Source organism: Corythoichthys intestinalis, chromosome 3, assembly GCF_030265065.1.
Source record: "Corythoichthys intestinalis isolate RoL2023-P3 chromosome 3, ASM3026506v1, whole genome shotgun sequence".
NCBI lineage: Eukaryota > Metazoa > Chordata > Actinopteri > Syngnathiformes > Syngnathidae > Corythoichthys > Corythoichthys intestinalis.
Window position 1 is genome coordinate 46,267,146 of NC_080397.1, and position 135,348 is coordinate 46,402,493.

The following is a 135,348-nucleotide window of genomic DNA, read 5'->3' on the forward strand; positions in this document are numbered from 1 at the left end:
TTGAATTGACTCCGAGAAGAGTAGCTGTACTTGTTACAGCTAATGGAGATCAAAATAAATTAGGGTGACCATATTTTGATTTCCAAAAAAGAGGACACTCAGCTTGGCCTCAAGATACTTGAATTTTACTCGAAGTTCACTCAAAGATGCCTATATCACTTTAATATATTTAAAGTGTGCCCCTCACTCTGGATGGAAAAATGCAGTTTGAAAAAAACTAAATAATGACTTTAAAAAAAAAAAAAAAAATATATATATATATATATATATATATATATATATATATATATATATATATATATATATATATATATATATATAATTTTTAAAAATTTATTAATTACATTAAAAATATATATATATTTATAATGCAGACCCATAGAAATGTAGTCCAGTCAATCCACATACACACAGTAGGCTATGTGCCAACTAAACATTTTTATAAATTACTATCACGACAATTGTCCTTGACAAATTGTTATTCCCATTCAATTGATATGCTCATTCAATGTTCTAGATTGCACACAAACAAAAATCGAAATAAACTGACAAACTATTCAACCAGCATTTTTCCAAACGTAGCAGTTCAAAACTACGTTTCCCATAATGCCTAGCGCGGTTTAGCTTACTGATAGCTAGCTGAGGAAAAAAAATCAAACTTTGCTATAAAAGTTTACAATCATCGGCAGCGCAACGATGCGACACCAAATGGGATTTTACAGTCAAAGCTCCGACAGAAGTCAACAGTTGCCATTATATACGTATTGCAAAAAAACTTAACAACTGGGCAGGCGTTGTGGCCAAATCATCAACCCAGTAGATGGCGGTAATGCCTCACGATCGGGGTAAACCGCCAACAAAAACAAGAAGAAGTACTCCTTCCCTCCCTACTGCTAGGAGCCATGTCATTGCAGGCAGGTGCTGCCACCCAGCGGCCGGAGGGATTCTCTTCTAATTGGTCCCATGAAAAATCATAAAAACCGGACATTTTTATGAATTTATAAAACCCGACCGGACGACGAGGATACTACGTGAAACTAGGACTTGTAAGGCAAAAAAGGACGTTTGGTCACCCTAAAATAAATACAAATACAAACACCGGCCACTGATTGGAAGTACAGTATATAAACTTAGAACATGCTCAGACAGCTCTAAAAAAAATTGAAAATAAAAATCTGGGAAATTTGCTCTAAAATTAGGATAAGCGGTTCAGAAGATGAATGACTGAATCGCAACTACTACTGTACAACAAAAGCAAACGTAGAGCACATAAGTAAATAGATGCGTATGCGCCATTTTCTGCGCAGCTGTGATCCGCCTCAACTTTGACTGATGACACCCGGAAGCAACAGGACGGCGGCGTGTGAGTAAGCAAACCGGCATTGGAACTGGGCAGATTTTTGCGACTCATCTCACAAATGTGGAGTTCTTGTCATCTCGGGGTATCTCCGCTTTAGTAACGTAAGTGGCTGCACGACTGTGTGCAAAAAGACAAACTCAATAGTAACACAAGGCATGTCGATAGTTTGATGGTGGTCAAAGTCGGCCACGTGTGGATACATTCCTGTGCTCTGTTGTTGACGCCGCAGCAGTTAATATTACACGATTTGTCACTGAAATCTATGGGTTGCTTTTGGTGACCTCTTCTTGATATTCGTATTACACTTTGGCTCTAAAACTCCATATTCAATGTCCAGCGATTGTCGTTCGGTTGTTTGGTTACTGAAGTTATTTTGACTTTGATTTTAATTTCCCTCTCCAAATATGAGATAACGGTTAATAATACGGCTCGTTTGTTTTCAGAAATGGGTGATTTCTGAAAGCTGCTCCAAATTACTACTATATGATTTATTCATACATGCTTGCTTTCCCCCCTTTTATTTGTCCACTGTTTGATTTTCGTAAATTTGTTTATTGGACAGTAGTGCTGCAACGATTAATCGATTAACTTGAGCAATTCGATGAGGGGGAAAAAAGCTTCGAATCAAATTTAGCTGCTTTCAGTATTTGTTTAATTAAAGTATTGTTAAAATGGTTTTGAAAGTGTTTGCATTTAGTTTTATTGTTTTGGGTGGATACACTGCCATCTAGTGGCAACAGTGAATTTGATATAACTCATTTAACATGGCAGAATTCAGTTGCTTCCTGTTAAGACCAACATAAACTAAGTTTTTTTTTTTTTTTTTATACATTCGTCATTTAGTTTATTGGTATTTTTAGTCGTTTTTTGTGGGAATAGATGTTTGAATGATTTGTTAAGAGCATTGTAAAAAAAAAAAAAAAAAAACGTTACCGTTGCATCGCATTTAAGCAAGCGGACTTTTGCAATGCAAGTTGGCCAATTGTTCTTCTGTTGTACTTAGGTCCTCATTTATTTATTTTTTATACAGTTTGAGGCAAAGCTCAGGTATTTCAATTAATTTCTGAATGAAAGTGCAATTCTACATAGTTTGAAGAAACACTCTGGAATTTTATTTTGAAATCGCGTGTAACGCTCTTTTGCAATCTTCGGGGGATGGCGTGGCTCAGTGGTAGAGTAGCTAGGTTGTGGGTACGATTCTCTGCCCTGATGAACTCGCCTAAGTATCCTTGAGCAAGCTACTGAACCCCACATTGCTCCTAGTGTTGCGTCACCAGTAGGTAGATGGCGATGTATTGGAAAGCGCCTTGAGCGCCTTGAAAGTTGGAAAAGCGCTATACAAGTGTAACACCATTACTACCATTACTTCTGAATTTTTTTCTGCAATGCATTAAATGTTTCTAATCCGATGACTTGATTATTCGAACTAACTAATTGGTAGATTAATTGACTTCTAAAATAATCAATAGCTGCTGCCCTATTAGACAGATAAATAGGTTTTCCAGTTCCTACTGTGCCAATCTGCGCAGACATGAATGTATTGTATGCTCAAAAATGTAGTTATGTAATACTGCATGTATTTTTTTATTTTCTATTTACTTATTTTTTTTTCATGTATGTTCACTTTACCTATATCATATAAAATAAATTGTTTTTCCAGTTGTTGTTGTCCGCTAACTGCTTCAATTGGAGACTGGAGCTTAAAAAATATGGCCTAAAATCCATTTGTTTTGGTTGATTAATTTTTACTGTATGTCAAGGATGGCTGATTCAGGCACAGGTGATTCCAGTGGTCATCACATGCCACCACCAGGAAGGGGTGGGAGGGGCCAACTGATGGGCCGCCGAACACCTGCTACCATCTCTGCAGGCCGCCTTCCCGCAATGCGTTCCAGAGATCTTACCCTGGGGGGAGTGAAAAAGGTCTGTGCCCCAAAATACTTGAAATAAGATACTCTTTTCTGCTTCTTTCTATAAGCTCCTGTTTTTTATCTTCCCTCTAGAAAACATTTACACCAAACATTATTGGCCGCAAAGTTAGAGAAGAGTAAGTTCACAATAGTTCCAAGTCCACAATATGGTCTGAAACTGACTGTTGATAATGCTTTTAAGTGCCAAAGATGATGGCGGGCAAAGGAGGGAGAGGAAGGATACACCCCGGGGCAGAGGTCCAAGAGAGCGAGGCCGAGGCAGGGGTAGGGGTTACCCAGAGACCATCCAGTCCCACTCCATTTTTGAGCAGGGTCCAGCAGAATTGTCCATCAGAAAAAAAGGTAAGCACATATCTTTTGTAACTACTACTCCGTTGGATGGGATCGTAAAGTAACTTTGTTTATTACAATAGGTTATGAAAGTGAACGAGATGCCCCAAGCACAGGTCCATCACCCATCATCAATATTAAAAAAGAGAATAGAGAAACTGAGGAAGAGACCAAAGCAATAATTCGGAAGCTGGAACAAGATAGTGTGATTATCCTTTAATAGTCATATTGATTACTTTTACTGTTTGTCTCTTTGATTTACCCCAATGCATTTTCAGTTCATAGATGATCCATTTCTGAAGAGCGAACAGAGGAGCTGCCCGGTTCAACTTCCTCTTGCTGTGTCAGGATGGGGGTTCCAGCAGGAATTTAGTGCTCCGAAAATAAAAATTGAGAAAATGGACGAAGATGACCCGATGGAACCTGCATTAGAAAGTACTTTCATACTTCTATACACTTTATTGAAGATCTCATAAAGTATTTAGGTTCCATTAACCGCCCTGAAAAGTTGAATTAAAGCTACTCATCCACGATATAGAGACACAATCAAGTCACAAATGTTTGAATACACTCATCACTCAGTCAAATTAGTGTACCCAACAGTGAAGATACCAAACTGGAGTGACAGTTACTGTGGCTGTTAAGCCCCTCCTCTTTTGCCCCTTATAGCCCATAAGATTCTCCAAATAATTTTGTAGAATGCGCTTGACTTTTTTTTCCTCATTATTATATTGAGCATTTACATCAATGTTGTGTCACTAATTAAACTCAATTCAGGAATATTATCAACAGTAACCTCTTGCCTGAACGTTTAAGAATACAGTACAGTATTTGTAGACTCACTTCTCCTTATCTCCACAAGGGGGTGCAAATTCCCCGTAATATGCCACGATAAATGGCCATTTCACTTTTTTCCCCAGAATATATTGCTCATTAAAAAAAAGGTTGTAATAAAACCACGTGGTATGTAAACTGTGTGAAATACGTAACTAGCTGAATCTTTTATTTTTAGTAAAAGAGGAGGACGCAGAAATAAAGAAGACAGAGTCTACTTTCAAGCCACCTCCACTCCCTGAACCGGACGTTCTGCCGGATCTTCTTCACAGGTGGAGTCTGAGCAAAGGCGAGGAACTGTTCTTCATGCAGCTGCCCGACACGTTGCCTGGCCAGCCGCCTACCAAAGAGTACAAGCCAATAAAAACCGAGGTGCAGTCAGAGGATGGTCAGTCTGTCCTCCTCAAAACAGAGTCTCAGGTAGTTAAAGATCATCACTAAATAGAAATACAATTATACAGTTTTGTTTACGTATACTTTGATTGTTTGCCTCAGGAGGAGAAAAATGAAGATGACAGCTGTCATTTAAAAGATTTGCGAGAGGGTTATGTTGGAAAGATGCTGGTACGAAAGTCCGGTAGGGTGCAGCTCATAATGGGACAGGTCACACTGGATGTCTCCCTTGGAGCCTCATGCTCTTTCCTTCAGGTATGACAGAAGATGGTTTGTTCTGTTTGGCACCTGCTGCATCTTCTACTCCTCCATTGTTTAATTATAAAACCAGTCTGGTAAAACTCCACCCCATGTTTGTCTTTTTAATTTCTTGCAGGAACTGGTTTCTGTTGACACTGAAGGACGAACAGGTGACTTGACTGTTTTGGGGAATGTGAAACACAAAATGGTTTGCTCACCAGACTTTGAATCACTGCTGGAGAGTAGGTGATGATCATTGACACCCTTCAAGGTTATGATTTGCCTTGCCATGCCATATGAAAGTGTGCAAAAACACTAAACTTAAGACTAAAGCATATTCATTTAGTGCTTTGCCATTTTTTCAGTTATATAAGACGACACTGACTCTATAATAATTTAACTGTACATGGATGTAAATGTGTGAATAAAAGTTTTCTTTATAAAAAATAGTTTTTTGTTTTAATGCAAATAAAATGTATCGGTTTTCCTCAGTAATAGGTAAAGTAGTAAACTAGTAAAGTTTTTCACTTTTGGTCAATTATAGCGACGCCGGTGGACAAAAGCGGTAGTGTTTTTCCTTAAGGAAGACTGTGTTTCCTACGAGGACCAGCACACACCCACAAAGTGTCGTAAAATCATCAATCGATCAAAAATCAATGTCCCCGGTGCCTGCAGATGGATTAAACATTTCTGTTTCCAGCGGCTGTGTGAGGGATGAATAGTAATAAGGTAATGAATCCAATCGTGGATAAACAATAGCATATAGCGGCTAGCAACTGTGTGGTTTAGTGTGGCTGCGCTTATGAGTTCGGTTGATGTGGCGAATGAAAGCCGGGCTTTTTTTTTCCCTCCGCAGACAAAACTTTTTGTCTCTTTTGTTGCTCTGCCATCGACTTCTGTTTTTATAATGAAGGAGGAAGTGACGTATACCGTAAAGCAGTCAGCACATTTGTAGTTTATTTTGTGTGGCAGGGTTCCTGCCACCCCTCCTCAAAGTTAATTAGTGCCGGTGAAAGTGATACAGACCCCCTCATGATATAAAAGAGGTGTCATTCAACTAGTCGTCAATTGACATTAACAAATGTTATGAAAATATTTTATAAAGGTTGAAAAATTAGAGTATTGCTTTAAGTCATTCACTTGCATTGACAATCATCCATCCACCCATCAAAAATGTTTGCAACAATGTTGTACTAAGCAGTTACTGAAGATTATTTCGAGGGAGGCGAAATTTATGGGCACTACAGCTCGGCTGATGTCTCAGAAATATGGGGTCACTTCAGTAACATGCATGTGAATACCATTACGCGTTCCAAAATAGTCATACAATACAGTGATCCCTCGCTACTTCGCACTTCAAACTTGGCGCCCTCTGTCCTTCACGGATTTTTTTTCTATTAGAAAAAAATAAATAAATACAGATGAGCTGTCCTGAGGCGATCGCGTAGTCTCACTCTCGCTCCCTCCCTCTTCTTGCTTCTTGTTCGTCAGGTACTGCGGCACTGCATTGGAGTTGCTTATTAACGTTAACGATGTTGACAGATGTTTGTTTTTGATCTTGCCAGAGTCACGGGCTTCAAAAGTGCCGCACGCGTCAATCATCGTTTAACTAGTTAAACAGTTGCTGTGGCAACTCATTGTGAGAGGATTTGTGGCAACTAGAAGTGTGCGAAATTTGAGATTTTTAGATTATTAGCAATTCAGCCGTGGAAGATTCGAGAAAGATTCACAAACATCCAAATTCCGATTATTGAAATATGTTAAGCAGAACTAAAACACAGCGCTGTCTTTGGGTCGCAATGAGGAATGGACAGAGAGTAAACAACATGCTTGTCATTACCCGGGTAATGACAATGCTCAACACAAAGCTCTGGCTCAACTCATGCCGATAGATTTAAAAAAAAAAAAAAAAAACAATAATACCTAACTGCTGCAACCTACGTCCACATCATGCTACGGTAGATAATAGATATCTTATGTATATAGATGCAAAATGACAGACTCGGCGGCGTTAGCAGCACATGTATAGAAAAATAGATGCGAAATGACAGACTTGCCGGCGTTAGTAAACAACCGCCATCTTAAAGCAGTAGACTTCCCAGGAAGGCTGTTGTAGCGAACCTTCCTCGCGAACCTAATTAACTTTATATCCAAAATACTCCTAAATCTTGACTTGAATCTATCTTTGAAACAGTTTTAAAACTTTCACATGTTGAAAGTAGACAGAAGGGAAATTATGGAATAACGGGAGCAATTTTAACAACTAACTTCATTCACAGCATGAAATTAATTGAATGTAGTTTAAAGCTGCTGATACACAATGCGGACTTGTGTATTTTATATACTGTTTTGAACTGTTAACTTCATACTGAAATTGTCGTTCATTTAAGCCTGAGAGGCTTTTTGTACAATTTTTGTAACTAATGTACGAAACATTAAAAGCAGCTAACAGCTTGGGGGGGGGGGGGGGGTCATCAATAATCGATTTATAATCGAATCGTAGCCTCTGAATCGAAATCGAATTGTTAGGTGCCCAAAGATTCCTACCTCTAGTGGCAGTGTTCGAGGCAGCCGGATGTTCGTGGCAGTAAACTCCACATGTTAAAAGTGATCCTCAGCAGATTGTAATTTCCACATGTCACTCCAAGAGTAACAGCCAAAGGAGGTAACAGAAGCCTTTAATAAAGCCAAGCATTTTTCTACTACAGTACTTTGTTCTTGTTTAACAATAATTTTGGTAGGACAGTAACATGTTTAAAACTTTTCCTAATTATTACATTTGAAGTGCTTAAAACAATTTATTAAAATATATATGGTGGAAAACAGACAAGGCTGAAAAAGCAGTTTCTGCTCTTGCACCCCTCTTTAAAATAAACTGCTGTATTTTAAGCCAACATAACTGTTGTTTGACAGAACGATGTGTCTATCTGCTGCCATAGCAGGTTCATGGCGCATTAAGCCCCCGAAATTTTTTTAATTTGACCGTTTTACCCTGGAAACCCGTTTACAGACGTCGCGCAACTGCTTTTGTTTCAACCCAGCCATAAAAAGAAGCTCAGTAATTATATTTATTATTTGAAACATCTATCATTTTAAGCTGAGAATCATTCATTGATGTCTAATATTTAGTTTAAAAAAAAAAAAAAAACTTAAAAAAATTATTCATTCTCATATTCTAAACTTTTAAACAAATTACATCACGATGAAAAAAAGTGTCTTTAAAAAAGTCACGGATATCTACCACATAACTATCGCTTAATTGTATTTTTTTTTACCGTCGCATTTTCCCAGATATTTAGATGATAGATAATCGATCCAAACAAAGAAAAATTGGGGGGAAAAAACATTTAAAAGGGTAAATATTTGAAAAAGAAAATCTCGACCACTCCTGGATGTCTGCGATTTCTGCATCGCGACCCTTGTTATATTACCGTGTTTCAACCATAAAATCCCCCAAAAATCCTGTAAGCGATTATATCTAATTGAAATCATGGCGTCTTTAATTATGCTCTCTCATGCTCTTACCTCCAGTTAGGGCAGTGGTGTCCAAATTATTCCACATAGGGCCGCAGTTGGTGCGGGTTTTTGTTCAAACCCATCATTACAACCTTTCACCAATCTGGTGTCTCACAAGTGTAATCAGTTGATTTCAGTCAGGTGCTGCTTGTTTTAGCACAAACTGCATTGGTTAAACTGTCTGTGCTCGATTGGTAGGAACAAAAACCAGGACCCACAGCGGCCTTTGAGGACAGGTTTGGACACCCATGAGTTAGGGTTTAAATTTAAATGCCCTCCTGTTCAAAACTTTTCTTCCCCCAGAAAATTGAGATTTTAAGTTTTCCATTGATGTATCACACATGCATATCGGACAATTTTGAAATTTGCCAATTTGGGGGTCTTAGAGCAGAACTTCAAGTCACTTGAGTGTTTTCCGCCATGTACATTTTTTTAAAGAAATTATACTTTGGGAAAAAGAAGTGAAAAAAGATTTCTTATATATAATTCTTTCAAATGCTAAATCTCAATAAATACAATGAACACACTTTTTGATGGAGGGGGGAAGGTGCGTTACTTCGCGGTTTTTTACTAATCGCGGCGCGTTCTGGTCCCCATTAACCGCGAAAAACGAGGGCTCACCATTCTATCAGCCATCATGTCGTAGCCATGTAGTAGACCGTTGTAACCAGGGTGTGTCGCTGTAGAGCTGGGCATGCCTGCCTGGGACTGGTTGTTCAAACACCCAGCTCCGCTTCTACTAGTGGCCTGTTGTCTAATCACGTTGTTCGCCGGGTGGAGTTTGGCTTCAGTGTGCAGGACAAAGACGAGATGTACTGCTGTCTCTACTGCAGGTGGGTCTGTCAGCCATTATATCACTCCTCTTTGCATGTCTTCTTGATAGCTACCGCTCGAGCGCTCAATAAACATATCATCCACGCTGACAACAAAAGCTTGGCTCAGCACTTCATCCTCAATCGGGGCCGATAGCAAAAGCTAATACGAAGAAAGCACGCTTTGGATAAAACCCAATGTAGCATATGGCTCTCACTGTAGTTCAAGGTGTACTTATGATGGCTTAGTGGACACATTAGTTTCTTGAACAGCATGTGCCAGTGCTTAAGATCCACAATTAACGGTGGTGCTATGTAGAATTTGCGTGTCAAGTGTTAGCTTAGTGCCTGTTGTTGAAGAAGCTAGCTGTGTTCGGAGCTTGTCGTCAATCGTCTCGCTGAATCACCAGCGAAGGAGAAGTGGGCCTCTGACAAACTATTAACGCCTTCACAGCCATTGACGGTGATAGACGTCCAATTCATGTTTTGGACCCTAACAGTTCATATGTATTGGACGTCTATCGACGTCAATGGCAGTGAATGAGTTAAGTACTCAAACCTTGTTAAGTCTACTAGGAATGCAAGTTTTGCCAAGATTACCAACTAGCTAATCGCAGTGCACACGTCGCTGTTGACAGCGACTGATGAAGCGACTGTAACAAATAACAATCATTCAGACTGTAGATATATTGTCATAATCTTCATATTTTTATTCTTTCCAGGCCAGCTTCCCTCTGAGAAACAGAGCTGGTTCCTCACCACAGGCGAGAAATCTGCTGAGTCCAGCTGTTTTTTTTTTTTTACATCCTCCCAATGGGACATTTACTATAGCTGCAAGGACATCTGGGTTTTAACAAATCACGACTGATGGAAGGAGTTTCTTCTTTAATGTTGCCCATGATGGCAGTGTTAAGATGATCCTCGATTCTCTATGCAGTGAGAGGAAGCTCCATCTTATGAAGACCTTGTGTTGACACCAGATAAGGGCCGGTTGGGGCCAAGGAGTGGAGCTCGAGACTTGTACTCCACCCGTCTGACTTGGATCCGGAAGACATCCGCACTCGGCTTTCTTCATCATGGAGCTGTTTTTTAATCCCTTTGACAGCTTGGTGTGTATCCTCCTGGGTATCTCCTTCACTGTGTGGTTCACACTACTGCTTGTCTTCATACTCGTGCCCGCCATCTTCGGGGTGTCCTTTGGGATCAGACGTGTATATATGAAGTCATTGTTAAAGATATTTGAGGTAAGAGCTTTAATCTAAATTTTGTACTCAGGAAACAAAGACCTTTCTGAAACTGTCACATAAAATAAGTATATTAGTACATATGTTTTGAAAATATTAATTGCGGTGCTTGTACTTGCACTATTAGGAAGCATGCAATCACGGGTAATGGGGTTTCAGTGGTGGATATGGATTAACATTGCAGCCAGCTGTTATGTAACCAGGGGGGTTGTAGTGCGTCACTAACTATAGTCTGTCAAAGGTCCAGCTGCTTTAAATACATCTTACTGTCACCTTCCTCTGTAAAAAGATTAATATGCTTACATGGGTTTTCTGTTACACTCGCTCTGGCCAAGATTCTTTCGATATATTCTTGAAGAAAACTGGTACAAGCTGGAGCAGATTGTGAAACAAATAAACCGGTCGCAATTTGTGGAGATTTCCTGAGTTTAAAATTCCTGGAGCAAAAATTACGAATGTGGAAATTGTCAAAAGGTCACAAGCTGTAAAAAGACGAATCAAGATTTCAAAGCTTGTTCAAGTTTGTTACTGGATTTTTCTTCTCATCATGTCATTGAAAAGTGTGACATATTTATGATCTAAATTAATTGCCCTGTGGGAATTGCCATTTATTTATTTAAAAAAAAAAAAAAAAAAAAAAACAAGCTTTCAAATGTAAGTTATAATGCCACTCATTATTCCCCTGTGCCGGAGGATAATTCCTGCATTTTTGGTCTTTCCTGCTTGACAGTCACAGAATTTGCTCAGAATTGGCATGTTAAATGGATCCCACATTATTACATTCAGTTATCATACATATCTGCGGCTGCTGTCATGCCTTCCCGTTTTATCGTCTCGTGAACTTTATTTTGGCTCAAACTAAAGAGAACATTGTGTACTTTTGCTCTGAGCAGAAGTAACTCCCTGTTTTTAGACCTATAGTGTCTTTTATGATACGTTCTGGTAATATTCTGTACAGACAAAATGTCTTTGGGGGGGACATGGGGGTAAAGAGAAGTACCCTGACAACAACAAAGTGACAGCAGCAAGGTTGGTCTAAAAAAAAAACGTCTCAAACCTTCCTGCTTTCTAGAATGGACTTTGTTTTGAAGTAGTGTAGTGAACAATGCATACATACTTTCAACCTAATCTTTTGGAAGTGTATAAAGTAGGGCTGTCAAACAATTAAAAATTTTAATTGCGTTAATCACAGCTTAAAAATTAATCAATCGTGATTAATCGCAATTCAACCCATCTATAAAATATGCCATATTTTTCTGTAAATTTTTGTTGGAATGGAAAGATAAGACACAAGTCGGATATATACAGTGGGGCAAATAAGAATTTAGTCAACCACTAATTGTGCAAGTTGTCCCACTTGAAAATATTAGAGAGGCCTGTAATTGTCAACATGGGAAAACCTCAACCATGAGAGACAGAATGTGGAAAAAAAACAGAAAATCACATTGTTTGATTTTTAAATAATTTATTTGCAAATCATTGTGGAAAATAAGTATTTGGTCAATACCAAAAGTTCATCTCAATACTTTGTTATGTACCCTTTGTTGGCATTAACGGAGGCCAAACGTTTTCAGTAACTATTCACAAGCTTTTCACATACTGTTGCTGGTATTTTGGCCCATTCCTCCATGCAGATCTCCTCTAGAGCAGTGATTTTTTTGGGGGGGGGCTGTTGTTGGGCAATACGGACTTTCAACTCCCTCCACAGATTTTCTATGGGGTTGAGATCTGGAGACTGGCTAGGCCACTCCAGGACCTTGAAATGCTACTTACGAAGCCACTCCTTTGTTTCCCTGGCTGTGTGTTTGGGATCATTGTCATGCTGAAAGACCCAGCCACGTCTCATCTTCAATGCCCTTGCTGATGGAAGGAGATTTTCACTCAAAATCTCTTGATACATGGCCAGATTCATTCTTTCCTTTACACAGATCAGTCGTCTTGGTCCCTTTGCAGAAAAACAGCCCCAAAGCATGATGTTTCCACCCCCATGCTTTACAGTGGATATGGTGTTCTTCAGATGCAATTCAGTATTCTTTGTCCTCCAAACACGAGAACCTGTGTTTCTACCAAAAAGTTCTATTTTGGTTTCATCTGACCATAACACATTCTCCGAGTACTCTTCTGGATCATCCAAATGCTCTCTAGCGAACCGCAGACGGGCCTGGATGTGTACTGGGTTCAGCAGGGGGACACGTCTGGCACTGCAGGATTTGAGTCCCTGGCGGCGCATTGTGTTACTGATAGTAGCCTTTGTTACTGTGGTCCCAGCTCTCTGTAGGTCATTCACTAGGTCCCCCGTGTGGTTCTGGGATTTTTGCTCACCGTTCTTATCATTTTGACGCCACGCGGTGTGATCTTGCATGCAGCCCCAGATCGAGGGAGATTATCAGTGGTCTTGTATGTCTTCCATTTTCTAATATTTGCTCCCACAGTTGATTTCTTTACACCAAGTGTTTTACCTATTGCAGATTCAGTCTTACCAGCCTGGTGCAGGTCTACAATTTTGTCTCTGATGTCCTTCGACAGCTCGTTGGTCTTGGCGATAGTGGAGTTTGGAGTGTGACTGACTGAGGTTGTGGACAGGTGTCTTTTATACCGATAATGAGTTAAAACAGGTGTCATTAATACAGGTAATGAGTGGAGCCTCGTTAGAATAAAGTTGGACCTCTTTGACAGCCAGAAAACTTGCTTGTTTGTGATGACCAAATACTTATTTTCCACTCTAATTTGGAAATCTTTAAAAATCAATGTGATTTTCTGTTTTTTTTTTTTTTTTTTCACATTCTGTCTCTCATGGTTGAGGTTTACCCATGTTGACAATTACAGGCCTCTCTAATCTTTTCAAGTAGGAGAACTTGCACATTTGGTGGTTGACTAAATACTTATTTGCCCCACTGTGCATTCAACATACTGTACATAAGTACTGTATTTGTTTATTATAACAATAAATCAACAAGATGGCATTAACATTCTGTTAAGGCGATCCATGGATAGACTTGTAGTTCTTAAAAGGTAAATGTTAGTACAAGTTATAGAAATTTTATATTAAAACCCCTCTTAATGTTTTCGTTTTAATAAAATTTGTAAAATTTTCAATCAAAAAATACTAGTAACTAGTAAAAACTAGTAGCTCGCCATTGTTGATGTCAATAATTACACAATGCTCATGGTGCTTAAACCCATAAAATCAGTCGCACCCAAGCGCCAGCAGAGGGTGACAAAACAAACACAAGTAACAAGTGGACATGACACATTGCTGTCATTTTAATCTGATTGAGCAGGGCATGTGCGTTAATTGCGTCAAATATTTTAACGTGATTAATTAAAAAAAAAAAAAAAAATTACCGCCCGTTAATGCGATAATTTTGACAGCCCTAGTATAAAGAAAAAAATATTTTGTCCAAAATGTAATTGGACATCATACTTACATGTTTAGATGTGACTAATCAACATTAAAACAATGTTTGAAATATTCTGTACTAATCTGTTGTAGTGGGCTACAATAAGGATGGAGAGAGGAGCCAAAGAAAAGAATCACCCCTTGTATAAACCCTACTCAAACGGTATGTTAAAATATTTTTGGTAATCATTCTGTGTTCATTCTCCATGTCAGTATTTCTGATATCTCCATCTTCTTGACGGCTCTAGCTATCATTGCGAAACATCCTACTTCCTTGGAAGAAGAGATCAAGGAGATTCGGCGCAGTGGCAGCAACAAAGACCTGGACTCTGCACCCGAGTTTGAGATGTCGGACATCTTCTATTTTGCTCGAAGAGGAGTGGAGAGCATCATGGATGATGAGGTCACCAAGCGGTTCTCTGCAGAAGAGTTGGAGTCTTGGAATCTGCTGACACGGAGCAATTACAACTTCCACTATATCAGCCTGAGGCTGACTGTGCTATGGGGATTGGGCCTTCTCATTCGCTATGGCATCCTTTTACCTCTCAGGTATTACTCTACAAATAACAATATTTATTCAATTATTGTTTTGTGATGCATGCTTTTATTTTGGCACAGGAAACATAGAGCAGTTAGTACTTCCACACGCGAGTAAGAGCGCATGTACGCACGACGAAGAACATATTTGCACACAAAAAGAAGAGCGCACGTGCACACACACACGAAGAAAGCCCGCAACTGAATTAGAGAGGGGAAAGAAAGCTTGCACGCACAATAGTTGCTTGTGAGGCATCCACAGAGGCAACACCTGTGTATAACACCTTTTGTACTATTTATTGTGCATTTTCGATTGTGGTCGAATACTTCGGGCGGGTGTGTGATTGTTTTTAATAATGTGTGGGCGCCAACTAATACATACTAATCGTTTGTGTAGATTGTTATTGCTGTATCAGCAGCTAGTTATAAATGCAAATTTGAATTGCTATTATTGAAGATGAAAAATGAGATTTAATTTCGTTTTTATTTTACTTTCATTCTGCAAGTGTTAATATTATGAGCAGCTGAATAAAGTCAGCCAGCCAAGCGGACGTCTGACATTGTCATTTTCGATCTTGGCTCGCTGTTTTTACCTAGGACTTAGCTCCAAAATCTTGGCGAGGATGGTACAGTGACGTATAATATGTTTTTTGATAGTTATTTTGATATTTGTGGAGTATTGAAAGGATTAATTCCGTCTGACGCGTCGCCAGCGTAGGAACGGAACTCGTTCGTAACCTGGGGACTACCTGTACTGAAAACTTGCCAACAAGACAACATGTCAATGCAAATCTGAATCTTAATCGTCACACTTCCACAGGGTTTTAGCCACGTTTCCATATTTGAATTGCACACTTAAGACTGATTTGTGCTTCCGCGTAGCGCTTACAGCGGACCTATGCTGTTAACGCAGACCCGATTTACGACCCTAAATCGTAGCCTGATTTGCACCGCCAAAAAAATACTGACTACGCGTCACATCAATGCCGAAGGACTGTGATTGGTCCGCTCAGAACGTTGATTCCTGTTCAGCACAACAACACCAACCATTTTCAAACATTGAAAAATGTCTTCTGCATGGCCTACGCTTTAACATTTGTGCTAACAACATTTGTTGTTCAATATTAGCTGCAGCTGCAAGTACATACGTTCCATCTCTGTTGCCATTGCTGTCAATGACTGGAAGAAAACTAAAGGAAATCAACAATAGTCCCCCAAAAACGTACAAAGACAAAGCCACATCCCTCGAGTGGCATGACGGTGAATTACAGAGAAATGCGTTCCCTCAACACAGAACTTCCAATGCGCAATGACGGCGTTGGTGGAACGAAGAAGCACAAATCAGACTTTAGACTAGTGTTGACGCTCTGCAGATTCTAATAGGGTCCAGTACGGTACTTTGGTGTCTTTGACCAATACAATACTGTACTAGCGGTATACTGAGCATTAATTTACTTGACCTCAGTTACTGGCCTTGGGTAAATCTTGTGAAGTCAGATGGTTAATGCAAATCATCTAACATTTATCACAACCTCTTTAGTCTTTACCCCTTCATTACTAATTCTAGATGGGACAATATTTGACATGTGAAGCTTTCTTTTGGACAGCACCTTGAAGTAACCGAAATTGGATCTTTTTGCCTGTAACTGACTGCCGTGAGGCTCTTTAATGACAGTCTGAACTAGGCATGTGCCAGTATGAGATTCTGACGGCATGATAACCTTAAGCCAAATTATCACGGTTTCACGGTATCATGGTATTGCAATTACAGCTCTAAAATGAGTTACTTTGAGATATCTATGTTAAAAAAAATAAAAACAAAAAACTTTTTTTCCATTTAACATGATCTTTATTTTTCAAAAAACTAGCAAATTGGAACATAAGTATAATGTTAAAATAAAAACAAAAAACAAAACAATATATTCTAAATAAAATTAATATAAATGTAGTCCTTTAGGTGAGCCTCAACCCAGAGCCACAGCTCAACATTGTTACTATCAGAACAAAAATATATGAATTATTTTTCATAAAAAGAACGTGTGTATGACTCGTATCATGTTTCCATTATACGCACACGCTCTTTCTCAATGCTGACAGTTGCCAGAGAAAAAAAAAACACGTTTTACCACCACTATATACACTAAACACGCTGGAGTTAAATCTCGTAGCTGGTGAGGAAACGTTCATGACAGTGTTTACTTACATTTATTTTTCTATGAATGCAAAATAATATTGGCGGTATGTGTCAGATAGCACTCCTCCTCCAAGACGCGTCCGTCTGTAACTTTTCTGTTGCGGAAATATTCCCTTACCAGCGATTTCGATGGGGGGCGGGGAAGTTCAGGAGTTTCACCTCTTCCAGTCATCGTGTAGCACAGCTGACTCACTGACACTGAGCAACAACCGGTGGGGGAGGGTTGAGCCTTGCAGCTGCAAACGAGGGTTTTCTCCATGCATTTATGGGACGTAAATAATATCTACCGTAATTTTCGCACTATAAGACGCACCTGACTATAAGCCGCAACCCACCATATTTGACACCAAAATTATATTTGTTCATACATAGGCCGCACTGGACTATAAGCCGTGGCTATCCTTATTGTATTATGGGATATTTACACGAAAAGATATCAACCGGTAACGTTTGATTTGACAGCGGCATCATAGGACTGTCATAAGACTAAATGAACCACCATGAAGCCTTGAACCAATTGGCTGAAAAGCTTCATTGCTTCATTTGGCTATCACTGCTCCCAAGGGGGAGACAGTCAACCTCTGCTGCCACCTGCTGTCAACACTGTTGCCTTCCAACATGCCTCCTAGCATGCATTGCAGCGCTACAGATGTAAATAACAATAAAAATTCATGTTGTGTGTTAATTATTTATTAATTCTGTTCCAGTTGTTTCATTAATTGCTAGTTATGGTATTTGCCAACACTTTATTTTACAGAGACAAGACAAGATAATCAGAATTATGACATGACACTGTCATGGCATTAATAAATGCTTATAACGCATGTCATTTAATGTCATCTGGCAAATTATCCTAACCCTTTTGAATGATGAAGATCCGAGCTGGACATAAATGGAGTTAAGTGACATAATTTGCTGGATGACGCCTAATGACATCTGTCATAAGCATTCAGTAATGCCCATGGTAGTGTCATGTCATAGTTACGACGTTCTTATGACGCCACTGTCAAATGAAGTGCTACCCATTAACCCAAATAAATCAACAAATAAGCCGCACTGAACTATAAGCCGCATGATTCAAAATGAAGGAAAAAAGTAGCGGCTTGTAGTCCGAAAATTACGGTAATAACTTAGGGACAGTATGACGGAATATTTTATTGCAGTTTTGAAACCTTGACATTTTCATACCACGCTATACCTTGAAACCGATAATCTGCACATGACTAATCTGAACCGTCCAAATCGCATGGAATCAGATATTTTCAAATGGAATCCACATGTCATTATGTACATATAATGAAACACACCACAGAAACGGATCGGATATGACCAAAAATTGGGATTTGTGCATTAAAACCTGGGGTCATAGCCTTTCGATCGGACTATTAATAAGATATGCTATCCAGCAGAGCAGAGGCTTTTAATAAGAGAAAAGTTTTATGAAGGAATGATTTGGAATTTGCCATTAGTTCTTGGTAGAAGACAGATGTTTTGCTACAGTGGTGGCAGCAAGCATTATTGGGTGATGAAGTGTATCTAATTTGTCCAGTGAGTGAACTTCATTTTTTGAGATTTCTGCCCTAATAGTTTTTCCTTGTCAACAGAGAAAATAAGTGATCAGTGTGTAGTAGCATACAACCATTTTTAAAGGCGTATGAATCACGTGACATTATAATTGGGCATAAAATGTTGGACGTTGAGCTTTCATGTGAGAGACACTTAATGTGTCACCGTGAGTGACTCACTGCTTAGGCCAGCTGGCACACATCCATTTGCCAGTGGGGAGGCAAAATAAGCCACTTGGACACACATCGTACTCTCCAGTAGGTAATTTCTTTCTCATAAAGTCAAGCTTGTTATCACTTATGTAGATCTTTCTTGATGCCAATTATTCGGCACAATCTCTGAAACTGAAATTGGCTCTTTCAGGGTTGTTATGTCTGTTGGCGAGCTCCATCACAGCGTAATATGTCCTCTGAAAGGTCTATTTGTTGGCAGTGACAGTAAAAGATTTGTTTGATGTAGCGAAATCATCTTTTTAATTGGATACAGCAGGCATTCCATGTCTTGTTTTTAGAGAAATAATGTTACTCCTTCAAGTATGATACGATATGATTTGCGATACAAAGCTCACGATAACAATTATCTTATGATATGGCGATACGACGATTATCGATACATTGGTCAGGAAATCGTTGTAGGATATTTTACAAACAGCTAATAAACAGGAAAAACTAACTATTTTTATTTTTATTTTATTTTTTTAGCTGAAACGAATACTCGAGCAACTCGAGTTTAAAAACTGATCGGAGTAATTTTATTCACCGCGAGTAATAGTTTAATTTTGACAGCTTTAAGCATCACGTTTTGACCAGACTACTTTTAATGCGTAACAACGCAGTGATGTCACGTGCGTAGAGGAAGGAGCAATTAAAAAAAAAAAAAAAACTTACTGCAGCCGACAGCCGCTACAAACGACGCCGATGTCGCTAAAAACTAGCCTGAATGATGCTACGGTGGTAGCAGGTAGTGTCTGATGCGTCTCATATAGATCACATGTATGTTGAACTAGATGCGAAATGACAGAGTCAGCAGCGTTCGTAAACAGCCGCTATCTTAAAGCAGTAGACTTCTAAGTGCTAATAAATAAGATTAACATTACTGTCACTCGCTCACGTAACGTTAGCCCAGCGGAGGGTTAGGTTTCTATTAATTATGACCACTGTCGATGCGTGGCTAACGTGTCGTACATACAGGATTTATTTAATCTGTGAAAACATAGCGTTGTAGAGTGATGAGGGTGTAAAATAAGAACTTAACAATGCTAACTGTCAATTTTAGCTCAGTAGTCATTGCTGGATAAAACACCAAGTAGCACTGGTCCCTAATGTGCTGCAATACAGCAGGTATCATACATTTATTTTGAACACTGCAAAAACTCAAAATCCTATCAGGACTTACAGTTTAGACTAACTTAAAACTTAACTAAAAGAGCTTGACACAAATAAAAATTCAATTGAAACCCGTGGGAAAAGCACCTAACTTTGAAGTGATGTGTGTTATCAAGCGTAATGGCATTTTTAGGTAAGAAATATATATATATATATATATATATATATATATATATATATACATATTATAAGATCTAAAAGTTTTTTGAGTGAAAGCAGTGAATTAGTCTTATTTTTTATTCTAGTTACATCTGAGATGCAATTGTTGGTTGTTTTCAACAATGTACATTGAAAATAAAGACATTGATTGACTCAAAATGGTTCAATATTAGATTAAATGTCTTGTTTTCTCATGTACATATATAATTGCTCTTCACCTAAAAATATATGCGTTTATCCAATTACTCGATTAATCGATAGAATTTTCAGTCGATTTAATCGATTACTAAAATATTCGATAGCTGCAGCCCTAGTTTTTTTTATCCTTCTGCTGTAAAGTTTATCACTAGTAGACGTTATTCATTCGCTGCTATCCCTCCCAATCCAAACAGATTGGATATCTATGGCGGTCCATGCCAAGCAATGAGTTTAATTCGGGGGCATTTCAGGTCATTTGCTGTTGATTTTCAGTCACTTCCTGTCGAATTTGGGGCATTTCAGGGGGACTTCCTGTTGATTTCGGGGCATTCATGGGTCACTTCCTGGTGATCTTGGGTTACAGAACTGGAATGGCGTACCGCAAGCAACACGTCACTTCCGCTCATTAATATTCATGACGTTAGCTACTGTTGCTAAGGGAAGACACGGCACCGTTTGTCCCCAATAGGAAATGAATGGAAATCGTGTACAAAGGAGATGTTTACAAAGCTAAACCTACTAATTCTCTCCGAGAATAATGTCCCTGGTGCCAATTTCACTTGCAAAGATGTGGAAGTACATAAAAATGTTCAGTTAAAGAGATCGCTTGGACTGAAAAAGACGAAAAAAACGGGCCGACCTTAGCATAGCCTTAGCTTTTTTATCGACATCTTTTTCTTACGCAACTGTCAATGACATTCTCCTGCTTCAACAAGCTATCCTTTACCACCAGCCCCGTCTTTCCTATATATTATATCCTCTAGTTGTCCCACACGTCTGACCGTTCTTGGGGGTAATTTATATTTTGTGTAGCAATCGCAAATGGTACTCAGTGACAGCCAACGAACACTTTTAATTTTTTCATTGATAACAAATCTTAATTTTATAATTTATTTACACTTCTCCCTTACTAAAGTTTTTTTTTTTTTTTTTTTTTTTTTTTTTTTTTTTTACTACAGAAACGGTAACAGTGGCAGTCAGATACCATTGTAATTCTTTTCAGGTCATTCATTGTCAGACAGAAGCAGTACGGCACAACGTCACGCTAAAAAATAAGTTAAAAATATAAAAATGGCTTACCTCTTTGTCCTCTGAAAGACCATGCCAACCCAACAAAATGTTTACTGCATATGAAATGTGAATGGATTCACCGAGCTGGTGTTAAAGTCCACGCAAGTTGATTAAGTCTTCACATTTTTTCCTCCCAAGTTTTTGGTTTCGGGAAACATATGAAGAAAACATCCTTCATATGTCGTAATGTCTAGAGTCGTTTCTACAAGTTCCAGTCTAGAGTCGTTTCTACAAGTTCCAAGAAAGCAATGTGTGATCGGCATGTTCATTTTTGAAAGATTACCGGAGAAAAGTAGCACAAATAACATTGTTTCTATGCGAGGGCGGGTCTATAATGTCCCACTTCGGCTTTACTTCCACTTTACGATGCGACGTCGCGGTCTAAAAATAGCATGCATGCGGTACGCCTTTGACCTGGAAATCTACCCAAATGAATAGGCAGTGACTCAAACTCAACAGGAAGTGACCTGTAAATACCCTAAAATGAACAAAAATGACCTGTAAATGCCCCAAAAATCAGAAAGACTGGCAGCAAATGCTCTGGTTTCGATGAATGAACGTTCATCCGCCCCTCCCAGTCTAAATGAATTGACAGACACACTATTATGGTGGAAGATTTTGGTAGCCACTTGTTGGTTCCTTTTTTTTTTCTTTTTCAAAACATTGACACCTTTTTAAAACGATATATTGATTCTTGCCATGAGTATATCCATCACCTTTTGAGATGCATTGCAAAGTATCACTTTATATCACCATTTTGATATTTTGTCAAACCCCTGCTTTCAAGTGTCATCAATAACATGCATCTTGTTTGTTTCAGGGTAACCTTGGCCTTTACTGGTGTTGGCCTCCTAGTATTTCTAACTTCTCTTATAGGCTTCCTACCCAATGGAAGGTAGGCACGTGTGTTTAAAAGTGACCAAACAAACCATATCATTGTTTGTACTGCTTTGTAGAAACAGGACTCATGTGACCATTTCTGTTGTGTGTGCAGGATGAAAAGCATCCTAAGTGAAAAGGCCCACCTAATGTGCAACAGAATATGTGTCAGAGCTCTGACTGCGATCATAACCTACCATGACAGGTAAGAAGAAATGCTGTGAGTCAAATAACCTTGACACGATTTGGAGTATAAGCATTAAGCAAAGATTCATGAGGGTCTCTAGATGTGTATGCTTGCACAAGTGCAGGTATTGGTGTAAATGCACACACCACTCATCACCTTAAAAAATGCTGCCTCATTATGCTGTTTATTTTGTTAAGTGTACCAGTCCCTTCTGTAGCAAAGGAATTATTCAAAATAATTTTTCTGGCCTTGTATTTCATATTTAAGCTGGTGTTCTCAGGCTTCAGACGTTCCCTCATTTCCCTCCAAGTGTAACGATGCTAATTACTGACAAGCAGTTCCCTTTGATCTCAGTCTGAACAGAGAACGTTTCGAAATGTTAAGGTCTTGTCCCTGTGTTCTTTTACATATTTAAGTCTGGCATTTTAAAATTTATCTTGGAATGATTGCTTCTTTGTGGCGGAGTGGCCTTTCAGCTCATTTGAGGTACTTTTTTCACTATCACGCACTTCACGCGTGATTCAAGATTTTTTTATTTTTGTTCTTGGTTTGATCTGCACATTTTGGACAAAGCACTTTCATCTCGAGAACAAAGAACTTTTTCTTTTTATTGAGTGTTGTAATTGCTGGATATTCTCATGGTTTTATACTTGCCTGTAATTGTTTGAATAGATTAACGTGGCACCTTCAGGCACAATTTTCAACTCTCTTCTTAGCATCAAGGCTTGTTTTCTTTGACTTGTTGTGTTGGCAGTGTGTTTTGGGTGTGCCTTCAAATAAATCCGCAGGTGTGTCCTTAATTAACTCAATGTCAATAAATCGGACGCTTCCCAAAAAATTACATACTTTAATTTTCGCACTATAAGCGACTATAAGCCGCCACCCACCAAATTTGACACAAAAAACTGCATTTGTTCATAGATAAGCCGCACTAGACTATAAGCCGCAGCTGTCCTTACTGTATTATCGGATATTTACTCCCAAAAAAATATCAACCGGTAACTCTTTATCGTACAGCGGCATCATAAGACTGTCATAAGACCAAATGAAACACCACGAAGCTTTGAAACAATTGACTGCAAAGCTTCACTGCTTCAAGAAGCTTCATTTGGCTGTCACTGTTCTCTTGGAGGAGATGGTCAACCTCTGTTGCCACCTGCATTCAACATTGTTGTCATCGAACATGCCTCCTAGTATGCATTGCAGCACTACAGATGTAAATAACAATCAAAATTAATGTTCTGTGCTAAATATTTCTTCCATTACTGTTCTAGTTGTTTCATTAATTGCTAGTTATGGAATTTTGTAACACTTTTTTGACAGTGGTGCCATCAGACTCATAAGACCATCTTAATTATGAAATTACATTATCATGGGCATTAATGAATGCATAAAAACAAATGTCATTTTGTGTCTTCCGGCAAATTATCTCCCTTTTGAATGGATGTAAAAGATCCGAGCTCGACATAAATGGAGTTCGTGACATAATTTGCCGGATTACACTTAATGACATATGTCATAAGCATTCATTAATGCCAATGATAGTGTAATTTCATAATTATGAAGGTCTTTTGGCGGTCTTATGGCAGTCTTATGACGTGCTATCAAATAAAGTGTTACGTATTAACCCAAATAAATCAACAAATAAGCCGCACTGGACTATAAACCGCAGGATTCAAAATGAGCGTAAAAGAGTAGCGGCTTATAGTCCGAAAATTACGGTAATCATTCGAGTTTTCTCAAAATTGTTAAATGGCATCGTAATCTTAATGTATATAAATTTGAAACTTCAAAGAAAACTGTCTTGTAAAAAACCTTTTATAGCAACAATCAAACAATGTTGGTATCCTTATTAACAATAACAACAATAAAACAGGAAATGTTTGTTTCATTTCACACAATAAGAAAAGTAGCAAAAGAAGTGTATGTACATAAAGAATTTCTGGTTTCAACTCTGTGCGTTCAACTTAAATAAATTTTCTACTGTACAACTCAAAAAATTACACGTGAGCTGGAGTAATTTTGGCATTTTAGGGCTTTCATGTAGCATTTTTTTTTTTTTTTTTACTGTGTTTATCTCAGGGTAGGGCGCTGTGAGGATTGTACGTGCTTGTCAAATTTGTCACTCGTTGCTTAGCAAATGAAAAGGGAGTGGCCCAGTGTCTTTGTTTGGACATAATGTAATCTGAGGTCAATATGGATTGGATTTCTCACTTTAACAATGTAAAGTAATGGCACATACACAGATGTATTTGCTTCCAGTGTAAACTGGCTTTCATGTCAATTACAAATTTATGGTTCAATAGAGCAATCTTTATTGAATATTCATCTTGCCTTGCAAATTGTAGAACATCTAAATGATCATTTATTAGTAGGGATGTTCCAATCACGTGATCGGACAGATCGCACCATTTTTTCAGAGGATTGGAATCGGGTGAAAAAGATCCGGTTTTTAAGAAATTATATTTATGTTTTCTGCTTCATGCTTGTACAGTGTCACAGCCTCTCACCCTCCCTCCTGCTAAGCAGTGCGGCAAACTGTCTAGATTTCATTTGGTACTAAAAGTAAACAATGATTGACAGGTTTGTAGCTTTGATCTTGCCAGAGAAGCTAGGTAGCTCTACCATCAAAGGCACAAATCTGCCAATCCTCGTTAAACTTGGATAAGTGTGCAAGTGAGAGGCTGTTCTCTACTGCGTGAGTGGACTCAATGAAGAATTTAATAAAGACAAGCATTTTTCTTTGTTATTGTTGTTTAAAACCCTTTATTGTCAAATGTATCACATTTGATGCACCTAAAATTTAATGATTTTGAGACTAATTCAGAATTTTGACATTTCTTTTGGGAAAAAAAAATAAAAAATTATGGATGCAAGTCAACACATGCATCTGCAGGTTCCATGAGAATAAAAAACAGGATTTAGCAAGGGTTATAGATATCAGAGCGCTTATTACACATATTCATTTTGACTTTTCTTTTTACAAATTTGAAAAAAAGGTCTCATTAGGACCTTATTTTTTAAATTTTGGGATTTTCTGATAATTGCTTCATGTTGCAGGTATTTAAGGGTTAAAAAATAATTAACATTATGAAGACAGCACAGTGGGACAGTAACATGTTTAGAACTTTTGTTGAAGGGAAAAAAAAAAAAAAAAAAAAAACATTTTCCTGGTATCAGATCAGGACTGGATCGGCAGATTCTCAAAATCAGGCGACTCGGACTCTGGTGCAAAAATATGTGATCGCGACGTCCCTATTTATTGGGACTCATGTTGACATGCTTGTTTTGACATTTCCCAAGCGGAAGCAGTTTATTATTTATTTATTTTTTATATTATTATCAAGATGGCTGTTGGATATCATGAGAAATAAAGCAAAAAAATAAAAAGGAACAAATTGTTTTGAATAACGTTATTCTCTTTAGGTATTGTCGGTTATATAATGTTGCTACTGGGCTTGCCTGTGCTTTTGTAGTTACTGTTTACAACAGTTTTTTATTGCACTCATTAGTGATGTCTTTACAAGACAGTCGTATGCTTATCATGGGAATTATCAGTAGAGAATTAGAGAAAAGATGGCACACACAAGGAAGAATGACTTTATCCTTGCTATCTTAACAGCTGTATCTATCAATAGGTGCTCAAGCTATAATTACCGGCAAGTGTGTTACATTTGGTCACGAATTCTGATTAGGAATTTTGACATGGAATGTATGGGAAAGCATCTAAGGACATGTATGTGTACTTATCTACAGTATATATCTATGTATGTACATGTAAAAGAGACGTACTTGTGACTTCTCACATTTCAGTTTATATTGCTAGTTTTAATTACTTTTTCTTTCATTTATATATATTTTTTTATCAATTCTTTGTGCTGACCCCCTATATTACTCTCCAATTTCATAAAGTTTACGTGATTTCTTTAAGAACAGTTTTGAAAAAAACACAAGTGGAATTTGCATGTGGACATTCCCATACCTATTCCTCATACCTAATCCACCATGGTTGACATGAGATTACATAATACCAGATGGTTTTTCTCTGAAGCGAGGAGACGGGTTGGTTAGCACTCAGTCAGTGAATGAGAGCGCTTGTTGTGAAAGGATACTCAGACATTTTACTTCTAAGATTTTAATTGGTTAAGACAAGAGATAAAATCCTCAACAATAATGTCCCTTCCCGCATTAACTTTTTTTTTTTTTTTTTTTTAAAAAGAGCATCAGATTTGGGTTAATATTGTAGGCAATGTGTTTTACAATTGAACGTTGTCATAAAGCATCCAATGCAAAATCGTGAAACAGTAAGGCAGGGTTTATGCGTGTCATTAAAAAGCATTAAAAGTCATGAAATGGATTTTGTCAGAATTCAGGCTGTAGACTTCACTATCAGTTGACAGGAAACTGAGCGCAGAGCCGCTCTGTAGGGGGGTCTATTCTTAAAAACTTAAAATTCAAATATTTTCAAAACCAAAGCTGCTAGCGACCTAAAACCAAAACGGGCACCTCCCCTAGGCATATACGAGTCTCCATGAGCAGCGGCATAAAAAAATTCAAAGTCCTTCCCTGATAAAATCCCGATTTAGTTTTTTTTTTTTTTTTATATATATGTAAACAAAACTTAAAATGACTATAAAATTGTCAAATTTTAAGCTAGATTCATTGAGATTCACAAAAATGACCAAATGCAGAAATATTCACCTATATTTTCAGGATCAATAGCAATATTTAACATAGGGTATACGTTTTTGCCCGAAATAGCGACATATATTTTTTATTTAGTGCAATTTTGACTTAAGTTTTCAACAGCTAATAAATCACTCAATTTTCACATCAGAAATGTAATACTAGAGGAAATCATGTAGAATCATCTTAATTTTACTCAACAAACGCTAATTTTGCATTTAAAAAAAAAAAAAGTACAATCACAACTTATTTACGTTGAATTCCGTTGTCATTAGTGTCTCAGCACGTCTTTCCTGCTATCTGGCCCTTGTCGTTTTTAGATTGATATGTTACATAAAATAGATTTTTTTTTTTTGTATGTACGCAGAAATGACTAAATTACTAGTTTCTTGGCCAAAAAAAACCAGGCAGTTTGCCGAATATTACCTGTTTATTTGAATGTAAAGTTAAGTGATTGTGTATGGATACAAAATCCATATTTGTGCCTTATTGGCACTTGCAAAAAACTGATGTTTGCAGTATTTTGATTCCAACAATAAATAAAGTGGTGCAATATTGGCACGTTTTCCCATAACTTCAGTTGAAGCTGTTCTCTTATTTTTCACATAGTGCTTATTGGAAAAAGTATCCAGTTGGGCATCACAGTACAATTAGCTATAATATGTTAAGTCCACGACCGCAAATATCGATATCGTATCTTTGGAGTTGGAAAATATCGGGATATCAGTTAATAAGTCATTATTGGACAACTCCACTAATAATTTGTGTGCGTAAACAATCTGCAGTTGGGCATGGGCATTAAATTAGTCTAAAGTGGCATTAAAAAGCATTAAATTAGATTTGCTGATACCTGTAGAAACCGTGGAAGGGTGTCATCTCAATTTAACCATAAATTTTAAATGCTCAGTGTAAATAATTGGGTCTGTATAGTTGACCTCAAATCTGATAGATTTGCATGAAACCATGGTATATTCTGATGTATGAATGGCAACACTTGGAGATGCTAGTTTAATATACTTTTTGCATTCAAGTTGAACAATGTATTTTTCTGTTATGTTTTCGGCATACACAGATGAAAATTACAAATGGAATCAAATTTTGGAATGGATTGGAGTGAATAAATTCTCCCAGCATAGTGATGGGGAGTCATTGTTTCCCAAGTAGAGTACTGTCTTGGATAATTTCTCACGGGACGGTGATCAGGAATTGTCATTTGCCAAGTAAATTAACGTCTTTTATAGAGATCTGGCAAAGTAGAAGACAGGAATCATAATGTGTTACTATCAGAAAATTCGCTAGTGGTGGTGTCTAACTTAGAAATTATGGAATGTAGTATTCGCACAGGAGGAAATAGAATAAAGCTTGTTGTATGAGTTATCAAGCCTGCTGTAACACATTCTACAGTATGTCGGGCTATGATATAAATAAAAATAGTTTTCTTGCTTTGTAATAATGCAACGCCTGGAATGAAGATTTATGTTGCGCGTTCAGAAAGTCAAATGATTTACTATGACTCTTTACAACAGCTTTTTTGTTTCTTTTAAACAAAACATTCTTGTGATTTAATTGTGCCCTCATGACTTTTAACCACGTGGTTGGAGTTGATCGTTCTTGATAAATCCTTTGAGGAAAGAACTAATGATCTGCTGCCTTTACTTTTGTAGTGAGAATAAACCCAAAAACGGAGGAATATGTGTCGCCAACCACACATCACCTATTGATGTCATAATTTTAGCCAGTGATGGCTGCTACGCAATGGTAATTATTGACTATTTTGGGTAAAGTTTCACCCTTAGTAGTTGTATTTTGGAATTTATCAAAGTCGTACACGTGGAGGCCTTTACATGTCTAATGTTGCGCATGTACGCTATTTATCAGGTGGGCCAAATTCATGGGGGATTGATGGGAATCATTCAGCGATCCATGGTGAGAGCCTGCCCACACATATGGTTTGAGCGCTCAGAGGTTAAAGACAGACATCTAGTGGCGAACAGGTAGAATTGCAACTTTCCCCCCACACATTTATTTACAGTTACTGCTTTGATATTCAAGCCAAATTCAATAATGCGTCGAAAATGATGGGTTTGTATTCTCCTTTCTGTAATTCAGGCTGAGTGACCATGCACAAGACAAATCTAAGCTTCCTATTCTCATATTCCCTGAAGGTGAGTTTATTTTTTCCCTCTCTTAAAAGTAGGCATGTGCCTGTTACTGGTTTCAAGGTTTACTGTGGTATGAAAATGCCACGGTTTCAAAACCACAACATTTTCCGTCATACTGTAGTACGGTATTAGCTATTTTTTATGTCCCAAAAATGCAGCGAGAAATGGCTTAGAGCGGCAACGCTCTCCCCCTCCGGTTTTTGCTCTGTCTGTGACACTACTGTTGCTGTCGAAACTACACCCGAGCTTTTTCAAAACCCCCTCAAAAAGGTCTAGTCTAGTATTTCTGCTACCGAAAAGAAACGGACGGCCGCGGCTTAGAGGAGGAAGGACAGCCGACGTGAAGGCAATACCTCCAACATGATTTCACATTCATGTGACCATCAGTCACTTTACACAAAATTTAAGGTAAGTAAACGCTGTCATGAATGTTTCCCACCAGCTACGAGAGTTCACTCCAGCATGTTTCAAGTGTCTAGTGAGGGTAAAACAAATACTATAATGTAAGCTCGATAGCAAGGCTGTTAACGTGGCTAGTTAGCATGCCTAGACGGCTAACTAGTTTCCTCACTATAAGAGTACCGTAATTTCCCGAATATAACGCACACTTTTTTTCCCCCCAAAATCAATTTGTAAAATCATGGTGCTCATTATAAACGGGTACAGGGATGGAGACAAAAAAAAAAAAAAATATATATATATATATATATGATGTGTTTTTTTTTTTTTTTTTAATTGACACAGCCATGTTGTGTTGAAGAAACGTATGCGGCGATCCGTTGCAGACCATTATGGTACGTGACGTCAACATTTTGTTTTGGTCACGGCGAGCTAGGGAAGGATTCAGAGGCGGAGTATCAAACAACGGAGCTAATCCGTGTTGCTTTATTGACATTTAGGCTGCAACAAAATACGGTAGCAATGTCTGTCTCACATGCAACCCGCGGCATATAACTATCTTTCCGGCTGTTCTCTCAACAAAATACCTCCCCCCAGGAACTATACAACGTGACAACATAACTTCCGCCGGTAAATTCTGTTATAACTCTCTACACCAGGGGTCCCCAACGACCGGGCCGCGGACCGGTACCGGTCCGTGGCGCATTTGGTACCGGGCCATGCAGAAATAATAAATAATTTATTAACGACTGCATTCTGGCCGATTGACTTTGGCCTGTGCCGCTTAACACACCAATATCCCTGTCTACTCTAGATATACAACTACAGGATTGGAGGTCGTCATAGAAATGCATTGATTGGGCTGTTAGCACTAAATCTCGTTTTGTATATCTATACGCGCTTGGACTCGATAACAACGCAAGACATAGGTCGTCACCAATCACATTTCTTCCCTGAAATAATTAGCCCCCACACTAGAATGACTGAATAACAAACGTCTTTGTACAGACTTTTTACGGGGAAAAGGGAACCTGACCAGCCAGAAGGTTTGCCTACAACCTCGAAGAAAACAAAATTTATGCTACTTCCCAATCACTAAAGACCCACAAACTGCGAAGGAGTGAATTCGTGACCCGTATGTGAATAAACCGAGTGATATTAGCATGTCTGTGCAACAGGAATATCACCTTGTAGAGATCGCAAATCACGGCGACCTTAAACGTACATTTGAGACAACAACTCTACCGAAGTTCTGGATTAAAGTCATTTTGGAATATCTTGACATCGCTACGAGCGCGCTGAAAACTGTGCTACAATTTCCAACATCGTGTACTTGTGATGCTAGCTTCTCTCACTCTCTCATCTCGGGACCATCTTGTCTCAATGAAACAAACTCAGGCCTCCCACTGATTCAGCGGGTGAGTTGTATTTTTCCCTGCACTTAACACGACGGGGCTAAAAACAAATGCTATTTTATATTTGCTGTATTTTTCTGGCGCACATTGCCGGTGTTCTGACAAAGTTGGCATGCGCGTAACGTTAAAAAGGACCGCGAATGCAGCGATTCCAAAGTGCACACTACAAACTGTCTTTAAAGAAAGGAATATTAACTTACATTTGCCATGTTAGGTGCACACAACAACTGCACGTAACCCTCTCACTTAACGACTTCGCCGTGTCGTTAAGCATTAATTTACGCCATTTCCGTGTTGCACATGTACTGGACTGTCTCAGAAAATTAGAATACACAATATTCTAATTTTTTGAGACAGTCCTGTGTATATATACAGGACTGTCTCAGGAAATTAGAATACACAATATTCTAATTTCCTGAGACAGTCAGGAAATATTCTAATTTCCTGAGACAGTCAGGAAATTAGAATATTGTGTATTCTAATTTCCTGAGACAGTCCTGTATATATACACAGGACTGTCTCAAAAAATTAGAATATTGTGTATTCTAATTTCCTGAGACAGTCCAGTATGTTTATGATGTAAACAGTTTTTTAGCACCATTGGATAACATTGAGAGTCCAACTGAATATAAAAGAGGGCTTTTTTCACCACCACAAAAGCTTTGGGAGCAAAATTTTGTAAGGGTGCAAAATTTGACAGAACACCAGTCCGGGTAAAAAAAGACCCAAATCACACTGGTCCGTGGTGCAAAAAAGGTTGGGGACCCCTGCTCTACACGGTAATGGTCGAATGATTTCGTCTGTGTTAAAGTTAAATTATGCTTTTTTTCACTCTTCATAAAGCACAGAATTTAGTTTCTTGTACTCATTTGAGTCAACGTTTATTGTAGCTCCGCAACTCGGGCCGTAACAAATGTAACACAACACAGACTTTCTGTGTCCGTCAACTATATCTGTCCCTCGGGAAACTCAGATCCAAATAACAATAGTTCCTATTGTTACATTCTAGTCAACAGCGATGCGCTCTTCTAATTTCCGACCTAAATCACCACTTTTATTTTACCGTATCAATCCATGGAAGAAACATTTATTCATCATGATGAAACGAGCAAGTTATACAGCAGCCTTTAAAAGAAAAGTCACATCTGTTTTGTTTTCTCCTGGATTCTTTGTAAGTTGAAGAAGTTGTCAGATCATATTATTCATATTATTCAGTAAAATGACATTTCTGTATCTGTACACGAGCTCTGTTTTCTTGTATGCTTCTATTTATTGGTGCTAAAATTAGGGTGCGCGTTATACACGGGTACAATAATTTCCCCTAGATTTTACAAGTAAATTTGGGGTGCGCCTTAAATTCCGGAAATTACGGTATTTTTGTACAGTCTTCCGCCATTGTAAACATCTCTTCAAAATAACATTTTCATAATACAGCCTGTGGTGTTTTTTCTCCCTGGCGACTTTCTGTGTGGAGAGAGGGTGTGTGTGTGTGTGGTAATGTGTAAATAATAATATGAGTCATACACACGCACTCTGTCTCAAACTGTCACTCTCTATTAATATTCAACTAATTAATATTAATAGTAGTAGTTGTATATTAAAGGGGAACATACTCACATTCCTGTGTCATAACTTGGACTTAGAGAGAAATATGTAGAAAATGAGCAAGTCTTAAATATCTGAGTTTTTCCCCATTGAACAGGATTTTTATTTTTCTAAACGTATTAGCAAATTGGAACATAAGTATAATATTAAGTTAAAACAAATTTTAAAAAATAACAAAAAATAACTGAAATATTCTAAATAAAATGAAAATAAATGCGGTCCTTTAGGTGAGCGTAAACCCACACCCACAGCTCAACGTTAACGGCTCGTATCATGTTTACATTATACACGCACTCTTTCCCAACACAGACAGTTGCCGGAGAGAAAAAACACCACGTTTTACCACCGCTAAACACGCTGGAGTTAACTCTCGTAGCTGGTAGGAAATGTTCATGACAATGTTTACTAACCTTTAATTTTGTATAAATGCAAAATCATATTTGGGGTATTGCCTCCTCAGCAGCCACCGTCCGCAAACATGTTTTACATGTTGCTTGGCCCTCCTCCTCTAAGCCGCGGCCGTCTTAACTTTTCTGTAGCCGAAGTATTCCCATACCAGCGATTTTGTTCGATAGTGGGGAAAAAGTTCAAGGGTTTCACCTTCTCCAGCCATTGTGCTCAGCTGACTCACTGACACTAAGCAACAAACGGTGGGGGAGGGTTGAGCCTTGCAGCTGCAAGCAAGGGATTTTTCCCTGCGTTTTTGGGACATAAAAAATAGCTAATACTGTAGGGACGGTTTCACGGTAAATGTTTGCATTTTTGAAACCGTGACATTTTCATACCACGGTATAGGTTGAAACCTGTAATGGGCACAGTCTAACCGTGATACCATGGTATTTTTGCTTAAGGTTATTATACCGCCAAAATATCATACCGGCACATGCCTACTTAAAAGACCCTGTAAGTCAACGTAGATTTGTAACTTAACTAGAGCTGAAACGAATACTTGAGCAACTCGAGTTTGAAAACTGATCCGAGTAATTTTATTCACCTCAAGGAATCGTTTAATTTTGCCAGCTCTAAGCATCACCTTTTGCCCGGACTACTTTTAATGCTTAACAAGATCTATAAGTTTTTTGAGTGAAAGCAGTGAATTTTTTTTTTTTTTTTGGTCACATCTTAGATGCAATTGTTGGCTGTTTTCAACAACGTACATCAAAAATAAAGACATTGATTGACTGAAAATGGTTCAATATTGGATTAAATGTCTTTTTTCTCATGTATATTTATAATTGCTCTTTACCTAAAAAAAGTTTTATCCAATTACTCGATTAATCGATAGAATTTTCAGTCGATTACTCGATTACTAAAATATTCGATAGCTGCAGCTCTAATCTTAACATTTTTTTCAGGTACATGCATTAACAACACATCAGTTATGATGTTTAAGAAAGGCAGCTTTGAAATCGGCGGCACAGTGTACCCTGTCGCCATCAAGGTAGGAGAAATTTCTATTTTTGAACTTCATTAAGTCATGTTCCTTAGACTAATTTCATCTATGCGTTGATAACTCCCGTGCAGTACGATCCCAGATTTGGAGATGCCTTCTGGAATAGCAGCAAGTTTGGAATGGTCAACTACCTCTTACGCATGATGAGCAGCTGGGCCATTGTCTGCAGTGTGTGGTACCTACCTCCCATGTCCAGGGAGGTATGACTCTGATTTGTAGTAATAAACCATTTACATATACGGTCCCTGACAAGTCTTGTCGCTTATCTATTTTGTAGAAACAATTGCTAATAACCTGACTTTTAATTATTCATTTGGTTTCAGAAATGGTTCATATGAAAGCTAAGACCCTCGCAAATGATGTTGAATTTAAAAAAAATATTATTTGTTTCACTGGAAAAAGATTTACCATTTAATGTAGACATAAAGGTCAAATTTTGGCAAGACAAAAGCTTTGTCACCTGCAGAAAGTAGTGTGAAAATTGAACAAAAAATGTACTTCAAATACAAAAATATGTTACATAACATAAGCGGAATAAGTAGTGGTGCTGTGAGATCCAAATGTATTATTTTGTAGGACTTCCATGGGCTTCGGCAAGGATTCATACAATTTATTGATGAAGTCATCAGGAACATCAAAGAAAGCAGTCTTGCATGCCTCCCAGAGTTCATCAACAATTAAATTTAATTCCTTTATTGTCATTGCAAGCAGAGCAAACAATGAAATTGGAAAGCTACTCCGTGGGACCATAAAACACAAGACTATAAAATAACACACAACTAAAACATCACTGAACAACATTCTTGGGTTTCGTCTTCCATGCTTCCTCTTTCATCCTACCCCAGACATGCTCAATGAAGTTCATGTCTTGTGACTGAACTGGCCAGTCCTGGAGGATCTTGATCTTCTTTGCCTTGAGGAACTTTGGGGTAGAGATTGAAGTATGCGATGGACCACCATCCTGCTGCAGAATTTGTCCCTTTTTATGGTTAGGAATGTAAGAGGCAGCTAAGATTTGTTGATATTTCAGACTATTTATGTTGCCTTCCACCCTGAAGATCTCTCGCACACCCCATACTGGATGTAACCCCAGACCATGATTTTGCCACCACCAAACTTCACTGTTTTCTGAGTGAATCTCGGATCCATGCGGGCTCCAGTAGGTCGCCTGCAATATTTGCGGCGACAGTGGTGTAATTCAATGGAAGATTCACCTGAAAAATCCACCTTTTTTGCACTTTTCCAGCGTCCATCCTTTTGACTGGCTGTGGGCCTTGGCAAATGCCAAAAATGTGTTTTTATTTTTATTTTTTTTTAGTTGTCTGCACCCTGAGAGATCTGCAGGGTGAAATATCAACAAATCTTAGCTGCCTCTTACATTCCTAACCATAAAAAGGGACAAATTCTGCAGCAGGATGGTGCTCCATCGCATACTTCATATCTCTACCATAAAGTTCCTCAAGGCAAAGAAGATCAATATCATCCAGGACTGGCCAGCCCAGTCACCAGACATAAACATCATTGAGCATGTCTGGGGTAGGATGAAAGAGGAAGCATGGAAGACAAAACCCAAAACCCTGGGAGGCATGCAAGACTGCTTTCTTTGATGCTCCTGATGACTTCAACAATAAATTGTATGAATCCTTGCCGAAGCCCATGGAAGTCCTACAAAATATTAAATTTGGATCTCACAGCACCACTACTTAATTCGCTTATATTATGTAACCTATTTTTGTATTTGAAGTACATTTTTTGTTCAATTTTCACACTACGTTCTGCAGGTGACAAAACTTTTGTCTTGCCAAAATTTGACCTTTATGTCTTCATTAAATGATAAATCTTTTTTCAGTGAAATAATATTTTTTTACGTTCAACATCATTTGTGAGGGTCTTAGCTTTCATATGAGCCATTTCTGAAACCAATTGAATAATTAAAAGTCAGGTTATTAGTAGGGCTGTCAAAATTATCGTGTTAACGGGCGGTAATTAATTTTTTAAAATTAATCACGTTAAAATATTTGACGCAATTAACGCACACGCCCCGCTCAGATTAAAATGACAGCAGTGTAATGTCCGCTTGTTACTTGTTACCTGTTTTTTGTTGTTTGGCGCCCTCTGCTGGTGCTTGGGTCCAAATGATTTTATGGGTTTGGGGAGTGAGCATGGTGCATGACATCAACAATGGCGAGCTACTAGTTTATTTTTTGATTTAAAATTTTACAAAATTTAATAAAACGAAAACACTAAGAGGGGTTTTAGTATAGAATTTCTATAACTTGCATTTATATTTTAAGAACTACAAGTTTTTCTATCCATGGATCGCTTTAAGAGAATGTTAATAATGTTAATGGCATCTTGTGGATTTATTGCTATAATAAACAAATGCAGTACTTATGTACCGTATGTTGAATGTATATATCCGTCTTGTGTCTTATCTTTTCATTCCAACAATAATTTACAGAAAAATATGGCATATTTTATAGATGGTTTGAATTGCGATTAATTACGATTAATTAATTTTTAAGCTGTAATTAACTTTATAAAAATTTTAATCGTTTGACAGCCCTAGTTATTAGCAATTGTTTCTACAAAATGGATAAGCGACAAGACTTTTGTCAGTGACTTTAATTTGTTGTCTTTGCACTCTCACATGTATCAATATTTTCCAAAGGAAGGGGAGGATGCTGTACAGTTTGCCAATCGGGTAAAAGCAGCCATTGCAAGACAAGGAGGATTAGTGGATCTTTTATGGTATGGCAATATCAGTACATTTTTTATTTTACATCCATAAGGATGAGGGAGTAATAAATCCTACTTTGCAGGGATGGAGGGCTAAAGAGAGGAAAGGTAAAAGATACTTTTAAGGAAGAACAGCAGAAGCTCTACAGTAAAATGCTGGTAGGCACCCAAGAGGATCGCAGTCGCTCCTGAGAGATTTGCGAGAAGGTGGATCAGCTCCAAAGTCTCGCAGGGAAGCCATGACTGCAAATGAAGTCAGCTGTGCACCCTCCAGATTAGGGTTTCTAGACTTTTCTCTGCCTCACACAAAAGTGTGCAGTTTGCAGCGTTATATCAGGTCAATTGGAGTTACATGACACAAGCCTCGCCTGCATTAAAATGAAAATATTGACGTGCTCTAAGATGGAAACATTTTTGCTTGTGGTTGAGGAAACATTTGTAATATATCTGTTATTAAGTTTGTGTCTGTTTTGTAATTTTATTTGTATTTCAGTTACATTTTAAGGTAATCCTGGGTTTACCAGGGTATATAACAGAGTTATAGATTAAAAAAGGCCACGTTTGGAGAGTTTGCATGGCTGGCTTGTGTCTGACATGATGCCAGCCTTTGTTACACACATGTAAAACTATTTTTATGAGCTTTTTTCCAAGATCTTGTATTTTAAGCTTCGTGTTTTACATGAAGCCTTGTATCAACAAGACTACAACAGCAGGAATTGTTGTTGCTGAACTCTCGCTGCTGGTTCTTTTTCCATGGAATGTGTAAATGCTCGCATTGTGAAGTGGAAATATAGCTGCGAAAGATGGCATATAGCAATCAGCATTACCCCAGGTGAAGAGGTAATCATGCAAGTTTAAACAATTACCACAAGACACTTGGAATAGGAAGCAGCTAATATTAAATTCGCTAACTTATTTGGCCACCAATTGGTTGAAGCTAACAAGAACTTTGTTTCGTTTATTTAAACTGAACTCCAAAGGCTATTGTCTTAATTTCCCTTGCATTTGGTGAGCTCTGGCACACTTGGCAGACTTAAAGAAAAAAGTAGCTGTAGTTTGGCCTCCAACATGAATGAATCATTTATTTTGTGCCAAACATGTTCATAAAAATAAACCTTCAAGAATGTCACTATCTGTGTTTAACAATTGTTTTATTTAAATTGCTTAATCGTGCAAGATTCCCATAGTAAAATCTGGAATCCTTCCCAAAGCATTTGCACCTTTTTTTTTTTTTTTTTTTTATTTAAGACTGCTAATTAACATAACTGAATTCATTTGTTCCCACTGGTAGAGAATAAAGTGCACTCTGCTAGGACTAAATGGTGATGGAAATGGTCGCGGTTGGACAGCTCTTAACAGCACTATGGCAACCATAATGCGATGGCTGAAGCAGAAACTACACGGCTGTACAAACCCATGTAAGCCAAAGGTTTCACAGCTATTAAATCCACTACCGTTTGGTCTGAATACTAAGGTGTTTACTTTTTTTTTTTTTTTTTTTGCAGGGTTTACTTTTATGTTCTATGTTCTCAAAATCACAAAAAAATGGAAATCAATTGAAACAAACACTAATATGTTGTTGACATTCACACAATGATGGCATAATGAGCGGCAATGACTGAAGCAACACTTGGTAACTTTTCAAACTTCATAAAATATTTTGATAACATTTAGTGACATGTCGACTGGCAACTAGTTGAATGACACCTTTTCTTCGTAGGGTCTTTATTGCTTTCACCAGCACTAAAGAACTACAAATATGCTGACTGCTTTACGGCATATGTCACTTTAGCTTTAAAGTTGGAAGTCGATGTAAACGCTTTTGCACGAATTATGCAAAGATGGCAAAGCAACAAAAGAGACAAAAAGTTTTGTCTGAGGAGGACAAAAAGGGAGGAGGCTACCAGAAAGAAAAGGATAATCAAGAATAAACATTGGCCCGACCCAACCGAACTCGTCAGTGCTAACAAGTTTGGATGCAGTGGGGGGGTTAGCCACATGGTTGCTAACCATCATATGCTATTGTTTAGCCACAACTGGATTCATAACCTTATTACTATTCGTACTTCACACAGCCACTGGGAACAGAAATGTTTTTAATCCATCTGCAGGCGACCGGGAGATCATGATTTCACGACACTGTGCAGGTGTGCGCTGGTCCTTATGGGAAACGCAGTCTTCCTTCAAGCAAAACACTACCACTTTTGTCCATCGGAGTTGCTAAAATCAACCAAAACCGAAAAGTTACCTCGTGTTACTTTACTCTTTAATAGGGCACTTATTTGATTTACTGGCTACCACAGACTGCACTAGACGTCCAATCCGTTTTGACTGAGAGGGTGGCAGCGTACCAGTCTTCCTAATTAAAATTAATTGAATATTTTCGTTGTCAACGGCAGTCAGTGAGTAGTAAAATCTTATTTTTAAAGTGATTAACCCCGTTTCTTTTTTTTTTTACATTGGAAAAAATGAAGGAAAAAACGGTTAAAAAATTATTTCATTTTTTAAAAAACTTGCTTGAAAAGATGGAAATTAAACTACAGTATTTTCTACTTAAAATGTTTGGGGGGAAAAAAACTTAAAAAATATTAACCCAGATAGTAGACAGATGTTGAAAAGATGTTGGATCAACATTCCGCTGTTGATCTTATATCGTTGAATCAACGTCACTTTTGCACCCTCAATATTGTTTTAACGTTGAAATCCTTACAAAACCAAAACATCATTTTGATTATTAATAATATTGGAACAACGATGAATCAATGATATGTTTTCGACCAAAACGCCCGCTCAGCCATAATTCAATGACTTTTCAATCATATTTCCCGGTCAATCATAAATCAACTATTTATCAACATTAGTTCATCAACTATAAAACGATGTTAACCCAACCATCGCCTGATATACCATAGAACAAGGTTTCAACGTCACATGACGTCGAAAATTTCGATGTCGACCAGACTGATGATTTTGATTGAAAATCAACGTTTATTCAATGTCTGTCTGTTATCTAGGAATGCTACTTTATCAATAGAGTATTATTGTGGGCCATAACGAGTGTATTTGTATTCATTTTAATTGGGTCGTTAGCAACATTTTATATATGGCGATTAGCAACATTTTATATATGGCGAAAAAGACTCAGGTGACTTGAAGTTCTGCTCTGAGACCCCCAATTTGGCCAAATTTCAAAATTTTCCAATATGCGTGTGTCATTCATCATTGGAAAGCTTAAAATCTCAATTTTCTGGGTGAAGAAATTTTTTTGAACATTTTTGAAAAAATAAAATTCAAACAGCAAAACCCTATCTGGAGGTGAGAGCACGCAAGAGCAGAATTACAGACGACATGACTTTAACAAGATATTATCGCGGACTTACCTTGTTTTGATCCAAAAACTCCATGTAGCATGTATCACCAAGTGTCAAGACACGGCTGCGAATGGCCACAGCTGGATTTTTGGGGGATTTTATGGGTGAAACATGGTAATATAACAAGGGTCGCGATGCAGAAATCGCAGACATCAAGGAGTGGTTGAGATGTTCTTTTTCATATATTTACCCTTTTAAACGTTAAAAAAAAAATTTTTTTTTTCTTTGTTTAGATCGATTGTCTTCTAACATATCGGAGAAAATGCGACAGTAACAAAACAAAACAAAAAAAAAACTAAGCAATAGTTATGAGGTAAATATCCGTGACTTTTTCACAGACACTATTTTTTTTCCATTTTTACGTCATTTGTTTAAAAGTTTAAAATATGCAAGTGAATCATTTTTCGTCGTTTTTTTAATGAAATATTAGACATCAATTAATGATTCTAAGCTAAAATTGACAGACATTTCAAATAATAAATACGACTACTTCTTTTTATGGCTAGGTTGAAACAAAAGCGGTTGCGCGACGTCTGTAAACAGGGGTTTCCAGGGTAAAACGGACAAATTAAAAATAGTTCGGGGCTTATTGCGCCATGAATCTGCTATGGCAGCATATAGACCAGGGGTGGGCAAACTATTCCACAAAGGGCCGCAGTGAGTGCGGGTTATTGTTCATACTCACCATGAGGACAACTTTTCACCAATCTGGTTTCTTACAAGTGCAACCAGTTGATTGCAGTCAGGTGCTTCTTGTTTCCACTGAAACCTCATTGGTTAAACTGTCTGTGCTGAATCAGTTGGAACAAAGACCAGGACCCACTGCCGCCCTCGAGGACCGGTTTGCCCACCCCTGATATTGACATATTGCTCTATCAAACACAACAGTTCTTTTGGCTTAAAATACAGCAGTTTATTTTAAAGGGGAGCAAGAGCAGAAACTGCTTTTTCAGTCTTGTCTGTGTTTTCCGCCATATATATAATTTTTTCATAAAATACCTAAAAATTAAAGATTGTTAATATTAAAATATAGTTAAAATTGAGACCAACACAATGTGCACATCACATAAGTGTCCTACGTGACCTAAAGTGGTGATGCTCACTGGGGACGCCAGGTTTTGTGAGATTTAATATTTTATTTATCCACCAAAATAGTCACTTGTCCTATCAAGAGTTAACTGCAGAGCAAAAAAGGAGAGAGGAATGCTTCATTCAGATGTATTTGGTAAAAGAAAAATACTACTTCCTGTTTTTTTTTTTTTTTTTCCAGCTCAGAGGTGTGTTTGTGGTTGCGCGAATGAAGCGTTCAAATTCTCCTGTAGTTTTCTAAGTGTCTCTCAAAACCGTAGAGCTACTGTATTTTTTCCCCCGTACATATCAAAAGGCACGTCAACGCGGTGTAGTTGTGCTTGCCACGTACTGTCAACAAGTTGACGCAGCTCGTTGTGCGTGTTTATTTTACGACAAGACGACTTTAAAACATTCGCTGCTCTGAAATGGGCGGAGCGCCAATGTTCATTAACGCAACACGACTTGAGTCTTTCTTGCTGTCAGTAGTTGGTCACTGTGCTCAATCTATCTAACAGCTTTGGCTTAGTTTATTTGAGGGCTATTTGGAGCTTCACAAAAGAAGAAAACCGGCTGTTTTAGGGGCTCCTTCGCTCGACCATGGCAGTGAGCGCCTCTGCTGCGTTTGACAACCGGAGACCACAGCCTACTATCTGCAAACAAGTTGGACCGGAGAGCGGCACAAGATCTTTACACTGCAATGCTAGTTTATTTTAAGCGCTAACTACTCTGGTTCTCACAATAAGCCTTACTAAGCTGCTGAGGAAGTCGCTTATAGGCCTCATCGTGTAGGAGATTTTCAAGAGAGTGTGTGTTTCTGGACTGGACCATGGAGAGAGACACCTATGTGCTTCTTGTCACCGCAAATGTCGGGTCACTCTTCGACAATGTAAGTAACCTACTTGCTGTCGCTGGTGTGCAACTGAAACGACAAAAATCAGACCAAACATGTGGATGAGTTCGATGTTCATTGCCAAATTGTCGAGTTTTTTTTAATTTATTTTTTTAAACTGTACTTTGAATGGGCGTCATGTCACCTTTACGTCACGATTCATCGTCACGCGCACACCTATGTGGTGCGATTTATTGGGTCATCCAAGGCGTTTCAATGTGTTTTTGTATGAGGTTTCACGCGATAGTTACGTTTTTAACTCAGTGACTGCCATTGACAGCACTAGACGTTCAATCCAATTGAACTGGGAGGGTGGCACATTTACTGAATGATTCGTTCATTCACAGCCATCATCCCAGTTTCAATGGATTGGACGTCTACTAGAGATAAACTAGTGAAAAGTCATTTAAATTCACAGGAGAGTGATGAAAATAGCCACATCATTGTCAGTGGCACTAAAAAAAAAGTCAATTAACTCACTGGTTGTCTGATCGCTTGGTTGTCACCGACTGGTTTGCACGTCAGGACTTGTACTTGTTTACGTCAGAAATTCCATTGTCGCTGCTCGAAAGGAAAGTGAATGTTTTAACCACATTTCTGGACACATCTATTTATAAATTCTAGTGTTTCAGTGGTTTTAGATTACATTGCAAATATAAAATCTGCCTTATCTGCTTTAATATAGGCATACAAACATACATTGACTATACAAGGGCATAAGTTTGCATAGGTAGGGACATAACACGACCAACTTTTCAGGATGCTCAAATTGTCCGCGCCAACTTTAAGCAACCTTATAGGCATGATTTAATGAGTTCATATATATATAGGTAATTTAGATTGTCTACCCATATGTTGTAAGGATAGAATTGACTATTAAGTGAATTATTTTCATTATGTTCAAACTTACATTTAACCATTTTCTCTTGCTGAATGTGCCGGTCCATTCCCCTCCAGCCCACCCCCTCCTCAAACGCACAGAAATACATGTCGACAACATACCGCTTCCTCCGCCCCCTTCGAAGAGGAGGGATATTAGAAGTTTTTTTTTTTTCGACCAGCAGCAGCCACTGTAATTAATTTTGAAAGACTCTAATATTGTGGCACAACTAATTTTGCTACGGAAAGTCCGACCTGCATCAGAGTTAGCATAACATTAAACTGTGTAAATTTGCTAACCTGCCAAACTCGAGTAGGAAGCTGCTTAGAGAGAAGTGTCCTTCTGTTTGTGTTTTCAACTGTTAATGTTAATTAAACTAAGAAATGTAGTGAACTCTGCTGGAAACTAGAACTACAAAAATGTGAGCAAGAAGCTGCTTAGAGAGCGACTGGTGGTGCAAAACCACATATGTTGCTCACAAAACACAACATCCACACAAGAGAATCAAAATTAACTGTGTACATTAAGAAATATATATTTGAGCTACCCACACTAATGTTGCGATCGATTGTTGGATCGTGATCGACGTAATGAGCAGCGCTGATTTAGCATGTCAATTAATTATGGTTATATTTGTGAGAAATGTAGCCCTTCTGAGCAAAAAGTGTACATGCTATGCTATGCAAGTGACTTGAAAAGTCACTCGCATTGAAAATCCCTCGCTTGGAAACCGCAGAAAAAAAGTTAATTGGACTGTCCGAAACAAACTTTTTTTTAACGCTGTCAAAGTCCCACATTGTTGTTTGATTGAAACGGATTTGAATCGAGGCTCGTTACTTTGGAAGGATAAGTTTGGACTCACATGTGAATAAAACCTTAAGGGCCCGATTATTTCTTTCAAATAATTTGATGGCTGCATCGCCATGGGACTCAAATGTTGATTAGCGCACCAAATGAATTGTTAATTTTGGGTTTGATGGATTGTGCTTGTTGCCATGTTGGGAAATAATAAGTAATTGAAGGCACATCATATTTTGACTGATTACTTTGTGCTATGCTAAAATTATCATTGAAAAGGCACATTGTTTGATATTGGAAATTTGACTGTCTTAAACAGCAGAATGGCAGATGCCTTGCGAGAAGCAGAAAAATTTGAACAGGAAGTAGCACAAGAGGATTTGTCCGTATATGATATGCTATTATATCGTCCCTACCAATGTTGAGACCCAACCTACGCTCTTGGTATAATAAGAATATGACTGCAATGCCTTGGACATCAACATCTTACAAAGATATTATGTACGGTTGTATGTTCCCAACTTTTGAGGGCCCTTTACTTTCCCAACATGGCTGTAGGGCTGCAGCTAGCTATTATTATTGTAGTCGAACTACTTAGTTCGAATAATCGAGTAATTTGATAAGGAGCATAAGAAAAACCTGAGCTGAGCCTCAAACGGTGTAAAAACAAAAATAAATAAAAGAGGATGTAAGTACAACAAAATAACAAATGGCTAACTGACATTGCAAAAGTCTGCTAGCTTAAACGCTGTAAAATGCCAACTTTTTTGTTATGCTCTTAACACATGGTTCAAACACATTTTCTCAAACAAAAAAAAGCCCCGCTGAATATACCTATAAACTAAATTACGAATGCATTAAAAACTATTAGCACAAACAAAAACTTAGCTTATGTCAGTCTTAACAGGGAGCAGATGGATTCAGCCTTGTGAAATGAGTTATGTCATATTCTCTTTGCCACTTGAGGGCAGTGTATCCACCCAAATCAATAAAACTAAATGCAAACACTCTCAAGACAAAACCATGACGCCACTTTGATTAAACGAATACTCAAAGCAGCAAAATTCAATTTGAGTCTTTTTTTTCTAATTGAAATACTCGACTTAATCGCTTAATCGTTGCAGCACTATTCCTTAGTTTACAAAGCAATGAAATTGATCTGGAAGAAGTTGACTTCAATTTTATTTGAACATTTTTGGGGTGAAGTACAATATAATGACTTTGGCTTGCAAAGTCCACCCCCTTGCATATCCTCATTTGGGCTTGCTGGTGAGATGCAACGGACAGTATCAACAGCTGAATTTGGGTAAGAAGCTAGGCTTTGAGTACATTCAAAATTGGTCATGCTCACATTCATTGAACATTGATGGTTATAGAACATGTGAGGACCCTTAAGTATGATGATTATAAATGCAAACATGGAAAGAACATGCAAACTGGCCCCAGAAGGCCAGAAAACCTCAAGCTCAGAACTGTGAGACTGATCTGCTTACCACCTGACAATCATTCCACCATCTGTGTCAACTAGTCTTCCTTTAAAAATGCAATAATACTAAGACTGATCTAATGAATAAACCTGCAGTATTTTTTGGTTGTAGTTTGCAGTTATAGAACTGTAATGCATCACCGATGATGACTCAACAAATAATACGGTTAAATCCATGCTTTTCAGACAGTCTCACTCTAAACTTAGTATTATTTTGATTCATTTTCAATTCCTGTAGGTGCAATGACCAAGTGTCCCAGTAACCTGTAAATCTCTGAAGTTGTAGATATTTCCTGATAAAACTTATTTTCATGTTAGTCATTGATATTATTCACATTTTTTGGTTTTAGCAGTTTATTGTGTTATGACACTGTATTTAAGGTTAATTACATTTTATACTGCGTTTAACATTTCCAGCTGTATTTTGAGTAGCTTTTAGCTCTGCCTGAACTGTAAAGTTCTCAGGGAGGTCAAGTGATCCGCTGCACTCATGGAAATTTGGCTCAGGCCCATGTTTCCGGGTGCTAGATTGAGCTCCAGTGGAAACATGTTAGATCCCATTGTGGGAGATATGTAAACAGATGATTATCTTCACTGAGGGATTTTAGCTTTTTTAGTCGCATACCGCCTGCCTCCGTTCAGATAAGCAAACACTTCAAAATATTCACCCAGTTGTCAGGATTTCGGCTCAGTTTGACAGTTTTGTTAAATTTTCTAAATATCATCGTCCTAATTATGAGTCTTCATGTGGTCATTCAGGTCATTTTTGTGTGTTAAAAAGGTGAGCTTCGGCAAGTTTTCGTTAAGAGCAGGTCGCTATATCATAATGTAAAGAAAGTGTTGTACCGCTCAAGACTGGTCTTGATATGGACACCGGTCCAAAGACCACATTTTCAGGGTCTTTGTCTTGCTGCAGTCTCGACTCCCAGTCGGATGGGTATAATGGAGTCATGTGATTATTGTTGCAACGTCTCATTGGTGAAACTGAAAAATCTAAATTGTGTAACGACTAGTGTAGCCCAAAGTAGCAGAGTGAGAACAGCGTTTCTTCTTCACATATCATCTCAAGTAAAAAAAATATGGCTTCGTAAAACTATTCTTAGAAGTACATTTTTTTCAAAACATTACTCATGTAAATGGAACAGAATAAATATAACGCGCTACTGACCACCTCTGCTCACCTGTTCATAAAATTTGCTTGGATGTTTGTACTGGTTCTTATTTTACACTCCATCAGAAATTGCGTAATGTTAAAAACGGCTGCGAATGCAGCAATTCCAAAGTAAACAAAAGATATTTCTAAAGAAAGGAATACGTTCTTACGTTTGGTCTTGGACGCACATGAAGGAAAGCTCTCCTCTCACACATCCTACCATGTGGCTGGGCTCAACTCGACTGCACACCGGTCTCTCACCGTTAACATCTTCCCCGTGCCGTTAAGCATTTATTTACATTGTATTCATGTTGCACATGTATCATGTAACTTATTTATTTAGCACCTTTGAATAATATTGAGAGTCCAACTGAGTATAAAAGATTGCTCATTCGCCGCCAAAAAAGCTTTGGGAGTAAAAGCTGCCGTATTTGCTAAAACAACACAGCCGTGACAGGCAGCTTGGGTTTCCAGTTTGGATAGGTTTCCGAAATTAAGGTTTGTTTTTTATAATGTGTTTTTAGCCTTTGTCTTTATCTGCAAAAGCTCTAATTCTGAAATTATGAACGAGGTTATGAACGCTGCTCACAGCCGCTAGAATGAGCGCGTTCACAGTAACGTTAATGACAAAGAAATATGATGCGTTCAATTCCCGTTCGCTCAAAATATGAACTGCTCTCAAGTATTTGTCTTGTGTTGACTCAGGAATTCCTGTCAAGACCAGCACTTAAACTTCATTAATGTGATTTTTTTTGGGGGAAAAAATGTCTTGTTACTAACATTTCTCCACCCCCACAAATTACTGCAACATTCAAATAATAAATAAAATACATTTTTATGGTCTCGGCTTCGTTTTGATCTCTCCGCATCTCGATCTTGGTTTTGGTAGTCCCGACTCTCAAAAGTCTTTATTTTGTCTTCATGAGCTGTGGTCTTTGGCAAGTCTTAATCTCGGAATACTGTGATCTTGAGCACAACACTAGTAAAGTATACATTTCTGTTTACTTCCAAATATTCTCCCCTCAGGTCCTGCCTGCCTAGCACACACCCGGTCCACTTGCAAAGATCCCCCGTATAAACCATGTAATTAGTTAACTTTGGTCATGTTTCTAACTTTCTATACAATCAAAGCACTACTGTCATAATCAGAAAAGCTGCCAAAATGTACAGTGGGGAGAAAAAGTATTTGATACACTGCCAAAGGGTTTTCCCATTGGCAGTGTATCAAATACTTGTTCTCCCCACTGTAGGTTGGTTAAAGTATAAAATGGAATAAAGACTGCCATTGTCTGGCAACCAGTTTAGGTCGTACCCCACCTCCTGCTCCTAGTTAGCTGAGATAGGCTTCAGTACCCCTCTGACCCTCATGAGGATAAGTGGTATGGACAATGCATGGATAGATGGGTCTTATGAGGAACTAAAACATTTAATACTTGTATGAAAGTGACTGGGTGCTATTAGACACACAGATTGTTGGTACCAGGATTAGCAATCAGCATATAAATAGGATTTCAATTTATCCACAGTTGAAGAAGATTCACATAATACTGTGATCCCCACCTCACATTGAGGAATTGTTTATGCGCCACCCCGCCTAATCATATCTCCTTTTGACTCACCTTACCTCTTCTTTGTCCTTGGTTATCAGCCCCCCCACATGGTGTCCACGAGCAAATATAATTAGCCAAACGATAGCACCGCTATGTTCATATGTAGCATAGGTGTGTAATAATGTATTTCTTGTTGTTGTTTGTTCTTCTCCTCTTCTGTCTGTTTCCTTCTTTTCTGTCCCCCCATAAATAATCCCCTTCTGTTTGCTGCATTTTCCTATTAAATAACACATAATGAACAGCCACAATGGGAGTATCTCAATTAAAAAACAAACAAACCCTAAAATAGAGGTAGTCCCCAGGTTACGATGTACACAACTTACGCGATTTCGACTTTTACGACGCCGGAGTCTTGTTCTCCATTTTGTCTCCAGTGTTTTTTTTTGCTTTGTTTTAGTCGTATAAACAGTACCTTATTGTACCTCACAGTATCTTACTTTTTACTTTAATTTATTAATATGACACGTTCTTTCAAACAAGGCAATTGTGCTTTTTGAACCTTTTTACTTCCTTCATTTTTGACAAATAGTAAAGCTATAGCACACATATCTTGTGTGACACTTGTGTTCGAAACGACACTCATTTTAACAATAAAACACTTGACACATAATTGGTGTTTAAACGTCCATATAGTCTGAGCAGTATGTAAATTAATTAGGCAAATTAGGCTGATAATCTAACAAAAATCCGCTATTTTAAATGCTATGAATGCTAACGGATTTACAATTCTCATAGCAAGTCGCTCACATGTTACTTCACAAACTCTAGCTGTAAACTTAATTACAAATGGATAGACAAAAATATATTTGCTAAAACAACTTACAGCCTTATGTGGTCCAAACCAGAGCGCAGTTATCCTATATCCATGTCCAGAGGTGGGTAAAGTAGCCAAAAATTGTACACAAGTAAGAGGAGCATTACTTTAAAATAATATTAATCAGCTAAAATTAGAAATAGTCATCCATAAAATGTACTCAAGTAAAAAAGTATTTTGTGAAAATTACACTCAAGTAATGAGTAACATTGTGAGCAACTGCTTACAAATTTGATTTTTTTTTTTAAACAATGGTATTTTTTTTTCACAGCACAGTTATATATATGAACTGTTGTTACAATGATACTGTACAATAACTCATTACATAACCACATTAAGCCAAAGAAATATTTAAAAAAAAAAAAAAAAAAAATCATTGAATTCCAGCGAGAGAAAAAAATGACAGGAATGAAGCATGATTCCTGTCATTTTGTCAAAGAGCATGAGTGCCATCTAGTGGAGAAAATTATTCATAGTTTGAATAGTGAATCTTGTAGTTCCTTCATGGTTACTATTATGAAAATAAACTGATCATCATTGCTGTTTTGTAATTTTACTGATGTGCAATTAACAGCTGTGAATTTGATGCATCAATAACAAAATGTTAGTGTCACTCAAAAGGTGTGTTGAGTCAGCTCCTTTTTGGTGCTTATTAGAGTGTTAAGATTTAAACACTGCTTCAAGTTTTTACGACAATAAGCAATTTGAGAATAACTACTAACAATTGCGTTGCATCTTATGTTATAGGTGGGTGAAATTCAAAATGAATGGCTACAGGAGTTATACAAGGTAAGTATACATAACCCCCCCAACTTGTAGAATGTTCTCTTTCCATATGACATAGTCTAGTCTTTATTTATTTTTTTTTTTTGAGCCAAGGCTACCACAAAATTTTAAGAGTATGAATACAAAAATACATCGCCTAAATTTACTCACAAGTCCTGAAATCTTGTCTTGTTTAATTGAACACAAATTACGAACACGTACAGTACTATCCATTTAATACGCTATGTCTGCTTCATGTCCTGTAGAAAAAGGATACTCTGCTGACTCTAGATAAGAAATGAAAACATGGCATAATATGTCCACTAAGTGACCAAAAAATTCCACCTGACTGACACAGGGTGGAAAAAGACCCTCCTCCTGTGACAAACAATCGTTATCATATTCCTCACTCATTTTTGGGTCATATTACAGTCATGTGAAAAAATTAGGTGACCCCATTAAATATTCAGTTCTTTGTTAATAAATGTTCACATATCAATTTCTGATCTTATTTTCCTTTATCTCTGGAAAAGAAAGTGATTAATTGCAGGTAAACAACAAATATTAACATAGTTTTACTCATTAAACCAAATATATCAACAAAAATGCATATTCTAACTGAGGAAAAAGTTAGAACACCCTTTCACCTAATAGCTAGTTTTACCCCCTTTGGCTGAAATAACTTCAGTGAGATGCTTTTTGTAGCCATCTATCGGTCTGAAGAAAGTTTGCCCACTCCTCAATGCAGAATACTTTCAACAGTGAGATGTTTGAGGGGTTTCTTGCATGTACAGCCTGTTTCAAGCCACCCCACAGCATCTCAATGGGATTAAGATCTGGCCTTTAACTCGGCCATTCTAGGACTCTCCATTTCTTCCTTTTCAGCCAGTCCTTGGTGGATTTACTGGTATATTTTGGGTCATTGTCATGTTGCAGGGTTCAGTTTCATGTTCCTCAAGCACCCTTTGATAGGCGATAGAATTAATGGTGGAATCTATGATGGTGAGCTGGCCAGGTCCTGCTGTAGCAAAGCATCCCCAAACCATGACACTTCCATCTCCATGCTTCACAGTTAGTATGAGTTTTTTCCTGGAATGCTGTTTCAGGTTTACGCCAAACATCTCTGTTCTGGTGTCCAAATAATTCCATTTTAAATTCATCTGTCCAGAGAACATTATTCCAGAAGTCCTGGTCTTTGTCTACATTCACTCTGGCAAACTTCAGTCTGGCCTTCATGTTCTACTTGGAGAGCAAAGGTTTCCTTCATGCACACGTCCCATGAAAGTTAAACTTGTGAAGTCTCTTTGAGATTTTAGAGGCATGCACTTTCACATCAACAGTAGCAAGAGTCTGCTGTAGGTCCCGTGATGACATTTTCGTCGTTTTTGGAGACTTCTTTTAGCGGTCTTGCGGTCTGCTCTCGGGGTGAACTTGCTCGGACGGCCAGATCTGGGCATGTTGGCAGTTGTTTTGAATGTTCTTGACTTGTAGACTATTTTCTGGACAGTAGCTGATTTTATATTCTTTTGAGATCTTTTGAAATCCATTACCAGACTCATAAACGTCTACAATCTTCTTTCTGAAAGCCTCAGACACCTCCTTTGATCTCACCATGGTGTTTTCTCTCACTTCAACTGTCAGTCCCTGTTGAAAGTATTCTGCGTTAAGGAGTTGGGCAAACTTTCTTCAGACAGATGTCAAAGACAGGTAGATGGCTACAAAAAGCGTCTCACTAAAATTATTACAGCCAAAGGGCTTGACAGTAGCTGTTAGCTGGTAGGGTGTCCTAACTTTTTCCTCAGTTAGAATATGCATTTTTGTTGATATATTTGGTTTAATGAGTAAAACAACGTTAATTTTTGTTGTTTACCTGCAATTAAATTACTTTCTTTTCCAGAGATAAAGAAAAACAAGACCAGACATTGATATGTGAACATTTCTTAATAAGGAACTGAATATTTAATAGGTTGTCCTCTAATTTTTTCGCATGACTGAATGTAATACTTACTGTAGGTCTTTGCTTTCTGTGTAACAGACCATCCGCACCTACCAGCCACAGTTCATCGCCCTACACTTTCAGGAGGTGGGAGGGAAAGACTACATGGTCAACATGGGGCACGCAGAAGAATTCTTTTGGTAGGAAAGTGCGCTATTAATAATCCTTCCGTTTGTTTTAATCTCAAAAGGGAGCGTTGTCTTGCATCCAAATGGGCAGCAACTTCAAATTTCTTTCATTCTTAGTTTAACTTTCTTCCCCTTGTTACCTCAGCAAATAACTCATTACAAATTGCATAATTTTATCGACCAACAATGCAAACCATTATAATGAATTAACAACAGGATCTTTTCAGTTTCTCTGCTAGACGAGCAGACAAAAGGCTGGGATTTTTGCTGATAATTGCTCTGTAATTTTCAGGAGCATTGAGTCCAGTGAAGAACTGAAAGATTTTGACAGGCGCTGCATCTATGTGGACAACCAGTTTCAAGCAGAAGACCGTTTCACGGTAAGAAAGAACCAAACTGTAACATTGCTGTAGTTCTTAGTTTTCCTCTAGATGGGGCCCTTGTCCACGTTAGAAAAATGAAGTGATTCCATTTGGCTGCTGTGCATAAAGCAAGGTCTGCTCGTGACAGCCAGATTAACTGACTCCTGCAGTAAATTGCACTAATAAGTGTGTAGATGACAGTTGTTAAAAAAAAAAAACTAGTGCCATCCATTTTCTCCCGCATTTCAAATTATATATATATACTGCATATGACTCCTTTGGGGGTTTTCAAGCTTTTCAAGTCATCCCTCACAGTTTACCAACGATTCCCTAATAATGCTAACACCAATTATCATAACTACTGTTTGTATATGGCGGAAAACAGTCAGGTGACTTGACGTTTCCGCTCTGAGCCCCCCAATTCGGCCAAATTTCAAAATTGTCCGATATGCATGTGTGATACATCATTGGAAAGCTTAAAATCTCAATTTTCTGGGGGAAGAAAATTTTGAACAGGTGGGCATTTAAAAATGTTTTTTTTTTTAAACAGCAAAACCCTATCTGGAGGTGAGAGCACACGAGAGCAAAATTACAGACGCCATGATTTTAACGATAATATTATCGCGTACTTACCTTTTTTCGATCCAAAAACTCCATGTAGCATGTATCACTGAGTGTCAAGACACAGCTGTGAATGGCCACAGATGGATTTTGGGGGGATTTTATGGGTGAAACATGGCAATATAACAAGGGTAAGGATGCAGAAATCACAGAAATCAAGGAGTGGTCGAGATTTTCTGTTTCAATATTTACCCTTTTAAACGTTTTTTTTAGGGGTGTCAAACGATTAAAATTTTTAATCAAGTTAATTACAGCTTAAAAACAATCGTGATTAATCACAATTCAAACCATCTATAAAATATGCCATATTTTTCTGTAAATTATTGTTAGAATGGAAAGATAAGACACAAGATGGATATATGCATTCAACATACGGTACATAAGTACTGTATTTCTTTATTATAACAATAAATCAACAAGATGGCATTACCATTATTAACATTCTGTTAAAGCAATCCATGGATAGAAAGACTTGTAGTTCTTAAAAGATAAATGTTAGTACAAGTTATAGAAATTTTATATTAAAACCCCTCTTCATGTTTCCGTTTTAATAAAATTTGTAAAAATTTCAATCAAAAAATAAACTAGTAGCCCGCCATTGTTGATGTCAATAATTACTTACACAATGCTCATGGGTGCTGAAGCCTATAAAATCAGTCGCACCCAAGTGCCAGCAGAGGGCGCCAAAACTCCGAAAAACACAAAAAGTAAACATTTCACTGTGCAGTCATTTTAATCTGTTTGAGCGGGGCATTTGTGCGATTGCGTCAAATATTTTAACTTGATTAATTTAAAAAATTAATTACCGCCCGTTAACGCCATAATTTTGACAGCCATTGTTTCTTTTTTTTCCTTTTTTTTTTTTCAAATTTTCTTTGCTTGGATCGATTATTTAACATCTAACATATCAGAGAAAATGTGACAGTAACAAAAAAAAATACAATTAAGCACGATTTATGAGGTAGATATCCGTGACTTTTAGAGACGCCATTTTTTCATTGTGACGTAATTTGTTTAAAATTTTAAAATATGCGATTGAATAATTTTTTTAAAGTCGTTTTTTTTTTTTTTAAACGAAATATTAGACATCAATGATTGATTCTAAGCTAAAAATGACGCACATTTTGAGTAATAAAAATAATTACCTTCGTTTTATGGCTGGGTTGAAACAAAAGCGGTTGTGCGACGTCTGTAAACGGGGCTTTCCAGGGTAAAATGGACAAATTAAAAATGGTTTGGAGGCTTAACGCGCCATGAATCTGCTATGGCAGCATACAGACATGTTCTTCTATCAAACACAACAGTTGTTTTGGCTTAAAATACAGCAGTTTCTTTTAAAGAGTAGTGCAAGAGCAGAAACTGCTTTTTCAGTCTTGTCTGTGTTTTCCGCCATATACATACATACATATATATATACACATACATATATATATACAGTGCCTTGCAAAAGTATTCGGCCCCCTTGAATCTTGCAACCTTTCGCCACATTTCAGGCTTCAAACATAAAGATATGAAATTTAATTTTTTTGTCAAGAATCAACAACAAGTAGGACACAATCGTGAAGTGGAACAACATTTATTGGATAATTTAAACTTTTTTAACAAATAAAAAACTGAAAAGTGGGGCGTGCAATATTATTCGGCCCCCTTGCGTTAATACTTTGTAGCGCCACCTTTTGCTCCAATTACAGCTGCAAGTTGCTTGGGGTATGTTTCTATCAGTTTTGCACATCGAGAGACTGACATTCTTGCCCATTCTTCCTTGCAAAACAGCTCGAGCTCAGTGAGGTTGGATGGAGAGTGTTTGTGAACAGCAGTCTTCAGCTCTTTCCACAGATTCTCCATTGGATTCAGGTCTGGACTTTGACTTGGCCATTCTAACACCTGGATACGTTTATTTTTGAACCATTCCATTGTAGATTTGGCTTTATGTTTTGTATCATTGTCCTGTTGGAAGATAAATCTCCGTCCCAGTCTCAGGTCTTGTGCAGATACCAACAGGTTTTCTTCCAGAATGTTCCTGTATTTGGCTGCATCCATCTTCCCGTCAATTTTAACCATCTTCCCCGTCCCTGCTGAAGAAAAGCAGGCCCACACCATGATGCTGCCACCACCATGTTTGACAGTGGGGATGGTGTGTTCAGGGTGATGAGCTGTGTTGCTTTTACGCCAAACATATCGTTTTGCATTGTGGCCAAAAAGTTCAATTTTGGTTTCATCTGACCAGAGCACCTTCTTCCACATGTTTGGTGTGTCTCCCAGGTGGCTTGTGGCAAACTTTAAACGAGACTTTTTATGGATATCTTTGAGAAATGGCTTTCTTCTTGCCACTCTTCCATAAAGGCCAGATTTGTGCAGTGTACGACTGATTGTTGTCCTACGGACAGACTCTCCCACCTCAGCTGTAGATCTCTGCAGTTCATCCAGAGTGATCATGGGCCTCTTGGCTGCATCTCTGATCAGTTTTCTCCTTGTTTGAGAAGAAAGTTTGGAAGGATGGCCGGGTCTTGGTAGATTTGCAGTGGACTGATGCTCCTTCCATTTCAATATGATGGCTTGCACAGTGCTCCTTGAGATGTTTAAAGCTTGGGAAATCTTTTTGTATCCAAATCTGGCTTTAAACTTCTCCACAACAGTATCTCGGACCTGCCTGGTGTGTTCCTTGGTTTTCATAATGCTCTCTGCACTTTAAACAGAACCCTGAGACTATCACAGAGCAAGTGCATTTATACGGAGACTTAATTACACACAAGTGGATTCTATTTATCATCATCGGTCATTTAGGACAACTTTGGATCATTCAGAGATCCTCACTGAACTTCTGGAGTGAGTTTGCTGCACTGAAAGTAAAGGGGCCGAATAATATTGCACGCCCCACTTTTCAGTTTTTTATTTGTTAAAAAAGTTTTAATTATCCAATAAATGTTGTTCCACTTCACGATTGTGTCCCACTTGTTGTTGATTCTTGACAAAAAAATTAAATTTCATATCTTTATGTTTGAAGCCTGAAATGTGGCGAAAGGTTGCAAGATTCAAGGGGGCCGAATACTTTTGCAAGGCACTGTATATTACACTGTATCTGTATATATGTAAATATTAATAAATGGTTTTCAAGCACTTCAAATGCAATAATTTTGTTTTAAATATTTTACTGTCGCACCAAATTATTTTTAAACAAGAATAAAGTAGAAAAATGCTTGTCTTTATTAAATGCTTTATTGAGCGAGTCCACTCAAATCCGCTCAAGGTGCTCACTTACACACACTGGGTTGCCACAGCAACTGTTTAACGAGTTAAACTATGATTGACACATGCGGCGCTTTGAAGTAAGCGTCTCTGGCAAGATCGTCTGTTAATTATCGTTAACTCTAATAAGCAACTCCAGTGCACTGCCTAACCAAGAAAAGCGGCAGGAGCGAGATTGAAGGGACTACGTGATCGGATTGGGACAGCTTTATAAAATACAGCATTTTATTCATTTATATTTTTTCCACGATGGACTGAGTGCGCAAAGTTCTGAGTGTACTCTTTACCTGCTGAGTGTGTACAATAACAAAAGTTGGCGTGCTCTTTGTAGACACTACAACATGTGCTCGTCTCTCAATGTTCATTCAAAATAGTTGGAAACCTTTATTTTTGGAGTAAATTTGATACATTTTACATAAGGAAACTGTTTTAGTAAACGTCGACTAAAACCAGATGAAATTAGTCTTGAGTTCTTCTCCACAAAAACTAGACGAAGAAAAAACACATTTTCAAATGACTAAAATATGACCTAGACGAATAAGTATTATCGTCCAAAAGACTAAGACTAAAATTAAAAGGGCTGCCAAAAACAACACTGTCTGATAGGAGGAGAAACAGTTTTTCTCAGCGGAAGGTTGACTCTCACTTAGTATGACAAAGTACAACAGAACTACGGTAACGTGCACTGCGTTTACATAGAAATACAACATTTGCGTGACATTTTACAACATGAAAATAATATGTGAGGCAAGGATGTGATAGGATGAGAATTTCGATGTCCAAATAAATAAATAAATAAATACAAAAAATAGAAACAGTGTGAAATGAATTGTCTAATTTCATTTTCCAATGTGAAAAGCAAATCAAAATGCAAAATTATTTGTTGTAAATTCACACTGTTCATTGGATTTGCGAGAAGATTCATGTTTGTTTATTTATTTATTTATTTATTTTAAACATAATGACTTTGTTTACAAATTTGGTGATCATTTTGTGTTTTTTTTTTTTTTTTTTTAAATTAAATTTGATATTATTTGAGATGTAAACATGACAGAAACTGCACGGTCAAGGTTAATGCAACCGAGCATGTTTAATGTCAAACAATATAAGATATATTCCTCCAAATTTGAATGAAAAATTCTAAAATATGCGCTTTGGGGCCAGTCTTGGTTTAGTGGTCTGATGATGCTGCAGGCATAAAGATAAAAACATACCGTACATTTTGGCCTGTTTGAAATGATGCTGTCTAAATGAGAAGAAATTTGATGGAAATTCACCTGGTTTTATTTTGCTGTCTTCAACATATAGATTTTGAATTTGAAACCAAAAAAAAATAAGAAAAAGATTTTTATAATTCCAAAGGGTTCGGTTAATGCACGAGTGAAACTCATAGGGTTGGGTATACCACTGCTCTAGATGCTGCACATATATCATCTATGTACAGTGCCTTGCAAAAGTATTCGGCCCCCTTGAACCTTGCAACCTTTCGCCACATTTCAGGCTTCAAACATAAAGATATAAAATGTTAATTTTTTGTCAAGAATCAACAACAAGTGGGACACAATCGTGAAGTGGAACAAAATTTATTGGATAATTTAAACTTTTTTAACAAATAAAAAACTGAAAAGTGGGGCGTGCAATATTATTTGGCCCCCTTGCGTTAATACTTTTAAGCGCCACCTTGTGCTCCAATTACAGCTGCAAGTCGCTTGGAGTATGTTTCTATCAGTTTTGCACATCGAGAGACTGACATTCTTGCCCATTCTTCCTTGCAAAACAGCTGGAGCTCAGTGAGGTTGGATGGAGAGTGTTTGTGAACAGCAGTCTTCAGCTCTTTCCACAGATTCTCGATTGGATTCAGGTCTGGACTTTGACTTGGCCATTCTAACACCTGGATACTTTTATTTTTGAACCATTCCATTGTAGATTTGGCTTTATGATTTGGATCATTGTCCTGTTGGAAGATAAATCTCTGTCCCAGTCTCAGGTCTTGTGCAGATACCAACAGGTTTTCTTCCAGAATGTTCCTGTATTTGGCTGCATCCATCTTCCCGTCAATTTTAACCATCTTCCCTGTCCCTGCTGAAGAAAAGCAGGCCCAAACCATGATGCTGCCACCACCATGTTTGACAGTGGGGATGGTGTGTTCAGGGTGATGAGCTGTGTTGCTTTTACGCCAAACATATCGTTTTGCATTGTGACCAAAAAGTTCAATTTTGGTTTCATCTGACCAGAGCACCTTCTTCCACATGTTTGGTGTGTCTCCCAGGTGGCTTGTGGCAAACTTTAAACGAGACTTTTTATGGATATCATTGAGAAATGGCTTTCTTCTTGCCACTCTTCCATAAAGGCCAGATTTGTGCAGTGTACGACTGATTGTTGTCCTATGGACAGACGCTCCAACCTCAGCTGTAGATCTCTGCAGTTCATCCAGAGTGATCATGGGCCTCTTGGCTGCATCTCTGATCAGTTTTCTCCTTGTTTGAGAAGAAAGTTTGGAAGGACGGCCGGGTCTTGGTAGATTTGCAGTGGTCTGATGCTCCTTCCATTTCAATATGGCTTGCACAGTGCTCCTTGGGATGTTTAAAGCTTGGGAAATCTTTTTGTATCCAAATCCGGCTTTAAACTTCTCCACAACAGTATCTCGGACCTGCCTGGTGTGTTCCTTGGTTTTCGTAATGCTCTCTGCACTTTAAACAGAACCCTGAGACTATCACAGAGCAGGTGCATTGATTACGGAGACTTGATTACACACAGGTGGATTCTATTTATCATCATCGGTCATTTAGGACAACATTGGATCATTCAGAGATCCTCACTGAACTTCTGGAGTGAGTTTGCTGCACTGAAAGTAAAGGGGCCGAATAATATTGCACGCCCCACTTTTCAGTTTTTTATTTGTTAAAAAAGTTTAAATTATCCAATAAATGTTGTTCCACTTCACGATTGTGTCCCACTTGTTGTTGATTCTTGACAAAAAAAATAAATTTCATATCTTTATGTTTGAAGCCTGAAATGTGGCGAAAGGTTGCAAGATTCAAGGGGGCCGAATACTTTTGCAAGGCACTGTATCATTTTTTCCCCACAATCACAATCATATCCTAGATATATACAGTATAATGTGCTCAAAGCTGAAGCAGGGAAATGTTATTGGTTTATTTTTTGTTTCCTTGCCGTGCTGGTCCCTTTATGTAGGGATGCACTCAATATTGTAAATTATTCTGTGGACCTTAACAAGTGAAGGATCATTGGTTTTTGAACCGATGATCTAATATGCTTGCATTAATGATTAAGTTGACAGTGGTTGTTTGAAGAAAGTCCTGTTAAGTCACACCCTATTAGTTATCTTCGAAGATTATGCCCGATATGGCTTTTTCTATTATCCCATGGAAATGTGCTTGTGTGACTTGGTCATCATGTGATTTCATCTAACAGATGCCCTGACCCAAAACATACAAAAACATTACAGGAAGGGTAATCAAACCAATCCTCAAGGCCCGCGGTGTTGGTCCTGGTTTTTGTTCCAACTGATCCAGCACAGACAGCTGAACCAATGAAGTTTCTGCTAAAGCAAGCAGTACCTGACCGCAATCAACTGATTGCACTTGTTAAACCCCGGATTGATGAAAAGGTGCCATCTTGTTTGGTTGGATTGAAATCCTGCACCCACAGTGCGCCTTTGTGGAATAGGTGGGAGACCCCTGCTTTAAAATATGTGTTGTAAAATTAGGCATACGGTATTTATTTTATGGCAACTTTATTAATATCGGGAGCAGTGTTATTTTTGGCAGCCCTTTTACTTTTCGTCTAAGGCCATGTGTACACCTAAGTTTTTTTTTTTGGGGTTGTTTTTTTTAAAACTAGGATTCTGCCCCAATACGTACGTCAGGGAAAAAAATAATTGCGTCCACTCCCGCACGTTTGAAAATAAAAAATACCTCCCACAGCCAACCGCTTTCATTCATTTTTAAGTACATTCATGACAATAAAAATAATGGGTCATAATACAGTGGGGAGACCAAGTATTTGATACACTGCCGATTTTGCTGGTTGTCCCACTTGCAAAGCATGTAGAGGTCTGTAATTTGTATCATACGTTCTCTTCAACTGTGAGTGACGGAATTATTACAAAAAAAACAGAAAATCACGTTGTATGATTTTTAAATAATAAATTTGCATTTAATTGCATGAAATAAGTATTTGATACATCACAAAAATCGAACTTAATATTTGGTACAGAAACCTTCGTTTGCTATTACAGATACCAAACGTTTCCTGTAGTCCTTGACAAGGTTTGCACACACTGCAGCAGGGATTTTGGCCCACTCCTCCATGCAGATCTTCTCCAGAGCCTTCAGGTTTCGGGGCTGCTGCCGGGCAACACGGACTTTCAGCTCCCTCCATAGATTTTCTATCGGGTTCAGATCTGGTGACTGGCTAGGCCTCTCCAGGACCTTAAGATGCTTCTTACGGAGCCACTCTTTAGTTGCCTTGGCTGTGTGCTTTGCTGGAAGACCCAGCCACGACCCATCTTCAGGGCTCTCAATGAAGGAAGGAGGTTGTCAGCCAAGATGTGGCGATACATAGCCCCATCCATCTTCCCCTCAATACGGTGCAGTCGTCCTGTACCCTTGGCAGAGAAGCAGCCCCAAAAAATGATGTTTCCTCCTCCATGTTTCACGGTTTGGATGGTGTTCTTGGGGTTGTACTCATCCTTCTTTTTCCTCCAAACACGACGAGCCGAGTTTAGACCAAAAAGTTCAATTTTGGTTTCATCCGACCACATGACCTTCTCCCATTGCTCCTCTGGATCATCCAGATGGTCAGTGGCAAACTTCAGACGTGTCTGGACATGCACTGGCTTCAGCAGCAGGACCTTGCTTGCGCTGTAGGATTTTAATCCATGACGGCGTGATGTGTTTCCGATGGTTTTCTTCGAGACTGTGGTTCCAGCTCTCTTCAGGTCATTGACCAGGTCCTGCCGTGTAGTTCTGGGCTGATCCCTCACCTTCCTCATGATCAGTGATGCCCCACGAGGTGAGATCTTGCATGGAGCCCCAGAACGAGGCAGATTGACCGTCAACTTGAACTTCTTCCATTTTCTAATAATCGCTCCAACAGTTGTTACCTTCTCACCAAGCTGCTTGCTTATTTTCCTGTAGCCCATCCCAGCCTTGTGCAGGTCTATTATTTTATCCCTGATGTCCTTACACAGCTCTTTGGTCTTGGCCATTGTGGAGAGGTTGGAGTTTGCTTGTTTTAGCATGTGAACAGGTGTCTTTTATACAGGTAACAAGTTCAAACAGGTGTAGTTACTTCCGGTAATGAGTGGAGAACAGGAGGGGTTCTTAAAAAATAACTAAGAGCCGAAATATTTACGAGTTGGTAATGTATCAAATACTTATTTCATGCAGTTAAATACAAATTTATTATTTAAAAATTATACAATGTGATTTTCTGGATTTTTGTATTAGATTCCGTCCCTTACAGTTGAAGAGAACCTATGATACAAATTACATACCTCTACATGGACCTCTACATTACAGACCTCTACTTGTTCTCCCCACTGTACCAATTCTTCAGAAGAAGCACAGCAATAGTTTGTGAAAAAAAATGGAAGCAAAAAAGCGGGTGTTTAATTTACTCCAAATGTAAGCATTGGTTTCATGTGTGACGTGAGGACAAAGTTTGTCGCAGTCAGTGACGTTTCCACAGTTAAATATTCGGTTATCAGTGATCACGTGATGACGCCACAAATGCAGAATTCGCACTTTTTCATTTTCCCTGTCGTTCTTAAGAACCCTTCTTTAAATGTGCGCTTGGGTGTGGATGATAGGCCAAACCGTCAAAAAAAATCTTCTTTTTGCCAGATGCCCTCCTGCTTGCTATGTGTGGACATGACCTTAGTCTTAGTCTATTCGACGTTAATACTTATTAGTCCTAATCATATTTTAGTCATCTCAAAATGTGTTTGTCTTAGTGTAGTTTTATTCGACGTTTACCAAAAATGTTTTCGTCTGTAAAATAAAAAAATAAAAAAAAACTCCAAAAATAAAGGTTTTCAACCAATTCAAATGAGCATTGATGGGTGACCACCTATTGTAGCGTCCACAAAGACAACGTCAATTTGGTGATAATACAAACTCAGCAGGAAAACAGTACCTTATTTTCAATGAATTATACCCTTTTGGACGCCACAAACTGCATATAAAAAAATAAAAGTCGTCCGAGAGTTTAAGAGGATGCTCGCCATTAACATTAGCCTAATGCTAACGCGAACGCAATGCTAACGCTACGAGTTAAATTTAGTGTGTAATGATCACTCAGCATAGACCTTTAAAGGCTAAAGCAACATTGCGTATTCCCTGGCCAAGAAAACAAATCTTACCGTGTTTGCAAGCCTGCATGGAGCCTGGAGACGAAACACTGGTCGGGAGTGGGGGACCTCTCTTTGGTCTCAAGAGACATCTCTTGTTGGAGCCATGATTCTTGTGAATCCACTTGGTCCAGCAGCCCTCAAACACGTGATAACTGCGCTGTTTTTCACTGCTGACTAACAAGCAGATCTAATCTGAGGCAGGAGCCCAATTAAGGAAAGGAAATTGACTGGGTGTGTCTGTATTTTCTACTCAAAATGGAGTGATTCCATATTTTTTTCTTCAGAATGGAGTGATTCTATATTTCCCTGTACTTGCGCTATAAAAATATTCACTGACCACTACAATGTTTTTATTCATTTCTTTTAGTGTTTCTGAATCCCAAGGAGTTGCACTTTCAAACTAATTCATTATTTTTATAAGCTTTTTATCTGAGTTTGCTCTACATAATAAAATGTCTGAGTGAGTGCTCATCTGAGACTGGTGATTCCATACTTTTTTGCTAGGGTTAGTACATTTGACCGATTTTTTTAGACTGGCTTTTTCAACTGACTAAAATGTGTTTGGATTTTACCTGTTTTATTTGTGGTAATGACATTTTTTGTTGTCTATTTTATTGTATAGTTATTTCCTGTGTTTTATTATTCAGCTACTATATTTTGCTTTCTTGTAAGGCACTTTGAGGACCTCTCAGATTTTTGTATATAAATTTGATTTGTACAGATGTGACTTATATTCAGCTGCGACTCACAGTCTGAAAAATACGCTAAGTACACTAGACTGCAAGATACTGTATAACCCAGTGTCCCCACTTCACTTGAAAGTCTTTCTTAAACTATTAACCCATACTCCTCCCAGGTGATCCCTTTCACTCGTCCTGTGACAGCAGGGTTCAGCGGTCATGCTTGTTTGCTGAGGCGCCACTCATCAGAAGGAGAAAGTCAATGGCCAGGTGTGCGGGTGACAGGCCCAAGTCAATACATTTAAGTCTAGATTAAAACTATTGATTCCAGCCTATTTGTATACAATAAATAAAGTGTGTGTTGCCGGCCAGGGTGGCAGCTGGGACTAAGTTTCCCCCTGCTCTCCAGTCTTCGCACCCTCCACCCTGTGCCCCTGAGAGGGTTGTGCACCCCCAGCCCTCCCGTCCACGCTGTGTTGCCTCATTCTCATTTGGTCGGTGCCACCTGTATTGATTTTCAATTTGTTTACCCCCGGCTTCAGATCATCAGTTACATGGTTGAGAGAGAGAGAGTTTGAGTCTTAGGTGTGTGTGTGTGTGGTTGTTCTTTATGATGGGCTGCAAAAGTAAATGGGGTAGACTTGCATGCATTTTCAGTACAAATGGTGTTTTGATAAAAAATCACTTGTAAGTCAATACTTTTTTTTATTAAACTGCACACACACACACCTGATTGATGAAGATAGGTGCTGACAAGAGTATGTGCAGCAAAGTGTGTGTTTGTCTTGCACTATTAAAACTCAACTAGGACAAATTTAGACCTTACTGTCCCCGTTTGTGCAATGTTTTGGTAAATAGTTTTTATTAACAACCTTCTTTCTGTCCACACTCCAGCCCTAAGTTTGGACAAGCTGCTCCCTAATTGCTGTTCACTCAGGCAAAGCACAAAGACACTTCTGTTTTGTTAAACGAGGAGAACTTCAGCACAGATGAGTAATGGCGCCTTTTGGGAGAGATCTCTCTTGCTGAGGCCAGTTGTTTGAGGCCAGGGTCGGAAGTTGCCGAGGGGGTGGGTCTTGCGCAGTTGTTTGTCACGCCCTGATCCCCCTGAGCAATGGCTGATTTTTCTTTTGCCGCCGGTCCCTTCGAACAGTGTTGGCAGACAGCGGCAGGCTCACTGCTTAATACCTTTTCAATTGTTTTAATCTTCTGTCTCTATTGATCTCGCGGGACGTGATTAATCAGATCAGTGGAGCAGGCAGTTAGTACATTAAAAATTGTCAGACCATGTTAGGGATGATTGGGTGTTGTAGTGCACTTACAGCTTGTAGGGCAGGGTTAGTGGTGTGGGGGGCTTCTTGTCTCTTGTGTTTTGTTGTGGTGTCTGGCAGAGTAACAAACAATCTTACCGTATCAGTCTTTGTATGAGCCGCTCCCACACAATGGGGAAACAAACATCTCCGTTCATCTGCTCAGCTGTCAGCTTGCGATGATTTCTGATATTTTTGTCACCACATATAAGTGACTTTTTGCCTTTTGTTTGGGGGTCAATGCTTTTGCAGTTTGTAAAAAAGGTACACACACTAAATTGAAACGATAAATATTACACACTTGCTAAGTTTCTTACTGCCTGTTGACCACAACTGTATTTTTTTTTTTTGACTGTACTGCTTCATTGTGAAAGTTGTTGCTATATGTTTCCTCTTTTCTTGCAGCTGCAGTAAATAACCAAAAAAATGCAGTGTGGCCCCAACCAACGATCACAATATTAAATACATTGTAACGTAATTTTCGGACTATAAGCCGCTACTTTTTTCTTTCATTTATTTTGAATCCTGCGGCTTATTTGCTGATTTATTTGGGTTAATAGGTAACACTTATTTGACAGCGCGGTCATAAGTAGAGGTGTGACAAAATGTCGAATGGTGATATATCGTGATTAGGGTTGTTCCGATGATGTTTTTTTGCTCCCGATCTGATCCCGATCGTTTTAGTTTGAGTATTTTTTATTTCCCGATATTTCCCGATCCGATTGCTTTTTTTTTTTTTTTTTTTGCTCCCGATTCAATTCCAATCATTCCTGATAATTTTTCCCGATCATATACATTTTGGCAATGCATTAAGAAAAAAATGAATAAAACTCGGACGAATATATACATTCAACATACAGTACATAAGTACTGTATTTGTTTATTATGTATTATGTATTTTATTTATTACGGGGTGGCGTGGCTCAGTGGTAGAGTAATTGTCACCCAACCCAGAAGTTGTGGGTTCGATTCTCCGCCCTGATGAACACGTCTAAGTGTCCTTGAGCAAGACACTGAACCCCACGTTGCTCCTGGTGCTGCGTCACCAGTAGGTGGATGGTGAGATAGTGTAAAGCGCTTTGAGCGCCTTGAAAGGTGGAAAAGCGCTATATAAGTGTAACACCATTTACCATTATGACAACAAATCCTCAAGATGGCATTTAGATTATTAACATTCTTTCTGTGAGAGGGATCCACGGATAGAAAGACTTGTAATTCTTAAAGGATAAATGTGACTTTGTATATTGTGACTAAATATTGCCATCTAGTGTATTTGTTGAGCTTTCAGTAAAGGATACTGTAGCCATTTAACTGTTCTGCCCAAATGCATGATGGGAAGTGCAACCATGACTGTGCGTAGTGACACCAATTGATATATCTTCTCTGCGTTGAGAAATAACATATGGTGTTAAGAAAAAGATCAACTATTACCTTTCTTCCCCACATTGCTTCCCACGATATTGTTAATTGTTGAGAGGGGGATTTTAAGACTTTAGCCAATTAAATAAAGGCTCCAAAGACTGCCTAAATTCACTCTACTCATTTTACACTGCCTTTTAGCTCTATATATTGGTAAAACGGCGCCTTTATAGATTGAACGCGACAATGCATGAGTGGGTCGTGCAGCGCATGCGTTATTTGCATTAAATATTTTAACGTGATTAATTTTTAAAAAATTAATTACCGCCGTTAACGCGATAAATTAGACAGTCCTACTTTAAGCCAAAACTAAAGACTCTGGATGAGGGTAAGACATTTTGTCTGTAACGTGAAATACAATTAGAAAACTATTTAATGAAAAAAAAAAAAATATATATATATATATATATATGTATGTATATATATTAATAAAAGGCATGTCCGATATTTTTTTGCCGATTCCAATACTTTGAAAATCGGACCCGATCGATCGGCATCTTTAATCGTGATACTTTGTATCCCAAAAGGTTATCGATATGCTCCTGCCAAGAAACGAGATATCGTTTTAAAAAGGTATCAAAAGGTGTCAAAAAAAAAAAAGGAACCAACAAGTTGCTACCAAAATCTTCCACCATAATAGTTTCTCAGTTCACTCTAAGACTGCCATTGACGGTGCTTGATGCCAAATCCGTTTTAGACTGGGAACATCCGTTCATTCAAAACCAGAGCATTCACAGTCATCCGGTCCGAATTTAGGGGCATTTACAGGTCATTTCCTGGTAAGTTTGAGTCAATGCCTATACATTTAGGTGATTAAAGTGACCCATAAAATACCCCCAAATCTACAGGAAGTAACTAAAAAAACAACAGGTAAATGATCTTAAATGGCCCAAAATTACCTCATTGCCTGGCATTGGCTGCCACTGATGGCCATAGACGTTCAATCCGTTTGAAGTGGGAGGGATGGCAGCGAACGTCTACTAGTGATAAACTCATTCCAATGCACAGCAGAAGCTTGTTTTTCTGTTTATTAGTTGTTTGTAGAACATCCTAGAATGATTTCCATACCAGTGTAAACAAATACAGTATTTATGTACTGTGTGTTGAATGTATATATTCGTCCGAGTTTTATTAATTTTTTTCTTAATCCATTTCCAAAATGTATATGATCGGGAAAAATTATCGGGAATGATTGGAATTGAATCGGGAGCAAAAAAAAGCAATCGGATCGGGAAATATCGGGATCGGCAGATACTCAAACTAAAACGATCGGGATCGGATCGGGAGCAAAAAAACGTGATCGGAACAACCCTAGTGTAAATATCTCATCATACAGTGAGGACAGCTGCGGTTTACCTATGCACACACGCTGTCTTCGTGTCAAATTTGGTGTGTGGCGGCTTATTGTTAGGTGCGCCTTACTGTCCAAAGATTAGGGAACTTTGAAAGTTCTTTGTCTGATTGCTCAAAATAGCAATTTTGATTTGATGACGGCAGAACTAATCATGAACATACATTATGTATCATTGTGCAGGTCCAGCCAAGTCTTTCGCGGACATTGAGCTCATGCCAGCATAATATGAAACAAGATAAGCACAATCACTTACTACAATTTCAGTGGCTCATGTGCCAATCTTAAATGTCGAGATAATAAAATATTCTCTCACCTGGTAACTGTAACCAAATCACAATTACATGACTTATCATGCAAACCATTTTACTCTTAATATTGGCATATTATTTTATGGTCTTACATTATCAGCAATTAAAATAGCACATAAAACATGCTGTACAGTGGGGCAAATAAGTATTTAGTCAACCACTAATTGTGCAAGTTCTCCCACTTGAAAATATTAGACAGGCCTGTAATTGTCAACGTGGGTAAACCTCAACCATGAGAGACAGAATGTGGAAAAAAAAAAACAGAAAATCGCATTGTTTGATCTTTAAAGAATGTATTTACAAATCATGGTGGAAAATAAGTATTTGGTCAATACCAAAAGTTCATCTCAGTACTTTTTTTATGTACACTTTGTTGGCAATAACGGAGGCCAAACGTTTTCTGTAACTCTTCACAAGCTTTTCACACACTGTTGCTGGTATTTTGGCTAGGCCACTCCAGGACCTTGAAATGCTTCTTACGAAGCCACTCCTTTGTTGCCCTGGCTATGTGTTTGGGATCATCGTCATGCTGAAAGACCTAGGCACGTCTCATCTTCAATGCCCTTGCTGATGGAAGGAGATTTTCACTCAAAATCTCTCGATACATGGCCCCATTCATTCTTTCCTTTACACAGATCAGTCGTCCTGGTCCCTTTGCCCCAAAGCATGATGTTTCCACCCCCATGCTTTACAGTGGATATGGTGTTCTTCGGATGCAATTCAGTATTCTTTCTCCTCCAAACACGAGAACCTGTGTTTCTACCAAAAAGTTCTATTTTGGTTTCATCTGACCATAACACATTCTCCCAGTTATCTTCTGGATCATCCTAATGCTCTCTAGCAAACCACAGACAGGCCTTGACGTGTACTTTCTTCAGCAGGGGGACACATCTGGCAGTGCAGGATTTGAGTCCCTGGCAGCGCATTGTGTTACTGATAGCAGCCTTTGTTACTGTGGTCCCAACTCTCTGTAGGTCATTCACTACGTCCCCCCCGTGTGGTTTGCTCACCGTTCTTGTTATCATTTTGACGCCACGGGGTGAGATCTTGCATGGAGCCCCAGATTGAGGGAGATTATCAGTGGTCTTGTATGTCTTCCATTTTTTAATAATTGCTCCCACAGTTGATTTCTTTACACCAAGCGTTTTACCAATTGCAGATTCAGTCTTCCCAGCCTGGTGCAGATCTTCAATTTTGTCTCTGGTGTCCTTCGACAGCTCTTTGGTCTTGGCCATAGTGGAGTTTGGAGTGTGACTGACTGAGGTTGTGGACAGGTGTCTCTTATACCGAGTTAAAACCGGTGCCATTAATACAGGTAACGAGTGGAGCCTCGTTAGAAGAAGTTAGACCTCTTTGACAGCCAGAAATCTTGCTTGTGTGTTGGTGACCAAATACTTATTTTCCACTCTAATTTGGAAATAAATTCTTTAAAGATCAAACAATGTGATTTTCTGTTTTTTTTTCCACATTCTGTCTCTCACAGTTGAGGTTTACCCATGTTGACAATTACAGGCCTCTCTAATCTTTTCAAGTAGGAGAACTTGCACAAATAGTGGTTGACTAAATACTTATTTGCCCCACTGTATATTAAAATTTTCTCCATCAAACTTTGCATTAATCAAATAATTCTCCATTTGCAGTAAGTACAGCATTGCAAACCTTTGACATTTTAGCTGTTAATTTGTTGAGGAGTGTTTAATGTGATAGTTTTGGTAATGTGATAGTTCTGGGTTGCTTTAGTGATGGCAAAGTGGGAGATTTGAACAAGGTTGAAAGGATTTTGAATAAGGAAGACTATCACTCCATTTTCCAATGGTCTGCCATACCCTGTGGCTTGATTGGAGCCAATTTCATCCTACAACTAATAGAATCGAAAGAATCGCTTTTCTGAAATATTTTGCATGGCATGCAAAGACATAGAAATTGTGCTCTGATAAGGAAGGACTTGATCAGATTTGGTGAGACGGACTCTCTGTTCTTATCTAATTGTGTTGGATTGCTTTCCACAGTCTCTTTTTATTGCAGTATATCAACCGTTTTGAATTTGTTATTACCTTTTTATTACTTTCAGGCATGATAACACAGCTCTTTCTTGTCTATTTCTTGTAGGCATTGGGCAGCATGTACTTCATCCACAAGTCATTGAAGAACATCCGCCAGTATGACTTTATTGGTAAAAAAAAAAAAACCTTTCTTGTGGTTAAGCAAAATTAAGCAAGATTAAGTTGTAAGGGTGTAACGGCACATGTATTTGTATTGAACCGTTTCGCTACGTGGTGCTCGGTTCAGAACGGAGGCGTACCGAACGAGTTTCTAACGTAATGTAACCCTTGCGAGGCTGTGAGTCGATCGGGTTACAGTTTCTTTGTGTAGATAATGTTTACTCCCGTCTTCTCTACTATAATGAGGACCAAACACGGTAGGACAGTATAACCCAGAAGCGTCAACGGCGCGACAACGTGGCCGCCGCGAGAACGCAGTGAAACGCGGGTATTAAAGTCAATCAGCCAATGCACACCAGTGGCAGTGCGGCCACGTGTTAGACGCGTCCCAGAAGCGGCTCAACACGACACACGGGCAAAGAACGGCAGAGTTTATTATTTGACGCGAGACGCGACCCTCCTGCATCAATACTACTACTGGTAGCTAGGATCGGGCAGACCGGAAGTCACTCGCGTAAAAATACGATGGATCCGGTCGATTTTTCAAACTAATATGCAATCGTAACCCACTTTTTTAGTCCATCAGATCTCATGAGTGGTAGATTGGGGCACATTTGACTTGTCTTTGTTGATTTACTGCTGTCTTCTCTGCTATAATAATAACCAACACGGCCCCCGTGTTCAATACAAAACCCTCCTACCACAACAAAACAAGTAAGAACTAATATTCACATAGGAACAAAAGTTATACAACATAAAATATACACAATATAAATTAATACTACATCACATTTGTAAAATATAAGCACATAATGAAATAAATAATAGCCCATTGTTCCTATTGTTGAAGGCACAAAGGTTAGTAATAAATAACTATCACTTTTATATTTTGCATTTTGTTTTCTTACTGTACCGAAAATGAACTGAACCGTGATCTCAAAACCGAGGTACGTACCGAATCGAGATTTTTGTGTACAGTTACAACCCTATTAAGTTGTGATGAGGCTTGAATAGCTCCGGCCCTTCCTCAGGTTTAGCCGCCATTGCGCATTTGCAAAATGCCAGAATTCTAAAAAGCGTCATTTTACAGCTTTGTAGTCTGGTCACGTTAGGTGTGAAAAAGCTCCTCCAAAAAGCATATGGAAGAACCATAAACATCATGGAGCTGCCACTTGCTGTTTGGTCCAAACTGATAGTCGCTCACCAAACTCTGTCTAATGACCGCTTTATAGATCCCCCTCATCACGTATGCCACACTGATGAGGTTAACACCAGTTTATTGATTGCTGTTTGCATGTTTCCCCACTCTATTTTCTGACACCTACCTCTCCCTACTTCTTTCGTCTTTGCACTTCACAGTCAAGGATTTTAAAGCAGTGCCGGGACTGGACAAGTACGTGGGCTCCCTAGATGGGGTCACTACTGTGGAGAAAGAAAAATTCCCAAAGAATTTCTGGCCTGATGTGAGTGTTTGTGTGTATTTGTTAGGGTGGGAGTAATACTTGGCCCAAAGGGAGATGTGTGGACAAATGAGTCTACTGGGGATGCAGTGGCTGTCTACTCTGACAGGGAGATGAGATAAATTATGTGAACGGATCAATAATGATCAATATGGCTGCTGTTTAATGACTCTTGCTAATTTGTCTGTGTTGTAGTTCAAGTGGTCCAGGAAGGGCTTCATGAGGACCCGCTGGATCATCCACGACCGGTATGCTCATCACACTGATCATAGTCCAGACAACACATGGAAAAGATTCAAACTAACACAACTTAAGTGACCTCCGCTAATAGCACTTTCTGTTTTGTGTTCACGTGTCATGTGTACATGTGCGTTTGATGTTTTCCCAGAGGGCTGGACCTGGTCAACGTCCACCTGTTTCATGATGCCTCCAACCTCATTGCCTGCAATTCTAGTCCTTCTATCTATTCTGCCAACCGTAAAAACGCTCTCCAACATGTCATCAACAGGTCTGAATTGTAGCAATGTCCAAACATAAAAATGACTTCAGTGCATACAGTTGTGGTCAAAAGTTTACATACACTTGTGAAGAACATAATGTCATGGCTCTCTTGAGTTTCCAGTTATTTCTACAACTCAGATTTTTCTCTGATAGAGAGATTGGAACAGATACTTCTTTGTCACAAAAAACATTCATGAAGTTTGGTTCTTTTATGACTTTATTATGGGTGAACAGTAGGGATGGGAATCGAAATCCGATTCCAATTCCGAACCGGTTCCGAGTGTTTCGAGGCCTCGACATCACAATGAAAAAGCCTTAACGATCCCTTTAATGATCTCTAAAAACGCATATTGCGTCGTGACGTGTCTTGTTGTCCAGACGCATCAAACTAGCATGGCGCCAAGAACCACTCGCTCCAAAGTTTGGCTACACTTCATCAGGAAAAAGGGTGAAAATGAAAGGTTACGATAGTTTAGCAGGAGCATTGCCGCCGTAAACATAACAATGACAGCACGTAGATTCGAACGCTCGAAAGTGTGTCTTCACGAGGAAAAATTACAACAAAGCGACTTGCAGTCATTGTAAGATGGAGATAACTGCATCGGGAGGGAATAGACTGCACTGTCCTCACCGAGACGCGAAGGCTCAGTCCTGGCTATACAGCTAGCTGAACTCCCAAATGACGATGCAGAAGACGTTGGTATAATTTGCTGACTTTATTCAACCATCACTTGAAACTAAAAATAGAAATGAAACAAATCGATTTCGTCCCCAATAACAAACAGGTTTGCATCAACGTAAATCAGCGATGATTAGCTGCTAACACGGTAATAACAAACAGTTAGCATGCGTTCGCTAGCATTAGCACATTGTTTAAACCACTACACAACTGGATTTAAGTGTCCGATCGCGAGTGGAAACACACAACAACAACACAGAAGAGGATACATACAGGCGTTGCCTCTGTAGATATTTTACAAACATTAACAAAGAACGTAGGCTCGTGGCAGTGTTTCGCTTTCTCACTAACTCACTCACTCGCTTGGATGCGGCATTTCTTCTTCTTCGCGTGTAAGCGCGCTCTTCTTCACGTGAGCGCGTTCTTCTTCGCGTGAGGAAGCGCAAGGGTGCCACCACTTGAGCGTGAAACCACCATAAAAACTAAAAGGCATGCATTTCAATATACTGGTAAATAAAAACAGGGGTCCCCAAACTACGGCCCGCGGCTCCATATTTGGTCTGGCCCCCTGAACAATTCCAGAGAGCATTTTGAATTTTTAAATTTTTTTCCCCCCTCAGTAGTGTTATTTATTTCCTCGCCTTTTTCAGTGAATAACTCAGAGAGGGTTATTTGGTTATTATCTATTTAATTAATAGTGTTATTTTTATTTTTTATTATTATTTTATTATTTTTATTTTATTTACTTTTGTTCCGTGAAGAATCCACAGAGGGTTATTTGATTGTGGCTTTCTGAAAAACAATAATATTTTTTACATTTACGCACTCCTGCAATCGTCAAACTTTTTCTGTTACAAACTGACCCCGGCCTCTCATCAGAGAAGGGAAAAGTTATGTGGCCCTCACAGGAAAAAGTTTGGGGACCCCTGCTTTGACACATATTGCCAAACGCAGAACAACGACCTATATGCCAATATATACGAATATTTTTTATTTCTATTAGAAAAATATTTCAGTAAAATGTTACACATTCTTTTGCATTTGCCACTTATTGCCACAGTTAACATTGAGGCTTAGGGCCTCTTTTGACCTCATTGTGAGTTTGTAAGGTTGTGACTTCTGATTAAACAAACTCGATGCCTAACTCGATGCCAATCAAAATGTTCGTTCTTCTTTTTCCCGAAATTAGAATCGATAAGAGAATCGATAAAGAATCGAATCGTTAAGCAATATCGATAATGCGTTTACAACACTGCGGGTGTGCGCTTGTCCTCATGGGAAACGCATTCTTCCTTAGGGCAAAAGACTGCCGCTTTTGTCCACCGGCATCGCTAAAATCAACCAAAACTGAAAAGTTACATAGTGTTACTTTAAGTGTGACCATTTATATAATTACATTTGAATCAAATCAATGGATCTAGATTAATTTACATTTTATTTCTTGTTACTAAAAGGCAAACAGAAGTGAATCTCCTAAAAGTAAAACAAATAGCAATCTTTAGGTTAAACTTTGACAGCAAGCTGAAATCTTACAGCTTTCAATGTGAGTCGTAATGTTGAATTAACATAAAATATGGTATACATCTTATTTTGTGTGACTTTTCTGACATGTCTAAACCAGAATGAGACCAAAGATTAGTAGCTAAAGCTTGCGCTGAATTTGTTTCTTCTAGGATATCAGACAACTGCCACACACCGATGCCTTTCTTCCTGTTTGGAGATTTTAACTTCCGTTTGGACACGCTGAGTCTAGTCCAGGTATGCTGAAACAGCAGTGGTGGCTGTGTACTTTCACAGGGCCCTTTCTATTTAACCGGAACTCTTATGCAAACATGTGAGCAGCATCTGTCTACATCGGCTGAAGTGCAGACTGTGAAAAAGGACAGCACTAATGAAGTGCAGAAAATCATCTGTGAAGAGAAGGCTGACCGCCAGGTAGTTCAGTCTTTTAAACTACAACATTCACTGACATTAATTTTTTTCTATGGAGCTTAGGTTGTTTTCTCACTACCAGGTGCTTCTGCTGATTGAGGACAAACTCTTTGCCTACCTTTACCAAGCTGCATTCAGAGAAAACAATGGCAAAGCGGTCAGTTCATTATCCAAACTCGTCACATTTTAGTTTGGCATGAAAATACCCCAACAAATCCGATGAAAATCTTTCTTCTTCTTCTTGTTTTTATTAATTAGACAGCAGCATATAATAAAACATTTGACACAATAATCATTGACATCCACAAAAAAACCCCAACAACTTTAAAATAAGAGGGAGGCAGCATGGAAACTGGGGGTTTATAGACAGTTACACCCATAAATCATGCCAAAAGTACCTCCAGGATACATCCTACTGCTCCACATTCCCCTCCATCTTTTTTACCATCTGCCTCTACACCCACTACTATCCAAGAACTCACTGAGCTTTCTCCAATAACATCAGACCCCGATATCCCGAGCAACTACCAACCCATTTTCCTTCTCATACTTTTAAGCATTGTGTTTTCTTGTGGTAGCTTTAAAGTAGATTGTTGATCTTTTGACCACATTAGTCACGTAGCATATTTAGACCACCCTTATTTGATATATATATATTAGGGCTGTTAAACGATTGAAAATTTTAATCGAGTTAATTACAGCTTAAAAATTAATTAATCGTAATTCATCGCAATTCAAACCATCTATAAAATATGCCATATTTTTCTGTAAATTATTGTTGGAATGGAAAGATAAGACACAAGACGGATATATACATTCAACATATGGTCCATAAGTACTGTATTTGTTTATTATAACAATAAATCAACAAGATGACATTAACATTATTAACATTCTGTTAAAGCGATCCATGGATAGAAAGACTTCTAGCTCTTAAAAGATAAATGTTAGTACAAGTTATAGAAATTTTATATCAAAATCCCTCTTAATGTATTCGTTTTAATAAAATTTGTAAAATTTTCAATCAAAAAATAAAGTAGTAGCCCGCCATTGTTAATGTCAACCATTACACCAGTACTTCTCAAATAGTGGGGCGGGCCCCCCCAGGGGGGGCACAGACCGATGCTGGGGGTGGCGCATGTGACCTTGGGGAACATACTTTTTTGCTAGAATAAGGTGTAATTGCACATCTACTGAGTGGGTGGCAGTGGCGCTCTCATTTTCAGCATCTGCGCAGTATTTTTCAACCAAACAAGAGCAAACAGCAAATAGCACTGGAGATATGAAAAGCTAAGATGAAAAAATATGACGAAGCTTGTGGCGCATTTGGCTTTGACTTTTAGTACAGCGGGAGACGAGTAAAGACCAATCTGATTATTTTGTCTAAAAATGTTCGCAGCGGACAGCAAGAATTCTTTTTTTTTTTTTTTTTTTGCGAAAACGTGCCAATATTGCCAACAAGCGTCCTCCTTTTTCAGTGTTACATCAGTAAACCAGCGAGCACTGTCAGCATCACATAAGATGGCATACCAAGTTGCTCAATGCAAAAATAACCCAACACCACAGCAAAGGAGCTGATACTGCCTGCACCAAAAATAAAAACAGTCTCTCTGTCCATTGACACTGTTGTTTTTGTTCTATGAATCCTTGCTTTTTCAGTACAATTGTTTGTCATTTTTTCCTCTTCAGTTAATGTTGCTAATCATTTTGAATTAATGATTATTTATTGATTTTATTCAATTTTTTTTTCCCCAGTATCAAACGGTCAAAAAATGTATCTTGAGTCTAATTTTACAGTATGGATGTGTTTGTTTTTTTTTATTTTATTTTATTTTATTTTTACACTTTATTTTCATTTTCTTCTTTAATATTAAAAAGGACACCATGTTATGCTAAGGTGTACTTATACAATAATAAGAATTTTATAGTCAAATGTTACCACAGTGTATTTACATTGGTGGGAGAGAGTTGGGGTGGGGCGCAGAACGTTTACGTCTTCCTGGGGGGGCATAACAGAAAATAATTGAGAAGCACTGAATTACACAATGCTCATGGGTTGCACTCAAACACCAGCAGAGGGCAACAAAACTCTAAAAAACACAAGTAACAAGTGGAAATTACACTGTCCTGTTGTTAATTGCGTCAACTATTTTAACGTGATTAATTTAAAAAAATTAATTACTGCCCGTTAACGCGATAATTTTGACAGCCCTAACATATATATATATATATATATATATATATATATATCAGAGGTTGCGCTAGACTTTTTCGTTGTCTGTCATTTTGACTGACAGGGTCATAAAAATCCGGTCATAATCTATTTTTACCCGTCACTTAAATTTTTAAAATGATGATAATGACATTGTGGTGACCCTTTGTTTGGCATAATTCACCTTCCGTACTTGTGTGTCCATTTGGCCGAGCGCGTTACCGGTGTAGGTTCAAGCGCCTACACCGGCTACGACAGTCACGTGACAGAGACACTTAAGAGCAGCGCGCGGTCCCCTCACTATCCACTCGCTCTCGCTATATGATTGGCCGAAGAGTCGAAATGCTCTCCCGTGAAATGCTTGTTTAAAAATGTTCCCATTGTTACTTCTTGCGTTCGCTTATAAGTGCCCATTTAAAAAAGGAAAAGCGATGGATGATACTACACACAGAGCGTATTATTAACAAATGTTAAAGTTGTATAATCATATAGCGAGAATAAGGAACGTCACTGACAAGCGCAGGCCCCCGCGAGTGGATAGTGAGGGGTCTAGGATAGTTCGCCGACAGCTAACAAGACTCTTAACATTGCATACCGCTTCAACATATTCAATAGTATTTAGTTTTCATTCATTTTAAATTAATATTCTGTCCGAACAAGCTTAACAGAGAATCCACACCGTGCCATCACACATCAAGCAGATGAATATGTAACTTTTTCTCCGTAGTGACAAAAACAGCTGACTGTGGCCCCAGTAGTTAGGTAGCCTACCATATGTAGCATATGGAACAATGAAATTAACAGTTCACCTGCTGTGGCCTGAACGTAGTCTCACACTTTCCTCCTGGTGCGCATGGACTTGAATTGCGTGTCCGCTTGTGCAGTCCCTGTTTTTTCACCTCTTTTATCAACACCATCGTCGTTTTGGGGCTTTTTGAAGAAACTTCGGACACTCAGTTGCCTTGACGTTTTTCAGAGTAAGGCCAACGACGTCATGCATCAAGAGAGACAATAGCTAATTAATATGCTCACTCGCCACCTTGTGGTCTGGGGTGTGAATTGCAACCGGTCAAAATGACGGATGGACTTCAGTTTTTTCCGTCACCGTTTTAAAAAACCGGTCAACGACGGAAAATATTCGGTTAACGCGACCCCTGATATATATATATATTATATAATTATATTAGGTATTTTCTTAAGGCATCTTTGGTATGTTCTGTCTGTATGCATCTAAAAAAAACAAGCTTAGAGCGCACGGTAGTACTTTGGGTTTCAAATTCGCCTCTTTCACCGGTGTAGCACATTTTGGCATAACACCCCCCCCCACCGTCTCGTCTCATCCCGTCTTTCATGTTCATTTTGCTTTTGCTGCTCGTTCTGTGAAATATCGACAGTGCTGTCATGCTCATTAATGTTCCTCTCGGGTTCAAATTGAAATGGTTGAACAGATGACATGTTCATGTCGCTTGAGTCATACTCTGGAAGCCCGGCAGCGCAACCATGTGACGTCACAGTCTTGCGACGTCAACAACAATAACGCCACACTAGTACATTGTGGCTTTTAAAAGGGGGAAAATTATTACTTTGGATGTTTTTTCTTGGAAAGTAAAGACCTGCCCAAAAATGAAGTATGTCAGTAAAATTCAGTTCAAATCAAATTATCTGAAAATGACCCATATATCCTGTAAACAATACATTTCTCAGTAGATTAGTTTGCCTATAAACAATCAAAGTTGAAGAAATTCAAGGTGGCTCTTGCAAATTTATTTAGTTCTTTATCAGATCTCAAAGAGGAAAAAGTTTGAATTAAAATGATTATAATATTCCTCTTCATTCCAGTTGCTGAAATATGACAAAGAAGTTACTGCCTTTCATGATGTTGTTAGAGAAGAGGAAATCCAGTTTCCACCCAGGTGAGATTTTTATCTTGCTTACTGCCAGTGTTGTCAGTAACGCGTTACTGTAATCTGATTACTTTCTTCAGTAACGAGTAATCTAACGCGTTAGTTTTTGCAAGCCAGTAATCCGACTAAAGTTAGTTTCCCTAGTGCCTTTGCGTTACGATTTTGTTTTTGCCTCATAATGTATGTAGAATGAAGAATACTGTAGTCATGTATGAAAAGCATTTCTCATTGGGGGGGGGGGGACGGGTCATGTGTATTACGATGCTGTTTGAGGCTGTCTGCCACGGCGGTCAACAACATAGCATTCTGACGAGGCAGCGAGGCTAACAGTGAAAGGCAGGATATATGCCGCAAAAGGATGCATTTGCTCACTGGAAATACAGCCATTACTTCACATTTCTGTCCAGTAAAGATGACAAAAATATCTCCGTGCGTTGCAAACTTTACGCTGGCTGAAAAAGACTGTCGGCCGCTAAAAACTCTACATCCAATTCAACAAGGAAGCACTTGGAATTACAGGACAATGCGACAAAACTCGAAAAAGCCGAGAGGTAACAAGACAGCCAGCGCTTCTACAGTTTGTAACCAACCTTTATGCACATTTTATTGTCAGTGTTTGTAACCATAGGCGAAGTTTTACTTTTGTGGGGCTGGGGGCAAAGCATGTTGATTACTGAAACAAAAGTCAAAAGTTTGGACACACCTAAATATTTTTACGTTTTATATATTTTCCCTACTATTGTAAATCCTCTCTGAATACATCAAAACTTTGAACGAACATGTGGAATGGAAAAAAAAAGTGAAATAATTGAAAACAGGTTTTATATTCTACATTCTTCAAAGTGTCCACCTTTGAGGTGTTGTCAAACTTTTGGCCATTACTGTATATATACATATATATAAAACTGTTCAAGTTCAGTTGTTGTTGGTTGTGTTTGAAAGCTTAGGTTTACAGAAATTCTAAATACCCATCTTGCCTCCACAGGTGTAGTTTTGGCTTAGCAAAGCAAAACCTAGTGTCTTAGGTGCTAGTCACATGATCTGCTCGAAAAATGATTTTGACCCATTATGAAATACGTTGTAGGATTCTTGTTCATTTCAATAATTTTTGTTGTTTGTTTTATTGCTTTACAACTTTTATAGACAATATTTTAACAGCTAGGTATTTATATTAAAGGGGAAGTTCAGAATGTTTTACATTAGGCTTTATCTTGGAGTTAGCGGGGGTTTATTTAGTCGTTGGAGTTGATTTGAACAAATTCCGTGCAGTTTGTCAGTTATTTGTTAGTTTCAGGGCTCCGGCGTGGCTAAGCTAGCGCAAGTCAATGGTGGTTGAAATCCACTCCATCGACTAATTAAACCCTCGCTAACTCAAAGATTAAGCCTTATGTGAAAAATTCAATTACTTGCGATGACATTTTTTGTTATTTTTATGTTGAGGCAGCAAAAGGAGAAAAATTGGTAAAAAGTAACTGATAAGTTACTTTTAAAGTAACTTAGGCTACGTTCATACTACAGGTCTTAATGCACGAATCCGATTTTTTGTCATATCCGTTTTTTTGGCGTGCCCGTTCAGACTGCCTTTGTCCATTGAGACCGTTCAAGTATTACGCATGCGCACTAATTCGCAGTCCGACACGCGCTGAGCAAGAAGACCCGCACGCGCAGAAGCATCAAAACAAATGACACACGTCATCCGTCATTCCAGGGATATCATATTTTGCTTTTCAAAAGGAGGACACAAATAACAGACATAAATAAACCCCGTTTAGGTTTATATTTATAAGTTTATATGGATCGATAGCATGCACGCACTGTCCGTGCATGTCACACACACATACGGCACTTTGCCCCGACTCTCGGCCGTGTAGGCAATGTTGAAATATTGCTCACTTGGAGCAGAGAGAAAACTGAGCATTCTCAGGCTTATCCTCAACCCATTTTTATTTTTTATGACTGTTGTCAAGCCCAGCCCTTCCCCAAAAGCCGTGTTCACTGCAAGCTAGGCGCTAATAACATACAGCTGCATCACTACAGTAGCGTCTCTCTCGCTATTTGATGACGTAATTGCTGCATGAAATCCGATTTGGGAGAGTGGACAGTACAGACCGCCACGACAGTCTGGAAAAATGTGGCCTAGATCGGATTTGAACCACATACGAAAGTGACCCGGATCGGATTTGAAATGGTCCAGTTCTATGCGACTTGTCACGTTCAGACCATCAAGTTAATGCCTCACTCGAGTCGGAAAAACACGAAAAAATCGGATTCGTGCATTAAGACCTGTAGTATGAACGTAGCCTTAGTTACTTTGATGATAAAGTAATCGGTAAAGTAACTAGATTACTTTTTTGAGGTGTAATCAGTAATCAGTAATTAAATTACTTTTTTAAGTAATCTGTGACAACACTGCTTACTGCACATGTACAACCGTATTTCTCCAATTGTTTGTGCAAACCTTAGTCTATGATGCTACTCCCTGTTCCTCACTCTTCCAGCTACCCCTACAGCGAAGAGTACACTAAACCCACCCAGTACATGAACACTCGTTGTCCCGCCTGGTGCGATAGGATTTTGATGTCACACAGCGCACAGCAATTCATCAACAGTGTAAGTCACCACCACTATGTTCATTGGTAGCATAGGCATGTGATAAAGTATTTCTTGTCGTTGTTTGTTCTTCTCCTCTTCTGTCCGCTTCCTTCTTTTCTGTACTACCATTACCACCTCCTATTTGCTGCTTTGTACTAATAAATAAAACATAATGAACAACCACAATGGGAGTATATCAAACTCCTATGTGAGGAGGGTAGTAACATGTTACGTACATTTATGCCGTTACGTTTACTTTAGTAACTTTTTGAGAAAAATGTACTTGAAAAATGGTCATCACCAAAAATTGAATAACTTCCAAATTTTATTTAGATCGACAGAGTTATGATATTTCAAAGAATAGAATACAATGCGACTTTAGTTTACCACGATTTAAAGTTGCTGGTGGCGTTTTAATGACAGACGTTTTCTTCCCAGGGTGCTGATGGTGAGAGAACTGTAATTTACGACACAGTGGGCCCCAATGTTTGTATGGGAGATCATAAGGTAACCCTTGATTGAAAATCAGATGCTGTAGTAGCCCACTAAGCAGGCATTCACTTGAGTTAACGTGTTATTGTGTATCTTCAACAGCCCGTTTTCTTATCCTTTGCACTGAAGACAAATGAACATTGACTGGCGAACTTCCCAGTGATAAACTAGTAAGTGTGTGTCCATATTAAACTGTTTGTGGCACGTGTAGGAGATGAATAAGGGTGGGGGATCAGCGTGAGTGCAGCAATCTTGTTGTGATCCCCAGAGAGACATTAGTTAAAGGGGCCCGCAGTGTCGCCATACGAACTAAGATGAAGTACCAGCGGGACAGCAGTTCTCCTTTGTGTCCGTGTGCCATTAGCACCTTTCACTGATATCTTTTACATCTTCTCCACTGTCAATCTGGATCACTGTGCAACGGCACCATGCTCTGTTAGATGGTCTGCATGGTCCATCTGGATGGCCGACTAGGGATGAATAAATTGTAGCCGACAACATGGTATTGGCATTTTTATTGCCATGATTTTGTTTTGTTTAGTTTAAATTATCCCTATTGAGAATTACCTACTTTTTAATAAGGCATTTAACAGTTGAGAGAAATTATCCCTGCCTGGACAAGTTCATGAATGCAATGGTTTGTTTATAAGCTGTAGGCCTACATGTTAACATGATATGGGAGAAAATGATAATTGATCCATTTAATGCAAGCTCATGTGCAGCGGCTTCATGTTTGGGCACACTCATTAGATGTAATCAGTGTTTTTTTTTTTTGGCAGCACTTTTAATTTTCGTCGTAGTCTTTAGTCTTATGGACGATAATACTTATTAGTAGGGTTGTTCCGATCATGTTTTTTTGCTCCCGATCCGATCCCGATCATTTTAGTTTTGAGTATCTGCCGATCCCGATATTTCCCGATCCGATTGCTTTTTTTTGCTCCCGATTCAATTCCAATCATTCTCGATCATTTTTCCCGATCATATACATTTTGGCAATGCGTTAAGAAACAAATGAATAAAACTCTGACGAATATATACATTCAACATACAGTACATAAGTACTGTATTTGTTTATTATGACAATAAATCCTCAAGATGGCATTTACATTATTAACATTCTTTCTGTGAGAGGGATCCACGGATAGAAAGACTTGTAATTCTTAAAGGATAAATGTGACTTTGTATATTTTGACTAAATATTGCCATCTAGTGTATTTGTTGAGCTTTCAGAAAATGATACTGGTGCCATTTAACTTCTGCCCAAATGCATGATGGGAAGTGCAACCATGACTGTGCGTCGTGGTACCAATTGATATATCTTCTTTGCTTTGGGAAATGATATGGGGTGTTAAGAAAAAGATCAACTACAACCTTTCTTCCCCATATTGCTTCCCACGATTATTCTAATAGTTGGGAGAGGGATTGTAAGGCTTTAGCCAGTTAAAACAGGCTCCAAAGGCTGCCAAAATTCACTCTGCGTATTTTACGCTGCCTTTTAGCTCTATATACTGAAAGGGTAAAACGGCACCATCATAGATTGAACGCGACAATGCGTGAGTGGGTCGTGCAGCGCATATGTAATTTTGCGTTGAATATTGTAACGTGCTAAATGTAAAAAATATTCATTCTCACCGTTAACGCAATAAATTTGATAACCCTAACTTAAGCTTAAACTAAAGACTCTGGAAGAGTGCAACACATTATGTCTGTAACGTTAAATACAATTAGAAAACGATTTAATTAAAAAAAAAAAAATATATATATATATATATATATATATATATATATATTTAAAAAAGGCATGTCCGATATTTTTTTGCCGATTCCGATATTTTGAAAATGACGTGATCCCGATCGATCGGGACATCTCTACTTATTAGTCTTAGTCTTATTTTAGTCACCTCTAAATGTTTTTGTCTTCATCTAGTTTTTCTTGGCGAAAACTCAAGGCTAATTTCGTCTAGTTTTAGTTGACATTTACTAAAAACATTTTCGTTTGTAAAATTAGAAAAAAATTGACTCCTAAAATGAATAAATAAATAACGGTTCCCTACTATTTAGATTGACAGACTAGTACATATTGTAGTGGACAACACTAACTTTGTGATAATACACACTCAGCAGGAAAGCAGTACATTATTTTCAATTAGTTATACACACCCAGATGCCACGAACTGTATGTAAAAAAAAAAAATAGTTGAGTTTAAAGTGCCTATGATAGCAAAAAGCATGTTTATTTCCTATTTCATGCGGTATTTTATGCTCCTGAATGAAATAGACTGCTTGGATGTATGTGGAAGCGATCGATATATTCATTCAATTTTTTTAATTCCGCGCCATGAAAATGAGTGACTTCCGACCACAGTCTGGATTTAGGAAGAAGGCGAATGTGACGTCAACGGACTAATCATCTTCACAATACAGCCATTCCTATCAGATGCAGAAGGATTGTGGATTCAGCTGATTTTGCGGATTAATTCGTTTATTTTTCACACCACGCCAGCACAATGTGCTGCAGGCTTTTGTTGCTGCACCAGGGAGAGGCGTGTGAACCTTTTTGGGTTTCAAAAAGATCCTGTTCACCGCGAAGAATGGGCAAAACAAGTCCGACAACCTTGGGACCATTGGGCGGACGAGGAAGTGAGTGAGCTACGTGTATTATATTATGTTAAATAGTGGGATCATGGCACACGTTTTAATAAGGAGGTGGCTTGCATTTCATTGGTTGCGGGTTTTCACACACCATGGTCGCTGGCCAATGAGCGCCTGTGCTCGGGCAGCCACGCGCTCTCGTCTGCGGTTCTTGATTGTGTAGAGACTTCGAAGGCCCTCATATGACTGCCGAGAGAGCACTATCCTCAGCTTGGGCTCGGGCAGCCACGCGCTCCGACGATGGCCAGTTTGTCCACCAAGAATGCGCCATTTTCGTCGTTCAACAACGAGCCGAAAATTGCTCACTGCCGGGGGCTGGCCGATCGTTGAAGGCTATCACCCCTGCCTGTGTGACTTGGGTCGGGGTAGTTTTGTGTGATTTTTGTTTTTGTTTTCGAAAGGCGAGAAAAAGACTTGGAAGAGCAGCTCAGTTCGGGTTAGCAAGTAGCATAGCTCTCACACTCCTCTTCTGTATATACTCTTTCCTCGTCTCCGAGTCCCTTCAGGGAAATGACAAGAGTCGACTAACTCCGGTGGCATGAATAGAGAGATAAAGACAATGATGACATTTTGCTGCTCTCTGCCGTATTTTCCTCGTTCTGAATCTTCCTCCTCCATTGGGCTGAATTCTAAATCAGTTGAAATCATTTCTCTGCCCACATCATCACCCAGATGGTGGCGCCAGAGCGCTATAATGACAGGAGTAGCTAAACGGCAGATTGAAAGACTCATTTCTCGTCATCTGCGCTTTGTTGTAGTATATAGTCGGATTGTCTCAAAATATGATTTTAATTCCCATAATAATGCTATTCAAGATTTTTTTTACAGTGTCATAGGCACTTTAAGAGGACGCATTAACCTAATGCTAACATGAATGCTTTTTATAACGCTACTAGATACAGTCACTGTGTGATAATCACTCAGCACAGACCTTAAAGGCTAAAGCAACATTGCATATTCTCTCTGGCTAAGATAAGAAAACTAATCTTACAGTGTGTGCAAGCCTGCATGGAGACTGGAGACGACAACCCGTTGAGTCGGGGTGGGGGGGCGCAGCACATCATATGAGTGACATAACCAGACACTGCCACTGATGCAGGCTAACTACACATTAAAATGTCACAAATTATGAACATGTGACAGAAACTATTGTGCATTTATGTCTCGTTATCGTCTCGTCATCGTCATGAAAAAAGTTTTCGTTGACGAAATATTTTTGGTGTCGTCATCGTTGACGAAAACAACACTGGATGTAATATTTTTATACTTCTCTCACTCTTTCTTTTTTTCCTGTGTAGGTGCGTCTCTGTAAAGTACCAACAATGTGCTCTTTGTAAACTCTGATTGCTCTTGAGGAAAGAAAAACAATGAACTTGATTCCAACTGAAGTGACAACTTGTAGATACTCATGGATGTTACTTCAAGCTCAAGACCGTCATGTGACCTTTTTACATTTTTTTTTTAGCATAAGTGATTATCTTGGGCTGCCCCTGTTGTATGTCAACAAAGAATATCAACTTTGTTACTGTGTATTCACAACTTATTTATTAAGCCATAGAATGTTTAACTGTATTTGTGCTTTTGTTTCGAAGTTATATGTACCTATATTTTGGATTTTTATATTTCTAAGTATTAACTGATCCTTTGCTTTTATTCTTGTGATTGTGGCTTTCATGCTACCAAAAATATCTTAATTTATATGTACTGTATGTATTTTTCGGCAGTGGTGTTTGGGTAGACATTGTACAATTCACTGATTTGTATCAGATATTTAGTCTCGAAATGTGCAGTGTAAAGTTTAAAAAGTGATTGCAAGTGCGAGTAGTTGTCAGACTGGTAACACACGTTAAACTGTCGAACTCTTTTCATTTCTTCTCCCTTGATCAAGATGAAAGTGTTGCATTTGTTACATAATACCTTCATTCCGACTATGCGCAAGAGGCGGAGTACAGACTGAATTGGTTGCCAGCTAAAATACAGCCAGACAATTTGGAGTATTCAATTACAGGTAGTCCCCGGTTTACGAACGAGTTCCGTTCCTGTGTTGGCGATGTAACCCAGATTTCCGCGTAAGTCTGAATTAACCTTTTAAATACCTCAAATCACCCTCTAAAAAAAAAAAAAAAAAAACTATCCAAAAACATGTATTATACGTCATTGTACTGTTCTCGCAAGACGTTGGAGCTAAGTTCTAGCTAGACAGCTACCTAAGCTCCGAAATAACGATGTCAGACGTCTGTGTGGTTTGCTGACTTTATTCAGCTGCTCATGACATCAACACTTGCAGAATGAAACTAAAATAAAATGAAATTAAATTAGTCTCATCTTCAATAACAGCAATTCAAATTTGAATTTACAAGTAGTTGCTGATACAACGATTAGCATGTATCAGTTAGCATTCGCACATCATCAAAAACAATCACATAAACTCGCCCCAAGTATTCGACCACAATTGAAAACACAATAAACAGTACAAAAGTGGTTATACCAGAGGGTGCGCTAGACTTTTTCGTTGTCTGTCATTTTGAGTGACAGTGTCATAAAAATCCGGTCATAATCTATTTTTACCCGTCACTTACATTTTTAAAATGATAATAATGACATATTCAATAGTATTTAGTTTTCATTCATTTTTAATTAATATTCTGGCCGAACAAGAGGCAAAAAGACAGCGGAGTGCACCAATCAGCGACGGGCAGACGTGCCGTTAGCAAAGCGACGAGGACAGGACGAGGGACTTGCGCGCGGAAGTAAACATACGAGGAGAACGGAGTTTATTCAACATGGCTAGCGCGAGACAGACTGTTGTCAATGACTCGTGTCGATGTGTTTTAGCTCATTTAAAACTGAATTTACTGCGGATTGGAACATATTCTCGGCTCTCCCGTTCACCACCCGTGTTGTTCTAGAGACGACTTTCGGCGCGCAAGAGTGACGTTGCTCGTGAAGAACACGTCACACAAATAAACATCTGATTTGTTGATTGATTTTGTACCTACTCGAGAGGCTGTGTCCCAGACTTTTCTCTCAGTGTTTGAAAAATACAGGGAGAACAGTCTGGCCATGCCAGGCAAACACTCAGTTGCCTTGACATTTTTCCGAGTAAGGCCAACGACGTCATGCATCAAGAGAGACAATAGCTAATTAATATGCTCACTCGCCACCCTGTGGTGTGAATTGCAACCTGTCAAAATGACAGATGGACTTCAGTTTTTTCCGTCACCGTTTAAAAAAACCGGTCAACGACGGAAAATATTCGGTTAACGCGACCCCTGGGTTATACACAGCCGTCGCCTCTGGATACTTCACAAGCAACAAATGTGTACGCAGGCTGTCAGCTCTGTCACTCGGCTGCTCTGTTTGTGCGTGTGTGTGGTGGGCGTGTTTGTATATGCGCTCGCTTCCTATTCTACGCTTCCTGCATGCATCACAAAACAAAAGTCAACATTAAAAAAATTTAAAAAAAAACGGCGAGACTCAGGCGTCGTAAAGTTGAAATCATGTAAATCGGGTCCGTTGTAACCTGGGGACTTCTTGTAATCTATTATCCGTGTTTAGGAAATGTCGGTGGAAACTGGAGAACACCCACATAGTCACGGGAGAATATGTATACTCCCCACAAGAAGGCTAGAGCCTTGAATTAAACCGTGGTCTCAGAACTGGGAGGCTACATGCTAACCGATCACCCACTATGCCATTAGGCCCGACTAGGCATGTGCCGTCAACCGGTTTCAAGGTATACCGTCCGTGGTATGAAAACGTCAAGGTTTCAAAACCGCAAAAAATTTCCGTCAAAGCGTCCCTAAGGTATAAGCTATTTTTTATGTAGCATAAATGCAGGGAGAAATCCCATGCTTGCAGCTTGCAGGCCCAGCCCTCCCCCATTGATTGTTGCTCAGTGGCAGTGAGTCAGCTGTGCAACATGATGACTGGAGGAGGTGAAACTCCTGAACTTTTTCCCCCCGTTGAAGAAAACGAAATCGCTGATATGGGAACATTTCGGCTACATAAAAGTAACAGACGGCCGCGGCTCAGAAGAGGAGGGCCAACCGAAATGTAAAACATGTTTGCGGAGGTCGGCTGCTGAGTAGGCAATAGCTCCAGTATGATTTCGCATTTATACAAAATTAAAGATTAGTAAACACGATCATAAATGTTTTCCACCAGCTACGACAGTTAACTCCAGTGTGTTTAGTGTGTCTAGCGGTGATAAACATGTTTTTTCTTTTCTTTTTTCTTAAATGATTCAATTATTTTTGATCTGATGATAATAATGTTAAGCTGTGGCTCACCTAAAGGACTGCATTCAGTTTAATTTTATTTAGATTTTTGTTTTAATTATTATTTTAACTTAACATTATACTTATGTTCCACTTTGCTAATATGTGTAATATTTTGGCATGAGATTATCATACTGTCAGAATCTCATACTGGCACATGCCTAGGCCCGACACATATGTAACAATTACTTATAATGTGATCAGAAAGTCATGGTAACCACGCATTCATTTCTAAATAAATTTGTTTTCCTGTTAAAAAGTGCTCCTAAAAGTACTTGAAGTGATGGAATTTTTAGGGCTGGGGGACTGTATACCAAGTGCTTTATTCACTCACTCTAGCTTTTACTCTTTTACATTATCCAAAGCTGTTCTTTTTAAAATGTTTCATATTTCAGGCTATATACGTATTGCTGTACAGCACATAAGTTTACTTCTGTTCCTTATGTCAAGTTGATAAAAGGTGAATCACTGTGTACCAAGTGTGAAGGATTTTGTTTTAGGGGCTGTGTGAGCATTAAAAAGGGGGAAAAAATCTTTGTACAAGGGTGGTTGCAAATAGTGTTGTCGTAGTAGCAGGATACAGCTCCTGAATGGGAATGTCCTTCAAACTTTTACTAGTGTGGGCGTTTATCTTTTTTTAGTTGCCAAAAACATCCTGTCCTGAACCTCACTCGGATCACCTACATGGTTTTACTAAAAATTTTCCTCATGTGCTCGTCATACAGTCCATTATGACATTACTAATACAAATCAGTTCTTGGAGGGTTGTGACCACTTCATAAATATACAAGTTTCACACAGGAATATTTTTTGTAAATACATTGTAGAGTTGTGTTGTTGATGTGCATGTCACTAAAGATTTGCTGTGATGAGTACAAATAAAAAGGCAGCTGGAAAGAATTTGCTTTGATGCTTTCAATTGGCACAAGAGTTTACAATTAACTGTACTTAAGGGGAAGTTTGGAACCATTTATTAACCATCAGTTAATTACATCTGTAAAAGAACACAAGTACATTTTTATAAGTAAGACTTGTCAGGCTGGTGTGATTGAGGGTGTGGTTTACAATGCAACGGCTTCATATACTGTGGTAAATAGGAATACCAGTTCTTCCTTGCCCTCCTGAAACGGACAACTAAAACATTTTTTCATTGGTTTCATTAAACTGGTGGTTTTGTTTGTTTGTTTGTTTGTTTTTTTGCTGCAAACAATTCTAATTTAAGACCTCATTGCAAAAACTTTAAATCTGGAAGTATTTTACGCAGTGTACAATGAGTATATAATGAGAATTTCACCCATCGAATGGAATTTCTCACATTTCTGCATAAAATCACCATCGAATGTGATCTGAGCTTTGTCAAAATCACACAGATGAAAAAAGAGTCTGCTTTAACTTAAAACACCCAAACATTTATTGGTTTTCATACTTAAATGAGGATAGCATGCAAACAATGACACAAGGGGTAAAATATGTAAGTGAACCCTGTGCTTAAGGAGACTTAAAGAGCGATTGAAACCAATTTTTACCAAACAATTTAAGCCAGGTGTGTGCTCAATCACTGATGAGTGTTTTAAAGTTGCCCTGCCCACTATAAAACACACACCTGGTCAGAATTGCCTTGATGAGAAGCATTGTCTGATGTGCATCATTGCTTGGTCAAAAGAGCTGTCTGTACAAATCAACAATCCTTGTTCGCTGGTCTTCTAAGCTAGGAAAGGATACAAAACCATCTCTTAAAGTCTGGATGTTCATCAATCGACAGTCAGAGAAGTTGTCTACAAATGGAGAGAGTTTGGCACTGTTGCTTCTCTCCCAATGAGTGGCCGTCCACCAAAGATGACGCCAAGAGTTCAGCACAGAATACTCAGAGAGTTAAAAAAAAACAAAAAAAAACCCTAGAGTGTCTGCTAAAGACTTACAGAAATCATTGGCACAGTTCAATATCTATATGCACACATCAACTATATGAAAAACTATGGCCAAGAATGGTGTTCATGGGAGGACTCCACGGAGGAAGCCACTGCTGTCTAAAAAAAAAACATTGTGCTCGTTTAATGTTTGCAAAAAGGCACTTGGACACTCTGCAGACGTTTTGGCAAAATATTTTGTGGACTGATGAAACCAAAGTTGAATTGTTTGGGAGTAACACACAATGTCATGTGTGGAGGAAAAAAATTAACAGCTCACCAACATCAACACCTCATCCCCACCGTGAAGCATGGTGAGGGGAGCATCATGATTTGGGGCTGTTTTGCTTACTCAGGGCATGGACAACTTGCAATCATTAATAGAAGATTGAATTCAAAAGTTGATCCGGATGTTTTGCAGGAAAACCTGATGCTGTCTGTCAGACAGTTGAAGCTAAAAAGAGGATGGATGCTGCAACAAGATAATGATCTAAAACAACAGGAGTAAATCCACTTTATAATGGTTTCAGAAGAACAAAATACACGTTCTGGAGTGGCCAAGTCAAAGTCCAGACTTGAACCCCATTGCGATGCTGTGGCATGGCCTAAAGACAGCGATTCATGTCAGACATCCCAGGAATCTGACTGAACCACAGCAGTTTTGTAGAGAAGAATGGGCCAAAATTCGTCCTAATCAATCTTCCAAACTGGTCTGCAGCTATAGGAAGCGTCTGGTTAAAATTATTACTGCCAAAGGGGGGCCCACAAAATATTAAATGTGATGGTTGACTTACTTATTTTTCTCCCTTCTGTCATTGTTTGCATACGATCCTCATAAAAATGTGAAAACTTTGAAAAGCTACAAATGTTTGGGGGGTTTTAGTTAAATAACTGTTTTTTCATCTGTGTGATTTTGACAGATAGATCACATTTACTGGTGATTTTATGCAGAAATGTGAGAAATTCCAAAAGGTTCAGATACTTACCACTGTATGAAGTAAGCCAAACCATCTGTGAAAATACTGCACTCAAAATTATCAGCAGATAATCATTAAAAAGTCAATGATTTTTATTCAGTATGAATGTATTGCACAATTGTTATCCAGCATGTACATACATCATTGTGAGCTATGACGAGTCACAGAGACAATAAGGTCGATGAGCTGGTAAACTTGCATTGATTTCTTTACTTTTGACCATACATTTACATAAGAGAAAAAGCAAGTTTAGTTTATTTGAACTGACACTTGCATGGTAGCCAAGGGAACATTTTCAGTCTTTAAAATGTGCTTTCCCAGTTTTTACCAATACGCTGCCCGGTTCAGTTTGAAATTGCTACAATTGAAAAAGACAATCATTATTACATCAGCTAGTTCCGTTACATATATTGTTTTTATTTACAAATATTTTACTTTTATATAATGTATAATCTACATCACTAGCCACAACATTTGTTGCAATACAAGAATTGTATCAAAAATATGCCTTCACAAAGAGAATGATGACGGTACTTTTGATTGAAACTATTGGTAGTAGTTTGTAGTGTTGTAGAACTAGACTGCAAAAAAAAAAAAAAAAAAAAAAAAAAAAAAGAAATATACAAAACATTTACAACCTATCAGTAATAACTTTTTGTTGCAATATCAGATATTTTTGCAAAGGCAGTATTTTAATACAGCTCTTGTCGCTCTTGGTAAATTGTCCTAAAGGTTTTGGACGACAACCATAATAAATAACAAGCTCATTTCTTGTAAAGTGTTTCATGTTGCTTTATCCTGAAAACAAGTCTTTTCGCATAATATGGAAAAGTTGCAAATAAAATCCAGTCTATGTTTTTGTAGCATTTTTGGGTGCGGATGTCTTCAGAGGACCTCCATGTGCATGCTTATTCATTCTAGATTTTGCACACAAATAACTGCTTGACATGCAGGTACATGTGAATGTGTGCGAGCATGCATCGCCTTCACACATGGTGAGGCCCGAGGCGCAGGACTGAGAAAGCTCGACGGTGCTTGCGCAGGAGTAACCGGATCTTATCGTCGTCAGAATCCGGGTCGAGGGGCTTGTTGTACTCCTCATCCTCCACTTCGTTGTCCGAGGCCTCCCCGGGGTGCCCAGCCTGGGGCTGAGTGGAACTCGGCTCAGTCGCGCTCTTCTTCCTCCACTTTGTACGACGGTTTTGAAACCAAACCTAGAGAGAATACAGGATCCTGCTATATAAACACATTGCAACTCAAAAGTAAGCATTACATAATAGTATTGTTAGATACTTTGCTTAAGGCCTTGTAATAGTATACAGTGATCCCTCGTTTTTAGCGGTTAATGCCTACCAGACCCCCCGAAAAAAATGTTTGTGTGTGTTAAATGTATTTATTCAGAATCAGAATTGGAAAGAGATACATATAAGACATGTTTTTTCACTTTTTTTCCCCAAAGTATAATTAAAAAAACTTTAATGTATGGCAGAAAACACAGACAAGGCTTAAAAAAGCTGTTTCTGCACTTGCACCCTTTTTCTAAAATAAACTGCTTCATTTTAAGCCAAAAGAACTGTTGTGATTAATAGAACAATATGTCTATATGCTGGCATTGCAGTTCCATGGCATAATAAGCCCCCAAACTATATTTAATGTATCCGTTTTACCCTGGTGACCCCAGTTTACAGACACCGCGCAACTAATTTTTGTTTCAACCCAGCCATAAAAAGGTAATTATATTTATTATTCGAAATGTCTATCATTTTTAGCCTAGAATCATTAATTGATGTTTAATACAGTGGTACCTCGACATACGATCGCTTCGACACACGATCTTTTCGACATCTGTCGTAAAATTTGACTCGCCATTTGTTTCTACATCCATCAACATGCTCTAAATACGAAGATACGATTTTCTTGTGAGAGAAATCAACTTGTGCCTAGTGTGCCCGCAGCAAGTAAACTAAGTGAAAGTGAAACTAAAAGGGCTCACTCTATCAAGTCACGCGATGCGTTCAGGTACACCACGCAAGCAGATTCGCCACATTAGAACCCGGTCTGTTACATTGTTAGAGGTATTATTATTATTGCTATTATTATATTATTATTCTGATTTTTATTCATAATGTATATGTTTTCCTCTTTGTAAATGATATTTTCTGTAGTAACATCAATATTTATTGAGAATTTAGTATAGGTTTTCGGGCTGTGGAACGAATTAATGGAATTATAATGTATTCTTGAAAATCCTGCTCGACATACAACCATTTCGACTTACAAACAAGGTCCTGGAACGAATTAACTTTTTATGTAGAGGTACCACTGTATTTAGTTAAAAAAAAAATTTTATAAAATTATTCACTCGCATATTTTTAACTTTTAAACAAATTACGTCACAATGAAAAAAATAGTGTCTGTAAATAGGTCATGGATATCTACCTCATAACTGTCGCTTAATTGTATTTTTTTGTTTGTTTGTTTGTGTCGCATTTTCCCCGATATTTTAGGTGATAAAAAATCGGTTCAAACAAAGAAAAACTGGGAAAGAAAACATTTAAGAGGGTAAATATTTGGAAAAGAAAATCACCACTCTTTTATGTCTGCGATTTCTGCATTGCGACCATTGTTATATTACCGTGTTTCACCCATAAAATCCCTCAAAGGTACGGCTGTGGCCATTCACAGCTGTGTCTTGACACTCAGTGAGACATGCTACACAGAGTTTTTGATCAAAACAGCGCGAAGTATCGAGGGATCACTGTATTTAATATGACAAACATCTAAACGTTAATTGTAACTAAACACAAAATCTGAGCAGTGATGTCAAATTCACCTTAACTTGAGATTCAGTCATGCCCAGAGAATAAGCCAGTCTGGCCCGTTCAGGTCCGGCCAAGTACTTGGTTTGCTCAAAGGTCTTCTCCAAAGCAAATATCTGATGACCACTAAAGGTCGGCCTGGTGTGCTTCTTCCGGCCTGATATCTCGGCCAGGTGACCACCTGAAAACATCCACATTTTTTTGAACGAATAATTTGAGTGTTTGGGAAAACTTTTTGAGTTGAAAATAAATTACGTTACACACAAAAAAATGAACAAGTGTCTAAATTTAGGAACACAGTTCCATATATACTACACATAGCTCTCTATACGCCACACTGCTAATAGCGCTAGAGTAAATCATATCATATCATCGATTTATAGATCTTGTGTAACATCCTCGCTTTTGTCATGGGTGTCCCAGAGCTTATCTCAGTTAATTTTGGGCAAAACAAAGGGAAAACTTTGGCATGGTCATCAGCCAATTACACCTAAAGACAATTTAACAAATCAATTACTATTATTATTATTACAAATACTGTCAAATAACCTAATATGTATGTCTTTCTGGGAGCAAATAAGAATTTATCATAACACACACAAGCACTAGGTTTAACAAGTGCCACAGAGAGGCATCGATTTGCACAAGAACCTCAGAACTATGAGACAGATTTTCTAACAGCTCGTGCTGCTTTATTTTTATGTTATTTCACGTTATATTACATAATCCTGAATTATACAAAATGTAAAGTATATCGCTGTTGGGATACTGTCCCTGTATTTACCCTGCAACTGACTGAGGCGCCTTCTGACTGAAAACAGATGGGATAAACTTTAGCATCCCGCACACTGAACAGGAGAAACCATATTGAGACAGTAATAGCTACAATATATATGGCGGAAAACACAGACAAGGCGAAAAAAGCAGTTTCTGCTCTTGCACCCCTCTTTAAAATAAATAAATAAAATAAATTTTAAGCCTAAAGAACGGTTGTGTTTGATCGAACAATATGTCAATATGCTGCCATAGCAGATTAAAGGCGCATTAAGCCCCCAAACTATTTTTAATTTGTCCGTTTTACACTGGAGACCTCCGTTTACAGACGTCGCGCAACCGCTTTTGTTTCAACCCAGCCATAAAAACAAGGTAAGGAATTATATTTATTATTTGAAATGTCTATAAGTTTTAGCTTAAAATCATTAATTGATGTCTAATATTTATATTAAAATAACCCGACTTTATAAAATTATTCACTCGCATTTTTTAAACTTTTAAACAAATTACGTCACAATGAAAAGAATAGTGTCTGTAAATAGGTCACGGATATCAACCTCATAACTGTCGCTTAATTGTATTTTTTTATTTATTTATTTTTGTCGTACTTTCCCCGATAGTTTAGAGGATAAATAATCAATCCAAACAAAGAAAAATTGAAAAAAAAAAAATGTTTAAAATGGTAAATATTTGAAAAAGAAAATGTCTGCGTCTCCTTGATGTGTGCGATTTCTGCATTGTGACCCTTGTTATATTACCGTATTTCACCCATAAAATTCACAAAAAGTCCGGCTGTGGCCATTCACAGCTGTGTCGTGACACTCGGTGATACATGCTACATGGAGTTTTTGGATCGAAAAGAGGTAAGTACGTGATAATATCTCGATAAAATCATAGCGTCTTTAATTATGCTCTTTCATGCTCTCACCTCCAGTTAGGGCTTTGCTGTTTAAATGTTAATTTTTTTTTTATTTTTTTTTTAATACCCTCCTGTTCAAAATGTTTCTTCACCTAGAAAATTGAGATTTTAAGCTTTCCAATGATGTATCACACATGCATATTGGACAGTTTTGAAATTTGGCCAAATTGGGGATCTCAGAGCGGAACTTCAAGTCACCTGAGTGTTTTCCGCCATAGATATTTCTCTTCTTACCCGTTTTAAAGATTGGAAAGTGCATATTATACAGTTCTATCTATCTAAGATGTCTTTTTATTGTTAAATACAATGTATATCAAAACCAATAATTTTGGAAACATTCCTTGTATGTATGACATTATTATCTCATCCTATCAGCTAATGTCTGATGAAGTGTCCTCCGTGAATGGGATAACACTATAATAGCAATAAAAGGCAAGAAGAAGTTGCTACATGGCTACAAGTTGGACCAGTTTAACTGCAAAACTGAAATCTACACAAAATGAAACAAGATTCAAATCAAGATTATAATTATGGTTGAACACGTTTATTTCGAATACTTAATACATAGGTACCAATAATCGGTGACAATAATGAAAAAAAAGAAAAAACAAAATATGAGTATTCGAAAAGGAGTGAGAAGAAGTAAAAACTTATTTACTCCCACCCCTTGTCCTTAAGTCCTGACATATCAGTTCCATTCCTTACATTTAAATATATACATTCTTGTTTAACACATATACAATCTCACCATATAACCCTGCATATGACCTATACACAAATGTTGCAAAAGCCCAGAAAACATGAATAAATGAGAGCAATGTCCCATATCCCAATAACCACAACACCCTAGTTATTATCCATATTTCCATCATCCTTATATTTCTTGAAAATCATATCTTTATACAGTTTCTTAAATTGTCCAATATTTATACATTGTTTTAAATCCACATGAAATTTCTTCAGTAGTCTCACCCCACATACTGATATGCAAAAACTTTTCCTTGTCGTCCGAATTATGTTTTTGTCAACCAAGATAATTTTTTAGTGGGTAGTTTTGGTGTGAAACTTTTTTCCCTTTGTTATACCTTTTTAACTAAAACTGTAATTATTAATAGTTATGACTAAGTTAAAATTAATTATATATTAATTCACCCAGTAAAAGTAGAACAGGTATAGGAGTTTTTAATATTAATTAATTTAATCTAGTAATTATATTTTCTTTCAAAATGGCTGAAAATGTTGCTGTTGTTAAGATCATTTATGGTTACGTTGTTCTAGTGCTTGTTTTTTAAGGCCAATTCTTACAGTGTTATCCTAAATATGTCGTATGGACTCACTGTTAGCACACTGCTGCTTGCTTCCTCTCCAGTCGCATCCGCTCTCGGCCCAGCAGCTCATGGCGCGACCCTTCACGGGGCACTCGGCGCCAGTCTTGGTCAAACTGCTCAAAGTGGAGCCGTAGTCTCGGTTGTAATACATGGATGTGCTAGAAACGGGTGGGCCAAAGCCACTCACGGTTGAGTAGCCAGAGATTAGGGTGTTCCCCGTACCCGTGGAGCCCACACCCATCATGGATCGGCTGAGAATGTCACTGATGCCATGAGGTGTCCCTGGCGGCAGCTGGCCCGTGTTGAGTTTGTAGAAAGCGTTTGGCACCGAATACTGGCATACTGGCGCCTTGAGCTCGGCGGTAAACTGGTTAAGGCTGTTGTTGAACAGGAAAGTACTTTGGATGTTGGGATCCATGTGAAGCAAACTCCAGAAGATCCAGTCAGGATCTCCTTGGTGACCCAGCACACAAACAAGCAAGGTTTGATAGAAACTGTCTTTTATGAGGTCCAAATGCTGATAGAGGAGATCAACTGTTCTCTGTTGCCCTTCACCTCTCGGTTTCCATAATGAGCCTGGTCGTAGGTCCAAATGAGACACCGCTAACTGATGCAGCTCCCCTTACCTATCGTATATAAGCAGTATCTGGACATCTGGACCAGCACATTGATAAAGACAGGCCACATTAGAATGCAGCCTGAGATTGGTCATAGCCACTGGGCCTTGCCATTGGTTGCTTGGAAAGAGCCGAGCCTGTAATTGGACGGCTACAGATTGATGAGGTTTTGAACAGGTGGAGTGGGAACAAGTTGATTTTTCTTGATGGCCTGATGTGTTTGGCCAACGGTGGCGGGGGAGAAACATTTGAGCCTTGTTGTGCTTCTTTGGAAATGTGTTTTGCATCCAAATGCCTTTGTATAAGAAAATATTAGTGTCCTTCTGAGAACTGCTATTTTTTCTTTTAAACCCACCACAGTGATTATGTTTTCATTTCCGATTACCACAGAATTTATTTTTCCAGTCCAAGGTGCAGATCTAGTTAGATGGGGCTTTGCAAGACAAAGGTCCAGAAAGTAAAAGTCTTTTTTTAAAAATATATCCTATATTCAGCACGCTACCCAGTCTAAACTGTTTGACCGACACAGGGAATTTTTTTAATGACCCTCAAACGTGTCAGTGTTTTTTTTTTTTTTTTTTTTTTTTTTTTCAAAATGTATCTAGTCTTACCATTTTTGACCAGATCGTATAATTTACACATCAAAAATTCCAGCCAAAAACTTTGGGGTCCCCTAAAAATTTGCCAAAAACGCTCCCATTCATTTCCAATGGGATGCCTTTGACAGCCCTGTATGTCCAAATTTCCCATTCATTTTCAATGGCAGAAAAACCTGTGTGGTTGTCATTTTTGACCAAAAACTTACCATTACAGCCCATTGACATTCAACTGGTGCCCAAGGAAGTCGATACGATTGACAGCCATGCAACAGGACGTGTCCCCAAACTGTCCTCATATAAACAGGAAATAAACTGATATCAACATGAAATGTCCCTAAAATGTCCCCAAATAAATATGAAATGACCTAATATCAAAAGCACGTGTCCTCCAAATGTCCCCAAATCAACAGGAAGTGACCTAATATCAACAGGATGTGCCCCCGAAATGTCCCCAAATCAACTGGGCAAGTCTTAGATATGTATCTACCACAACAAAGCCCCATTGTAATTTCTCTAGAAATTGCAGTTTCTAGTTTGAAATGTGATATCCTAGAATGATACTACTGTAATAGTGTGTGGGGTTCTTTTTCCCAGTCCAAGGTGCAGATCTAGATAGATGGGGCTTTGCAAGGCAAAGGCCCAGATAGTAAAATTCCTTTTTGTTTTTTTGAATGGTGTTTCTTTGGCGCGCCGCACAGCCCAAACCGTTCGACCAACCATCACCGTTCGAATATCAAAATAACTGGAATTTTCGTGCGACGCAGGGAAATTTTTCGAAAGACCCCCCCACAAAATTTTCCGTTCACCTGTAAACGTGTTTTTTTTTCTTTTGAAAAGAAAAAAAATTTTTTCAAAATGTATCTAGTCCCACAATTTTTGACCAAATTGCATAATTTACACTTTAAAAATTCCACAGTGAGGGACATAAAAGTTGCATACAGAATTTACCAAAAGTTCACCGAAAAATTCACCAAAAATGGTCCCATTCATTTCCAATGGGATGCCTTTGACAGCCATGTACGTCCAAATTTCCCATTCATTTTCAATGGCAGAAAAACCTATGTGGTTGTCATTTTTTACCAAAGAGTTACCATTACAGTCCATTGACATTCAACTGGCGCCCAGGTAAGTCTATGCCATTGACAGTCATGCAACAGGCCATGTCCCCGAAATGTCCCCAAATAAAGGAAATGACCGGATATCAACATGACATATCCCTGAAATGTCCCCAAATGAAGAGGAAATGACCTAATATAAACATGAAGTGTCCCTGAAATGTCCCAAAATAAACAGAAAATTACTTAATATCACAGGATGTGTTGCTCAAATGTCCCCAAACCAACAGCAAGTGACCGGATATCAACAGGACATGTCCCCGAAATGTCCCCAAATAAAGGAAATGACCGCATATCAACATGACGTGTCCCTGAAATGACCCCGAATCAACAGGAAGTGACCCAATATCAACAGGACGTGTCCCCAAAATGTCCCCAAATCAACTGGGCGGGTCTTAGATCGGTATCTACCACATCAAAGCCCCATCGTAATTTCTCCAGAAATTGCAATTCCTAGTTTGAAATATGATAATCTTGAATGATACTAATAGTGTGTGGGGTTAGTGCTTTTTTGTTTATTTTTAAAAAAATAAATGATTGTGAATTTGTCACATTCTGCTGTTGGTCAGATTTTGTTTTGCTACAGAGCCGGCTGTGGGGGCGTTTCAGATGTCACAACTAGAGCTAATTCCGGCTAATCAACAGTAGTATATAAACACCGGCGATCCTAGAGAACGGTGCCGAGATATTAGCTTGCTAGTCGCCATTCGACATGTAGTACTTTCGAGCTGCTTTATATTTACTAGCTTGTTCGTCAGCTGTCTTTGTTATGTGATCCTAGGTATTTTTGCTGTCTCATTGGCTCTCTGCCCACCGCTTAGTTTCGCATTATTGATCCCCCGTCGACCTATTGTCACGGGCCCCTTTTGTCATTCGCTCTTTTCCGCTATTGCGTGTTTGTATTTAATAAATCCTTCACGCTTCCCCTCGGTTTTTGTCTGATCTTGGGTCCTATCTTGTTTTCCACATTCGCGGACCATAACAGAATTAGGTGTTAATTAGGTGTTTTATTAATATATTATATTACAACTACTGCATTTGTGCAGCATTTGCGAAGTCTCCATTTAGTTTTTCCTAATCTTTTATCAAAACGGATGTGTAAAATCCACCTGATGTAAGATTGTTGTTGTGCCATAAACCTTTATCAGCATTAAACTGTATGTGTAAGTGTGCCATTCAGAAAGGCATTGATAAAATGTGACTGAGTGACTCCTTAACTCTTCAAAACATGTTAAAGCATAAATAAATGGTTACATTTTTTGCATAAATGCATTACTTCACTTTGAAAAATACAATGTTTCTGACTTTCTGTAGTTTTGGCAAACAGAAGCTTTTATGTACAGTGGTATGAAAAAGTATCTGAACCTTTTGGAATTTCTCACATTTCTGCATAAAATCACCATCAAATGTGATCTGATCTTGTCAAAATCACACAGATGAAAATATAGTGTCTGCTTGAACTAAAACCACCTAAACATTTATAGGTTTTCATATTTTAATGAGGATAGCATGCAAACAATGACAGAAGGGGGGGAAATAAGTAAGTGAACTCTCTGCCTAAGGTGACTTAAAGAGCAATTGCAAACATTTTTTTTAGCAAACATTTTAAGTCCGGTGTGTATCCAATCACTGATGAGTGGTTTAAAGCTGCTCTGCCCACTAAAAACACCTGGTAAGAAATGTCTTAATGCGAAGCATTGTCTAATGTGCATCATGGCTCGGTCAAAGGAGCTGTCTGAAAACCTGCGATCAAGGACTGTTGATTTGTATAAAGCTGGGAAAGGATACAAAACCATCTCTAAAAGTCTGGATGTTCATCAATCGACAGGCAGAGAAGTTGTCTACAAATGGAGAGAGTTTGGCACTTTTGCTTCTCTCCCAAGGAGTGGCTGTTTACCAAAGATGACGCCAAGAGTTCAGCGCAGAATACTCAAAGAGGTAAAAAAAAACAAGCCGAGCGTGTCTGATAATGACTTACACGAATCACTGGCACAGTCCAGTATCTCTGTGCACACATCAACTATATGTAAAACTGCCAAGAGTGGTGTTTAAGGGAAGGACTCCACGGAGGAAGCCACTACTGTCTAAAAATAACATTGTTGTTCGCAAAAAGGCACTTGGACACTCCACAGAAATTTTGGCAAAATATTTTGTGGACTGATGAAGCCAAAAGTTGAATCGTTTGGGAGTAACACACAATGTCATGTGTGGAGGTAAAATGGAACAGCTCACCAACATTAACACCTCATCCCCACCATGAAGCAAGGTGGGGAGAGCATCAATTATTTGGGGCTGTTTTGCTGCCTCAGGGCCTGGACAACTTGCAATTATTAATGGAAGAATGAATTCAAAAGTTTATAAGGATGTTTTGCAGGAAAACCTGAGGCCGTCTGTCAGACAGTTGAAGCTAAAAAGATGATGGATGCTGCAACAAGACAATGATCCAAAACACAGAAGTAAATCAACTTCAGAAATATTAAATATGGTGGTTCACTTACTTATTTTCCCCTTCTGTCATTGTTTGCATACTATCCTCATTAAAATATGTAAACCTATAAATGTTTGGCTGGTTTTAGTTAAAGCAGACATGATTTTTTTCATCTGTGTGATTTTGAGAAAGATCAGATCACATTTGATGGTGATTATATGCAGAAATGTTAGAAATTCCAAAATGTTCAGATATTTTTTCATACCACTGTACGTGAATAATTTTGAAATGCATTCATCTGACTCAGCGGTAGGTTTGGGAAATCCCCTACATTGTTTTTTCCCTTTTCTTCCATGTCTGTGACCCAGTGCACCAAGCACGGCCTGCGAAAGTATGCTAGAATTAGTTTGGCTTACGTAGTAGAATTCAAGAAGAGCTCTGACCTCATTCACGTCTGAATGAATGAATGGATATCAAGTACAATTACAAGAACAGGAAAAAAAAATCCCATTTCACAAAATATTAACCATTTATATGTCACTCATTTAAATCTTTGGCTGCCACATTCACAGTCAGTACTCCCAAACATATTTTTGTATTTTAAGTACATTTTTCGTTCATTTTTCACACTACTTTCTATCGGCGACAAAACTTTTGTCTTGCCAAAATTGGACCTTTATGTCTTCATTAAATGATCAATCTTTTTTCAGTGAAACAAATATATTTTTGTACATACAACATCAGTACAGGCCAGAAGTTTGGACACATCTTCTAAATTGTGCGTTTTCTTTATTTTCATAACTATCTATATTGTAAATTCTCACTGACGGTAATAAAACTATGAATGAGCACATGTGGAATTATGTACTTCGCAAAAAGATGAAATGACTAAAAGCATGTTTAATATTCCAGTATCCTCAAAGTAGCCAGCCTTTGCTCGAATTACTTTTTTGCATATTCTTGCCATTCTGTTGATGAGTTTCAAGAGGGAGTCACCTAAAATGGTTTTTGACTTGACAAGTATGCCTTTTCAGGGTCGATTAGTGGATTTTGTTGCTTTATCAATGAGGTTGGGACCTCCATTTGTGTTGCATTGAATGATGTGTGTCCAAGTTTGTCCTGTACTGTATATTGTTGTCTATGGCAGGCAATGAGTTCAAAACTAGGAAGTTAGGGGGGGAGGGGGACTTTAGTCTTATTGGGGGCTGTCATCAGAGTGTATTAATTCATCCATTCATTGTAATTTTATCAATTTTGTTCATATATACATTTTTATGATTGCATTTATCATACATTCTTGCATCTTTCGTACCGCGTATCCTCACGAGGGTCATTGTGGTGCTGGAGTTTTTCCCAACTAACTATGGCCTTTACACTGAATGGCGTACCGCAAGCAACACGTCACTTCCGCTCATTAATATTCACGACATTAGCTACTGTTGCTAAGCAAGGACAAGCCACCATTTTTTCCCTAATAGTAAATGAATGGAAATCGTGTACGAAGGAGATGTTTACAGAGCTAATCCTACAAATTCTCTCCGAAAATGATATGCCTGGTGCCAAATTGACTGGCAGAACATAAAAAGAAGACCATAAAAATAAGAACATAAAAAATTTCAGTTAAAGAGATGGCTTTAGTGTCGAAGGCTGAAAAAGACGTAAAAAAAAAAAAGAGCCGACCTAAGCATAGCTTTAGCTTTTTTTTATCGACGCGACTGGCAATGACATTCTCCTGTTTCAACAAGCTATCCTTTACCATCAGCCCTGTCTTTCTTATATATCCTCTGGTTGTCCTACGTCTCTTACCGTTCTTGGGGGTAATTTAGTTAGCTTTGTGTAGCGATCGCAAATGCTACTCAGTGACAGCCAACGAACACTTTTAATTTTTTCATTGATAACACATCTTAATCCAATAATTTTTTTACACTTCCCTCTTACTAAAGTTGTTTATATATATATATATATATATATATATATATATATATATATATATATATATATATATATATATATATATATATATATATATATATATATATATATATATATATATATATAACAGAAACGGTAACAGTGGCAGTCAGAAGCAATACGGCACAACGTTACGCTAAAAAAATAAGGTAAAAATATAAAAATGGCTTACCTCTTTGTCCTCTGAAAGACCATGCCAACCCAACATAATGTTTACTGCATATGACACGTGAATGGATTCGCCGAGCTGGTGTTAAAGTCTGCGCAAGTTTATTCGGTCTTCACATTTTTCCACCCGAGTTTTTAGTTTCCAGAAACGTATGAAGAAAACATCCTTCATGTGTCGTAATGTCTAGAGTCGTTTCTACAGGTTCCAAAAAACCAATGCGTGAACGGCATGTTCATTTATGAAAGATTACCGGAGACAAGTAGCACTAATTGCGTTGTGTCTATGCGAGGGCGGGTCTATAATGTCCCACTTCGGCTTTACTTCCGCTTTACGATGCGACGTCACGGTCTAAAAATAGCCTGCGTGCGGTACGCCATTGGTTGCTAGCCAGTTGCAGCTTTATCAAAACATATAAAAACAACAACTAATAATGAAATATACAGTATATAAAATTAAAATTGAGACCTGGCGACGACATAGTTGGACATTACATTATGGGTCATGTTAACATGTTAATATTGTGGCCTAAATGATCCAAAATGTGACATCCAAATGTGTGAACCCCAGGTCTTAATGAGATCTAAGTTAAAAAAAAAAAAAAAATCACATGCCCTATATATATACTGTAAGATTAATAGCTATAAATAACACACCAAATTGTCCATAGGCATGAGTGTGTCCGTGAATGGTCGGTTGTCTCATAATGCCCTACAAATGGCTGGCGACCAATTCAGGTGTACTCCGAGTCTCCGACTACTGCCCATAGTTAGCTGGGATCGACTTCAGTAGCCCTGCAACCCTTGTGAAGATAAGCAGCATGGAAGATGAATAGATGAATGGTTATATGGTGTATAACAGAGGTCACGGAACCGCGGACCTCGGTCCGGTTCCGGTCCCCCAAGCCGTCTGGACCGGATCTCAAGCTGTCCGGACTAATACACGTTGCAACAACAAAAATCATTTTTTTCTGCGGGTTTGCAGAGCGGAGGTGGGCAACAAACAAAAACCTTAGCGTGAGCCAGCCAATGGGAGTGAAGCATTTGAAAGTTATTTTTAGAAAAGCATGTCTCACACTCGCTTTCCAGACTCCGCAGAGTGACAGCCAAAGACTGAGCCAAATGAAGTTGGAGGAAGAGGCGAAAAGGTACGGCAAATGGCGTGCTCAAAACTACGCAAGATTGATGCAGAAAACAGTGTTTAAGGAGGAGTAGACCAACACATTTTTGTTCATTTTACCTGGCAGCAGCACAAGACCGCTCTGCCTCATCTGTTCAGAGACGGTGTTCTGCCAAAATCTGCTACATCGGCGAAACATCCTACATTAGTCGAATTTGACACCCAAAGTACTACCGTACGTGCTAAACTTGTTTTGTTTGGATGCATACAGGCAGAACGTACTAAAAATGCCTTAAGAAAATACTTAAATACAGTTATACCAAATAAGGACGGTTTAGATATGCTACGTGACTAATGTGGTCAACTGCTTCAAAGCTAACACAAAAAAACACAATAGTTAAAAGTATGAGAGGGTAATACACACTGTAAAAAATTGCTGTAAATTTACGGCCAATTTTGAACACTAAAATACCGTTTTTGTGTTAAACAGTTTATTACTGTAGTTAGCAATGCATTGTGGGTTACCAGCATTAAAGCAACAAGACAAATGCTGTAAACGGTATGTTAATGTTTCAATTACATGACACTACCGTATTTTTTGGAAACTGAGTTTTGACTGGAAATTTGGAACATGGTCAGAAATCTGACATCTTTTACATTGTGGCAATATAGACTATGTTTTTTGCCAATTTAAATTAAAATAACCAGACACCGCAAATAATTTGCCATCAAATCCTGGAGGGCATAATTAGCCTTAATTTGGATGTTGGAGACTCTTCAGAGGATGACTTTAGATGACTTAGATGACTGCTCTCCAGTGCTTGTTCTTCAACTTATATTGAGATTATGTGTACCAATTTATAAACGGTGAGTTAATTAAGTCTTACTCATATTACCTAAATTATTGTATATTAAACTAAAGTTCTGAGGATTGCTGGATAGTGATATATAATAATGATGTTAATTCCTCCGGAGTGCCAGTAGAGGACAGTTTTCTATTGTTTTGCAAAAGATGCAGCTGAGTGAATTTTTTTGGGCAAATAAATGAAAGGTGTTTGCCAGTGAGCGGTTAAAAAGGCAAAATCCAAGTGTCTCATACGTATCCAACAGTGGAGTTACAATACGATAAAATGTATTTCTAATTATTTCTCTATTTTTATTATTATTTATTTTATAAATTTATTATGTTTATGTTTTGATTGTTAGTAGTTTTAAATTTTGATGTTGCAAATGTTAGCTAAAGGCATTAGCGTTAGCTGTAGCGGATGATGTATGGGAGTTGAGCCTCAGACTACAACACAATCACATCGACGCAAACACCAGACTGGATGTTTTGTTGGCCTACAGGCTATATTATTATATTATTTGACGTCGCCTCCATTCTATTCTACTCATATGTTATATGTTTCTTGTGTTATCCCCACTCTAATCTAAACTGGCCCTTCTCCAAAAATTGAAGTATTCCATCACCCTGAAGGCTGATTTATGCTTCTGTGTAGCAGTGACGGCGGACCTACGCCATTAACGCAGATCCGATTATGACCCTACGCCAAGGGTGGGCAAACCGGTCCTTGAGGGCCGCAGTGGGTCCTGGTCTTTGTTTCAACTGATTCAGCACAGACAGTTTAACCAATGAGGTTTCAGTGGAAACAAGAAGCACCTGACTGCAATCAACTGATTGCACTTGTAAGAAACCAGATTGGTGAAAGGCTGTCCTCATGATTGGTATGAACAAAAACCCGCACCCACTGCGGCCCTTTCCGGAATACTTTGCCCACCCCTGCCCTACGCCATAGCCTGACGTGCACCTCCAAAAAGTCCTGACTACACATCACGTCAACGCGCTTGACGTGAACGTCGAAGGACTGTGATTGGTCCGCTCAGAACATTGTTTCCGGTTCAGCACAACAACAACACCATTTTCAAACATTCACAAACGACTTCTGTGTCGCCTACGCTTCAACATTTGTATTGACAACATTTGTTATTTAATATTAATCATCTGCAGCTGCAAATTCACACGTTTCATCTCTATTGCCATTGCTCTCAATGGAAAATAAAGGAATTTGTCAAGAGTCCTCCAAAACCACACAAAGACAAAGCCACACCAATCTCGTGGTATAGCGGTGAATTACTGTGGAAACGTCACTGGCTGCGACAAACTTTGTCCCCACATCACACATGAGACTAATATTTAAGTTTGGAGTAAATTAGACAGGTGCTTTTTTGCTTCATTTTTTTTTTTTTCTTTTTACAAACTCTTACTTCTTCATATTGAAGAACCCATGCGAAGAATGGGAGTATTATGGACAATGTAAAGTCAAACCCTGATAAAACATCAACAAAAAAGCATTGAGCAGACAACCAGGGCGTGAACTGGAAAATCACCGGCATGCAAGCACTATGGAAACGATGTACAGCTGGAAGAGATTGGCCAATCAACCCATGCGCATTCCAGAGCTATAAAAGCAGAAAAGGAAGATGGCAGCCTGGTTTGGCTATTGACACTTGCAGTCCTGTGCAGCTGGAGACGTTGGTAAAAGATAACCAGGGAGGCAGCCGGTAAGCAGCAGAATTAAAAGATGAAATGTGCCAGCAGTGGCCTTTAGCACAAGGCTTGACTCATCGGTGGAAATGTTTGGACAATTGTAGTATACTGTTTAGGGGTTTTTTGGGATTTGTCCTTGACCGATCACCACTTCTGACCCAGCCTGTCCTGCCTGACCCGACTACTCCAGAGTTCCAGCCCAATCAACTTGCTCAGCCTGTTCTGCTTGACCAGACTATGCCAGCACTCCATTGAGATCAACCTGTCCTGCTTGACCCGATAACGGCAGATCTCCAGCCTACTCAGCCTGACCTACACGACCCGACTGCACCATCTCTAGTTCCTGTCCGTTTTCACTGCCTGCCAACACGATGAAATAAAACCTGTTCTGTTTCGCCCCTGACATCAGCATTTTTTTCTGTACTAGATGGAAATATATGCATTCATAGACTGTAATTTTCCCAAATACCGTTAAAACACAGTATATCGTTAAAAACGCAGCATACTGCAGCTCCTCAGTTGACTGCTCTTTACTGTAAATTCTGGTAATACAGGAATAGACAGTTTTTCCTGGATTAGACTATTACTGTGAAACATTTTTACATTACCAAGACTGTTAAATAACAGTCTGGTAATGGCAATCCTGCTGACAGACTTTTACTGTATTTTCTATGAATACAGCAGTCAACAGTTTTTCTGGATAACGGACTATTACTGTGAAGCATTTTTACATTACCAAGACTGTAAAATAACAGTATATAAATGGCAACCCTACTGCCAGCTCTTTACCGTTATTTTACACTGAAATTTTTTACAGTGCATGCAAAAAGTGTTTTTGAGGCAATGAAAAGGTTCTAAAAAACTAAATTAAAAACAAAAATAGTGAGTTCTCGCCGCTGCTGACCGATGTGCGCATGTGTGCGGATGCTTGCGCAAGCGGGCTGAGCGTTGTGTAGACGTTTCGCTGCGTAGTAAGGAATGGCCGAATAATGGTAGCGCTTGTAAAAAGTAGCAATTTGTAAAGGCACTATGAGACGAAGCATGCAGCTTTTTCGCAAAGTTTCCCTATGAACTCTGCCATCCGTTCTCAAAAAATACCGGAATTAAGGGCTCAATATGATCGCTTCATTATTTATTACTAATGAATTATTATTAAATATTATTTATTACTTACTATGAATTTATTTTTTATATTTTATGTACATTTTTGAATGTTGTAATTATCAGCATGGCTACGTAAAGATACGTTTGTATTTTTTGGAAAAAAAGAAGCATTAAAAATTAGGGCTCTCAAAATTATCGCGTTAACGCGCAGTAATTCATTTTTTAAAATAATCACGTTAAAATATTTGACGCAATTAACGCACATGTCCCGCTCAGAAAGTATTCTGCCTTTTGGTCGTTTTACAGCAAGGCTTTTTGTGCTGTCCAACAGCGAACTCTTGTGGTCGCATTGCGACATGGTTTATTGTTTTCTTGCCAGTTCATTATGGCTGCACGACGTCTCGGGCTGATAATGTTGTGCTTATATGATCCTTGATTTGTCCGTAAGTATGTTTGTTGTAAAGAATGTACATATTATGTTAGTAAGCGAAATGTTATATTTTTTGTATGAGACGCTTTTTGTTTATGTTTAGTGAACCTGTATAGCGTGCTAAGCTAAGGTTGTTGCTAATGCAATGCTTGTGTACTTTTTTTTGTAGTTTTACGACGGTCTAAAGAGGACAATGGTTTGAGGCCATTTTATTAATAAATCAGATGAAAAAGGAAGAAGTCTAATTATTAAGGCGTCGTTCACTAGGTGTCTTGCTTTGGAAAAAGTAGACGCTTCGGAGTGAGGACAGCATAGACAGATTTAAATGACAGTAGAGTGAAATGCCCACTACAGTCCTTATGTACCGTATGTTGAATGTATATATATCCATCTTGTGTCTTATCTTTCCATTCCAACAATTTATTTTACAGAATATATATATAATTTACAGAAAAATATGGCATATTTTATAGATGGTTTGAATTGCAATTAATTGCGATTAATTACGATTAATGAATTTTTAAGCTGTAATTAACTCGATTAAAAATTTTAATCGTTTGACAGCCCTATTAAAAATATTTCCGGACCTGAGATTGTTGTAATTTTTAAATTTCGGACCAAGAGGATTTTTGATTCATGACCCCTGGTGTATAATACTCTACATTATACACTATTGTGTCAATCTTCATGTAGTAAAACATAGAAACATTTTTTTCCTCATGTGTGTGAATTAATTTAAAGCAAATGTTTCGCAGGAATCCCTCTGTTTCCCAGAAACAGTCATGTGACAGTTAAAGCAATGTGTAACTTTCCAACTGTGATGATGTCATTTTGGCTTCTCCCATATGGATTTTTGCTGTCACATGGTCCAAGCCGCCAGCCAGTCATTGTGAAGAGGTTGGCCTTCAGCGGTACAACTGCCTCTGAAAATTTCCACGCTTTCATTTTCGAAAGCTTCCTTTCACTAACATGTGACTGACTAGACTAGACTAGACTTGAACTCTTTGTAGGCGATGTCACGTCGTAGATGATTTACTTAACACATTTCCCATTACACATTTGCTAGAATTCCTATTCTATGTTGGAAAAGAGTACAATTTTGCCATCTTAAATATGACCTGGATCAGCGTGCTTAAATAAGAATGTAAATACACACACGTGTATCACTATTGATATGCTGGGATAGAGGAGACAAAAAATTTCCAAAAAATGGCCACCTCCCTCAGTCCCTCCCCCTTCATAATCTTAATGATAATCTAATGTTTGTTTCAAGTCACATGCATTCATGTAATAAATGCACTTGACATACCTTCACTTTCATTGGAGTTGAGCACCTCTTCCTGTTCAACTTATTGATGCAGACAACGCAGAATACAGGCTACATGACATTGGAGAAGGCTGGTGAGTTTTCATTTTACACATAACTTTAAATGAAATATATTATTTTGTTATTATATCAGCAATACGTGCAGTTGCATCTGATTTTGAATTATTTGCAATCTAACATGCGTTTTGTTTACAAAATACTCGTTTAGCCACTGCATGAATTATGTTCTTGTGTATTTAAAAAGTGTTGAGAAAAGAAACGCTTCTGATTATGATGCTGTTCAGTCAAAGTAATAAATATATTGTTTAATCAAGACCTTTTGCATGAAATTATCAGTCATAATCAGTAATAATACATTTCTTCAAAAATAATTTCATTAACAATAAAAACTTGATTCATACATCATCTATTATGTTCACGAGGTAAGTTGACAGGGCAAGTAGAACACAATGCATAAACATAGCAATGTGTTGGAGAGAAGGTGTAACTTAGGTTATGGTCAGTGAGCATAAGAGATAAAGAAAAAAAAAACGGAGGCACAACATACTTATGATAAAATGCTGTATCTTCAAACCAGGTCATTTTAAAAAGGGGAAAAAAACGACAGAGTTGGATTAATGGCTTTTGCATTAGAGCTTTTAAGAAATGGGAGAATGAAAGAATTGACACATGGATTGATGTTTTGCAAACAATGCCAAGACATCAATTAGTAGTCTTGATATACTGTCATAATAATAGTACAACTTGTTGAGTGGAAACCCTTGCTTGAACATGTAATCAAATTTTAATTTTTGTCGTAGTCTTTTGGTCAAAAATACTCATTAATGTTAGTCATATTTTATATATTTAAAATGTGTTCGTCTTCGTCTAGTTTTACTCAATGAAAACTCAAATAAATTTCGTCTATTTTTAGTTGACAATTCTCAAAATATTTTCATCTATAAACTTCAAAAGTTTTAGTTCATGAATAAATAAATAAATAAATTAGGGCTGTCAAAATTATCGCGTTACACCGGGCGGTAATTAATTTTTTGAATTAATCACGTTAAAATATTTGACGCAATTAACGCACAAATGCCCCGCTCAAACAGATTAAAATGACAGCAAAGTGAGATGTGTACTTGTTGTGTTTTTCGGAGTTTTATCACCCTCTGCTGGCGCTTGGGTGCGACTGATTTTATAGGCTTCAGCACCCATGAGAATTGTGTAAGTAATTATTGACATCAACAATGGCGGGCTACTAGTTTATTTTTTGATTGAAATTTTTACAGATTTTATTAAAACGAAAACATTAAGAGGGGTTTAATATAAAATTTCTATACCTTGTACTAACATTTATCTTTTAAGAACTACAAGTCTTTCTATCCATGGATCGCTTTAACAGAATGTTAATAATGGTAATGCCATGTTGTTGATTTATTGTTATGATAAACAATTACAGTACTTATGTACCGTATATTGAATGTATATACCCATCTTGTGTCTTATCTTTCCATTCCAACAATAATTTACAGAAAAATATGGCATATTTTATAGATGGTTTGAATTGCGATTAATTGCGATTAATTACGATTAATTAATTTTTAAGCTGTAATTAACTTGATTAAAAATTTTAATCGTTTGACACCCCTAAAATAAATAAATAAAGGTTTCCAAAAACTTCGAATAAACATTGACAGACGAGTACATAATTGTAGAGTGTACAATGACATCAACATCAACATCTTCATGATGATAATATACACTCGGCAGGAAAACGGCACATTATTAATTAAACTCACCTGGACAACACAAACTCTATGGAAAAAGTTTTCCAAGTGTTGAAGAAGGCACTGTCCGAGTCACCGCGCTAAATCCTCATGCTAACGCGAACCCTATGCTAACATGACCGTTATGCTAGCACTACAAGTTAGTTTAGTGTGTGAGGATCACTCAGCACAGACCTTTAAATGCTAAAGCAACAGGGCATAGATAGGCACTGTTTAGATATGATAAGAAAACAAAACTTACCAAGTAGTACCTGACACGTTTTTCACAAAAGGAGCCTGGAATGGGCACACGCTTAAGCCTCTGTGCGGGGCAGGGAGGTCAGGGGGAGGCGCAGCACGTCACATTCGTGACACGACCAAACACTACTAAGATACATGCTAACTACACATACGATAACAAAATATCACACATTGTGAACTTATGACAGAAACTATGGCAAATTTTTGTCTCGTTCTTGTCTCCTTAGACTACGACTGGTATCCATCTCGTTATGTTTTAGTCTCACAAGACACCTTTTTAGCTTGCCATCATGATGTCATCGTCATGAAAAAATAGTTTGTTGACGAAATATTTTCGTTAACGTTATCGTTGACGAAAACAACACGGCATAAAGTCTTTGTTTTTCTGTTCATTTCTATGGGCTGATTCATAAATACACCATAATGTATTTTTATTTTGATGCAAATATTTCAAATCATTTTATTGGGTCCTGTAACCTTCAATCACAACGTGAATTTTTTGGTTATCTTTTTGCTTTCATTAGTGCGAAATTGTTGACGATTATTGTGATTTACTACATATTGTGAATACTTGCCAGAGTCCAATATTCATTGACTGAACATGAAAAAAATCACCATTTTGGCTATGACTTCCAGCCATTGACGTCATAGCAAAATCACATGATTTTATTTTGACCGTAAAACCGGAGATTTGTGATTTTTGTGATCGACTGCGTACACTACAGTGATCCCTCGTTTTTTGCGATTAATGGGGACCAGAACCCACTGCGATGTTAAAAACCGCGAAGTGGCGCCCCCCCCCCCCCCCCAAAAAAAAAATCCAGATTTAGCATGGGAACTCTTTCCAATGCTAAATCTGGATTTTTTTTTACAAATAAAGATTTTTTAAAATACAAATAAAACATGTTTTTTTCGCTCCCCCCCCCCCCAAAGTATGATAAAAAAAACATTTTTAAGCACTTTAAATGTAATAATAAGAATTTTTAAACATGTTACTGTCCCACCGCATTATCTTTAAACAACAATAAAAAAATGTCTTTATGAAATGCTTCATTGAGTGAGTCCACACAAATCCACTCAAGCTGCTCGCTTACTCACAATGAGTTGCCATAGCAACTGTTTAACAGGTTAAACGATGATTGACGTATGCGGCGCTTTGAAGTTTCAGCTTCCAAGCGTCTCTCGCAAGAGCAAACCTTAATGTCTGTCAATCATTGTTAACTTTAATAAGCAACTCCAGTGCACTGCCTGACCAACAAAGAGCAGAGAGAGGGAGGGAGGGAGGGAGAGGGAGAGTACGCGATCGGCTCGGGACAGCTCATCTGTATTTATTTATTTAATTTTGAATTGAAAAAAATCTGCGATGGACTAAGGGCGCGAAGTTTGAATTAGCGAGGGATAACTGTATTGCACTTGGCTTACTTTCATGTTCGCAGTTACATTGGTTCATTCGCACAGTCAAAATGGATTGGACGTCTCGCACCGTCAATGGCAGCCAATGAGTGAACATGGAAGTGACCTGAAAATGCCACAAAACCAACAGGAAGTCACCTAGAAATGCCCCAAAATCAAAAGAAATCAGGTCGGAAATGCTCGAAAATTGAACAGGGAACTATCCAAAATTTCCAGGAAGTGACTTATAAGTAGGGATGGGAATCGAAATCCGATTCCAATTCGGAACCGGTTCCGAGTGTTTCAAGGCCTCGACATCACAATGAAAAAGCCTTAACAATCCCTTTAACGAAAGACGCGTATTGCGTCGTGACGTGTCTTGTTGTCCAGACGCATCAAACTAGCATGGCGCCAAGAACCACTCCAAAGTTTGACTACACTTCACCAGGAAAGTCTGAAAATGAAAGGTTACGACGGGTAAGCACGAGCATTGCAGCCATAAACATAACAATGACAGCACGTAGGTTCAAACGCTCGAAAGTGTGTCTTCACTTCACGAGGAAAAATTACAACAAAGCGACTTGCAGTCATTGCAAGGTGGAGGTAACTGCATCGGGAGGGAATACGACTGCGCTGTCCTCACAGAGAGGCTAAAGCTCAGTTCTGGTTATACAGCTAGCTAAACTCCCAAATGACGATGTAGAAGACGTTGGTATAATTTGCTGACTTTATTCAACCATCACTTGAAGAGTGAAACTAAGAATAGAAATGAAACAAATCAATTTCGTCCCCAATAACAAACAGGTTTGCATCAACGTAAATCAGCGATGATTAGCTGCTAATAACAGTATGGTTAGCATTCGTTCGCTAGCATTAGCACATCGTTCAAACCACTACACAACTGGATTTAAGTGTCCGATCGCGAGTGGAAACACAACAACAACAACACAAAAGATGATACATACAGGCGTTGCCTCTGTAGATATTAACATTAACAAAGAACGTAGGCTCGTTGAAGTGTTTCCCTATCTCACTTCGCTCGCTCACTCGCTTGGATGCGGCATTTCTTCGGGTGCCCAAACTGCAGCCCGCGGCCCAAATACGGCCCGCCCCCACATTTGGTCCGGCCATTTTGATTTTTTTTTTTCTCAATCGTGTTATTTATTTCCTGGCCTTTTTCCTTGAAGAATTCAGAGAGGGTTATTTTGTTATTATCTATTTAATTAATAGTGTTTTTATTATTAATTATTATTATTATATTATTATTTTTATTTTATTTACTTTCATTTCGTGAAGAATCCAGAAAGGGTTATTTGATTGTGGCTTTCTGAAAAACAATAATTTTTTACATTTATGCACTTCTGCAATCGTCACACTTTTTCTGTTACAAACTGACCCTGGCCCCTCATCAGAGAAGGGAAAAGTTACGTGGCCCTCACAGGAAAAAGTTTGGGGACCCCTGCTTAAACACATATTGCCAAAGGCAGAACAACAACCTATCTGCCAATATATACCAATATTTTTTTATTTCTATTAGATAAATGTTTCAGTAAAATGTTACACATTCTTGTCTGTTTGCCACTTATTGCCACAGTTAACATTGAGGCTTTGGGCCTCTTTTGATTTTGTTGTGAGTTTGTAAGGTTGTGAGTTCTGATTAAACAAACTCGATGCCAATCAAAACGTTTGTTCTTCTTTTTCCCCAAATTAGAATCGATAAGAGAATCGATAAAGAATCGAATCGTTAAGCAATATCGATAATGGAATCGGAATCGTAAAACTCCTATCAATTCCCATCCCTACTTATAAGTATCTTAAAATTACATGGACGTGACGCATAATGAACTCATTGCCTGCTATTGACAACGATAGACCTCCAGTTCACTTTTACTGGGACTGGAAGTGGAAGTGAATGCGATGAATCTTGCGGTGCCATTGACGGCGCTCGATGTTCAATCAATTTTGAACGTTCATTTGCACTCTCCCAGTCAAAAATTGATTAGACGTCGACCGTCCTCAATGGCAGCCATTGAGTCAACTTATTTGATAAAAAAATGAGGTCTAAATTTCATAATTGTGGTCTGCGAACCAAAATCAGTTTAACACTTGTTCTAATGCACAATGCATCTAATTTTGTACAATCTGATCTTGCAGATATTGGGTCAGATATGTCGAACGCATGTGGTATCCTGTGCCTCGGTCCTCTGACGTTCCATCAAAGCGCCGTTGGAGACAAGGTCCACCTTAGTCAGGGGTATCGGCATGCAAAGAGGGATAAAAACACCTTCAAAAATGGCTTGGTGTTCAGCAGTCGCCCCGTGAGGGCCCAGGAGCGGATTCGACTTCGGATTGAAGCCGAAGCCCCCAAATGGAACGGAGCAATGCGAGTGGGCTTCACCAATGTTTCTCCCGATTCCCGTTCTCTGCCCCTGCCAGATTTCGCTATCCCAAACCTCACCAACACCTCTGGACACTGGGCTGCTCGTGTTTCTGAGGCCCTCTGCAAGACAGGATCTGAGCTGATATTCTGGGTGTCGAGATCAGGCAGTATTTATGTCGCGGACCAGTATGGCTGCAAGAAAAAGCTCTTAAAAGGAGTGATCCTCAAAAAGCCTCTGTGGGCCATGATTGATATTTATGGAAAGACATGCTCCATTCTCCTTTTGGGTAGGTTTCGTACCATATTGGCCCGGATAAAAGACGGCCCTGATAATACTACGACCCCCTCTTTTTCAAGACTCAAGTTTGAAAAAAGACTTTTTAAACACCAAATTAATTTTTACACAAAAAATAATTACAGTACATTTGAAACATATGATTATAACAATATATTTGAGAGAAAATGCATGTTATTTTGCCTCATTCAAATCTTAATATCTGAACATTTAAATATGTAAATTGCAATAACTGCATTAACCATAAAAGTGAAGTCTAACTGTAACTGTAGTCTTAAAACAAATCTGAATAAGGAAAAACATTGCAATAGAATAATGCAAACTGGTTAAACTTGAGAGTAGCTGAGATCTATCATGACAGAACATTGCTTCAATGATACCTGGCGCCATCTAGCGTCGTGAATGGGTATAATGTTTAGACCGCGAATATAAGACGACCCCCACTTATTCAGTCTTATTTCAATGCAAAAAACATCGTCTTATATTCGGGCCAATACACACAGCCTCAGTATAATTTTTTTTTGTCACAAAATGATTAGCTATTTTTAACCAATTTATGCACTTTGTTCATGAGAAGCCCCCCCCCCCTTTTTTTTCCCTACAGGTTCTAAGAAGCGCGGATTTTTATCAACCAGGAGGTCATGTGAGACTTCCCCCATGCTTTATGCTGACACAGATTCCGTAATATCTCCCCTTCTCAACCCGACAAAAGGTAGAAAGACTGTTGTCAATGAAGCAGTCAATGTGTACAGAAAACTGTGATGGATTTTTTTCATTGTGCTTCCTGTTCCTTGATGACAGATGGAGAAGAAAGGACGACCTGTGTGGCGTGTATGAACCGGCAAGCCAACGTCTTTCTGCCTTGTGGCCACCGCTGTTTGTGTCAAAAGTGTTTGGTCCGTGTCATTGAGAACTTTGATACTTGCCCCTTGTGCAGATGCAGCATTACGGGGCAATCGACGGGATGGAGATTGATTCTTGACCACTGAAAAAAGTAACTGCTTTTTAAAATGCAACTATAGTAGGAGTGTCAAACCGGTCCTCCAAGGGCTGCAGTGGGTGCTGGATTTCATTCCAACCAGTGTTGTTTTTGCCAGCCCTTTTAATTTTCGTCTTAGTGCTAGTCTTTTGGATGAAAATACTTATTAATCTGTCATATTTTAGTTATTTCAAAATGTGTTCGTCTTCGTCTAGTTTTGGTCAACGAAAACTCTGACAAATTTCGTCTAGTTTTAGTCGACAATTCTTAAAAAATTTTCGTCTATAAACTTCAAAAGTTTTAGTCCATGATTAAATAAATAAATAAAAGGTTTCCTAACAATTTTGAATGAACATGACAGGCGAGCACATAGCTGTGGAGTCTACAACGACATCACCATTTTCATGATGATAATACACACTCAGCAGGAAAACAGCACATTATTTGCAAATAATTAAACTCGCCTGTATGGCATCAACCATATGAAAATGTTTTCGAAGAGTTTAAGAAGACACAGAGTCACCGTGCTAAATGCTAATGCTAACGCGAATGCTATGCTAACGCTACAAGTTAGTGTAGTGTGTGATGATGACTCAGCCCAGACCATAGACTTCATAACTACTGACGGGACACGGGGTGCAGGGCCGATTGATAGGGGGCCTGCATTGTTGGCATGGCTGTCAAAGCTGACTGAGTGGAATCACAGACAAAGAGCTTTTTCTGTTGAAAATTCTTGTGATGCAAAAAAAACGGCAGTTACGCATTTATTTCATGTAAATATGTCGAAGTACGAGGCTAGTCTGTTAGTCAATGCGGCGGCCGACATTTTTAAACAGAGCTTTTTCCGTTGAAAATTCTTGTGTATTAATGTTTCTATCCCCGAATTCTTTATAGATATAAACGTAAAACAGTCTCGATTCTTTGTTAAGGCGCAGCACGTCACGAGTGACACGACCAAATACTGCTAAGGTGCGTGTTAACTACACACACACGATAAGAAAATATCACACATTGTAGACTTATGTCGTAAACCATGGCGAATTTTCATCTCGTCTTGTCAGACGACAACTAGCATCCGTCTCGTTATGTTTTAGTCTCCCAAGACACATTTTTAGCTCGTCAGCATGACGTCATCGTCATGAAAAATTTGTTCGTTGACGAAATATTTTCGTTATTGTCATCGTTGACGAAAACAACACTCACCTGGATACCACGAATTATGTAAAAATTTTTAGAAGAGTCTAAGAAGACACTCACTAAGTCACCGCGCAAAATGCTAATGCTCACGCAAACGCTATGCTAACACTACAAGTTAGTTTGGTGTGTGATGATCATTGAGCACAGACCTTCAAAGGCTAAAGCAACATAGCATAGCCAAGATAAGAAAACAAAACTTACCAAGAAGCACCTGACATGTGTTTCATAAAAGGAGCCTGGAACGGGCACATGCTTAAACCTGTCTGTGGGGCAGGGGGTTGTTGGGAGGCGCAGCACATCACATGAGTGATACGACCAAACACTGATAAGATGCATGCTAACTACACACACAATAAGAAAATATCACACATTGTGAATTTATGTCGGAAACCATGGCGAATTTTCATCTTGTCTCGTCAGACGAACACTGGCATCCATCTCATGTTTTAGTCTCCCAAGACACGTTTTTAGCTCATCATCGTGATGTCATCGTCATGAAAAATTTGTTCGTTGACGAAATATTTTCGTTATCGTCATCGCTGGCGAAAATACTAACCTGGATGCCACGGACTATTAAAATTTTTTCGAAGAGTTTAAGAAAACACTCACAGATGTCACTGCGCAAAATGCTAATGCTCACATGAACGCTATGCTAACACTACAAGTTAGTTTGGTGTGTGATGATCACTCAGCACAGACCATCAAAGGCTAAAGCAACGTGACATAGCCAAGATAAGAAAACAAAACTTACCAAGCAGCACCTGACATGTGTTTCATAAAAGGAGCCTAGAATGGGCACATGCTTAAAGGGGCGTCGTGGGGAGGCACAGCATGCCACATGAGTGACACGACCAAACACTGCTAAGATGCATACTAACTAAACATGCGATAAGAAAATATCTGATAAACTTATATCGAATTTTCGTCTCGTCTCTTCAGATGACAACTGGCATCATCTCCATCCATCGTTTTTCGCTCGTCATCGTCATGAAAAAATTGTTCATTGACGAAATATTTTCATTATCGTCGTCGTTGACGAAAACAACACCGATTCCAACCAAATGAGATGAATACCTTTTCACCTATCTGTCCAAGTGTAATCAGTTGATTGCAGTCAGGTGCTGCTTGTTTTAGCAGAAACCTCATTGGTTGAACTGTCTGTGCTGGATCTGTTGGAACGAAGACCAGGACCCACTGCGGCCCTATCCGGAATTGGTTTGACACCCCTGCACTATAGTGACCAACAATAAAGTAAATGAGTAGAGCAGGCCTACATATTGGTCAAAACAAAACTGAGGCTGTATCCTCAAATGTTTGATATTGTAACAATAGAAACTAACTCATTATTTTACGTACATTAAAAACCATTATAAACTATGAGGATGAACTCAAAATATATGATTTGTTTTTCAGGACCTCTCTGTGAATTTGAATTTTGTACCACTTGTAAATAGATGTATTTCTTGACAATTAAAAACATGCACTTTTGGTTCTGCCATTCTCATAATACAAAATGCAGAGTATCTGTTTAATGTTTAAAATGCTGTATTTTGTTTCTACTTAAAAGGCAAAGTTCTGTTTGCACTGTAAATATATGTAATCTATACAATTATGATGTATATATTGTCCATTTAGCACTTCAATGAAAAGCAAAATAAAGCTATTACTGTTAAATAATTGTCTTACATCTGTATATTTCTCTTATTGACAATAAAACAGTGGTTCCCATAAGACAGTACTTCTCAAATAGTGGGGCGCGCCCCCCCCAGGGGGGCGCAGAGCGATGCCAGGGGTGGCACGTGTGATCTCGGGGAACATGCTTTTTTTTTTGTTTTTCTTTGCCGTACTAGATAGAATAAAGTGTACTTGCACATCCACTCAGTGGGTGGCAGTGGCGCTCTCATTTTCAAAGTGCGCGCAGTATTTTTGAAGTAAGCAAGAGCACTCAGCACACGGAAGAGACTCACAAAGAGCTGGAGAGCTGTGCGCCGTTTTCGAAAGCCGTTTTCCGGCCGGACTCACGCAGCGACCCACTGTCTTCTCCGGTTCTCATGTGTCCGCCCGAGAAGTGCCATTTTCGGCTTGGGATCGTCATGACGACCGCCCTCACCTACGGTTCTCCCTCGGCCCCCGAGAGTTCGCTTTTTTCGGGCCGTTTGCCTTTTGGCTTTGACATTTAATACAGTTGTAGACGAGGAAAGACCACTGTTTACTGTGTCTAAAAATGATTATAGCGGACAGCCGGAAGCCAAATCAATTAAGACGCCACTTAAAGACATTAGACCCCAATCTCATTGAGAAACTGCTTGGTTGTTTTTCAGCGAAAATGTGCCGAATATTGCCAACAATCGTCCCGCTTTGTCAGTGTTATATCAGTAAACCAGTGAGCACTGTTCGCATGCTCAGTGCAAAAATAACTCCACATCATTGCAAACTGGAGGTGATACTGTGAGCAGTGAAAATTAAAACTGTCCTTCTGTCCAAAGACACTATTTTTTTTCTTCTATTCAGTTTTGTTTTTTCGGTCAAATTTTTTGGCATATTGTCCCCATGAGTTAATGTTTCTAATCAATTTGAATTTGGCAAATTGATGCGCGTTGTCTTTTCTGTTACTAACAAAACAATGTTAATAAAGTTATACTTTAGAAGTTCATCTCTGTTATTTTCTCTCATGGAAAAAAAAGGATACAATGTGAGGCAGAGGCGTACTTATAATAGTAATATTATAGACAAATGATACTATTTACAGTGGCGGCAGAGCTTGGGGGGGGGCGCGAAACATTTATGTCTTCCTTTGGGGGGGGCGTAGGAGAAAATAATTGAGAAGCACTGCCATAAGATGACAATGCCTATGGTTGAACAAAAGCCGTTCAGGGCCGTTGTTGGATGTAAAGCTCATTTGGATTTTAACTTTCATTGAAAATGCTGACTTAATTTAAAGGTCACATTATGTGAATGCGTCCACATTGTCAGGCAAAGTCTACATTTTAGTTGCCAGTTTCATTCTTACATTCACATTTTATGGGAGCGTAAACAGTCGAAATGACCAATCTAGTTTTTATCTTTTGTCTTAATTGTCCCCATATAATCCTGTTTATACACAATCAAGTAGCTGCATTGTGACTATAGTGAAGAATCACAAACATGACAAATGTTTTTTTCTTGAAAAAAATCCTCACTCTGCGTCCTGCTGAGATCCCGGTTGTTTCATAAAGTGTGCTTTGTATTCATTTAAGGCCAGACAGTAGCACCTGTTTATATACTGTTGACTTACTCAGTGTGTCACGTTTCAGCAACATCGTTCATCTTGGACATCATGCATATCCAAGTGAATTCCAATGTTAGTTTTTTGTTTTGTTTTGATTTTATCTTTGTTTTTTGTTTTTTTCTTGGGGAGCAAAGGCCAACATTTTCATTTGGAAAATGAAAAATGGCATATGACGGACAACTTTAAATGCGTTGTAAAAGTGCTGTCATGTTTTTTAATTGCCAACATCTCTGCGGCATATTTATAAAAGAAGTGAACTATCAGTAAATACATCTGTTAGCAAACGCCACCAAGACTTGACAATGAAATACGGTGATCCCTCGCTACTTCGTTGGTCAACTTTCAGGCCCTCCGCACATCGCAGATTAAAAAAAAAATATGTTGTATAAAAAAGTTCTAAAACATCATGTACACATTATTTACATTTGGCGGAAAACACAAACAAGGCTGAAAAAGCAGTTTCTGCTCTTGCACCCCTCTTTTAAAATAAACTGCTGTATTCTAGGCCAAAAGAACTGTTGTATTTGATAGAATAATATGTCTATATGCTGCCATAGCAGTTTCATGGCGCATTAAGCCCCCGAACTATTTTTAATTTGTCCGTTTTACCCTGGACACCCCCATTTACGGACACCACGCATCCGCTTTTGTTTCAACCCAGCCATAAAAAGAAGGTAAGTAATTATATTTCTTATTCGAAAGTTCTAAAGTTCTATCATTTTTAGCTTATAATCATTCATTGATGTCTAATATTTAGTTAAAAAAGAAAAACGACTTTATAAAATTATTAGTGCTGTCAAATTTATTGGCGGTAATTAATTTTTAAAATTAATCACGTTAAAATATTTGGCGCATTTAACGCATGCGCGGAATGACCTGCTCATGCATTGCCTCAAACAGGTTACAATGATGCCGTTTTTTGCACATTGAGAGCTAAGAGGCAGAGAAAGGCAAGTGGACACAGGCGTTCATTGGACCGCGCCGTTTATTGGCATAAGCATCGGCAACTCCTTCACAACAAACAGTAAGTAAAATTTAGTAAATCACAACAAAAATAATTTTTCTATCTCTCAAAAAAAAAAACAATGTTCACAAAAAGAAAAAAGCTTCCATCTGTATTAATGAGGCCCTATTCTCACACAGTTAAACAACATGGCAAAGAGAACTGGCATTCCCACTCAAAATAGCTATGCAAAATACACATAAAACTTTCTCAGACTTTGGTCAAACTGTATTCAACCATTTCGTTTACCTCAACAAATACAATGGATGGCAATATTTAGTCACAATATACAAACTATCAGAGGTCTCGTACATTGTGAAGCCAGCACTCAAATGATCGTGAAGTACAATGGATGAACAAGTAAACAGGGAGTTACGGCGTGAGTCAAGGGACAAAACACACTCATTGGATTGAATTTAAAACTTGCCATTGACACCTTGTGGTGTATTTCAATCACTACCTTACGTAGTTAAAGACACTGTGGAAGAACGAAAGGGAGCCCATGTGACGTCACCGCTCGGCGACGTCAACAATGGGGAGCTCCTAGTTTATTTTTTGATTCAAAATTTTACAACTTTTATTAAAACGAAAACATTAAGAGCGATTTTAATATAAGATTACTATAATTTGTACTATAATTTATCTTTTAAGAACTATCCGTGGATCCCTTAAACAGAAAGAATGTTAAAAATGTGAATGCCATCTTGTGGATTTATTGTTATAATAAACAAATACAGTACTTATGTACAGTATGTTGAATGTATATATCCGTCTTGTGTCTTATCTTTCCATTCCAACAACAGTTTACAGAAAAATATAGCATATTTTAGAGACGGTTTGAATTGCAATTAATTACGATTGATTCATTTTTAAGCTATGAGTAACTCGATTAAAAATTTTCATCGTTTGACAGCCCTAAAACTTATTCACTGTCATATTTTAAACCTTTAAACAAATTACGTCACAATGAAAAAAAAATGTCTGTCAATAGGTCACGGATATCTACTTCATAACTATCGCTTAACTGTATTTTATTTTTGTTACTGTCGCATTTTCCCCAATATTTTAAATGATAAATAATAGATCCAACCAAAGAAAAACAAGAAATTAAAAAAAAAAGTTTAAAAGGGTAAATATATGAAAATCTCGAACATTCCTTGATGTCTCCGATTTCTGCATCGCGACCCTTGTTATATCACCATGTTTTACACACAAAATCGCTCCAAAAATCCGGCTGTGGCCATTCACAGCTGTGCCTTGACACTCGGTGTTAACCCTACATGGAGTTTTTAAATCGAAACAAGGTAAGTATGCAATAATATCTCGTTAAAATCACGTCTTTAATTATGCTCTCTCATGCTTTCACCTCCAGTAAGGGTTTTGCTGTTTAAATTTTTATTTATTTATTTAAAATGACCTGTTCAAAATTTTTCTTCCCTCAGAAAATTGAGATTTTAAGCTTTCCAGTGATGTATCACACATGCATATAGGGCAATTTTGAAATTTGGCCAAATTGGGGGTCTCAGAGCGGAATTTCAAGTCACCTTAACACAGCAATGAAAGGCAAAATAAAGCTATTACTGTTAAATAATTATCTTTGCACCTATTTCTCGTATTAAGATAACAACTCCCACAGTCGTTCAGGGACGTTGTTGGATTTAAAGCTTGTTTGGATTTGAACCTGAACCTTTCATTGAAAATGCTGACTTAATTTAAAGGTCACATTATATGTGCATGTGTTCACATTGTCAGGCAAAGTCGACATTTTAGTTTCCAGTTTCATTTTTACGGTCATGTTTTATGGAAGAATAATCAGTGCAAATGACCAGTTTATCTTTTATCTTAATTGTCCTCATATAATCCCGCTTGTACACAATGAAGTAGCTGCAGTGTGACTATAGTGAAGAATCACAAACATGTGAAATGTTTTTTCTTGAAAAAAATCCCGTCTCTGCGTCCTGCACCGGTTGTTTCATAAAGTGTGCATTGTATTCATGTTGGGCCAGACAGACTGACTCACTGGGTCACATTACAGCAGCATTGTTGGATATCATGCATATCCAAGTGAATTCCAATGTTAGTTTTTTGGTTTTGATGTGATTTTTATCTTTTTTGTTTTTGTTTTGTTTTCGAGCAAAGGCCAACATTTTCTTTTGGAAAATGAAAAATGGCAAATGACTGACAACTTTAAATGCGGAGGAAAAGTACTGTCATATTTTTCAATTGCCAACTTTTCTGCAGCATATTTCCGGTATATTAATTGGGAAGAATTGAACTATCAATAAATACATCTTTTAGCAAACGCCACCAAGATTTAACAATAAAGCACAGTAATCCATCGCAACTTTGTGGCTCAACTTTCGTGCCCTCTGCGCATCGCGGATTTTAGGAAAATATATTATATAAAAAAGTTCTAAAAACATATTATGTACACATTATTTCCATGTGGCGGAAGACACAGACAAGGCTGAAAAAGCAGTATCTGCTCATGCACCCCTCTTTAAAATAAACTGCTGTATTTGAAGCCAAAAGAACTGTTGTGTTTGATAGAACAATATGTCTATATGCTGCCATACCAGTTTCATGGCGCATTAATCCCCTGAACTATTTTTAATTTGTCCATTTTATCCTGGAGACCCACGTTTACAGACACCATGCAACTGCTTTTGTTGTAACACCGCCGCAAAAAGAAGGTAAGCAATTATAGTTATTATTCGAAATGTCTATTATTTTTAACTTAGAATCATTAATTGATGTCTAGTATTTAGTTAAAAACTGCTTTAAAATTATTCACTTGCATATTTTAAACTTTTAAACAAATTACGTCAGAATGAAAAAAACGGTGTCTCCAAACAGGTCACGGGTATCTAAATGATAACTATCGCTTAATTGTAATCTTTTTTGTTAATGTCACATTTCTCCCGATATTTTTGATCAGACATGTCCAAAGTCCGGCCCCCAGCCTCTGTCATAAAATCAATAACGTCTGGCACGCACACAGACTTAATAAATTGGTCAGCAGTATTGCTAATAGCTTATGACGTAGCTTACACACTAAATGCTGCTCCTCATTTACCCATTAAAAGGCAGCAGCACTCTTAGCAACATTACCCTGTGTGACCCTTTACTTCCAATTTTCTAAAATTGCGACAATCGACAAAAAAAAAAACAAAAAAAAAAGAAAGTTGACTGCGACGGCCGACGCTTCAAGGACAGGTGGAAATTGGACAATTTCTTCACTAAAATACGCAACAACTGTGTCTGCCTCATTTGCAAAGAGACAGTCGCTGTTTTTAAAGAGTTCAATGTGAGGCGATATTACCAAACAAGAGACGCTGACATGTACGACAAGATTACAGGGAAGATACGCAGCGAGAAATTGAAGTTACTTGAAGCTAGTTTAATTTCACAGCAGCCGTATTTCACAAGAGCCCAAGTGTCGAAAGAACGCCTCAAAGGCAAGTTGCAAGATTGTTGAAATTATTATTTAAAAAAAAAAAAAAAAAAAGCAAATGTGACGCACAGAATGGCTTGCTAAAATTTGCTTAAATATATTGTTCTACGTAAAGGACGTAAGCCAAGGTCGGCCCCCCATATTTTTACCATACCAAATCTGGCCCCCTTTGCAAAAAGTTTGGACACCCCTGTTTTAGATGATAAATAATCGAGGCAAGCAAAAGAAAAATTGGGGGGAAAAAAAAAAACGTTTAAAAGGGTAAATATTTGAAAAAGAAAATCTCGACCACTCCTTGATGTCTGCGATTACGGCATTGCGACCCTTGTTATATTACCGTGTTTCACCCATAAAATCCCCAAAAAGTCAGCTGTGGCCGTTTACAGCTGCGTCTTTGACCTCAGTGAGACATGCTTCACAGAGTTTTTGGGTCGAAACAAGGTAAGTATGCGATAATGTCTCGTTAAAATCATGGTGACTTTAATTATGCTCTCTCATGCTCTCACCTTTTCGTCCCCCATTAAATTAAGATTTTAAGCTTTCCAATGATGTATCACACATGCAATTTTGAATTTTGGCCAAATTGGGGGTCTCAGAGCAGAACCTCAAGTCACCTGAGTGTTTTCCGCCATATGCATACGTGCAATTACACAAACACGCATCATATGAGAGAGTGAGAGAATGTATGTACAGTACGTATTATTTATACATTATTTTATGTATGTTATTTATATTATTATTTATTGACATATTTCAACCTATTTGTTACTGTTATACTGATAACATACATTTATTGGGTTTTATACACTTATTGAGATTATATACCGTATACACAAAAAAAAAAGTATGTTAAAAATGCGGTTTTTCACTTTACGCGGTCGGTTCTGGCCCCATTAACAGTTATAATTGAGGGTTCACAGTATTACAATAAGGAGAGGGCAACGTATATCTACCGCCTCCCTGTGGCTGCTTATAATATAGGTCTAAAATTCTGGACCTCATTCACCTTACTAGGGTTTACCAAAATGATGCTGCGATTACAAGGTAGCATTTAAGGAACATATGACTATTAAAAAAAAATAATAATAAAAAAATAAAAGCCCACCAGTCATGGAATATGGTGATTGTCTAGAAATGTTGTTGATGTAATTATTTGAAAATGTTAAAGATGAATTAAAAAAAAAGTGTTTTATGTTGGTATGCATCTTTGTCATACTTATCGTGAAAAATAATTTACTGCTATGAATGATCTCTGCCATCCCTTCCAAGTCCAAAATGGATTGGACATCTGATGTCGTCAATGTCAGCCATCAAGTTGAGATGATTAGTATCTTTACATGAATGACCATCATTACACGTTCAATAACTGTCCAATCAACTATTACGATATATGCGTATAATAATGAAAATATATTTTTTATTTTTTTATTTTTTTAAGATAGTTTTTGTATACAGTGGGGCAAATAAGTATTTAGTCAACAACTAATTGTGCAAGTTCTCCCACTTGAAAATATTAGAGGCCTGTAATTATCAACATGTGTAAACCACAACGATGAAAGACAGAATGTGGGAAAAAAAAAAAAAAAACAGAAAATCCCATTGTTTGATTTTTAAAGAATTTATTTGCAAATCATGGTGGAAAATAAGTATTTGGTCAATACCAAAAGTTCATCTCAATACTTTGTTATGTACCTTTTGTTGGCAATAACGGAGGCCAAACGTTTTCTGTAACTCTTCACAAGCTTTTTACACACTGTTGCTGGTATTTTGGCCCGTTCCTCCATGAAGATCTCCTCTAGAGCAGTGATGTTTTGGGGCTGTCGTTGGGCAACACGGACTTTCAACTCCCTCCACGCTAGAGAGCATTTGGATGATCCAGAAGACGACTGGAAGAATGTGTTATGGTCAGGTGAAACCAAAATAGAACTTTTTGGTAGAAACACAGGTCCTCCTGTTTTGAGAAGAAAGAATACTGATTTTCACCATACCCACTGTGAAGCATGGGGGTGGAAACATCATGCTTTGGGGCTGTTTTTCTGCAAAGGGACCAGGACGACAGATCTGTGTAAAGGAAATAATGAATGGCGCCATGTATTGAGAGATTTTGAGTGAAAATCTCCTTCCATCAGCAAGGGCATTGAAGATGAGACGTGGCTGGGTCTTTCAGTGTGACAATGATCCCAAACACACAGCCAGGGCAACAAAGGAGTGGCCTAGCCAGTCTCTAGATCTCAACCCCATAGAAAATCTGTGGAGGGAGTAAAAGGTCCGTGTTGCCCAATGACAGCCCCAAAACATCACTGCTCTAGAGGAGATCTTCATGGAGGAATGGGCCAAAATACCAGCAACAGTGTGTGAAAAGCTTGTGAAGAGTTACAGAAAACGTTTGGCCTCCATTATTGCAAAAAAAAGGGTACATAACAAAGTATTGAGATGAACTTTTGGTATTGGCCAAATACTTATTTTCCACGATGATTTGCAAATATATTCTTTAAAAATCAAACATTGTGATTTTTTTTTTTTTTTTTCTACATTCTGTCTCTCATGGCTGAGGTTTACACATGCTGACAATTACAGGCCTCGCTAATATTTTTAAGTGGGAGAACTTGCACAATTAGTGGTTGACTAAATACTTATTTGCCCCACTGTATGTGTATCTTCCACTGAACATATGTCTATATTTTGGTACTTCTTCAAGTAGTTCTTTTTTTTCCTTTCCGCCATTCCCCCTTGTCTTGTCTTTTGTGCTGTGAGGCTGAAGAATGAAGATGTGCATGCGATATTATCTAAATGGGTTCTTTTGTGTAGCACATATTTATCATCAATCATAATGTCCATTATAATGTATGATGCATTCGTGATTATTCATGACAAGTGACATGACTGTCACATTAGACAATTTCATTTTGGGATGTAGAGATGTAAATACTAAAGGTTTTATGTCATAAAACAAAATATAGTACAGTACTAAATACAGTACTGTACAATAAATTGTATGGTATTTAGTGACATCTGTTGGATTTTAAGTGATACTGCATCATGAGGGAAAAAAAGCGTGTTGGTTTCTGACCCCAATGGAAAGCTGTTAAATATTTGTCTTGGGTGGGCCAAGGTGAGAGCAGCGGCTGGTCATGAGCTTCGAAGCCATTTTCATGGAAGAGGGAGATCTTAGTAGAATTAAGGGAACTTTATACAGAAAGGAGCATTGCGTTGTTACAGAAATTTAGATGATCTGCTTTGATAACACCGCAGGGCAAACAAAGGGAAACTGGGGCCTCCAGGCTTAACTTCACTGCTAATGCAGTCCTGAAAAAACACATGGAAATGCTGACATCTCCCTGAGCCCCTCTTGTGCTTGTGTGTGGGCCTTAACATGTGCTTGCATGTTTTGTATGCACTTAGGAGTTTGCAACAAAAAAACGCAGATGTCGAAAAATTTCAGGTGAGGATGGTGTAAAGTTGGTTAAATTTTGCAGGCCTGACCTTCTCCTCATGGGGATGGGGTGGGGGGGGGCAACAAGGTACTAATTATTGCATCATTACTGTTTTATTTACTCAGTGTGAAAACTTAAGTTTAACTCAACACAAAGTCGATATACTGCACATTCGTGTTGGAAACCATTTTGCTATATGTTTAGGTCCAGGTATAGATAAAAAATATTTTCACCTACCCCTTCCATCTACCTACCCCTTTACATTGCTGAAATAGATTTTTAAACAAATGTTTCTATACTAGGGCTGTCAAATTTATCGCGTTAACGGGCGGTAATTAGTTTTTTAAATTAACCATATTAAAATATTTGACGCAATTAACACATGCACGGAATGACCTGTTCATGCGTTGCCTCAAACAGTTTACAATGACGCCGTTTTAAGCATATTGAGACCGGAAAGGCAGAGAAATGTGAGAGGACACAGGCGTTTATTGGACCACATCTTTTATTGGCATAAGCTTTGGTAAATCTATTGTGGCGAATGACGTGGGGAAGAATGAAAGGAGACGATCTTTTTCTTGACACGCTTAATTGAACACAAAGCAGAACATACAGTATACCATTTGCAGCCACCACTGACAGTCCTAGTTGCCCAACTTCCCATCATGCATTTCATTTGGACGGAACAGTTAAAACGCTACAGTATCATTTAGTGAAAGCACCACAAAAATAATATTCCTATCTCTCAAAAAAAAAAAAAATGTTCACAAAAAGAAAAGCACTCAATGCAAAGAGAACTGGCATTCCCAATCAAAACAGCTATGCAAAATAAACATAAAACTTACTCAGACTTTGCCTTGGTTTGATTTCTTAAGTAATTTAAAACTCGCCAGTGACACCTAGTGGTGTATTTCAATCACTACCTTATGTACTTAAAGACACTGTGAAAGAACGGCTGTGACGTCACCGCTCGGCGAAGTCAACAATGGTGAGCTACTAGTTTATTTTTTGATTGAAATTTTTACAAATTTTAATAAAACGAAAGCATTAAGAGGGGTTTTAATTAGGGCTGTCAAAATTATCGCGTTAACGGGCGTTAATTATTTTTTTAAATTAATCACGTTAAAATATTTGACGCAATTAACGCACTAGGCCCGCTCAGACAGATTTAAATGTCACTACAGTGAAAGGCCAACTTGTTAATTGTGTTTTATGGAGTTTTTCCGCCCTCTGCTGGCGCTTGGGTGTGACTTGCATATGTTATGTGGCGTAATGTCGCCCTCTGCTGGCGATTCAGTGCAGCTGATTATTTGGGTTTCGGCGCGCTTTTCTGACGTGATTATATGTCGACGCGAACTCACACTAAGAGACAGTGCTATTCAGACCAGCTAACGTCCGCATCCAGTATTCAGTGGCAGTTCTCATAGCCCCATCACACTGTTTGTGTCTAATACATGCATTGCTTGTGAGTTATATTCCTCCTTTGTTTATATTCATGAGCATTAGATAGTTATTGATGACGTGTATTTGAATTTGTTCACATATATGGTCAAATGCAGTTACATTGTTAGATGCTTGTGAGCTAATTGGCTAGTGCTACTGCTCAAATGGACACGTGTGTGTACATTTTATGTTATTTTGTGATTTATGCAAGTTATTGACACATTGCCTTGTTATTTTCATTTTTACAAAAATACAAGCAACGTGCTCCTGTCAAAAAGAGATGACTTCAGTAAAGCCCATGCAACTTTGCCACACCGTCTGATTTCTTTTTGGAACTTATGTTCGCTATCTGTCAATTTGTGTATTCACGCACATTGAGGACAGAATAGGGCTACTAGTTTATTTTTGATTGAAAATGTTACAAATTTTATTAAAACGAAAACATTAAGAGGGGTTTTAATATATAATTTCTATAACTTGTACTAACATTTATCTTTTAAGAACTACAAGTCTTTCTATCCATGGATCGCTTTAACAGAATGTTAATAATGTTAATGCCATCTTGTTGATTTATTGTTATAATAAACAAATACAGTCCTTATGTACCGTATGTTGAATGTATATATCCATCTTGTCTTATCTTTCCATTCCAACAATAATTTACAGAAAAATATGGCATATTTTATAGATGGTTTGAATTGCGATTAATTGCGATTAATTACGATTAATTAATTTTTAAGCTGTAATTAACTCGATTAAAAATTTTAATCGTTTGGCAGCCCTAGTTTTATAAATATAAAATTACTATAACTTGTACTCAAATTTATCTTTTAAGAACTACAAGTCTTTCTGTCAGTGGATCCCTTTAACAGAAAGAATGTTAATAATGTTCATGCCATCTTGTGGATTTATTGTTATAATAAACAAATACAGTACTTATGTACAATATGTTGAATGTATATATCCTTCTTGTGTCTTATCTTTCCATTCCAACAATAACTTACAGAAAAAATATGGCATATTTTCGAGATGGTTTGAATTGCGATTAATTACGATTATTTTAAGCTGTGATTAACATGATTAAAAATTTTAATCGTTTGACAGCCGTAGTTTCTACTAAAAATTGGTTTCATCAGGATCCGACCAGTCTGATTGGAAGAGCAGGAAGTAAAGTTGAAACGAGGAGGATTGCAACTATCAAAATAAAAGCAGAAAATCCCGCATGAACAAACATAAAACACTAACAAGAATTCCAAGACGTGACATTTCCTCTCTGCTTTTACCAGTATCATTCTCCTTTTCCATCAAGTAATGGAAAACCATTTAATGGACACTCACATTTGGAAAACTATCGGTATGAAATTAAATATAAGAGTGAATTAGTAATTCAACTGATTCAAATTATTAATTCAACATTCATCTAAGCCTTTTTAACCACAAGTATTTGCACTTCTTCAACTGATTAGGAGGGTTTTGACATAGTCTTGCTCCATCGCAGTGTGGTTCCGCCGCTTCACTAAAGCAGAACACAAGACGGTCCACAGAAGAGTGGTTGTGATGACACATCTAAACATCTGACTGCCTCAGAAAAGCAGAAGTATGCATTCACAGGTGACAACACCCACTTTCCCATCCGCCTCTTTGACAGGCACTACCAGTTCACCAGGACCAGAACAAACTGATTTAGAGATAGCTTTTTCTGAACCCATAATAAAATCAATAGCACACTGCTACTGTATAAAATGTGGACCTACTGTATGTGCCATTTGTGCTACATAACTTTGTCTTGTTTTCATACACGGGCTGGCAGGGCATACCCCCTCTGGTGGCCGAAAATTTCATTGCATGTAATTGCCTTTGCTATACTGTACAGTTGTACCCCTACGTTTGAAGTTAATACGTTCCAGGACCTTGTTAGTGAGCCGAAATGGTCATATGTTGAGCAGGATATTCCCATACCAATACATTATAATTCCATTAATTCGTTCCACAGCCCGACAACCTATACTGAATCCTTAATAAATATCGCTGGTACTATTACAAATGGCAATTACACATAGCAAAACAAATAAATTATAAATAAAAATGGGAATAATATTATAATTATAATATTTCCTATAATATTGTAACGAATCGTGTTCTGATGTGGCGGACGTTTTTTCTGTACCTGAAAGTGGCTGACGTGACGGTGAGATAGTTCTAATTTACTTTCTCTTATAATGTTTTGTTGCTGGCGTCAACTGCAGCGGACAGTAGGCGTGTTGTGTTGCACAAGTTGATGGAATAAATGATTAGAAACCTGACGAAGCTGGTGATGTCTTTGGCAATGTTACCACGATAATAATTGTCACCTTAACTTATAAAGACTGGTGAACGGAGGTCGGAGGAGGACCGTCGAGATCGACATTCTACGGCCGTATTGTCGAGCCAGTTCACGGATGCACACACCATGCTCATATTTTTCTATCACTTGCATCTTCATTTCAATGGTAAGTGTCACCTTTTTCACCATCTGCACTAACCCTGCAACCCGTATTTTCTGTCCTAAAAAAATCCGCTGTGGGTCCGTCTTCAGGGAAAACAAACTGCGGCGCTGTCCTAAATCGTCGTATTATGAGCATGTCGGTGGATGTAGAAACAAATGGCAAGTCAAATTTTTACGACGGATGTTGAAAAGATCGTGTGTCGAAGCAATCGTATGTCAAGGTACCACTGTATATGAAATTAAAATTAAGACTTTGCCGGTAAAATGCTGTTTATAAAAGTTGTAAAGCAATAAAACAAACAACAAAAATGAATTAAATGAACAAAAACATTTTTTATAATGGGTCAAAATTATTTTCAACAGATCATGTGACGAGAATCATTTAACACGGTCATTTGCTATGCTTAGCCGAAACCACCTGAGGACAGAAGATGCAAGACAGATATACGTAATTTTTTTCAAACCCAAGCTTTCAAAAGCAAAAACTGCTGAGCGAGAACCAAGGATTGAGGCACTTTTTTTCAATTGAATCATTTTGACACAAAGATTCAACTTCAACGCTAGTTCCGGTGTGTTTGAGTGGCAGCTGATTACGCCAATGGCATAAAAGTATGAAGCAAGAATAATGGCCACCAGGGCTCCATCCAGCCAGCCAACTCATTCAACTCATTCAAAGTTGAAGCGACGGGGCTCCCGGCGTGGACGCCGGCGACTCGCCGGTAGTCCACTCGCCTACTGGGCAGGCTAGTGTCGGGCCACTCGCCGACTACTCCTGTACCGGCGCGTTGCAGACACTCCGGTTGGAACCAATTGCCAACCGTCACGTTAGGGTAGCGGGTGAAGTTCGCCGTGTTGAATCACATTAAGCAGCAGGGCACCGTACTCCGGTGAAATGCCGATGTCACACCCCCGTACCGGTACCCTATATTCGGCTTGGACTCCAGCAGACTCCGTTGGCTGGCTGGATGGAGCCCTGGTGGCCATTATTCTTACTTCATACTTTTATGCCATTGGCGTAATCAGCTGCCACTCAAACACACCGGAATTAGCGTTGAAGTTGAATCTTTGTGTCAAAATGATTCAATCGAAAAAAAGTGCCATCAAAACTTTTCCCACTTCAAAAAAAAAGTGTGTTCAAAACTTTTTCCACTTTGAAAAAAAAAAGAGTTTAAAACTTTTTACTTTTCAAAAAAGTGACACTTCAATAAAAAAAAATATATATATTTCAAATAAAAAAATATATTTTCAAAAAATATATATTTTTGCAAATGATTTTTTTCTTTGATTAAAAAATCGTTTTTTTTTTTTGTTTTTGTTTTTTATTAAAGCAACTTTTTATTTGATTGAAGCAACTTTTTTTTGACTGAATAATAAAGACACAAATCTACCTCCATAGTCGTTAGTAGTCTGGCCATATTTAAGCAGCCTCAGAGATGGGTCTGGAGGTCAGTTTGGTTGAAGCTTTTTGTTATGTTGGCCTTTTATGTTGGGCCCAAGATATTTGGTTATATTGGTTTTCTTTTGTGATTGTATTAAATTGAATTTTCACCTACTGTAAGTTTAAACACCAGTGTCCTCGTGTATGTTTGGTCCACTACACAGACCCTACCCCCCTTTCCTTGGTCATCAGGCCCACTACATGGTGTCAACCAACATATTC

At 38.2% G+C, this 135,348-nt stretch overlaps 5 protein-coding genes across 7 annotated transcripts; 4 read left to right on the forward strand and 1 right to left on the reverse strand.

Moving 5' to 3' along the window:
- The first annotated feature begins 1,294 nt into the window (after window positions 1-1,294).
- On the forward strand, window positions 1,295-7,476 carry polr3d (polymerase (RNA) III (DNA directed) polypeptide D). 3 transcript variants are annotated; one of them, XM_057832235.1, is made up of 9 exons: window positions 1,295-1,461; window positions 3,121-3,283; window positions 3,364-3,407; window positions 3,473-3,633; window positions 3,705-3,826; window positions 3,900-4,056; window positions 4,634-4,875; window positions 4,951-5,103; window positions 5,225-7,469. In XM_057832235.1, the coding sequence occupies exons 2-9, from the start codon at window positions 3,122-3,124 to the stop codon at window positions 5,336-5,338; spliced, it is 1,155 nt and encodes a 384-aa protein (XP_057688218.1). In that variant the 5' UTR covers window positions 1,295-1,461; window position 3,121; the 3' UTR covers window positions 5,339-7,469. The 3 variants fall into 3 exon arrangements, with proteins under 3 accessions (XP_057688218.1, XP_057688217.1, XP_057688219.1); XM_057832234.1 differs by having other exon boundaries at window positions 1,303-1,367; window positions 5,225-7,476; XM_057832236.1 differs by having other exon boundaries at window positions 1,307-1,363; window positions 5,225-7,475.
- A 1,767-nt stretch (window positions 7,477-9,243) lies between these two features.
- On the forward strand, window positions 9,244-38,181 carry gpat4 (glycerol-3-phosphate acyltransferase 4). Its single transcript, XM_057832228.1, has 13 exons — window positions 9,244-9,437; window positions 10,139-10,660; window positions 14,154-14,223; window positions 14,309-14,609; window positions 21,991-22,065; window positions 22,165-22,254; window positions 28,587-28,680; window positions 28,801-28,916; window positions 29,032-29,087; window positions 33,859-33,944; window positions 34,028-34,156; window positions 36,628-36,707; window positions 36,779-38,181. The coding sequence occupies exons 2-13, from the start codon at window positions 10,493-10,495 to the stop codon at window positions 36,885-36,887; spliced, it is 1,374 nt and encodes a 457-aa protein (XP_057688211.1). The 5' UTR covers window positions 9,244-9,437; window positions 10,139-10,492; the 3' UTR covers window positions 36,888-38,181.
- A 2,723-nt stretch (window positions 38,182-40,904) lies between these two features.
- On the forward strand, window positions 40,905-89,101 carry inpp5l (inositol polyphosphate-5-phosphatase L). The gene is made up of 16 exons (XM_057832024.1): window positions 40,905-42,023; window positions 49,515-49,556; window positions 51,568-51,668; window positions 51,949-52,036; window positions 69,445-69,508; window positions 70,857-70,960; window positions 71,153-71,205; window positions 71,346-71,465; window positions 73,811-73,895; window positions 73,980-74,072; window positions 74,152-74,226; window positions 78,121-78,194; window positions 80,684-80,795; window positions 81,216-81,284; window positions 81,372-81,439; window positions 85,220-89,101. Exons 1-15 carry the CDS (start codon window positions 41,964-41,966, stop codon window positions 81,411-81,413), a joined length of 1,182 nt encoding a protein of 393 aa, XP_057688007.1. The 5' UTR covers window positions 40,905-41,963; the 3' UTR covers window positions 81,414-81,439; window positions 85,220-89,101.
- Window positions 89,102-91,679: 2,578 nt separating this feature from the next.
- Window positions 91,680-97,550, reverse strand: nkx6.3 (NK6 homeobox 3). The gene is made up of 3 exons (XM_057832025.1): window positions 96,935-97,550; window positions 93,919-94,085; window positions 91,680-92,299 (listed from the first exon to the last, which is right to left on the reverse strand). The coding sequence occupies exons 1-3, from the start codon at window positions 97,341-97,343 to the stop codon at window positions 92,072-92,074; spliced, it is 804 nt and encodes a 267-aa protein (XP_057688008.1). The 5' UTR covers window positions 97,344-97,550; the 3' UTR covers window positions 91,680-92,071.
- Window positions 97,551-110,009: 12,459 nt separating this feature from the next.
- LOC130912827 (E3 ubiquitin-protein ligase NEURL3) lies at window positions 110,010-120,266 on the forward strand. The gene is made up of 4 exons (XM_057830897.1): window positions 110,010-110,423; window positions 115,905-116,417; window positions 117,030-117,137; window positions 117,227-120,266. Exons 1-4 carry the CDS (start codon window positions 110,378-110,380, stop codon window positions 117,412-117,414), a joined length of 855 nt encoding a protein of 284 aa, XP_057686880.1. The 5' UTR covers window positions 110,010-110,377; the 3' UTR covers window positions 117,415-120,266.
- Window positions 120,267-135,348: the final 15,082 nt, after the last annotated feature.

Coding starts and splice junctions, on each gene's coding strand:
- gpat4 (XM_057832228.1), top strand. CDS start 10,493: ATGGAGCTGTTTTTTAATCCCTTTGACAGCTTGGTGTGTATCCTCCTG. Junction 22,255..28,586: donor ATCATAACCTACCATGACAG/GTAAGAAGAAAT, acceptor TTACTTTTGTAG/TGAGAATAAACCCAAAAACG. Junction 28,917..29,031: donor AGACATCTAGTGGCGAACAG/GTAGAATTGCAA, acceptor TCTGTAATTCAG/GCTGAGTGACCATGCACAAG.
- nkx6.3 (XM_057832025.1), bottom strand. CDS start 97,343: ATGGATCCCAACATCCAAAGTACTTTCCTGTTCAACAACAGCCTTAAC. Junction 94,086..96,934: donor CAAGCAGCAGTGTGCTAACA/GTGAGTCCATAC, acceptor GGATGTTTTCAG/GTGGTCACCTGGCCGAGATA. Junction 92,300..93,918: donor TGACTGAATCTCAAGTTAAG/GTGAATTTGACA, acceptor TATTCTCTCTAG/GTTTGGTTTCAAAACCGTCG.
- inpp5l (XM_057832024.1), top strand. CDS start 41,964: ATGGAGAGAGACACCTATGTGCTTCTTGTCACCGCAAATGTCGGGTCA. Junction 42,024..49,514: donor TCGGGTCACTCTTCGACAAT/GTAAGTAACCTA, acceptor CTTATGTTATAG/GTGGGTGAAATTCAAAATGA. Junction 78,195..80,683: donor GAAATCCAGTTTCCACCCAG/GTGAGATTTTTA, acceptor TCACTCTTCCAG/CTACCCCTACAGCGAAGAGT.
- polr3d (XM_057832234.1), top strand. CDS start 1,333: ATGACACCCGGAAGCAACAGGACGGCGGCGTGTGA. Junction 3,284..3,363: donor CCCTGGGGGGAGTGAAAAAG/GTCTGTGCCCCA, acceptor TCTTCCCTCTAG/AAAACATTTACACCAAACAT. Junction 3,408..3,472: donor GGCCGCAAAGTTAGAGAAGA/GTAAGTTCACAA, acceptor AATGCTTTTAAG/TGCCAAAGATGATGGCGGGC.
- LOC130912827 (XM_057830897.1), top strand. CDS start 110,378: ATGCAGACAACGCAGAATACAGGCTACATGACATTGGAGAAGGCTG. Junction 110,424..115,904: donor CATGACATTGGAGAAGGCTG/GTGAGTTTTCAT, acceptor CTGATCTTGCAG/ATATTGGGTCAGATATGTCG. Junction 116,418..117,029: donor ATGCTCCATTCTCCTTTTGG/GTAGGTTTCGTA, acceptor TTTTCCCTACAG/GTTCTAAGAAGCGCGGATTT.